Source organism: Podarcis gaigeae, assembly GCF_964106915.1.
Source record: "Podarcis gaigeae genome assembly, chromosome: 8".
NCBI classification, from domain to species: domain Eukaryota; kingdom Metazoa; phylum Chordata; class Lepidosauria; order Squamata; family Lacertidae; genus Podarcis; species Podarcis gaigeae.
Genome location: NC_139684.1, coordinates 1,672,297 through 1,813,606, shown reverse-complemented (window position 1 = coordinate 1,813,606; position 141,310 = coordinate 1,672,297). Strand labels below are relative to the sequence as shown.

Sequence of the window (141,310 nt, the reverse complement as noted above, 5' to 3'; positions counted from 1 at the left end):
TAGAACACATCTTCTTGTGTTTCTGTGTGTCATCACATGTGACCTGAAACCAGGCTGAGAAGGAAGAACGGCCGCAGGCCTGGTACAGTTTTGACCACATGCAAAAGTTTGTGCCACTGATATGAGGGGCTGGTTTACATCATAGAAGCCCTCCCCTCATGCGCTTCCTGAAACAGGGTTGCCATACAGTGGTACCTCGGGTTACATACGCTTCAGGTTACATACGCTTCAGGTTATAGACTCCGCTAACCCAGAAATATTACCTCGGTTAAGAACTTTGCTTCAGGATGAGAACAGAAATTGTTCAGTGGCGGTGGCAGGAGGCCCCATTAGCTAAAGTGGTGCTTCAGGTTAAGAACAGTTTCAGGTTAAGAACGGACCTCCAGAACGAATTAAGTTCTTAACCTGAGGTACCACTGTAATTCAAAAAGTGAAAATTCAGCTACAAAAGTTGTTGAGTTGTTGAGATTTTTTGGCAGAGTTTTTGTGTGTGTGTGTGTAATATCTCAAAAAATATAGTTTTTAGTTTTTACCATTTTTGTAGGGAAATCATTAAAAAAAACCCTACGCTTCTCATATGGGCTGCCATACACATGAGATTCCCTGGACATTTTAGCCACTTTTCGTTAATTCCGCCCGGATGCCATTTTTGACAGATGAATCCCAGCTGCGTCAGGGAAATTTCAGAGGTATGGCAACCTAAAGGCATTTCTTCTTAGTCCTGGATTCTTTGTTATCTGGCAGTGTCTGCACTGCAGCATTTCCACCATCTTCTCCATGCTGTTGCATTGCTATTTTAGAACCTCTTTCCAGGGCTGAAGGAGAATTTCCTTGCTCCACCTGCCCCGTTTCCACGTTCAGGCACGGGACATGGCTGCTGCCAGACTGCAATGGTCCCTTTGCAGTGGCCTGCAAGGGGAAAGCCTCCCTGTCTTATTATGCTGAGCAGGCAAGAAGGGCCAGTCAGAGGGAGACAAAGGCATTAACTGCAAGGGGCAGAAAAGAATCCCTGGAATGGAAACTGTCCCACATGTTCTTTGGGGAGGTGAGGGTCCTGTTTGTGCAACCTCTGCCCCGTGGTTAATCAGAAGTCCAGTTTATTCAGCAAATTCTCCTCTGGTACAACTCTAGTTGTACCAGACACATTCCAGATAGCCATGTTCAAATATATAAAAGGATGTCACATAGAGGAGGGAGAAAGGTTGTTTTCTGCTGCTCCAGAGAAGCGGACACGGAGCAATGGATCCAAACTACAAGAAAGAAGATTCCACCTAAACATTAGGAAGAACTTCCTGACAGTAAGAGCTGTTCAACAGTGGAATTTGCTGCCAAGGAGTGTGGTGGAGTCTCCTTCTTTGGAGGTCTTTAAGCAGAGGCTTGACAGCCATATGTCAGGAGTGCTCTGATGGTGTTTCCTGCTTGGCAGGGGGTTGGACTCGATGGCCCTTGTGGTCTCTTCCAACTCTATGATTCTATGATTCTAGTTAGTTGGGCCCACTGAGGCGAGAGCTGCATGTTACTTTTGCAGAGGTTTGCAACACAATGTTGCAGTGTATCCTTACTTTGGTCAGCTTCAAGCTTCTTTTTGAGGTCCTACAGACATTACCTGGAATTAAGGCAACTGGAGCAGAGGGAAGCAAAATCACTTGGGATGTACACAACTGGGTGGGTGAACTACCATGATGTATTTTTGCTTTGTAGGCATAACACAAAGTGCTGGGAAGGCAGTGTTTCTCAAAGTTTTTGAACAGAGGTGTGAGGGCTTCTAATCATCCAAACTGTTAATATTTTACTGGAGAGACACAATTGCAAACCATAAATGTAGGTTTGCACAATTGATTATATAAAAATCCCAGATTTTATTGCAATTAGAAGAATACACTAAAATGTGGGATAAACAACTGATTGATAGGAAGATGTATCACTTCCTTGGGGCAAAAATTTCATTTCCACCTATGTTAAGCACCATGTACTTGGGCTATATAAATAAAAATAGCACCCGGCTCTTACACTTTCCAGTCTATCTTTGAAGGAAAAAGTGGTGGTGAAAAATATCAGCATCAGTATGTGGGAGCTGAGCTCCTAGGAATAAAATAACTGCCAGGCTGTTAAACGCATACCAGCAAATTCAGGTTGCCGGGGGGGGGGGGGGGAGAGAACATTGAAACAATTTGCATTTAAAGGTGAATTTACTTAATTTTCACTCTCTGAAACAATATGAGAACCAAGGCTAGATCTAGACACATTTAAAAAGTATTTCAGGGAAACGCATTGTAAAGTGGGAAAACACGTTGGCACCAGTGTTAAACATATATACTGTAAAATGATTTTTCTTTACTAATGTAGCTGAGTCCCCAAGCAGAGCCATCCTTTTGCCATGCAACTCTCCAGCCAAGTAATCTGTACATAAATATACTGGGGTAAATTGTGCCCCCCCGGCATATATTAGTGAAAATAATATAGAAAAATTCATTAAAACAACACAACAACGTCTGAAGTTTCAGTCCTGTGTGGAGACAGGCTGCGCTTCCAGACTGCTTCTACTTTTGGGCAGGATTCAGTCACTGTCAAATTCCAGAAGCAAAATTATTGTTTTGCAACAAACCAGGTTCCCCAAAAGATTGGACTTTCCTCAGTAAGGATCAGGAAAGTGGGGAAAATAAGTCTGGCTTTGGTGCAGCATCTAACCTCCTCACAAACAAATCAGGATGAATGCTCAGTAAACCGTTTGGCTGGAAGTGCCCGGCATTAACTCAGGAGAAGAAGTAACAAAACACTTGTGATCCATATGTATTGTGCAAGGCCTCATTCAGAACAGCAATTATACCTCTTTGCCCACATAATTTGTGGAGCAGTAAAAGTGATAGCAAGAAGGAGGGATGGGGAGGGGGCAAATATTCCTAGGAACTGTCTGGGATAGATTGGGCTGAATGCCAAGTCTTAATACCACCTTGTTCTGGCTTTTATTGTGCTGCAAAGAAAACTGGTCAGCAAAATTAGGACTTTCTCCCCTCTCTCTAATGTGATTTATTTTACAGTTTTGAATAGGATTAACCGCAGCCCATCTGCAAGAGATTAGAATGATCTGCACTGTCAACAGAAGAGAGAACTCACTGCAAACCCCTCTTTCCCCACCTCGGCTGACGGCCTCCTTCCTTTTAGCCCTGCTTCCATAGGCACACTCCGAGAGGTCCTTCAAATCCTCAGTTACCATGGCAACAGAGATGTTCCGAAGCCTGAGGCTGCTGGCAATGAGGAAGGCAAGCTGGAACCCGGTGCTGGGGTAGCCAGGCTAGCCTTGGACAGGAGAGAGCTGCTCCCCCGACGGGACCGATGATTTGGAAAATGTAAAAGGGGGGGCAATCAGCTAGATGTCCCCTTGGCCTCATCTCGCAGACTCTTCTTATACCACTTAGTTGTGGCATAAGAACTTAAGAAGAGCCTGTGGGATCAGGCCAAGGGGGCATCTAGCCCAGCATCCTGTTCTCACAGGGCCAGCAGATGCCTCAGCAGCAAACGTACAAGCAGGACCTGAGCTCAATGTCCCACCTGTCCCACAATTTCCATCAACTCATATTCAGAAGTGGAGGTAGAACTTATCCAACCTCATATAACCCACATGCTTAAGTCGAATTAATGCATGATGGGGTTAAGACCATAGAGTAAGCTGTCCTGCCAGGCTTAGCTCCCCTTGGGAGCAACAAGGGAATCAGGCCTATTGTTCTCTTCCAGTCTACCAGAGACACTCAACCTGTGAAAAGCTTTTGGGCTGGTTGGTGCAAGCCAGTAATACCAATAATTTAGGAACCTTCACCACTGTCATGACCGTTAAAATAGTATGTGCTTTAAATATGTGCTGTGGAGATGACTTGGGAGGTAACATTTTGAGTAGAGGCAACTGTCAGCGCAGTCAGTATTGAGCTAGATGGACCCAGGGTCTGACTATAAGAGTTTCCTGTGTTACCATAAAAAGGTAAAGGGACCCCTGACCATTAGGTCCAGTCGTGGCCGACTCTGGGGTTGCAAGTGCTCATCTTGCTTTATTGGCCAAGGGAGCCGGCATATAGCTTCCAGGTCCTGTGGCCAGCATGACCAAGCCGCTTTTGGCGAACCAGAGCAGCGCACGGAAACGCCATTTACCTTCCCGCCGGAGCGGTACCTATTTATCTACTTGCACTTTGACACGCTTTCGAACTGCTAGGTGGGCAGGAGCAGGGACCGAGCAACGGGAGCTCACCCCGTTGCGGGGATTCGAACCGCCAACCTTCTGATCAGCAAGCCCAAGAGGCTCGGTGGTTTAGACCACAGTACCACTAAAATAGGAAAATAATGGGTAGCCTCCATTAATGGCTAATAAGAATGAATTTGATGAAAAAAGAAATTAATTTTTAAAAGAAATTACAGGGTAGCTTCAGACACATCTTTTGCCTGTTACCATCTTACACTCACAAAAATTGTTGATGGGTAGAAGTGTACCATGACATTATCCAGTGGGAAGATTTATGTGAAACAGAAAGTGAAATACACATTTCTGTGATGTGACACTTTCTCATTTTCTGAACTGTTAAGTTCAATTCTTGCACTTCCACAATAGTTTTCTTTTTTTTTCCCCACAAAAGGAAGTATTCAAGAAAATTCACCATCATTTTAGTGGTTTTTAGATTAATATATGCCTTTTTTGCAAAGCAATTTCCTGTAATACAATTTATTTTTGTATGAAATTTTCACTAATACATGCACTTTACTGCAGTATGTGCATTTTTGTACATAAGTTGGCTGGGGAGCTACACTGCAAAATTCTGAGGATATACCAGAATGACTTATTGTTCTCATATTGTTTCGGATATTGCAAATTATGTAGATTTGCCATTAAATGTGAGCAGGATCAAATTTCTTCTATCTGCTCAAGAAATGTTGCAGAGCAGCAGTGGTGCTAAGGTTTGTCATGTGAGCCGAGCAGCAGATTCACAATGTCTGCTGGAGAGCCTGGCCTGAGCTGGCCGTCTCCTTTCCTCCTTGCTCTGATAGGAGACGGTGCCTAGGCCAGTGTCCAGACACCTCAAGACACCTGAAGGTAGACCTGCATTGGGAAGTTTTTAATGTGTGGTGGTGTTATGTTATGGTATGTTTTTATATGTGTTAGAAGCTGCACAGAGTGGCTGGGGCAGGAGTCCTCAAACTTTTTAAACAGGGGGCTACTTCACTGTCCCTCAGCCACTGTTGGGGGCCGGACTATAGTTTGAAAAAAGGGTGCCTTCATTATACACCTTTAGGCACCAGGCAAAAGTGTTCCGTTTTAGCCAGGCTTTCGGTTAATTTGATTGACATCCTATGCCCTTTTTAAATGTGGTTCTTTTTTGGGGGGGGGGGAGATGTTATTGGGTTGTTGTTTTTATTTTGATTATATATATATTGTGGTTTTAGATTTAGATTTTGTTCTGTGAACCGCTCTGAGACCTCCGAGTATAGGGCATATATAAATTCAATTAACAACAAGAAGAACTCAGTGGCAGTCCCAAATTCAACCCCTGGCATGCCCAGGTGGCATTGGGAGAGCCTCCTGCATGAAACCCCGGAGTGCTGCTGCCCGCCAGGGTAGGCAATACTGAGCGATGGTCTGGCAGGTCCCCATGCCTCTTTCTCCTCCTCCTCCTGTTGCAAGAGCTGGCTGCTGGTCGGGAGAGGCTGTCCCTTCTCTCCGCCTCCAGCCCATGGGACCCCGCTCGGCAGGGAGGCGCCTGCGGGCTGAGGGGGCTCCAAGGACTCAGCAGCGCAGCTGTGCCTGCGCCAAGGCGGGCGGAACGGAGAGTCTGGAGCCAAAGGGTTTGTGGTACCATTGCCCGGCTGGCGCCTCTGCCTTAGCGGGGAGCGGGCAACTACGGGAAGGCGGAGGGGTCACGAGCAAAGTTCCACGGAACACTCGAAACGCAAGAGGAGGGAGGGAGCTATGCCCAGACATCCCTCTGCCTTAGCCAGAAACTACAAATCATCCCAGCATGCAATGCAGTCACTGAGAGTATGATTAGGCTGGGCGCGGAGTTGTTGCCAAATGCTTTCATTGTGTTCAGTGAGAATGCTTTGCCGCCGCTTTACCGCTTGCTGCAGGCCGCCCTCCCACGCCCCTCCCCCTTTTCGTTCACCCCTGCCGGTGGGCCGGGTTCAGCACCCTGGCGGGCCGGATCTGGCCCGCGGACTGTAGTTTGAGGACCCCTGGGCTACGGCAACCCAGCCAGATGGGCCAGGTATAAATAAAAAAAAAAATTATTGTTACTATTATTACTATTATTAACAGGAACAGCTGAGCTCCCCACCTGCCAGCATCTGCTGCCTGCGACAGCTGCTCATTTTGCTTCCTAGTAGGGCCAGCTCAAAAGCTACAGTTAGAATGGGATATGGAACAACTGATTGGTTCAAAATTGGAAAAGAAGTACCACAAGGCTGTATATTGTCTCCCTACTTGATTAACTTATATGCAGAATTCATCATGCGAAAGGCTGGGCTGGATGAATCCCTAGCCGGAATTAAGATTGCCGGAAGAAATATCAACAACCTCAGATATGCAGATGACGCAACCTTGATGGCAGAAAGTGAGGAGGAATTAAAGAACCTTTTATTGAGGGTGAAAGAGGAGAGCGCAAAATATTGTCTGAAGCTCAACATCAAAAAAACCCCCAAAGATCATGGCCACTGGTCCCATCACCTCCTGGCAAATAGAAGGGGAAGAAATGGAGGCAGTGAGAGATTATTGGGCTCCATGATCACAGCAGATGGTGACAGCAGCCATTAAATTAAAAGACGCCTGCTTCTTGGGAGAAGGGCAATGACAGGCCTAGACAGCATCTTGAGAAGTAGAGACATCACCTTGCCAACAAAGGTTCGTATAGTTAAAGCCATGGTTTCCCCAGTAGTGATGTATGGAAGTGAGAGCTGGACCATAAAGATGGCTGATCGCCAAAGAATGGATGCTTTTGAATTATGGTGCTGGAGGAGACTCTTGAGAGTCCCATGGACTGCAAGAAGATCAAACCTATCCATTCTGAAGGAAATCAGCCCTGAGTGCTCACTGGAAGGACAGATCCTGAAGCTGAGGCTCCAAAACTTTGGCCACCTCATGAGAAGAGAAGACTCCCTGGAAAAGACCCTGATGTTGGTAAAGGAGAAGGGGATGACAGAGGCCGAAATGGTGGGACAGTGTTTTCGAAGCTACCAGCATGAGGTTGACCAAACTGTGGGAGGAAGTGGAAGACAGGAGTGCCTGGCGTGCTCTGGTCCAGGGGGTCACGAAGAGTCGGACACGACTAAATGACTAAACAACAACAAAAGGGCCGGCTCAGAAAGAATCATCATCATCTACCCCACATCTGCTCACTAGAGCTTCCTCTTTAACCAATGGTGTAGTATAGTAATGCTTTGTGTTCAGATTTCAAGATCTACTGAAATTGGTTATTTATGCCAATCACCTGTTCTTACACCTTCTGAGGCAAAGCTTTGTCCATTTCTGGTACTTCCACTTCTGCAGTCTTTCCATTCCCTTGAGCTAAGAAAGCGAAAAGTGCCATGTTAGCAGAAACAATCTGAATGACTGACAATGTGGGTGGATACGAAGGTTCTTCCTTCTACCTCTGTTGGTGAATATCAGCCTCAGTTGAATTCCGCTATAAAAATAGCTTTATAGATCAGCAGAACACTTAAAGGGGTGGGAGCAAGTATCCATCTCAGCAAGCTGCCCTTTGTACCTCTTGGTGTTGCTGTATTTCATAAACATAAGGTTGGATAGGAAATGTTGGTTTACTGAGTGAAATTGTCTGCCAATAATTGCCAGGGCTGCTACTCAACAGGTTTTTTTATGGATCCACTTAGAGTTCTGTGCAATGGCAATTTCCAGAGGGATTACTGTCTAAGTTTTTTGCTGCAAAAAAAATGAAGAGACAATAAAAAAGAGACTAAAAACATTGAGAAGCACCTTAAAGTGCAATACATTTTTATCGTTGCATAAGTGCCTGGCATGCTCTGGTCCATGGGGTCACGAAGAGTCGGACATGACTAAACAACTAAACAACAAACCAGGGGTATCCAGCTTTTTTTTAAGACAGTGGGCGTGTCTTAAAGTGCTGTGGTGACCAATCACAAAAAAAAACTGTGGAGGTGGGTGGCTTAACATTAAAAGGTTTCTGTGGGTGTCATGGGCATAGCCGGGGGGGGACAACTGCCCCCCTAAATCAATACAAATCAGTGCAAATCTGATGTTCTGCCTCCACTAACAAAAGCCTGTCCCCCTAACTAAAGCCTACGTAACACATAAGACTTCTACATTTTAAGGAGCAGAGTGCCACAAAATGTTGTGGGCAGGCTCCTGCATCAGTCTCCCCTGTCTGAATCAACAGGAAAAAGGGCACCAACATCAGCTGCCACTGTGCTCACTCACTCTGCCCTTCTCCTCTGTTCAGAATGGAATGGGGAGTGCAAGCAGGAACTGAGCAGGAAAAGCAAACTGTATCGAGTGCATTGTGAATTTCTAAGGGGATATTTATCTGATTCAATTCTCCCAATTGGAGAACAGAGTGTTTGAGGACCAGAACATTCACAGGGACACAAAAATGCTTGTTTACAAAGCTATTGTACTACCAACTTTACTGTACGCTTATACACTGGCACTTACAAACACCTCTAAAATAAGTCATGCCAGACCAATCTGATTTCCTTTTTTGATGGAGTTACAAGCTCGGTGGATCAGGGGAATGCTGTGGACATAGTGTATCTTGATCTCAGTAAGGCTTTTGACAAGTCCCCCACGATATTCTTGGGAGGAAGCTAGTAAATGTGGGTTGAACAAGGTAACTGTTAGGTGGATTTGTAGCTGGTTGACTGGCTGAACCCAAAGAGTACTCATTAATGGTTCCTTGGCATCCTGGAAAAAAGTGACAAGTGGGGTGTGCGGGGTTCTGTCCTGGGCCCGTTGTTGTTCAACATTATAAATGACTTGGATGAAAGAATTGAGGGGATGCCCATCAAATTTGCAGATGACACCAGACTGGGAGGGGTAGCTAATGCCGCAGAAGACGGAATCAGAATTCAGAATGACTTTAACAGACTGGAGAACTGGGTGCAAGCTAACAAAAGGAATTTCATTAGGGACAAATGTAAGGTTCTGCACTTAGGCAGGAAGAACCAGATGCCCAAATATAGGATGGGGACACCTGGCTTACTAGCAGTACCTGTGAAAAGGACCAAGGGGTCTTGGTGGACCCCAAGCTGAACAGGAGTCAGCAAATGCTATTCTGGGATGCATCAACAGAAGTGCTTCCCAGGTCTTTGTTTACTTTGCCTTTTTGCTTTTCTAGCCAGGGGGTCCCTCCTGAGTGTTAGCAGCTCTGCATAATTAGCTGAGCTCTAAGTGGAAAGATACCTGTGAAGCTGAAGGCATTTGCTGGTTTGTGTGAGGGCTTATCTTCATTTCTTATTGGTTAGGAGGGAGGAGGGAGAGAGCAAAAAAGCTGGAGACACTGTGCCTGCAAATTGTTTGCAAATTTGTATTCAGCTGACCTACCCCTGGGAAGCTGTTATGTCTCCACCGGTATATTCAACCATATGATGATTTATTGCACAGCCCTACCGGTCACGTTGTGCGGATGCCTGACGACCGTCTTCCAAAGCAACTACTCTATTCCCAACTTAAGAACGGAAAGTGAAATACTGGCGGACAACAAAAGAGGTTTAAAGACACTCTCAAGGCAAATCTTAAAAAATGTAATATAAGCACTGATAACTGGGAAACACTGGCCTGCGAGCGCTCCAGTTGGAGAACAGCTGTTACCAAAGATGTCATGTACTTTGAAGAAACATGAACTCAGGGCGAAAAGGAGAAACGAGCTAAGAGGAAGGCACATTTGGCAAACTCTCACCATAATCAACTCCACTGTGGAAGGACATGTGGATCCAGACAATATTCATGGAAGACAATCCTACTTGGCTGCAAGCGATTGCCAAAGAAGAAGAAGATTTACCAAGACCCTTCATGAGTGCCACAGGAGGTACTGGATTGGACCCTGGCCCCCCTAGGGCACCACTTTGGCAATTCCTGCTTTGTGGATGAGAGTGCCCATCATTAGCTGGTCAGCAGCTGCTCAGGGCTGGATGGTGGATTTAGCAGGGTCAGAGTTGGCTTCCCTCAGCTTTCCTGAGCGGCTGCTCCAAAGAGTGACCTTTTCCTCTAAAGGGAAAAAAAGGACAAAGTCTTGTGGCATCTTAAAAACGAACCATTTTATTATGACATCAGCTTTCATGTCTAAATGAATCCAGATTGTATCATACAACCGTGAGTTCTAAAGAAGGGGGGGAAAGAGACATAATTTAGATGAGAACATGTTCAGAAGACAGCAGTAAATGACAGAACAGCCTTTGCCAAAAGTGTTTGGTGCCATACAAAGTGAGAAGGTAACCTAAATAAGCTTGCTTCATGAACTTTGCTGGCCCTTGGGCAGGGTGGGCATGTGCCCTACTTTAAAGGGCAGTTTTGTGTTTGAAGGCACCCTCTTGTTTTAAGGACTAATCAGTCTAATTAAGATTAAAGATAAAGAACCTCAGGAAGAGAGAGCGGAGGGGTGGGGCCTTGAAGTAGCCCATCAACACTGAGCAGATGGCTGCAGGCACACAGCTCACCTGGGCACAGTTTCTTCCCAGCTATGGGAAATGTGTTGCATTTCTGTGTACATTATAGTAACTCTTTCTAAATGTGAATCTGTATGCTTAAAGAATATGCAAATCTGTGTCCTACTTTGCTTGCAGAAGATCCCAAGTTTGATCCCTGCATTGATCTCCACATAGGGCTGAGAGAGATCCCAAAGAGTTGCTGCCAGTCAGTGTTGACAGCACTGAGCTTGGTGGACCAAGGGTTGGACACACTGGTGGGAGAAGGCAAGAAAAGAGACAGCTTGAATTTGTTCAGAAAGAGAAAGGAATCTGAGATTTTCAGGTAGCAATCTTGGGAGGCTTTAAGTGTGTGCAGTTGTGGCAGTGATGGGTGGGTGGGTGGAAAGACAGAAGTCTGAGATGGCTTTGAAGACCAGCACTGAGAAATGAATTAAATAGACAAATACTACAGATGGCACCCTAAGCCCCCAGAATTCTCTTCTTGCATAGAAAATGACCTTGAAGAACGCTCTCTGAAACCACCTACCTACTAGGGAAGTTGAGGAAAATAATATTCCTGGGTGATGGTTGCCTTGTTTAATAACTATAGTCATGGGCCCACATGGGCCAAACAGACATTCTATCAGAATCTATGGCCTTTTTTTCATGCACCCCCAGCAGGGAAGACCACTGTACTGTGGACAACTCTTATTAATTGCTCAATATTCCCAAAGAGTGAAGCATGCACAGAGAGAAGTTCTCCTAAGGCAGCTTTCCCCAACCTGGTGCCCTCCAGATGTGCTGGGTCACAACTCCTATCAGCCCCAGCTATCACAGCTGGGGATTCAGTCCAGCACATCTGGTGTCAAAGGATGACAAAGGTTGTATTAAGGAATAATCACATGTGCTCTGAAATCTCTCTGCTTAGTATATTTTGACCTTTCTGTCTGTTTTATGGGGTGTTTTCCAAAGCTTGCTGGAGTATGGGGCAGATTCTGAAAGGAATGTTGCTCCTTTTGAAACAAAGGCTATCCAACAATTAAACTTCTGACCCTATAAACTAAAGCACAAACCATTTCTCTCCTGGGGCCTTCCTTGAGTCACTTCCTGTCTGTGTGCAGCTGCTTCTCCCCATCTTCAACGTCAGTAATTATAACAAATGTGTGTGCTTGCATTTTGAAGCATGGAACCAAAGACGTATGTATCACACTGTGAGATATTTCTCTGTACGTACAGGCAGAATTATTTCTCTGATGCAACATGTGCCTGCCAAGAATTAATTTGAAGTATTTCTGTAGTTAAATATTACCTAATCCTTTTTAGTGATGTATACACTGAACAATTGTTATAGAAGCTTTGTTTAGGATGTAAAGAGCAAAGCTTCAAAGTGTTGTTGGGTCAAACAAGTATGATTCTTTCCTCTGATGTCTATATGTGCTATTTCTTTAGCATGGCCAACTTTCTTACTGCCAGGCTGTCTTTAACAGCAGCCTCACAGGCCAAAATCAAGCAGGATAATATTTCCCCACCTTTTCATCCTCCACTCCCATGTTGCCAGTTTGTGACCCAGGTATTCCCTCAATTCACATGTGACAGTGAACTGGGAAATGCATGTTTTCCCCAGGATCCTTTCTGCACTCTCTTCTGAGCAAGACACCAGGCGTGCCTGCCACACAGCAAACTGGCAATCTTGGAAGTGGAGGGGGGGAACAGTGCATTTCCCCATCACTTTCCTAACTGCAAAAAGCTTTTTAAAGGGGAATTTGTTGCACCAGGACAACAGATCACTTTAATCAACTGTGACTTTGCAGACCAAAAGTTACGATATGAGCTTGAACCCCTCCCACAAAATACTGACAGTCTGATGACCTCAGTCAGTCAAGGCTTTTATTTATGACCAGTCAGCTAGGCCATTGGAAAACTCTGCACAACTGTTTTATACGGAAAAACAACAGAGTAATCATAAATCTGACGTGTCACAATATCAACCTCTGTCAGATGGCAAAAGAGGAAGCCATATCACTACAATTAAGGGCACCAATTGTTTAAAAGTATATTTTATAAAACAGGGCTCAGGAATCCGTGGCCCTCTAGATGTCATTGGACTGCAGCTCCCACCATCTCTGAGCATGACCCTGCTGGTTGAGCAGGGCTGATGGAAGTCGGAGTTCAGCAACTTCTGGAGGGCCACCTGTTCCCTGCACTAAAGCTACCTGAGCTACCACAGCAAACGTTGGACCTTGGTAGACTACAAATATGTCATGGCTAGATAGCACATGTGGACTATTCCGTTCATGGCAAAAACTGACCTTCAGACAGCAGGGATGGGGTGGGATCAGGCAATACAGTACATGAAGGCCGTAATTGGTGTCTGAATAGCGCAGCAGCACCCAGTGGCGTAGCGTGGGTTGTCAGCACCCAGGGCAAGGCAAGTAATTTGCGCCCCCTAACCTGTGGATTTACGCCCCCTGACCCTAACCCCCAGATGTTGCACCCGGTGTGGCCGCCCCCCCCTGCACCCCCCACGCTACGCCACTGGCAGCACCATTTTAACATAGTGTCGGGGAGTATCTGGGCTCTGCTTCACCCCAAAAATGTTTTGGACAGGCATTGCCACCTCAGCAACTTGTGTTGCTATATTTTATTTATTTATTTTAAATTTTTAAATACAAATATAAATTAGTAACTTAGCAATTACTACTAAAAAAATGGTAAATAATAATACATCAATAATGTAAGATACAGTATATAAATACAATACTATCCTAAAAGATATGAGATATCTATTTTCAAGATAAAAACTTCATTTTCCTGAGTTTATAAAAGAGAATTGGACACATTGCACTGCACGGCACGGGTCTTTCGTGCCAACAATGCAATTACCTAATTTTTGCCTTCTTTCCGGACATATTTTAATAAGATATCTCCAAAATAAAAAGAAAACAGGGGCCATAATTAACCAGACAAAGTATGGATTGTGAATAGAAACTAATGAAGTATGAGGCCTTGTCCCAAAGCAGTTTATTTATCTGGAAATAGCATGAACACAGCGATCACTAATCTGGTGGTCTCCAGATGTTGTGGGCTACAACTCCCGTCACCCACAGCTAACACTGGAAGATCGGGAGGGCAAAACATCTATAGGGCGCCGGGTTGTTGAGTGTGGTATTAATCTGTTCCTGGCTTTTAAACGCTAACTCGTTTGGCTGCATGTGGTAGGTAAGAATTGTCTCATCCCTGTCACGACCTCAGAGTCTAGAAACAACCAAGACGGTGTGAAGGTTGCAGAGTCTGTTGCTAAGGAGCCAGATCAGGTGCAGGGCTCTGCTCCTGGTGCTGGAGATCAGAAGACCTCCCATAATTGTAGGGAGAGAGCCTGGACCCTTGAGTTTGAGGAAGCAAGCAGCTCCCACTTCGCCTCACCAACCCAGCAGTGCAGCGAATGCATTAGGTGAGAGGCCAGGGAAGTAGTACAGTACCTTTGGGGGTGTCGAGGAGAAAGGGTCTGTGGGCAGAGGCTTATAAAGGCTTGGAATTCTCTCAAACTTTGTTAGACCAAGTTGCTTGCTCAGATGTATCCATGATTCCGTAACTTTAAAATCACCACCACGCAACCCACCCCAAAACTTTCCATCATGGTGGCTGCAATATTTTGTTCTCGGAGGAAAGCGTCTGCTACTTTGGTGATTTAATGGATGCAAAAAGTGCCAGTTCCATTTCTTGATAACTTATTTTTGGTTTGACCATATGTATGTCACACTGGGTTGAGAGTGGATGACCATTTTGCCAGAGTATAAAAGGTAGCTTTTTATACAACTTGTGGAAGAATTGTCACTCCGTGGTAGAGCACCTTGGGTTGCTGAAAGACCCGGGTTCAACCTCTGGTGTCTCCAGGCAGGGCTGGAAAAAGGCCCGTGTCTGAAACCCTGGAGAGCTTATGTCACTAAGAGCTTATGCCAGTGTAAGGGCTGCCTCATTTGATCCCTATGGCTTAAAAACTGGGCTTGGCAACTGGCATCTGAAATAATAATAATAATAATAATAATAATAATAATAATAATAATAATAATAATAATAATTTATTATTTGTACCCCACCCACCTGGCTGGGTTTCCCCAGCCACTCTGGGCGGCTTCCACAGAAACCAAAAAACACTAAAATTTCACACATTAAAAACTTCCCTGAACAGGGAAGATGTCTTCTGAATGTCAGGTACATATGTCAGGTACATATGCTACATATGTCAGTATTTTGTTTTCTCCTCTGTTCACTGATCTCTGTAAGACCTGGGACCCTGATATGCCACACCCACAAGCATATAATCAAAAGGGGTCCCTTCCGAAGCATATCTGGTACATATGATGAGAGTCCTGTTGCTCAAAGCTTAAGAACACAAGACAATAATAATTAGTTTGAGGGATCAGAGCAAGCAAGACCCAGCTAATCTGCTGCTCTGTTTCCAACTGCAGCCCGCTGGGTGCCTCTAGGTACCCCCAGGCCAGGCAGAGAAGGGAAGGCACTCCCCCTCTTGATCCTCAGCATCTTCCTCTGTGCTTGTTTGCTTCACTCTTAAGCTGCTTACAGGGCTAATACGTATGCTTTCACCACACTAGACCTGCATGATTGTGTCCCACTGAACAGGGTCGGACTTTGGTCTTTCAAATTTCAGTGGAGCTCTGTGGGAGGACAAAATCCCTCCCCCAACTCTCGCCTTCCATTCTGTGCATGCGCTAGGGCATAGTTGTGACACCCTGTGGTGCCCCCCTTGGCTTGGCATCCAATGCAGAGGAACCAGTCATGCTGCCCTAAATACGCCTCTACACCTAACCAAACTCCAGAGGCAGAGTTAGGGCAGTGCAACCAGTTCTGCCACACTGGGCGCTGAGCCTAGGGGGCACTGCAACTATGGTGTAGTGAACTGGGCAGAACAGAATGAGAGAGGCGGGTGCCAAGTTTTGTCCTTGCACAGGGCACTACTCAGTTTCAGGTTCCATCTCCAGGTAGGGCTGGCAGAGACCTCTGCCTGAAACTCTTGAGAGCCGCTGCCAGTCAGTGGATAATACTGAGCTAGATGGACCACTGCTCTGAGCTTCCGGGGCGCCTGCTTTTCCCCTTTAAGGCAGCAAAAGCAGGAGGTTTATTGAGTCCCTGGTCAGCTGTGTTTGGCTTGGCAGGGCACAAACAGTCCAGGCCTGTGCCAAGAGAATATACACAATGGTGTAAAATAAGGTTTTGTGGAAGGTTCCATAATCTTTATGGGCACACAGAGATGCAGCTGGATAATTTTAGTTACAGAGGTTCCTTTAGATGGTAATGTCATTAAAAAAGTCAGCAACCTAAGGTGCCTCCAGCCTGTCACTATTTTGCATGACAGATTTAAGCACATGCTGGAAATGTTGGTTTGGTCAAGTAGTACTTGAGTAAAGTAAAGTACTCCATTGCTCCTGCAGAGCAAATCCACTTAAAAAACCCAGAAACAGATTTTTTGTGGTTAGGAAAGTGATGAGAAAATACACTGAAAAGTATGGGACAAGCAAATGATTAACAGGAACATTCTGTAAGCATCCTGTAAGCAAATCAGGGTGAATGGTCATTGTCACATAACCTCCTTGCAAAATCAAATGTTCAATAAAGACTGGTCATAGTCTAACCACTGCGTAAGCTTTGTGCAAGCAAATCAGGATGAATAAGCAGGTCATGTGGAGCAGCCCTTTCTAGTTACATATTCTATTGATGTTTGAAAACCTTTTGCCTCCATGTGCTGGGCTCCTATTTCTCTTTACTCATTGCCTGCATGTGGCAACAGTTATCCTGTCTTACATCAGCCCAGATGGACTACCTGCATTGCCTCAAGGTATCCTAACCTGCCTATCATGGCAAAGCAGGTCTGTCTGCTTTTTTGAGATCTTGCAGATGCTACCTGGAACTAAGGCAGCTGGATCATCCGGGGATGTATGCAACTGGATTGCCCTGACCTATTTTTGCTTTGTGGATGCAACAGAAAGTGCTGGGAAGGCAGAGGCAGTTCTTCTCCAGCTTTCCAAGCGGAGGTGTGGGGGCTTCTAAACTCCCTCTTCTCTCTGCCTCCCAACCCAAACAACACAGCACCAATCATATATGCTCCACAAGTACAGAGAACCTTATACTGTACACTGGGAAAAAGTGACAAGTGGGGTGCTGCACGGTTCTTTCCTGGGCCTGTTGTTCTTCAACATCTTTATAAACAACTTGGACAAAGGAATTGAGGGGATGTTCATCAAATTTGCAGGTGACACCAAACTGGGAGGGGCAGCTAATGCCACAGAAGACAGAATTGGGATTCAAAATGACCTTAACAGATTGGAAAACTGGACCCAAATGAACAAAATGAATTTCAATAGGGACAAATGTACGATTCTGCACTTAGGCAGGAAGAACCGGACACACAAAAATAAGATTGGGGACACTTACTAGCAGTACATGTGTCAGGAACTGGGCAGAAGAGGAATGGTGGAGACCACCTCCCCAGCCTGACCCTTCCAGAAAACTGGGAAATAATGGGAGAGGAGGAGGAGGAGGAGGAGGAGGAGGAGGAGGAAGAGGAAGAACCAGGACGGCAACAGTTGATGGACACAGTGTCTTTAGAAAGCATCCAGACCCCCCCGAACCCGACGGGCATTGATAGTAGAGCAAACGGCCCTCAGTGCCACCCATGGAGGAGATGATGACAAATGAGGAAGTGGGAGAAAAGGGGGTGGAGAGTACTTCAGGGCTTCACCATTATTCCAAGAGGCTGCATTCCAAACCTCTGTGAATATTGAATAAAAAGCAGATGGTAAGGACTTTTCCTTGTCTTATCCATTCCTGGCAACCTGCCATGGGGGTTGGCCTGACAATACATGAAAAGGATCTGGGGGTCTTGGTGGACCACAAGCTGAGCATGAGTCAATCGTGTGATGCAGCAGCAAAAAAAGCTAATGCTATTCTAGGATGCATCAACAGAACCATAGTGTCCAGATCAAGGGAAGTAATAGTCCCACTCTGTTCTGCCTTGGCCAGACCACACCTGGAATACTGTGTCCAGTTCTGGACACTACAATTTAAGAAGGCTGTTGACAAGCTGGAATGTGTGCAGAGGAGGACAACCAAGCTGGTCAAGGGTCGGGAAATGAAGCCTTTTGAGGAAGTTCAACAGTTGACCAGAGTCCTTTAGAAGGCTGTAGACTCTCCTTCCTGGGAGGTTTTCAAGCAGAGGTTGGATGGCCATCTGTCATGGATGCTTTAGCTGAGATCCCTGCATTGCAGGGGGTTGGACTAGATGACACTTATGGTCCCTTCCAACTCTACAATTAGATGATTCTAGGGTGCTTCCAAACTGCCAGTATCTTACAGGAGCAATTCAAGTGCTTACTGAAAAATTTAGGTTTGTGCAATAGAAATTGATTAAGGTGCTTGGTCATCCTAGCACAGCAAATCCACTTTTTTAAAAAAATCAGATTTTTTTGGCTATAGGAAAGTGACAGGAACATGCATTTAAATGTGTGGGATTAACAAAATGTTATCAGGAAGACATAGAAACACCCCACAAGCAAAGAGGATGAATTGCTTTTGTAAAATGGATGAATGCAATATTAATATTCATTGTCATATAACCTCCCTGTAAACAAATCAGAATAAATTCTGAATAAACACCAAATATAATTTAACATCCATGGAAGCTTTGTGCAAGCAAATCAGAAGAAAAGTCAATAAACAGGTCAACTGGAGACCACAGTGTTATGTATTGATTCTACTATGTTCAAGAGGCTCTCAACTGGCTGGTGAATTTCTAGATTGCTGCCATTTTCAGGTGGGATTCAATCACATCAGCAAATTCAGGTTACATAATTGCAGTTGATCTGGCATCATTGCACAACACACCTGATCCCACCCACCCATTATTGGAACTTTTTGCAATAACATAAGTCATGGAGAAATGCACTGGAAAGTATGGGATAACAATTGTATAACCGCCCTGAAAACAAATCAAAATGGATGCTCAATAAATAGTTCACATTGTGTAACCTCCTTGGAAACTTTGTGCAAACAAATCAGGATAAGTGCTGGATAAAAGGACTATGGAAGCAACCAAAGGCTGCATGCACACAACACATTTAAAGCACTGTCCTTGCCAAGAATTGGAGAACTGCAGTTTATTGCTCACAGAGCTAGAATCCCCAGCACCCTTCATAAACTAAAGTTCCCAGGATTCTTTGGAGGGATGTGTTTTTCTTAAGCTCACTTCTTCACACATCATGTTGGGATGGTGGGGTCATAAATCCCACTTCAATCCACTGTCCAAGAGGCATTTGGTCTGTCCACTTTGGGCTGATAGGGAAGGAGGACCCCCTCCCTCAGGATCTATCCCTCTTCAGGAACTAGACCCCTCCCTTCCAAATGCTCCTTGTCCAAGGAGAATAAGTGTGGCAAGGCAGAGGCTCTGTTGCATCACATGGGGCAGCCTGACATGCCCCTGAGGCCACACACCACATCTCATAAACAAACATATGGGCAGTCCTTTCTCTGGTCGGTTGGCCTTTCCTGTCACCTGCCAGGCTGACTCTGTCATAAGTGGGTCTTCATTAATTTAAAAGAGGGAGCCAACCCACGCCTTGGGTTGTGCTTGCCAGAGGCAAGTTTAATGAAGGAGTGATGTTTCTGTCACTTGAAGAGTCTATCTAAGGAAAAGGACATTGGATCTGTGCTCCAACCAAGTGCCTGGCACTATCACAGCAGACAAGAAAGCAGGGCTGCTTAGCTAGGGTAACTGGCTGCAAATGAGAAAGGCAGGACTCTTCTTATTTTTTGAAATGGTAGTGTAGGAGAGCAAGGTTCAGTTGGCACAGCTTTCCTTGCATGACAAGCTGTACCTCTTGAAGTCCTGGCTGTCTGTGTCTGCATCATTAGCTTAAAATGCAGATAGGTTGTTCTTTTTCTCAGTTTGCATCAAATTTTGTTGCAGGGGGACACACACACATCAAAATGCACTATTTCCTAAGTCACAACAGGACAGGGACATAAGAAGAGCCTGCTGTATCAGGGGAATGATCCATTTGGTCCAGCATCCTGTTCCCACAGTGGCCAACCAGATGGGAAGCCTGCCAGCAGGACCAGAGCACAAGAGCACTCTTGCTGCCGGAGGTTTCTAGCAGCTGCCATTCAGAAGCAGACTGCTTCAGACTGTGGAGTCAAAGCATAACTATTGCAGCTGGTAGCCACGGATAGCCTTGACCTCGATGAATGTGTCTCTTCTAAAGCCATCCAAGTTGGTGGCCTGTGGAAGTGAGTGCCATAGCTTAGCTATGCACTGTGAAGTTATTTCTTTTGTTTGACCTGAATCTTCCAACAGTCATCTTCATTAGATGTCCACAAGTTCTAGTGTTCTGAGAAAGGAAATATTCTCCCTGTCCACTTTCTCCTTGCCATACATCATTCTATACCCCTCTTTTATGTACAGTATCCTCGTACTTGCCTGTTCTCCAAACACAAACGCCCCCAATGCTACAATCTTCCCTTATAAGTGAGTCATTCCACCACCTTGATACTTTTAGCCAGGGCTTTTTTTTAGAACTAGAACTCGTTTCCAGCAACTCTCAGGTGGGTGCCATTGCTATGATAAGAGAAGGGAGGCGTTCATGGTGAGTTCTGACACATCTTTTTCTAGAAAAATAGCACTGCTTTTAGCTGCTCTTTCCCGATCCCTTTTCAACTCCACAATATCCTTTTCGAGGTGAGGTGACCTGAACTGTAGGCAGTATTCCAAATGTTGCACCAGAAATTTGCATAACCAAATGATGATATTGGCAATTTTATTTTCAGTTCTTTCCTATAAGGATCCCTAGCATGGGATTTGATTTTGCACAGTTGCCAGTCACCACCAGTTCAGATTCCATGAGCACACATGTAAAATGAAGACTCCCGCCCTCTCAGCAGGCATTACTTTGCACTTGTTTCACACATTCAGCTGAATTTGCCATCTTATCTCCCATTCACTCAGGGCTCCTCCACACTTTCCTTCCTCCCACAATTTATTCCATTTGTCCCATGATTTCTAGGCATGGGTCGGAGAGGTTTTTGTTTTGTCCCACTGCTTTCCCCAGGGAAACCTACTCACTGCTGAATCAGAACAAACCTCAATCTGCAAAAATCCAAATGACATTTGTTCTGATTCAGCAGTAAATGGTGGATTTTCCCAGAGAAAGCAGCAGGACAAAAGACCAACCCACGCCTAGGAATTATGGGACAAATGGCAATCACTTTTTCTTTTAACAATCCTGAACAATTTAGTACCTTCAGCAAACTAGGCCACCGTATCATGGGCATAGCGGGGGTGGGGGGGTAGCTGCCCCCACTAAATCAAGTAAATAAATAAAAATACTCAACTAAAAGTAGAAACTGTAGAAATTTTTTGACATATTTTTTAAGTGCCTGAGGTCAGAAGAAAGTAGTTTAAAACAATTGCCGTGGAAACATTTTGTTTTGAATCTGCTAGACCAGGGGTCGGCAACCGAAGGCCCATGGGCCGGTAGTGGCCCAGGAGCCTTGTCTAACCAGCCCATGGCGACCCCTGCTGCCGCCCCCCCGTTCACTCTTACTGGAGTGGTGTGGCGCAGAGATCGACCAGGTTGATGGTGCCTGTGCACATGCACACAGGTGCTCCTCTGACCCTGAAGTGCGCCAGAAATAGCATGTGAGCATGTGTGCAGGACGGAGAAGCGCCCGTGCGTATGCACACATGCTATTTCCAGCACACTTCAGGTTCGGAGAAGCGCCGGAAATAGTGTGTGCGCACGCACACAGGTGCTCCTCTAACCCGGAAGAGCACATGTGTGCACACGCTCCAACCCATCCTCCAACGGACGGAGCATCGACTGGCCCATCTTCCAATTAAGGTTGCTGACCTCTGCTTTAGATGCACCAGAATGACCAAGCAGATTATTGGGGGGGGGGGGTTAAGCACTGAGTCTCCACCCCACCCTGCAATGCTGCTTTCTACTCAATTGCTGTACAGCGATACCTCGGATTAAGAACTTAATTCGTTCCGGAGGTCCGTTCTTAACCTGAAATTGTTCTTAACCTGAGGTACCACTTTAGCTAATGGGGCCTCCTGCTGCCGCTGCACTGCCGCTGCCCGATTTCTGTTCTCATCCTGAAGCAAAGTTCTTAACCTGAGGTACTATTTCTGGGTTAGCGGAGTCTGTAACTTGAAGAGCCTGTAACCTGAAGCGTCTGTAACCCGAGGTACCACTGTAGTTCACTAGCATACAGTGTGTAAAACTAGTTCATTTGGCTGCACCTGTTCCTGTCATAGAGTCTTGTCCCCAGCACTTCCTCTGACCTGATCTTATTTCATTTTGAAACATCTCTCTGCCCCAAAGGCTTGCACACTAATAGCACTTTTGAGAAAGATATATTGCACCATGGGAAAGGTTTTAGCTGCTGTAGCTTATTGAAGAGCACTTAATAAATCCAGTGTCTATTGTATCAGCTCTGTCATCTAATGGAAATGGGAAGTGCAAGACAAGTTCTTAGAATAAATCAGAGATGGGCAACCTGTGTCTCTTAGGCTCATTTGCCTCCCTTGGCCTAATATAATGCTTCCTTTGACCTCAACAAGACCTGTTGCAAGAGCTATCTGTCCCTTTCCTAGCAGCCTTCTGGATGGGGAGGAAGAGAGAGGAAGCAGGGGTGGGGGAGAAGGGGGTGGCAGAAAGAGAGAGAAATAAATGTTTTGCTCTGCCCTTGCTGCCACCTGGCATGCGGCCCCTGACAAATTGTCTCTAAGGAATATACATATTTATTTAGCTAAATTTAATTACCACTTGATTTTAATGAAACCTCTAGTTGGTTTACAAAAACACACAAACAAAATCCTCATTAGACATTAAAACATTCAATAAAAGACAGGTATTTGAAAATATTCAAAAGATACTTCAAATCAAAGGTAAGCTAAAAAGAGATTAAAACACATGTCCACATTCTGCATATCTGAGTAGGCTTGCCAAATAAAAATGTTTTAAGCAGGAGCTGGAAAGAGTGAAGCAAAGTCACCTGCCTGATCCAGTAGGCAGGGACTTCTAAAGTACGTAGGTGCTGCTGCAACTGCGACACTAAGAGATCAGCTTTTCACAGCTGTGCAGATTTGGTGGGCATACATGGGGTAAGGTGATACTACAATGTAGTGATAAGAAAACGTAGTCATAAGGGGGAGAAAGTTGGGTATCTTTTGGGTATCTTTGCTTCAGACTACCTCAGATACCTCCAGCATCTATGGAAAAGCTATGGCTGCCTCACCTGCAGCCATGGTGGACCCAGAGGGATCCACCATGGATGAGGTCACCAATTCTGCTGTGGCAGCTTCTTTGCCTGCAGAATCAGAGGAGGTTGAATGAGCTCTCAGCCCCATAAAACAATGGTGTCAGAAGGTGGAGGCAAAACTAGCTGTCACAGGTATTGGTTTACTGAATTCCAATGCAATGCTACCCAAACACACTTACTCAGGAGAACAATAATATAAATCACCACTACTGTATTTGAACCACTGAATTTATGTTTTTCATTCACTTGCTAACAGAGACAGAAGCACTCCTATTCACCTGTACTAAAAGCCTTCAGGTTTGATGAAGAGGGGTGTAATCTTGTTGAGATGGTTGTGGGGCAACATTTGTCAGACAAATAAAGGCAGCCCTGGTTTCACATGACGCCAGCAAGGCCCTTGTCCAATATATTTTGCCGCCTGGAGTGGTTAACCCCAGGTTAACCAGAAGGTGGGTGGTCCGAGCCCACCCAGGGGATGTTGTGGGCAGGATTCCTGCATTGTAAGGGGTTGGACTAGGTGGAGTTCCACCCAACTCTACAGTTCGATGATTCAGTGAATAGAATCTGAACTGGCATTCCTCCTGCACCTCACCTCAACACCGGCCATGGGGCAGCGTCCTCCACTGCACTTGCTTCTACACCTTGCTTGCTGCCACTCATTCAGCTCTCTAGCTGCAGAATGGCTCCCACTGCTGCCCCCTGCTCACTCTGCCTAATGGTAGGTTTCACCCTCCCTCATGGTGGGTAGAGAGCCAGCTTCTTCCGTCAGCTCAAGCAGCTGGAAAGATCCATTACAGAATTCTGGAAGCTTTTATCTCGAAAATTGCATTTCTAGCCCATCTGGAAAACATTTGCTTTTAAACAAAGCCATGAAAGAAGCTCAAAAAGTTATCGCTGGAACTTCTCCTAATACAAAACTCTTCTGTTTCCCTCAAAATTCCCCGGTTGCTTTGCTTGAGCAGCAACATCTAAATCCCCCCAATCCCACTGTTTTGTGGTGAAATTTTAGTGCCCAATGCTAACCTCATTCTCTTATTATACTGTTGCTGAGAGAAGCATCTGCTTTGTGGAGAGGGATAAAGGACCCCTGACCATTAGGTCCAGTCGTGGCCGACACTGGGGTTGCGGCGCTCATCTCGCTTTATTGGCCAAGGGAGCCGGTGTGCAGCTTCCGGGTCATGTGGCCAGCAGGACTAAGCCGCTTCTGGCGAACCAGAGCAGCGCACGGAAACACCGTTTACCTTCCTACCTATTTATCTACTTGCACTTTGACATGCTTTCGAACTGCTAGGTTGGCAGGAGCAGGGACTGAGCAACGGGAGCTCACCCCGTCACAGGGTTTCGAACCGCCAAACTTCTGATCAGCAAGTCCTAGGCTCTGTTGTTTAACCCACAGCGCCACCCGCATCCCTTGTGGAGAGGGATACAAATAGTTTAAACTTTAAACAAATTCAATGTGCCTCCAAGCCCAAGAGTCCATTTAAAAATGCATATAAGAATTTAAAGGATCCATTGTCCCCAAATCAGCTTCTCATGTTACATCGTATGGAAGCTGTTTTCTGTGAACCACCCTGAGACCTGTGGGTAGAGGGTAGTATAGAAATTCAATTAATAATCATAATCACAGTTTATAAGATATTTTTCTCTTTTAAGCTGCCTCTTCAAGTGGCTAGGGCTGAGGCTACTGTAGCTATTGTCTGGGAATGAAAAGGAGCCTGGGGTGTGATAAATAACCTTATGGATTGCATATGCAGCAATTTGCAACACATGAAAAATCTAAAGGTGAGATTGAAATAGTTTCCTGCATAACTAACATCTACTGCATTGCGGGGGGTGGGGTGGGGTGAAGGCTAATAGCTGAATCAATCCCATCTAATGCTGTGTGATGCGTAAATTTGGTTTTGTTAGCTTGGAAGCTGATATGCATGAAATGACTTTTCAATTTTGTTGGTTTGCTCAGAATTTGGTGTACCAGGCCATTTTTTTTCTGGAATATCATCTGTGGTTCAGAATTGGCATCAGAACATGATTTGGGTGGGGTTTTCTTCTTCTTTGGTTACTTGCTGCATTAACATGATCTAGTGACTTGTGCATCTGCTAGGTTTGGCTAGCTCAGGAGTACAATAAATGTTTTCTATGGGTTCTGGGTGTGAAGGGGTCAATACAGCAGCATAGCATAGGTTGCCAGTGCCCAGGGCGGGCAAGCCGCTGATGCCGCCACAGCCCCCCCCCCCAGCCAAGTGGTACCATGCTGTGCCGCCTGCCCGCCCGTTGACGTGGCCCTTGGTGGAAGAATGCCCCCTCCACGAAGGGGAGTTGCCCCTCCTCTCAGGGCAGTGGCAATGTCCATCAACTTGGTGGGGCCACCCCCCTCATATCTTTCATTAGGCAGGCCAAAGACCCCTCCACTCAGAGTTGGCTCCTATGCCTCCTCAGAATTTCGTGCAATGTCCATATTTTCATTGGAGAAATGTTGGGAGGGTATGGAGTTATCTGACCCCCGAGTCATCTGAAGGCAACCCTGTAAAGGGAAGGGTTTTTTTAAAAAAAATGTTTAGTGCTTTATTGTTTTTATATATGTTGGAAGCTGCCCAGAGTGGGTGGCAATCCAGTAAGATGTGTGGAGTATAAATAGTAATATTATCCTTATGGAATGGGACGTCCCTATTTTCACCAGAGAAATGTTGGAGGGTATGCTGTATTGGAAGGACTTCGGTTCTAAAATATCGCCCTCCAAGGACTGTAAGGTATCTCACTGCTTCGGGCATCAGTTTTACGGAGAAAGGAGGCCTTCGCTCCCATGCCCGTTTACTCTGGAGCCCCATCGCGTTCATACCACGGCATCCTTTCAGCCTACGTCTAAAAACACGAAAGCGCTCTATACGTATGGATCGAATGCAGAATTTATTTGAAAATGTGTTTGTCCTGGGGGCGCGCTCTCCAGTATGCCGGCTGGGGGGGGGGGGAGGAAGCGCCCTCAGTTTTGCGGGCGGGCGGGCGAGTAAGTGGGCAACTGAGGCGAGCGAAACTGGGAGCGACGAGCCGCGTCTCGGCTCGGCCTCGGGACAATGCGCTCGGCGAGCATGGCGCCCGGGTGGCGGAGGCTCAGCCGCTGCCGGGCCCTGCGCCGCCCTCGAGGCTGAGCGGAGGGAGCCAACATGGCCGCCCGGCCGGCGCCTCGCGCTGCAGGCCTCGCCTCGTCCTCGGAGCCCGACAGCCCGTGCCCTCGCGCGCAGGGGAAACGCCAAGCAGGCCGGCCGCCCGGCGCCGCCCTGAGGAGATTCGGGGAAGAGGGGCTTCGCCTGAGGGAGGAGGAGCCAGAGGGCAGCGCCCCCTCCCCTGGGCAGAGGAGCAGGAGGCGGGGCTTCGCCGGAGGAGGCGGGGCCAGGCGCTATAAATGCCCGCGCCGGAGGGCCGGCTCCTCCATTCCGGCGAGGGGCCAGAGCTTCTTCACTCGCGCTTCTCCGGTGTTCGCTCGCTCGCTCGCTTGCTTTGTGGGCTCTTCCGCGGCGCGCTCCGACCACGCTTCAGCCTCGTTCTCCTCAGCGACTCTCCTCCGGCGCGATGATGAACGGTTTCCGCGACAGCAGGATCGATGAGGGCACCTTCCTCTTCACCTCAGAGTCGGTGGGGGAGGGGCACCCAGGTGAGCGCCCTCGCGGCAGAAGGAGGCACGCGCGCCCGCGGGGGGCGAAAAACCCGGCTGCGGGGCCGGGGGCGCGCGCGCGGCCGGCCGGCCGCTCTCTCGCTGATTGGCTGCCGTGCTGTGGCGCGCGCCCTCCGGCTGCCTGGCTGGCTCGCGTCCGGCTCTCGGAGGCCCGTTTCGGCGGCTGAGGGAGGGGGAAGCGCCACGAGGGCGCGCGGGGGGGGGGCGGGCTGGGGTCTCGGGTGCCGCTTCCAGGCTCCGCTCGGCCGCCCCGGACAGGAGCGGGAGGTTCCCCGCTGCCCCCTGGATTGCGGGGGCGGGGGGCAGGGTAACAAAGGGAAAGTGCGCGACGGCGGCATGGGAGGGAGACGGTGAAAGCGGGCTCGGAGCGCGCGCTCCCGCTCGGTTTCGGGGACGCGCCCCCGCATTGCAGGCGACCACGTGGTATCCGCATGGCGCGATCTTGGGAGGGACGGTGGGTGGTAGGAAGGGAGCAGCCCCTGAGAAAAGGGATTTTGTGTGTGTGGAAATGGAAGAAAGAAGACGGAAGCCCAAAACTGCAGCGCGCGCGTGTAAAAACGGGCGTGGGGGAGACAAGGACCACGCGCCTGTCTTTTACATACAGAACCAGGTGGGCTTTCATGTAAGTACGCACAATCACGTATCTGTCTACGTTACACAGAGTCAAAAAGCAATTCAAAACTACACAGAGCGGAAGACTTCGTTGTCGGCTCAAAACGGTCTGGATGCCCAACGACGCTGGAGGAGGAGACTTGCGCTTTCATTGTCCTTCTCCGCCATGATGTCTGGGCAGAGCCTGCAGCATGCATAGAGGGAGGGCGGGAGTTGGAGAAGGCTGTCCCCGATCCTGGTGGCTGGGCATATGTGCTTTTTTGTACTATTCTAAAGATAGCCTTTGCCAGGAGGCTGCATGGGAACAAGGACTCTGATGCAGGGGAATTCAGCTTTGGCCATTTCCTTTGCTGCAGGAAAGGGGGGAGGTGTTGCACCTCTGTTTCTGCCATGTGGTGGTTGAACCCATGTGGCTCCATTGAAGAATAGCACCTTGTAGTGTTTTCAGTTGGGGGGACGACTGCTGGATATCTGGCTTCTTTTTGCCCGAGTAGTATGCAGAGAACAGGGCAGAAAAGCATCGCTGGTGCTTTTATTCTGTTTTCCAAGACACAGTGAATGACATCTGATCTTCTGACTTTGAAATCCACAATTCTAAGTGCCTGTTCTTTATACTTCCTAGACCTTTGTTCCCTCTGTAACTCAGTCCCCTAGGGAGCTATTTTAGTTTCTTGTTTAGAAATTGCCCACTATTTTTATGTGTTTAAATTTCTGTAAAATATTCTGATTTGGGCTTTCTGACTATGTTCAAGTTCTTTATGCTGTGAAACTTTATACTGTGAAACTAGTCAAATGAGTATGCCATGCAACTGAACTTTATGTAGATTAGGCATTTGTATTGACGACTTAGTACCTCTTGATAGAATAAACACTTTAAGCACAACATCCACCTTTGGCACGACTGCTAAATCTGTGCTGTTAGAGCTTCTTCGTTTCTGGCTTAGGTGGAACTCCAAGCTGGAGGTCTATTTTATAATACTGTAAAATGTTCATTTAGTACTAGTGGTGTGTGCAGCTGTGTATCTTCTGTCTCAGACTTAGCCATATTTAGGAATCCTGTGCTGGTGGTAATTTATCCTCACTGCCATCTTGTTCTCTCTTGATTAGATATAGGATGACACTAGTCTGCATTTATAGCCTGCAGCCTTGTGTGCAGACAATGCTTCTGGCAGTAACCAGTTATACACATTAAACAAATTGATGGCTTTTGAAGTATGCCTTAGAATTTCTGTTAAATATTTCTCTTAAATAAAGACTTCATGTGTCGCAGTGTTTCCCAACCTTGTGCCTCCAGGTGTTTTTGGCCTACAACTCCCATCATCCCTGACCACTGGTCTTGCTAGCTAGGGATGATGGGAGTTGTAGGCCAAAAACATCTGGAGGCACAAGGTTGGGAAACACTGGTCTAGAGCACTAGCTGAAGTGTTGGTGGTGGGGAGCCTTATCTGTGGCTCGTTGGTGCCTCAGAGGTAATGAGATGGCTAAATCTTGACCATTGAATGAAATGGTAGATCACATCTGAAGAATGGCTGTTAAGGACTATGTGTCAGGCTGTGTTGATCACTGAAGCATACATAAGGGGTTGTAAAGCATTTTGGCATTCCAGTGCTCTATAATAAATTTCATTGCAGTGTGGGTTGACTTTGCTGGTTGAAAGCAGTTCCAATTTCAAAATGGCAAGTACAGTCGTACCTTGGAAGTTAAATGGAATCCGTTCCAGAAGTTTGACTTCCAAAACGTTTGGAAACCAAAGTGCAGCTTCTGATTGGCTGACTTGGATGTTCGAGTTCCAAAGAATGTTCGCAAACTGGAACACTCACTTGCGGGTTTGCTGCATTCAGAAGCCAAAACGTCCAAGTACCAAGGCATTTGGGTTCTGAGGTAAAACTGTAGGATTAGATTATGTAAAGTTCTACAGAATTGAGTGGGTGTTTTGTAACTAGGTCCTTTCATTCTGCTTATAGAAACTCAGAGTCATCAATGCAGTATTGGAGCGATTGAATCTTAATGCCAAGATGCATGGTTAGGTGTGAGGCATTATTTGTAAAGGGCAAATATAAGGGCAGCAGAATAAAAGGTAACATGTACCGGTATACCTTGAAGGTGCAAACTGTGCTTGGATGCACAGCATTAAAATTCCATCTCAAACAGTGCAGTTTCCATGTGGAAACCAGTGGGTAGGAAATACAGAGAGCTTCAAGGTTTAGTCAACCAAAACTAGCTTGAGAACTGCGGGACACCTGTGCAATTCTGAGGATAATTTTGTTTGTGTGTCTAGAGGGAATGAGGAAAGCTTGAACTTGTGCTATCAAGCATTGGCAAGTTTTGCTTAATTATAATTTCCCCCACTTCATTCATTGGTGCCTAATTACTTCCCAGGGTTTCTGCTGAACCATTAATTGTGAATGCTGGGTCTTTTTGTTGTATTGTTGGTATTAAGTCATTAATGTCAAAACTAGCAGTTGCAACAGGTCAGCAGGAACCAGTGGCTGTTCCTAAACCAAGGTCTCCTATAAAGTCCTCTATCCATGTCTGTTACCAGAAAACAAGCAGATCAAGCTTTCTTGGGAAAGGGAGTTCCATATTGACACAAACAGCTGTTCTTTAATTGGTTGATGATACCAGGAAAAAAGTGGTAAAAGGCTCAAACCTGCATGGGTGTTGGCTGAATACTTTTTAACATGTGAAATAGTGGCAACCTTGAGGTCTGAAAAGTAATGGAAGCTGTTTCTGATTTTAGATAAGATCTGTGACCAAATTAGTGATGCTGTCCTTGATGCACATCTTAAACAAGATCCGGATGCCAAAGTAGCATGTGGTAAGTTCCCTTGACCATTATGGGAAGAAATGGAATCTATTGGGAGTGTGGTCAAAGAACTGCAACTCCTCTGTACTTTGAGTTGACAGTTCTGGTTCTGTATTTTGCAGAAACTGCTGCAAAGACAGGAATGATCCTTCTGGCTGGGGAGATCACGTCTAGAGCTGCAGTTGACTATCAGAAAATTGTTCGTGAAACAATAAAGCACATTGGCTATGATGATTCCTCAAAAGGTAAGCAGATTGGATTGCTTCTGGCCGTTTTAATTTTGAATAGAAATGTTGACTGTTAATAAGATTGGGACTTACAAGCATTATGTATGTGTCCTAGGTTTTGACTACAAGACATGCAATGTATTGGTTGCCCTGGAGCAGCAGTCCCCTGATATTGCTCAGGGAGTTCATCTTGACAGAAAGGAAGAAGACATTGGTGCTGGGGATCAGGTCAGTGTTATAAGAGGCTGCGGATTACTCAAAATTTCTTTGTGGTGTACATTCTTAAAACTTCACCTTAGGAAGCTGAAATTCATATCTTGGTTTGGTTACAAAAATAGGGCTTGATGTTTGGCTATGCTACGGATGAGACGGAAGAGTGCATGCCCCTGACTCTTCTCCTTGCACACCAGCTGAACGCCAAACTGGCAGAGCTTCGTCGTAACCATACCTTGCCCTGGCTACGACCAGATTCTAAAACTCAGGTAAATGTTGTCTTTAACTTGCATTGTCTTAACATTGAAAGGTCTTGAAAATGGAAACCATATTCAATCTTCTATTAAGGCCTTTTAAACTACAATCAAAGTGTATGAAGAACTTGGACATGAAATAATGCAAAAATTATGTTTTCCTTTATTCCCTTTTAGGTGACTGTACAGTACAGACAAGACCGTGGTGCAGTCATCCCTATTAGAGTCCATACAATTGTTATTTCTGTTCAACATGATGATAAAATTGGGCTGGATGAGATGAGGGATGCCCTGAAAGAGAAAGTGGTCAGAACTGTTGTACCTGCAAAATACCTGGATGATGATACTGTCTACCACCTGCAGCCTAGTGGCCGTTTTGTAATTGGTGGCCCCCAGGTATGATGAAGGTTGGATTCTTGTCCCTTGCCTAATCTGTACAATTGATGGTACCTTACTGGAAGATCTCAGCTACAGTGTTACAGTTCAGAAGCATTATGCTTTTGTGACAAATCAAATGCCTTTGCTCCATATGCCATCTAGAGTTCTAGTGTCTAGAAACACAGCACAGTTCTCCTTCTGGTAGCTTTGCCTTGTTATAGACTAGGGGTGGAGAGCCTCTGAACTGCCACATGTTATTGGACTAAAACCTCCTCCCCCATCACCTTGGCTGGGGGCTGATGCAAGTTCACAATCTGGAGAGCTACGGGTTCCTCATTCCAGTCTTATAGACAGGTGGTGTTGTGTCCAGTCAGATGAGATGGACTCTGCAGGAAGGTTGGCAAATAAATAATGAAAAAAATTGCCAATTTCAGGGAGATGCTGGCTTGACTGGTCGGAAGATCATTGTTGATACCTATGGTGGCTGGGGAGCTCATGGAGGTGGTGCTTTCTCTGGTAAAGACTACACAAAAGTTGACCGTTCAGCATCTTACGCTGCTCGCTGGGTTGCAAAATCCCTTGTGAAGTCTGGTCTCTGTCGGAGAGTGCTTGTTCAGGTATGTTCAGTCTGTTGTTTCTGGGCAACGAGATGCATTTTCCCAAGATTTGCAACATTAGTGTTTTCTTCAAATGAGTATTTGGGGTTTAAGATGTTACTTTGATAGTATAGTTGCACAATTAGAAGCTGGGAAGTGTGTACAGTTGGCACTTCCATGCTTTTTAGGCAGCTGCAATGCAGCAGAGATGTAAATCAGGTCTGGTAATGCTCAGCTGTATAACAGCTGCTTCTGAAAAATGCAGTCCTTGTATTAACACATCCAGCAGCCCCATGATTCTTGCACCTGTAATCAATGCCACAGTAAATCTCAAATGCTGCCTTGCAGTGGCCATTGCAATCCTTGCCAGGTTTCTTAGACTACAGCTCCCATCATCCTTGACCATTGGCCATGGTTGCTGGGGCTCATGGGCATCCCAGCAGCATTTGGAGGATGCCACATTTCCAACTCCTGTTCTGGCAAGAGTTACTTGGGTGCCATACAGTATTGGCCAACTTGATGTGTGGATGTGCTGTTACGTGTCTTTTAGGGAAGGTAAGTTGGATGAAATAAGCATTCAGAATTCATTATGGAGGTACAACGTAAGGATTAGTAGTAAAAACAACTGGCCAGGCAGGGAGTGTGGGTTGAAAGGAAAGTTGAGAGGGAAATATTGAAATAATGGTGTGCGAAGAGGGAGAAGAGAAATGGGATACCCTACAAAGTAGCCGAAACCACACATTTTAATGCTTTTGGTTTATATTAACTTTGCTCTTAGGTCTCCTATGCCATTGGAGTGGCCCACCCACTGTCAGTCTCCATTTTTCATTACGGCACCTCCCAAAAGACTGAGCATGAGCTGCTAGACATTGTGAAGAAGAACTTTGACCTCCGCCCAGGGGTTATTGTCAGGTAAAACATGGTGGTGCATGCACGTAATATTCAGACAGATAAAAAAGAGGTAATAAGGATGGGACTAGGCATAAACAAGGCATTACCATTTGGCAGTCTCCCCTAAATGTACATGATGTTGCACAATCTCCTACCATAGACACTTGTCAAAACACCTAGTCTCCTGGGGAGTGGTGGAGACAGTTCCCCAGCACCGCTGTAGAGGAGCTTTGGGGTGGTTCATTTTTCTAGAGATAAAACAAAGTAGTGCTTGCTCTTTAATATGTAGTAGTTAAAGCAGAATGGTGTGCTAGTCTGTGCCTCTTTGTCACTGTATAGTAAGGCAAATTAGAGTTTATGATGTGACATGCCAGGGGAAGGCACAGAAAATGAGAAATATCTTAGAATAGCACATTTTCGGGCAAAGGTGGCTGATAACAAAGTAGCTTGTTGCTGTCTGGCCATGATCCCCAGCCAGTTTGGAGTTGCACCATTGGCATACATACCCAAGACTGAAAAGCTATTCTCTTTTAATGCAGCAAGTGGTGTATAGATACAGTAATATTAAATCCACCCTTGCAAATTGGCACATCCCTTGTGGCTCTTGCACTGATTTGGAAAGTATGGATAGTGCAGGGATATGAGGATTTCTGTGAGTTATTACAGACTCCTCTTGGGTACTTCAGTCATGTGCTTTTGAGTATTAAAGCTCATTTTCCAGAAATCTTCTGGGTATTTTGGCCCAACCACTGACACCCAAGGCCAGTTATGTTGTACTGTCCTGGAATCAAAGTGTGAAGTTGTGGGTGCTTAGCTCTGCAAACATGGGTGTTCTGAGTGGTGCTGCTGCCTACACTGACTAACTGCTTCTAAAAGCTCCAAGCTGGAAGTAGGCAGGTTTGGTTGTAATATGAGCTGATTATTCAGATAGGGAGTACCATTCCCAGTGGAGAAACTTGTGGTGATCTACAGTTGGATGTAGCCACTCATAATGGAGGGTAAGTATTCTGTAATGTCAGTTGAGCCCAGGGGCTTAGTTTCCTTGGGATGTATTTGCATTGGCACCCAGAATTGGGAGCAAATGAGTCCCATCTACTTCCTGTGTACAAAGTAGCCGTTGGTCCATGTCTTGGGACTACAGCATTGAACATCAAGTGGCCCCTTCAGTGTAGCTGGTTTTTGCTTTGCTTGATAAATGCCTTGTATTGAGTTACGGACTTGTATATTCCAGGGATCTGGATCTGAAGAGGCCTATTTATCAGAAGACTGCAGCCTATGGCCACTTTGGTAGGGACAACTTCCCATGGGAAGTGCCCAAAAAGCTTAAATACTGAATATGTTGGGCTTCTTTCCCCAGACCTGTTGGTGTGCATTACAGAGAAACCTCCAGGCTTTTCTGTGGGAAAGAGCCCCATTCCCTAAACTGGTCCTGTCCTCTGCTCTTAATTTGGCACATTCTGTCCATTGCCATGAATATTAGTCCTCCGGGGACCGCAATTGCACTGTGCTTTCTCCTCTTCCTGGTGTGCTTGACGTATGTGTAGAGCCAGTTGAGCATAGGCACTATATGTAAAACAGAAGAACAGGCTGTAGTCAAAACAGTGCTTCAGTCTAATCCTTTGTGTTGCCCAAAGGCTAACGAGAATTTCCTTTCAACAATGAGCAAGATGCCTCTCTTCTAATGTGCACTGCGTGGTTTCACATAGTCTCTGTCCAGATATCTAGAGCAGGATGGTGCAATGATTGGACGCCCCCCCCCCCCCCCGATCTCTTGTGAGTGAGTCATCGCCGCCTTAGCAGATGGCCCTGCATGCTCCACAAGTTCCATTTTGGAACTCGAGTCTTGTGTGGTTTTTTAATTGAGGCAATTTTGGTCCCACAACTCATGGTATTATTCTCTTAAAATCAGTCAGCACCATACCTTAATCATTTTCTGTTCTTATCTTCTTGGGGGATGTACGTAATAAAGGTTTTTTTTAAAAAAAAATCCTATGCGCAGTTTTAGCACTAGCCAAACCTCACCATCTTTTATTAAGCGGGCCCTTGGCCAGCCTTGTGATGTACTGCAGAGAAGTCACAGGGTTGTGCCTGAGGTCTGTAGGCTGCATACTTTTGGCACCTGGAATTTTTTTCTTTAGAAGAGCCAAGAATTTCATGTTGCACAAAACTCCCAGGGTTTATTTTCAAAGCCAGGTCCAAACTGCATTCTGAAGTACTGGCGTAGCTACAGAGAAGCCAGTTCCCTTCAGAGTGTAAGTGCATTTGGAAAGGACGTGGGGGAAAACCCTACATACTTGAAATTTTTTTATACTTGCTTATTTATTGTGTTTGGGATAGGGTGTGAGTACAGAGAAGCCCTGGTCTCAAATGGCAGCTTTTTAACTTTATTTTGACACCATAAATTCCTTGACAGTACCCAGCATTCCCTGATAGGCCAAGGTGTCCTACAGAAAAGCCTTGGGTCACAACCTGCAGGGGGTCTGGCTTGTGTAAAACAGGGGAGGGCAGTGCTCAGGATAACTGGCCTTGGGAGAAGCTGACTTGGCTGGTGTTGTACAGAGAAACCAGCTTGTTTACCTGCCCATTCCATGGCAAGTGTCCTAAGCAGGAAGTGCCTTTTGCGTTCCAATTTTTTTCTGGGCGTTTATTACGTATGTCTGGTTCAATTCCAAGTTGATTTTAAAGTTCTTAATAAAGTGCTAGGTTCTATCTTACTGTGTCGTGTGTCTCTGGTTTGAATGTCAAGGTTGGAGGTGTACTAAATCAGGAATAAGAGGCTCTTGCTATAACTTGCATTGTATACAGAAGAGGGGAAACAAAAATTGAGCAGGATGAAGTTACTTGCATTTTAGAAGTTCCTGGAATGCACACCATTCTTTATGAAGTCATGCCTGAGTTGGAGCTTGATGCCAATGCATTTACTTCGCTACCTGTGTTGGGATTATTTTAATACTTCACTGAATCTGCACACTGAATGCACACTGTCCTGTTGTCAACTTGTGCAAAATTGGTTATACATGTGGCAGCTTAAAACAGCTGTGCAAGCAGCAAACATATAAAGTAGTATATGTAAAGTAGTATAAAGTATGGACAAGTAGTTATGGACATAGATCACTTGGAGCTGTAAGGGGAAGGAACTAGCTTCATATGCTGCCGGTAGCACCACCACCATTGTGGCAGCAAACTACAGTGGTGCCTCTGGGTTACGTACTTAATTCGTTCCAGAGGTCCGTTCTTAACCTGAAGCACCACTTCACCTAATGGGGCCTCCTGCTGCCGCCACAACGCCACTGTGCGATTTCTGTTCTCATTCTGAAGCAAAGTTCTTAACTCGAGGTACTATTTCTGGGTTAGCGGAGTCTGTAACCTGAAGCATATGTAACCCAAGGTATCACTTACAGAGAAAGTAATGAAGGTGAGAAGAAAAAAGGGTGTATGAACAGACCACTTGATGTTGCAGGTACTAACCAACTTCTCAGATACCACCCACTTCACTGGCCTATTTTGAGTGTTTGAAATGTTTCTATTCCATTCATATTTTTAGAGCAGGTTGATTTGCTGAGTATGGCACCATCCTGCATATGGTGGGGTGTGCTGTCTAGCTGCTACTTTATTGAGCTCACTGATGCTACTCTCCAGATAGCCAGAAACTTTCTCTGATTCAAGTTTTATTGCATTGTACAGCTTATTCCCTCCTGCAAACCTGGTGCAATAAGGGTGAACATTCTGTTGTGCATTTGGGTTGAATATTCAGCTCACTGCCCAAGTCCACTGGTTCTGTAACTGACTGGAGAGCACATGTAGATCTTTGCCAGTGTTCTGCATTGCAGGAATATGGTTGAGATCCCTGGCTGTTGCTGTCCTGCTCTATTCATTTCTTTTGTCAGCAGTTAATGGGCTTCTACCTCTGCAGGCAGGTTCAGATTTGAGCAGGAACAGTTGCCTGCTGTGTCTCCTTTGTTGCTGTAAGGCATCATTCAGCCCCACCTTCCTGTCATCTTAGATCTAGGGGTCCCCTCCAGGCACAAGTGGAACATTTTTAGTATAAAACATTCCAGTAGGAAGCTTCAGGATGAGCAGCATATGTCTGTTGGGGATGATGGGAGCTGGTAAAAGGCTAATTTTGGACAAAGCAGAGTCAGCAAAGTCACTAGGGAGCATCTATGACAGTAATGTGGCCCAAGGCCCACTGTTCAAAACTATTTGCCATCAGAACAGTAGTATAGGTCCTGAAATATGTATTTGGTGTTGAAGGTCCTGAAGAAGTGCATTTTCGGCATATGTCAGATGCTATACAATAATCATTAGATGCACCTTTGTGGGGAGGGATTTCTGTCATTTTGGAGAAGCCTTTCCTCCAGTCTGCCGTTCCCTGTGCTGCTCAAGATAATCAAACTTGCTAGAATGCTGCTATTACTAACATCTGTGAGGGCTTGTAGGGAAAGAGACATGGTATCTGAACAGGGCTTCTAGTATATTTGCAAAAAGGCCAGTGTGACATCAAGGGTGGGGGGTAATGCCTAGTTCCAGGAAGGCATCGTGGAGAATAAAGCTATTAGCTGCAAGCCATGACTGCTACCTCAACTATATGGATATGAGCCTCTTGAATTGGGCCTAGAAGCAAACAGGCAACCAGTGCGCTGTTTTTAAAAAGGCTCATTGTTGTGGGAGCCTGTCACACATTGTCGGTGGAGCCCAGTCCCTGACCTACTGCCTGTGTAAACTGCTTCCTCAGCTAAAGCCTTTAAGCTGCTTTCCCCACAGCTCTGGTTCTAAAGTGTGTCAGGCAGGCCCATGAGATCCTTTCTAGGCCTTGGTGGCAGCTGCCAGTCTGAACAGCAGCTTTGTGGCTGTGGTGAGATTTTAGTGTAAGTGCAGGAACATGCAGAAATACTGTTTAAGGAAAGGCCATTGAAGTATTTCCGCTTTGCCTGGCCTGTAAATAGATCTCTCCTGGTTCTAAGCTACTGGAATGTGAACTAATGAGTAATCTAAATACAGTTCTGTATCATGGGCTCGATACAAACCTGGGCTGAGTACTCTCCTTCCTTCTGGTGGATTGTAGCCTGAAGCTGTAGTTCTGAGAATAAGCTTCATTGTAGACTAATTTTGTAGTTAGCCTTTAAAATAGAATGTCCATTATTCATTCACACACTTCAGTGCATTAAAGTATTCATTGCATTAAATTTATTCTGTTTTTCAGACCTCATTTGCAGCATTTTAGTGAAACAAAATGCAGTTGCAGTTCTAGGCTGTTTAATGCAGAAACGCAAACTTCTCAGTTTTAGGACTAGTGTCTTTTACTGACAGATTATTCCTTGCAAGTCATTTTAATATTTTCCGTTCCAGTGACTAGGGGATTAGTTATAATTTGCCCCTTAACAGGTTTCCTTTCCTCAGCACCCCCTTTTCCCCTTTTATAGCAAAATGGCTCTTATTCTTCAATTAAGAAAAAATAATAATGAAAGGGAATCTGTAAGATTACACCTTGCCCCAAGCAACAAAATTAAGCAGCAATTTATTGCTGTTATCGCAGCTATTCTCATCAGGGAGCAATAAAATAGGAAACTCAACGTTGCTGGAAACTCAGACTTTGCTAAATAGGACTTCACAGTGAGCAATCATAAGCAAGTCTCCACAGCCAAGATCCTCTTGATAATATAGAGCTGTTTTAAGTGCTGAGCCTCCCTTTTAAAATCCAACTTGCTATGAAAAAGCACCGCCTTGACCACGCTGGAAGAGAGCATGGGATACACTTGGTGAAAACAACAATACAGGCACCTGCATGTTAAAAACTGAATGACGCTTATCAGTAGCTGGGAAATGCATTAAAAATCTGACTGTCTTGACCTGTAGCTGTGTCAGAGTGTTAAGTCCCCTCTGCTCTGAAGTCACTTGGTAGTCGTAGGAAAGACCCTGTAGCCTTAGCCTCTCATCTGCTATATAGAGGTAATGTGACTGGCCTACCTTACAGGGTTGCTTATAAGGATTATAAGCTAATCGATATGAAACACCTTAAACACACAAAAGCAGCAGATAAGTTCTACATGTGATATTATAGAGACCACTGTTGCTTGGCAAATCTCTCCAGATAGGGAATTCCATACATCTGAAGAGGCAGTCTTGATCAGCTCAGTTGCTCTCATTCACAAAAGGTAGATCACTGGACAAGGCCTCTTCCACTGATTTTAAGTGAAGGAAACAGAGTTTTGCTTGCTTGTCTGTATAAAGAGCTTCTGGCAACAGCATTTTTTAAAACACCAGAAGAAAGGTTCAGTTCCAGAGTATTTGTTGCCTAAAGGATCTCCACTGGCAAGTCATTCCATAGAGTGGGTGCCACTCAAGCAATAAACCTGCTCCTTGTGGCTGCCCACCATTCTTCATGGTGTTGGGTAGTGTTTCAGATGTGGAAACGAATGGACGGGAGTCCCAGGTCATTCAGGGCTAACACCAGCATCTTGAATTGACCCTGGAAACTAGGAACTGGTGTAGATGAAAAAACGAGGCCTAGCACTTTCCAGGTAAAAAAACAAACCCATCCACTTTGATATGCTACTTTAGTTCCCACATTTCTCTCCTTCCACACTTGGTGGCCATCCACATGTTGGGGTCCAGCGGCCAGCAGGAAGGATTGCCAGGAGCTGTGATCCAACAACATGTGCCAGGACAAAGGTTTCCCAGCGCAGCCCTTCAGCTTCCTTTGGGAAAGTTGCCAGCGGATTGTTTTTGCAGCTTGATCTGAACCACATTTAGCAAGAACACCTTATTGCATTTAGTGGAGGTTATTTTTTTAGTTAAGTCTGCATAGATTTGCAGTCTTTATTATTTACTTGTGGATTAATATCCTGCCATTTAAACAAAAATTCAAGCGATGAAACGGGTTGCTAAAAGGAGCAGCAAAATCAGTGAACCTGCTAAGACTATACACTCCTTTGGAAGAGGCACTGAATGGAACAGGCAGGCATAGCGTCTCACCCTAAGTATTTTGTCCCCTTTCCCCAAGGTATTACTGCCTGAGTGCTCTTGTAAAACACTAATCTTGTTCTGCCCACTGAAAGTAGTTCACAGGTGAGCACTGGGTCATGTCAAAGAGGCAATGCATATTGCTGGACACTGCACTGCCCCCTGGTGCTTAAAGGAATAAGTGTACAAAAAGATTTGAGCCTGACTGGGGACGCAGGTGGCGCTGTGGGTTAAAGCCTCAGCACCTAGGACTTGCCGTTCGAAAGGTCGGCGGTTCGAATCCCTGTGGCGGGGTGCGCTCCCGCTGCTTGGTCCCAGCGCCTGCCAACCTAGCAGTTCGAAAGCACCTCCGGGTGCAAGTAGATAAATAGGGACCGCTTACCAGCGGGAAGGTAAACGGCGTTTCCGTGTGCGGCTCTGGCTCGCCAGAGCAGCGATGTCACGCTGGCCACGTGACCTGGAAGTGTCTCCGGACAGCGCTGGCCCCTGGCCTCTTAAGTGAGATGGGCGCACAACCCCAGAGTCTGTCAAGACTGGCCTTTACCTTTAGGGACACCACAGGAGAAGCGAAGCGCTGAGACTGACAATGATTTCCTAAACCTGAGATCTGGTGGGCAGCCCCACCCACAGGGGGGTCAGAGAAGGGGCTGAAAACTTCCAGCTGAAATTCCACAAAAAACCCACAATACCACAAATGTTCTGGGTTGTCCGTACCCCCCCCCCATGTATTTTGCACTACAGCTTGTCCAGACAGCAATAATGTAGTATCGGGAAAGTGTCACAGAACTAATACAGCAGAATAAATTATCACCAATGCCTTATTAATATGCCAACAACAATTAAAAAATATATTTTTACCCTTATACGTCAGCCTTCAGATGTCTTCTAAAAGTGAGTTGTTTATTTCCTTGACACCTGATGGGAGGGCATTCCACAAGGCGGGTGCCACTATCGAGAAGGCCCTCTGCCTGGTTCCCTGCAACCTCACTTCTTGCATTGAGGGAACCACCAGAAGGCCCTTGGAGCTGGGCCTCAGTGTCCAGGCTGAATGATGGGGGTGGAGCTGGTAGACAGCTGCCCTGGACACAGAATTGATCTGTGCCTCCATGGACAGCTGGGAGTCTAAAATGACTCCCAGGCCACACACTTGATCCTTCAGGAGCACAGTTACCCTATTCAGCACCAGGGAGTCCTCCACACCTGCCTGCCCCCTGTATCCCAGAAACAGTATTTCTGTCTTGTCAGGATTCTACCTCAATCTGTTAGCTGCCATCCAACTTCCAACCATCTCCAGGCACTCACACAGGACATTCCCTACCTTTACTGGTTCTGATTTAAAGGAGAGGTAGAGCTGGGTATCATCCGCATACTAATGAACATCCAGCCCAAGCCCACTGATGATCTCTCCCAGCGGCTCCATATAGATGTTAAAAAAACTTTGCAAAATCATTGCAGGAGATCCTGGGGGCCTTACCAGGCCCCAATGATGAAGGTGGTTCTGTTAGATTGCAAAGCACCTAAAAGAGTCTCCTGCTGCTGTTTTCTGCAGATGCCATAGAGGCGGTGAAGAAGGTCCTCTTCGCCATTGCTATCACCACTTGGTAGGCTCGACGTGTCCAGTCCGATTCAGAATGAGTTTTCCACCACTTGCTCTTTAGCCATCTCAGCGATTGTTTCATTGCCCTCTGCTCTGGGGAAAACCACGGGGCTGTCCAGGCGCCATGCAATCAGAAAGGGCACTTTGGAGCCAGACAGTCGATAGCCCTGGTTAACTCCACATTCCAGCGGGCCACCAGGGAATCAGCTGAAAGGCCATCAACATGGGATAAAACATCTATCATTCTCTGGAAACCATTTGGATCCATTAAGTGGCAGGGGTGGACCATCCAAATCAGTTCCACCTCCGTCCCAGAGGGGAAGGGTTGTGGAGAAGTCCAGTTGCACCAGGAAGTGATCCAACCATGGCACTTCGTTTGTTTTGCTTTTACTTAGTGTCAGATCACCCTCATCCATAGAGGTGAACACCAGGTCTAAGGCATGTCTGCGCCTATGAGTTGGGCCAAACTTATTCAGGGACAGCCCCATGGAGGTCATGTTTTCCACGAAGTCCTGAGCGGCCCTTTGTAAGGTTGTGTTGGTGTGGATGTTAAAATCCCCTAGAACAACCAAACTAGGTATCTCTAGGAAAACATCCACCATGACCTGAAGCAGCTCGGCCAGGGAATGCTTGGTGCAGCAGGGAGGTTGATACACCAAATAGAATCCTGTAATGCCCCTATTGCCCAGCTTCTAGAACTTGCACTCAGAAAATTGGGTCTTCCCAATAGGATGCCTGGTGCAAGCTAATGACTTCCTAAAAATCACTGCAAACCCCTCCCCCACCCATATGATGGGTTGCTGTGCGTAAGAGAAGGCTGGCAGACAAGCAGTGGCAAGATAGGCCCATCTACTTCATCCAACCAAGTCTGTTACACATGCCAGGTCAAGTCCTCCATCCATGATCAAGTCACCCCCCCCCCAACAAAGACCTCAGTCTGGAGAGGCCCTGTGTACATACAAAGGTTTCACAAGAGCAGAATATAATAGGTATAGAGTTCAGATTCCTGAGTCTCAGCTTTCTGTTTTTAATAAACAAGTTTCTAGACCTCATAGCTGTGAAAATTGCTTGAAAATATGGGTCATGTCTGCTGAAATCTCTGAAGCCACAGAGAAGGTTTTAAATTTGTTTATGTCCTTGCATTTCCCATAACTAGCAAAATCAAAATAAATAATGCAAAATAGTAAACATTGCAGAAGAAATGTCGAAGGAATACATTGTGCAGATTTGTGAGACTACAGAATGGATAGCAGACTTCAACTTTAGGAGGCTGGTGCTTGCATCACTTTCCTTTACATGTGCAGCATTAGGGTTACCACCTATCAATCTGACAAATTACAGAGCTTTCAAAGCTGATAAAAGCAGGAAGTCAAAAAGGGGTTATTGCAGCAGCCATTATCTAGAGCCATGTCATTTTAAACTACTAAACAAAAACAAGACAACTGCTCTCTGTTGCCTAACCTCCTACTTTACATACAAAGCAATTCCAGTTTCCAGAGATCAGCAAAACAACTTCATAATATTTCTGCACAGTGGTTTCTGGTCTGTTTGGGCAAATGGGACACAGCCCAAAGAACCTCAGTCTGGGGGAGCACTGTTGCACTCAGGTCCTGCTTGTGGGCCCCTGTGGGGATGGCATGCTGGAGGAGATGGGCCTGATGCACTCTTCAGCAGCAAGGAGCAGGGGCACAAAACTAAGTTGGCTCTGCCTCTCCTTGGCTGATTCCATCTACCATTTCCCTACCCCCAAAATCTCTATTGTTCCTTTGCCCATAAAATCATAGACACAGGTATATTCCTAAATGATGTTGACATGACAGACACACCTCTGCAGAATACCCTTTGGATGCCTGTTCTGTAAATGAGGTGATGGGACCGAAGTGTTGGGTGGGCTATACCACTTCAGACTGCTATGATGGGTTAGGCTGGTAAGATAGTTGGAGCCATTCCTGGATTGGGATAGTTTGGACACAACTGTCCATGCATTGGATTGGATTACTGTACAGTAATGCATTCTATATGGGGCTACTCTTTGAGGTTGGGCAGGAGGCTTCAGCCAGGATATAAGGTAAGGTAAAGGTAAATGACCCCTAGACGGTTAGGTCCAGTCCACATACAGCTTTCTGAGTTGTGACCAGCATGACTAAACCGCTTCTGGCACAATGGGATACTGTGACAGAAACCAGAGTGCATGGAAATGCCGTTTACCTTCCCGCTGCAGCGGTACCCATTTATCTACTTGCACTTTTGGGCGTACCTTCGAACTGCTAGGTTGGCAGCAGCTGGGACAGAGCAATGGGAACTCACCCCATTGCATGGATTCAAACCAACCTTCCGATCGGCAAGCCCAAGAGGCTCAGTGGTTTAGACCACAGTGCCACCCACTCCCTCCCGCCAGGATATTAACCATGCTTTCAGGATTTGCACTGCCTGCCAATCTGCTGCTGGCCCATGTACAGGGTGTTGGTACTAACATACAAAGCACTAGGAGCTCAGGTAGTTTCATCCAGTGAGGAAAACAAAAACACAAAATTAGACAAATCAAAGTAATGGGCCTTCTTAAATAAGAACTAACAGATCACTAGATCTGGATGGCAAGCCCCCAAGAATTCTTAAATAACAAAAATGTGCAATTGCTGATCTTCTAACAAAAATATTTAACCTGTTGCTAAGAACAGCCTCCATATCTGAGGACTGGAAAGCAGTCAAGGGAACACCATTTTAAAAAAGCAATCCAGGGGCTTTTTGCTGGAAATTACAGGTTGGTTAATTTAATGTCTGTTCCAAGAAAACTGGTGTAAAGTATTGTTAAAGATAGAACTACCAAGCATATAGAAGAAAAACTAGTATAACTTCTGTAAGAGTTTACTATGTCTTGTTAACTAGAGCTTTTTAAGAGTGTCAACATGTGTATAAAGGTGACCCAGTGGACACTGTACACAAACTCTCAAATTTTTTGGACAAAGTAACTCACCAAATACTCCTAAGCTTAGAAGTCATAGAACAACAGTTCTCTTGTGACTCAGTAATTGGTTAAGAAACGAGACAATGCAGAGCAGGAATAAATGGACAAATGTTGTTATTATTGGTATAATCTTTACTGTTCTCCTTTTTTATCTCAAATTTATTTGTAACTGAAAATCAAAAACAAAAAACGGGGGCAGCCCAGTCTGTGGAGCGTGAGACTCTTAATCTCCTGGTTGTGGGTTCGAGCCCCACGTGGAGCAAACGTTTCCTGCCTCGCAGGGGGTTGGACTAGATGGCCCCGGGGTCCCTCCCCCTTCGCGAAGAGCAGGCGGTCAGGGAACCCCACCTTGCGCCTCGGAAGGGATCTGTGCGCTTGCGCAGAGATGACGCGAGAGAAAGAGGCGGGGCAGAGGCTGGTGCCGCGCCTGCGCTTTGAGACGCAAGCTCCGGCAACGGGGCGGGGCCAGAGTCGGGCCCCGAGCGTTACGCCTGCGCGGAGACGGAGACCTTCAGCTTGACAAGGAGGGACGGACTGACGGAGGAGGCGGAGGCGGCAGCGGCGGCGGCGGCGGCCCTTGAGGTGCGCGGCGAGGGAAGCGGCTCGCGGCTGGAGGAGCCCGGCGACGCCCTCGCAACGGCGAGCGGGGCCGCCTGAGGCTTCGGGTGGAGGGCGCGGAGAGGGCCGGCTTGGCCTGGGGCGCCGAGGGCCTTGTGGGGAGGCGCTGCCGAGCGAGGGGCTCCTCTGAGGGCGGGCCGGCCTCCCGCCCCCCTCCGCCCTCCCGCCCGGCCTCTCGCCGCCTGAGGGCTGTTGCCAAGGCCGCGCTCGCGAGGGGGGGGGGAGGGGAGGGCGGCGGGGAGACGCGGAGACCCCGCCACGGCGGCGGCGGCGGCGGCGGCGTCCTATGTATTTGGCGGTCTTCGGCATACAAAATGAGCAGAATAAAAACCAATGAAGAAATTGAGGCAGCAGAACCCAAAGGGAGAAGCTGGCAGGCGGGGCGGGAAGGTTCAAGGGCAACATCTGAACATTTCAGTGTGGTATGATATATTATGGCATCAAAGCATTTTTCTAAAAAAATTACTTGCGGAATATGAATAGTTTCAGTATGAGAGCAAGACTGTCAAGTGTCAGGATACCGAGGGCACTGCTAATCGTGCTTTCCAATGTATTTCTCATTGATACGGTGTGGTGCCAGCAAATTTTTATTCTGCAAGTGCGTTCCAGAGAAAAAACTGAGAGCAAGAGGAAGCCACAGGTTCAAATCTCTGCTCACTGGATGGCTTTGGGGATTCCCACCCCCATCCCTCTGCATAGGCTGCTTCACAGGGTTGTTGTCAGGTTAAAGTGTGCAGGCTTGTCTGCCATCTCAAGCGCTTTAGAGATAGTGTCAGAAACTCAGATATATAAGCTAGGCACCAAATGGCTCATTAAACCAAGGTTATAGCCACCAGAACAGAACATCTGGTTTCCATTTTGGGGCAAAACTGTTCTAAAGTTTTATTTTTCAAATGATGGACTGATCATGATTGATTATCAGTTAAACATCTGGCTAACAGATGACAACTTTGAGTCAGGTCAGGCTTCCTCAGCCTTGGCCAGATATTTTTGAGACTACATTTCCCATCATCCCTGACCACTGGTCTTGCTAGCTAGGGATCATGGGAGTTGTAGGTCAAAAATACCTGGAGGGCCGAGGTTGAGGAAGCCTGAGCTAGGTTAAGAACTTTGAGAGCTTAAAGAAGAAAGGTCACTTTATCCAGGGACAGCCCACATATAACGGCCTATTCTAGGGTTGCCATATGTCCAGAATTTCCTGGACTACTGTAGTTGGAAGCACTGTCCCAGCGGAAATCGGCAAAATGTCTGGGAGAATCCAGATGTATGGTAAGCCATGTCAGCAGTGTCGTTTTTGCTGATTTCCCAAAAAAAAGCTCAAAAGTGGTATTTTGTGTGTGTCCGGATTTTCACTTTTTGAAATACAGCAGCTGTAGCCTATTCCAACCTGTTTTTCATAATGGTAACAGACCATTCGTAACATAATAATATTATTCACAGCTGTGAACTGTGGGTTGGGGTAAGTGAAGACAAGCAACAATTCACTATAACATTGTTCACTGCTCCTTCGCAGGCTGCACAGAAAAAGCATATTGGTTCCTGAAATCCATTCTGATTGTGCAGATAAAATGTAACTGATAGAATTCTGCAAGATGTGGCATTAGTGTGTGAAAACAATTAAGACCCCAAGATTCCCAGGTATGCACTTCCAGATGGTGGTGATGTCAGGCACCATCCTGGCAGTGCCCAAGCAGCTTCACTTGGTCACAAGTGGCCAGTAGTCTGGCGCCTGGCTAATTTTGAACACTATTTAGAGAACAAGTAGTGATGGTGGGGTGATAAAGATGCAATTAATAATTCTACATGCAGTTTATTGACAGGTGAACTATGGGAATGTGTGAAATTGCTTTGTGTGGGATCGGGTTGTTTATCAGTCTAGTTCGGGGTTAGCCAATGTAGTGGCCTCCGGATGTTGCTGGACTGAAAGTCCCATCAGCCCCAGCCAGCATGGCCCATAGCAAGGGGTGATGGGAGCCTGTGTAGCTCATCATGGTCTCCTCTGACTGGTAGCAACTCTCCAGGGCTTAACATCACCTGCTTCCTGATCCTCCTTTTTTGTTTAAATGGAGATACCAAGAAATTGAACCTAGGACCTTTGCTGTGCAAAGCACAAGCTATTATGGTTTCTTCCTCTTCTTTTAAGCAGTGTTCAAAATTAGCCAGGCATCAGGTGCATTTTGTGAACTGTGCAGGTCCAGTTGTGACCACATGGAGATCTTTGAATGCCAGGTGGCAACTGACATCTCCATCTGGCTGGCCCCTCCAGCTTTCTTAAGCAGGTAGGCAGAATAACTTAGTTATTGCATTTATCTCCCACCTTTTCCTCCAAGGAGTACATGGTTTCCCCCCCCCCCCAATTAATCCCTGCTGTGACTCTGAGGTAAATTAAGAGACTGTGACTGACTCCATGTTCACTCAGTGAGCTTCATGACTGAGTGGGGATTTGAACCCTGATCTCCCAGGTCCTAGTCCGACACTCTAAGCACTATCCCACACTGGCTTCCTAAAGTACTTCTGCTATGGGGCAGCTCTATAAATTAAGTAAGTAAATAAATATGTGGAAAGCAAAATGTCACTTAGAGAAGAATCTGAAATATTTTCCTTGAGGCTTAAATTTGTTTTATTCTGGATTGTTTTATTTGATGTTTTAAAGCAGTATAGAAATAAGGATAGTGCTTAGATATTCTGTTGTGGCGACCGTAACCCAGGTTTAAGGTGCCATTTGGCAATTAGTTTACATATCTGCGTTTCTAACTCTGCTTTTGGGTAACAGCAAAAGGGAATATGTGACAATAAAACCACAGTTAAAGGCGGTTTGTACTTGCATGGTGTCAGCAGTTGTTAGTAGGCTTATTGGAATTCAGTGGCTTGGTTTAAAAATGTGTTGGCCTTGCTCTGAAAAGCATAGATTTTAAAATCTGCACAGAGAGAGTCTTGAGATGGTGGTGCTCATTTGTACATGCATGGTATTTTCTGCTTTGATCTCTTTCAAAGAGCTCAGGATAGCTTGTACTGCCCCCTCATTTGGAGGGGATGGTTATCCAAAGAGCTTTGAGGCTGAGCAAGAATTTTAAGCAAGGCCTCCACTATCTATGTCTGACAGACATGCTGGTAAGTTATGGATGTAAGAGAGAGCAATGTTTAACTGGACTCAAAAGTAAATCTTTGCAAGCTTAAGCCCTGGCAATAACTGAATTAGAGCATATACACAATTCCTATTCATCCATCATTAAACGGAAGCATGAGAGTTGTAGATAGACATACAACTTTTGTGAAATCTCCTGAGGTGTCACATTCATGAAAATGTCAGTGGAATTGCTTGGAATCTCAGCAATTGGGCATTTTATTTTAAACAAAAATACTATGTACTATTTTGATGCAGAACTAAGGGTGGGAAGTTCCATACTGATAATTCCACAATAAGTGCTGTGGCCATAGGGCTTTTTGTGTGTGTCTGTGATACCTCCTGAAATTTGTAGTAACCCCACAATGATTGTATTGGGTGGACATAGGAGTTGCCCGGCTCTTTTGGCTTCCAGGACTATTGTAAATCTGCAGGTGGACTGCATTCAGTAGCACCTCTCAATCTTGCTCAAGTGTATATATCTATTATTGCAGCCGTGTGTGCCCAGGTTCACATGTGCTTACCTCTCTTCTTCATGGTCATTCTAATTGTGATTCCTTGCAGAGCAACTCCAAAGAGGGAGCTGCTGCTGCTGAAAATGAAAGGGTAGTATGGTTAAACTCATGCTGCTTTGGTTTCCTTCTGAAATGCAAACCTTTTAAAATGTTATCACTAACAAGGAAGTTGGTTTAGAGCTATAGGAAACATTTTGAGTGGCAAAGATAATAGGAGCATTGGATGGGCAGGCAGATCTGCCAGGAGAGGCCAATATTACCTTATCATAGTTATAGATATCAAAGTGAATTTTGTCACTGTCTCAAGGAAGCAATTTTTTTACACCCAGGAAAGACTGGAGAAGTGGGTGGGTGGTTTTGAGTGCTTACTTTAAACCCTGTTGTATGAGAGCTGTAAACAGGCAGATCTTAGCTCAGCCTTCCTCAGCCTGTTGCCTGTCAGACATTTTGGACTACAACTCCCATCAGCTCCAGACAGCATAGCCATGCTGGCTGGGGATGACAGAAGTAGCCTTTGAGCTTCTCATAGTCGTGCTATGCAGCCAGGTGAGTAGCCACACACTAAGTACACTGGATATGTTGGTGCCAGCACTGAACTTGGAATGATTTGATGTCTGAATGTCTGGCATTTGACTGCAACTTCTTGAAAAGCTGCACAACAATTGCAGTTTTGGAATAGGAAAATCCAGTCCATGTTTCATTCAGTATGTGGCATTGGCACATACAGAAATGGCTGAGATGTGAATCAATACAGGCTGGCTGGGCACTACACCTGATGGACGTTAAGTCTGTACAGACCCTGGCAGGTGGTAGTCGCAAGGATTGGTTGGAGCACAAAGCCCCCACATAACTCAGTACTGCTTTCTTACAATAACTTTTTTGCCTTCTCTTCTGGTTCAGCTGAAAATTAACCAATTGGGGAACCTGTTAGAAATAGCACATTAATTAAAAGCAGAGTGGGCTTCAATTTGAAAACTTAAAAAAAAAAAATCATGAATGAAACAATATGTTTATAAAAGCCAATAAATTAGTACTCTGGTTTTTTCTCCACTGATCTCTTAGTCTCAAAACTGCAACACTGCAGATCAATAATGCTAAATATGTTACAATTTAATTTCCTTAAAAATACAATCTCTTATTTGAGGCAGAGGGTGGAAGAAGCCAAGATGTAAATAAACTTGATGATGATGATGATGATGATGATGATTACTATTATTATTGGCGCTATTTTTAATGTTTCTGAATACAATTTTATTGTATTGTGAATTTTAAAAAAAATAAATCTTGGGAAGAGCAAAAAGAAAAGAACAAAATAATAATTATTGCTTCTAATGCTACCTTTGAAAACTATTCTGTCTACAACAATACAAATTGTTCTTATCTAAAATATTCCTAAAGTGCAATACTACAATGTACATGGATGGCACACAGTAGGTCGGTATCTTTCTTTGGGCTGGCTTGGCTTGGTGGTAAAACATTATATTAGGCTGAAATGATGGATGCACAGTACAGAATTTCACCAGAAAAGGAAGGGTTGGGAAAAAGAAAACTAGTGATTAGTAGCTTTGTCTTTCTTGGGAGTATAAATGTCTTCAGACATTTTCTTTTTCCTGCCTTGCATTCAGTTGACAAGGGTTTTTTATAGGCGCCAATTAGTATAGATCATAATTTCTGAAACTGAGGACTGGGGACCACCATTGGGCACTAGCCCACTGGAAGAAGCAAAGATCACCCGTGTTGAAGCAATAATTCTTCAACATCACCTTCGCTGGACTGGTCACGTTGTGTGGATGCCTGATGATTGTCTTCCAAAGCAACTACTCTATTCCCAACTTAAAAATGGAATGTGTAATGCTGGTGGTCAACAAAAGAAGTTTAAAGACTGTCTCAAAGCAAATATAAAAAAATGTAGTATAAACACTGACAACTGGGAAACACTGGCCTGCGAGCGCTCCAGTTGGAGAACAGCCTTTACCAAAGGTGTCGTGGGCTTTGAAGACACTCGAACTCAGGACGCAAGGGAGAAATGTGCTAAGAGGAAGGCACGCTTGGCAAAGCCACACCATGATCAATTCCCCCCGGAAACCAATGTCCCCACTGTGAAAGGACGTGTGGATCCAGAATTGGCCTCCACAGTCACTTAGGGCCTCATTGTTAAAACCGTGTTCATGGAAGACAATCTTACTCGGCTACGAGTGATCGCCAAAGAGGAAGAACTAGCCCACTTCCAGATCAGTGTTAGCACTGCAGTCCACCCCCTCTCACAGGGGACAGATACAAGCAGCAGCTCTAAAAGTCATGATAAACTGGGAATAGAGAGGGTAGCTGGTATAGGAGGAAGTGAATGTACAAGGAGCAGGGAGGAGGGATGGAAGAAATTGCCTGTACTTGGGGGTGGGAATAGGGCACAAATTATATGTGAAAGGAAAAGGGAGAAGAAATCGAAGGGGGCTAAAAATACTTTGAGAGGCATATAGGAAGCAAGCAGACAAACATAAAATAAAAAGCCATCTCCACTCGGAGAGTCCAGATTAACACATTCTGCCTAAAATGGGGAGGCTGATTTGAAATACCTCCAGAATCAATGTTAATTTGACTTGAGGAAAGCTTGGAACCATGATTTATTATTGAAAGAATTAGAATGGTCAGGCTTAGGTTGGATCCATGCTTTTTAGTGTATCTACTTTATAGAAAGAATTGACTCACCTGAATGAACTGAAGAGCTGGATTTGAATGGCTGAATTCAGAATGCACTGCTGCCAGTAATTACATGAGCTGACTGCATACAGATACTCCCTTTCCCCCCAAGCAGGAGGCTTGGAGCCTCTATAGCTGGCAGGCGTTTGATAATGATAATCATAGGTGTCATATTCCCTTTTCCAAGGGAGAGGTTGGTCTGATGTATAGTAAGGTAAGGGTCTCTTCAAGTAGACCTGTCGTATGTGAATGTTATGTATAACTTATGTGTACATTTGAGAAGCCAGTAGTAAACAGTTTCCCAGTGCACATGCCCACATATACTATCTCCCTGTCCCTATCCCCTACATATTGCACATACATGCTTTTCACACCTCTGGACTTATATGAAGCGGCTCCTTCCCTTCAGGGGTTAAACCTAGTAGAGTAGTGATATTAATTAATGTGTATTTTTTTTAAGTTTGCCTGTCATGCTGTCCTTGAAGGTTTGGTATAAACATTGTGTTACAGTGAGTATAAAAGTAGTGGTTGCAGGTATTATAAGTGATAGCTTTGATCTTTAATGATGCATGCATTTCCCCCCCATATTTGACAGGTGTATATCAAAGAGCTAGAGGAGAGTCCTGTAGGTTCACGTTGAGAAGTAAATGATTTAGGAGCTAAATTGTGAAATAAGAAGTCTGCAACCATGTTCAGCTGTGGTCCTGCCAGACCCCCAGGTATCTATACGTATATGGAAGTTCAGATATTAAAGAAATTTTTTTGGAACCTTAATACCTAGATGATGTGTTTAAAAGCAAGAGTTATGTTATCCAGCAGCACAAAGCTGGCTTGCTGATATCCCACATGTCAGACTTGCAAAGCAGTTCTGCGTTTTGACCGCTGCTATCTTCCTGAAGGTGACATTGGAGAGGAATGTGCCAAGAATAGATTTCTTCAGCAAAGTTCAGAAGAACTCCTGCTATGCTTTAGGGGGGAAATGGAAATAGAAGCTTGAGAGTAGCAAGATAGCTATGCATAAGTTTATCTATACAGCCCAATAGGTCAACACCTCATAGGGTAGAGTCAACAGCCAATTTAGTTTTTACCACTAAATTTATTTCCTTAAGACAAGGTTTTCCAGTACATGGAGTTGGGAATAATGCAACGAAACTACTTCCCCAAGTAATCAAGCAGCAAGTTTGGCCTTGCTGTAAAAAGACTTGTCACTTCCCACAAGCCTGGCAATTTTCTGTGGGTGGCAGTGGGGTGGGGGGAGCCAATATGAATTTTGGATCAAAGGCTTTTAAGGTTGATACAAAGGAGCCATTCTGTTGCTCTTGGAACCATACACAAGAGAAAGAAGTTGTTGGCTTAGCAGACTGTGCCATGGAATAAATATGTTATTGAACTCAAACTATTAAATCTTTCTATCAAATTTTGGATTATTTCTTTGCCCTCAAAAAAATTCTTGATAGTCAGAAAGGAAGATTTATGAATAGACTCATGGTTCTTCATCATATGTGACATGTAAGGTAGTGGCAAGAAATTGCTGAGAATGGTGTTCATACATGCTCATTTATTTCCAAATATGTACTGGTTTGTTTTTTTTTGGTTTTTTTTTTTTTTTTTTTTTTTTTTTTTTTTTTGCTTCTTCCAGACCCCATGGCTATCCCACCATCCTATTGTGACCTGGGGAAATCTGCCAGGGATGTATTCAACAAAGGATATGGTAAGCAGGACAATGGCCACAAATGCTAGCATTATGCATATATTCTCTAAATATTTTGGAAATCTGTTGCTAAAGGTCTTCAGATGTGTTAAGATTGGCATATTTTTGTTCACATCTTTGAAGTGTTCTTGCTCCTTCGCCTAGTTTCTCTATCCTTCTTCACTCTATCAATCTGTCATCCATCCTTAAGAGTTTTTATTGGATTGATGGCCTTGCTTTCATCCCTTGCTGTTTTAGTTAATGCTTGTTTTATTTAAATGCTATATTTTATTTAAAGTGTATATTCATTTTCTCCAAAAATGTAACACGAGCTAAAAACTAGCACTAGCAGGAAGGAAAGCCCATCTCTTAAATTCTCAGATGAATCAATTGGTTTTGAGCTGGTGCCGGCAACACTTGCATTTCAGTCTTCTGCTTTCTGACTCTTCTCATCTGACTTTGTCCATAATCTCTCAAGATGGATGAGGGCCTCCATTCTATGGTGATTGCAGATTTCACAAACTGGCATGGAACGTCCTATTGGCTCACTTTAGGCTTATTAAAGCGGGCTCTGCGCCACATATTGGCTTGCATATTCAGCTCTGGGATTGTCTCTGCAGCAACGCTGCAACTTTAGTGGAATTTTGAGAATATGAAGTATGGCATAACATAGGTGAGCCCCATATCAGTTTCCCTGAGTTTAAAGGGGTTTGTTGATTGTCTTTGAGCTGTTCTTTGGAGGTACTGTACTTAAAATGCACCCAAAATGTCCAAATCTTAGCACGATTCCAAAAAGTGAACATGTACTCACTTCCTGTTTATGGCCTTTCCATAGGCATCTGTTTGGCTGCTGTGGTAGTTGAATGCTAGATCTGATCCAACAGGACCCTTGTAATGAGATGGGACACCATTAGTTCTCTGAATCAGAGTTGTTCAGTCAACCAGATGTTGCCATTGCCTGCCAAAATCTGTGGGTCTCTGTCAAGTGACTCCTAGAATTTCCATTAGAGCTAAGCTGGCCTTTCTTTTTATTGGTGCTCATCACAAGCACCTTTTAAAGGCAGATGCACCCAACTTGTTACTTCTTGGGCTTTGTTTCTCATTCATTTATTGTGGTATAAATAAGAAACTAATGTTTTGGCAATTTCAGGGTTTGGAATGGTCAAGCTAGAGTTGAAGACCAAGTCTTCCAGCGGAGTGGTAAGTAATGAGTACTTTGAATTATTGTTGCAACAGGAGAGTTTGTGGAGCACTAATATTACCTTTACAGCATTGGCAGAGTCAATGTACACACCTAACATTCTGCTTCTCCTGTATGTTTGGGGTGTCCTGAAGGTTATACTTAGGACCCCTCCATGCAGTATTAGCTTTAGTGTTTTGAGGCTTGACTCCTGAGTGCTTGACATCTCATAGAGCAGCTGTTAGTAAACTGTGAAGAAAGGATTTGGACTGGTGACAAATGACCTGTCCACTTGTCTGCCATGTTCAGAATAGCTGTAGTGGGAGAGGTAATCATTTGAAGGAGTTTAGAGCTAGAACTATGGCTTAAACAATCTGACTCTGCAAGTGGAAGTGGCAGTATGGATACTTGGATTGGTTCACCTTTACTGACTTATTAAAGATGCTAACTTCTAACGTGACTTCTCCCTTTTACATGCAACACTGATTTTTGGATGTTTATTCAGCTGGTAAGAGAACCACGTATTTGCTTTCTTGTTATATATCTCTCCTTCAGGTTTGTGTACTTGGACCATGACCCACTGCCATTCCTAATCCATTCTAATGGCTAAGTAAATGTGGTTAAAGGTAAAGGGTTACGCGTCCCGTAAATGTGGTTAACCAGACACTGAATGTTGCATTGTGTAAAGCTCCATACATCAGTAGCATTTGCACTTGAACTGTCAAAAGAATTGGAGACAGCAGTGTGATCACAGGCATGCTATTTTTGATAGCCTCAAATTTAGAAGTTAGTATTTCTGAGTAGTATCACTTGGTGACTAAATCTCTGAAGTAGTTGGTGAGGAACTGGTGGCTCATGGAGAGCTCCCCATCCAGCCAGTAGCATCCCTGCTCACCTTGCAGCAGGACTTAAGCTTTTTTAAAAAACCTCCTCTTGGAATCCTAAACGCTCTGTGTGTGTGTGTGTGTGTGTGTGTGTGTGTGTGTGTGTTTGCTTGGTTGCGTTCGAGTTGCACTCCGCGGCAACCCGGAAGTAACGGAGTGTGTTACTTCTGGGTTTCGCCACTTGCGCATGCGCAGACGCTCAAAATGACATCATGCGCAGAAGCGACAAAAAGCGGTGTGCGCAGTCGTGCCATCGCTAGTTACGTTTGCTTCTAGATGCGATTGGGGCTCCGGAACGGATTCCGTTCGTATCTAGAGGTACCACTGTATATGAAAAGAGGGTGGTCCTGGAAGTTGCAGCAGTTTGTATATTTATAATGACAGGACTTCTTATGCATATCCATATTTCTGAAGATATGTGAGCAGCATCTTCTGAAGGCTCTTAAGTGCAGGGATCTTGGAAAGACTTTTTAGTGTGGTGTGTGGCACTTCATTGCCCTCCTTGGAGCTCTATTCCTTCCCAAGGTGTTTGTTGGTTGTCATGCGCCATCCCTTTGACCATTAGTATTCTAGTTCTGCTCAATTGTTTCAGAAAATTTATTTCTGCAAACTGCACAGTACAGGTAACTGGCATCTTATGCAGGGGTTACGTTCCTGGCCATCATGTGTTTCAACAAAATCATGTAAAGCTAGAAGGCCTCTATGCTGCTGTGGCCTTCCTTTTTGATCTGTCTGACATCATGAAGACCTATAACTCCACATGTATGTGCTGAGCTGAAATGTCACGTCAAAAGCAGAATTTGGGGATTGGCTCAGATTAAGTGGAGCTTGGCACTCCAGACATATGGGGGTCTAAGCAACCATCACATATGACAGTTGTAAGATGAAAAGTAACATATGTTGTGTGCACTCTTGCCTTCCCCACTCAGATCTTGTTGCAGCTGCCAGGAAAATCCTGGTCTGATCATATGACTGCAAGATTCTTTCTTTTCATCCCACTCAGCAAACAAAGAAAGTTAAATGAAATGTTTCTCCTCCACTGGCGCCAGCTCAACCTTTTTAAAGAGGATCTAGGAATTATTTTTAACTGGCCGCTACACACACACACACACACACAGAAAGTTACCCAAGATGTCATATCCTTCTTAAGCCAGGGAAAATCTGTGTTGAAGCTGAACCATGTTTCTGAACTAAAATTGCCTTCCTGTTTTCTTTTTTCCAATTGCTTCTCTTCCTCATTAGCTTGTAAGTTGTTGTCAGGCACTTGTATGTGTGTAAAATTGTACAGTATCTAAGGCAACATTAGCATCTAGCACCAAGAAGCTAATCACTGTACAAAAAATAACCTAAAAAGATGGGCTGTGCCCACAGACTCATAACTTTAGATTAGGCAGTTGGCTATTTATAACCCTGATTATCAGCTACTTGCCTGATTTCTGTGGCACATAAAAATAGGCTTTAGGTGGCCACAAAAGCTTACAGGTGTCTGTGTGTGCCTCTTAGGCTCTAAATAGCCAACCAAGGCAGACTGTAGGCAAGCTGACTAGAAGGGTTTTTTGTTGAATAGTAACATATATAGCCTGATATGCAAGGCTCATTTTAAAAATAAGTGGTTTATAGATGCTTTAAATAAATAAAGAAAGAGTAATGACCTAGACCAGAGGTTCTCAAATGGTGGTCTGCAAGCTCCATTAAGATGGTCAATGGAGCAGTTGCAGTATGAGTCTTTCAACACTATTGAAGAAAAGAAGTATTAGCCTCATGTAACACAACTTCTGTGTTGCACACTTGATTAAAAAACTGCTGTGTTTTAAGATTCCAAATGTGTAATTCTTTTATGCACACAAACTGATTACTTAAAAGAATATTTGGAAGTAGGGCAGGATATTGATCAGGAAAGATTGAAACTGTATTATCAGAAAGCCCTTCAGTGAACATTCTGGTGGCTGTGTCTAGCACCCAATATATTGTAATTTTTTGTACCTTATGAAGCGTTTGTTGTTTCCACCAACCATAATTGTTGGTTCCAGACATCAGAAAGGAGAAGTTAGATGTGGTAGGACCATGAAATCCAGTGCAGATGTGAATAAATGTTGCAGGGTGATTATAAAGCATATTGTGTAGGCGGAACTAAAGCTTGCATGATTTGCTGGAATTGCATATTCATTTTAAAACATGATTGCATTGTAATTCAAATGTGGTATGTTTACAGGAATTTATCACCACTGGTTCCTCCAACACAGACACAGGCAAAGCCTCAGGCAGCCTAGAGACCAAATATAAGTTCAAGGATTATGGACTTACGTTCACTCAGAAATGGAACACTGACAACACCTTGGGGACAGAACTGTCCATGGAGAATAAGGTAAGAGGAAATGGATTCATGACTTCAGCATAGCAGGTAAACTAGAAGAAATTAAGCAAAGGCTTATGGGGAAAGAATGAGTTGTGTAAAATAGCTTTTTCTATGTTGTGGGGAGTTTTTTAAGTGGGGGTGAGGGATTCTGAAGTTAGTGGTTGGTAGTAATGTAATGTAGATTATATCTGGAGATATCTACAGACTATATCTACAGATAGACACCATTGCTGAAAAGGTCCTCTCACCATTTATCAGCCACCTTACCTCTGAAGGTAGGGAAAATTGGTGTTCTGAATATACCTTGACCGTCAAATGGTGAAGCTGCTTTATAATCTATCAAAAATTAATGCCTAGGTGTGCTTTTGTGAGTTCTTGAGTTTCAATCCAAGAAATATAATTAGTATGTCAATGAATTCACATATGCAGAAACAACAAGTACTTGGGCTGCTAGTTAGGTATTTGAGGCAAAAAGTGTGAGATCTTTTCAGTTATATGTAATTTGGGAACCTTCCATTTTATCACAGGTGGCACTAAATAATGAGGTAATGTATAATGGCCTGGTTTTCAAAGACTGTAACATTTGAAAACTTTTGATTCTCTAGGATTTCCATCATACTTTTTTTCCCCATTTTTCTGTGCTGCAGACCACCATAATTTACAAAGAACAAGAAATGCTAAGTAGAAGCATTTAAAAGTAGGAAGAAAATACCACTTATTAAGTAATTATTTTTTAAAGTCGAGTACTATATTTTTCTTTTTTCACTTCAGCTGGCTGAGGGACTGAAGCTGACCCTTGAAACCATGTTTGTACCAAACACAGGGTAAGTATTCATCCCTCGAGAGGGCTACTTTTAGCTGGGTGCTTTCCTCATAGGTGATGGTACCACTTGCAGACTGTTGTACTGGAGCTGCTAGCTCACATAGGAGGTGCTTTCCTATTCTTTTGCTTAAGACTGTCTTTAAATGAATGTATTGAAATATTGACAGTGACACTGAATCAATTATGTAACATCAGGTAGCACGCAGGGGTAATTCATGCCCAGTTCTCTGCTAAATGTATGGGTTTGTAAGAAATGCCTACTAGAGGTTATAGGTGGGATTAAACTTGATTCCCTGTTCTTACACCTTCCCAGGAAGAAGAGTGGAAAGTTGAAGACATCCTATAAACGGGAGTATCTAAACCTAGGTTGTAATGTTGATATTGACCTCGCTGGACCAACCATCCATGGCTGGGCTGTTCTGGGCTATGAAGGTTGGCTTGCTGGGTATCAGATGGCTTTCGACACAGCCAAGTCCAAACTTTCACAGAATAACTTTGCATTGGGATATAAGGCAGCAGACTTCCAGCTGCACACAAATGTGTAAGTATTTTTTTGTGGTCAGGAGGCCAGAATGTACAGAAACCAGAAAACATAATAAAATATGCAATATGAGCTTTCTGCTAAGACAGGCGATATGCATACATGAAAGAGATTAAATTTGAGGTTGTGTTGAAGGTGACCTTTGCCTTCAGTCTTGAAGGTTGCAAACCAAGTCTTCTCTGACCACCTATGGTTCTTTCCCAGAAAGAGCACAATTCTTAGTCTCCGTAGATTTCTAGGGCATTTGCCAGGATCCAGGAACTCATTAAAAAGGAAATGACTGCACAGTTGAATTACTTTTGGTTCTCTCACATTATGCTAGCACCGAGGTAGTTAATTTGCATGGAGCAGGGTATATTCCATCACGAAGGCACATGCTGAAGCTAAGGAGATCTGGATGGGAAATGGCTCCTTTCAATCTCCATTCACTTGCTCTTGCATTCAGAGTGCAGTTTAGAAAGGAACATTTTAGCTTATATTTGGTCTTTCTGCTTCATATCAGAAAGTGCTTCCCTCTCAATCCAGCTGGGGAAAAAAATATCATTTTTATGCTTGTCATTATTTCAGATCTTTCCCTATTCCAGCTGATAATTGGTGCATCTTCATATATTAACCTAAGTCTAACTTTAGCTATAGAACCTCTAGTCTAGTAGGGAAAATGTCAGGACAAGAAGGGAATATATATGGATTTAACCATTTTATTCAAAATTGTTGTCAGCCACTCTTAGCCCTAAAAGCAGGGTGGGGTGGGGACGGACTAGAAAAACAGAAAATCAATACAAGCTAGAATAAGGCTGGGATAGAGGTAAAGAGAATAAGGGCAAATATTTGCAATTGTTGAAAAACTTCTATAAAGGCAAAATGGAATCTTCATTTGATCTCTTAAATAGGAATGATGGCACTGAATTTGGTGGCTCCATCTATCAGAAGGTTAATAGCAACATTGAAACATCTGTCAGTCTTGCTTGGACCGCTGGCAGTAATAACACTCGGTTTGGTATTGCCACCAAGTACCAGTTGGATGATAAAGCTTCTGTCTCGGTAAGAATTTTGCCATCTTCCCAGTATCATAGAATCATAGAGTTGGAAGAGACCACAAGGGCCATCGAGTCCAACCCCCTGCCAAGCAGGAAACACCATCAGAGCACTCCTGACATATGGTTGTCAAGCCTCTGCTTAAAGACCTCCAAAGAAGGAGACTCCACCACGCTCCTTGGCAGCAAATTCCACTGTCGAGCAGCTCTTACTGTCAGGAAGTTCTTCCTAATGTTTAGGTGGAATCTTCTTTCTTGTAGTTTGGATCCATTGCTCCGTGTCCGCTTCTCTGGAACAGCAGAAAACAACCTTTCTCCCTCCTCTATGTGACATCCTTTTATATATTTGAACATGGCTATCATATCACCCCTTAACCTCCTCTTCTCCAGGCTAAACATGCCCAGCTCCCTTAGCCGTTCCTCATAAGGCATCGTTTTCAGGCCTTTGACCATTTTGGTTGCCCTCCTCTGGAGGTATGTTATACATGTGTGCTGATAATTTCAAGTTAATTGTATAGCACTGTCCCATTTTCCTTGCCTCTTGGCTTTATGCCTCAAATGTCTTTGGAGCAGTCTTAACAATAGCAGAAGTTTTATGTTAACCTTTTCCTTGTGATTCTAGTATGAACCCTATATGGAACAATTACAGTGATACGAGTTGTCAAGTGAAAGTTTCAGTATGGACTAGTGTCTTATAAAAACAAATTCACTTGCTTGTTTATGCTAGCTGTGAATTGTTTGTGTAGAATCAACTTAGGGAGTAGGAAGACTTCCACTATTTGTGAGATTTTTGGTGTATTTGGCAGTCCTCCTACGTACTGTATTGAGATCTCATTTGGTAGATAAGTCTTCATCCAGGTCCAACTTATTGCTCTTATTGAATTTCCTACATATAGAATATGTCCTCTGGGAGAAGGGTTTGAACGTAGCCTTTCCGCATGCAGGGTACTGTTTTATATGGAGCAGTATTCCACCTGTAGGTTAAGGGCTTAGATTTATCATCTTACTAAGAATGAAGCCTTTTGTGTTTTTGAGGATTTTTTTAGGGACACAGGAGGCGCTGTGGGTTAAACCAGAGCCTAGTCCTTGCCGATCAGGTGGGTGGTTCGAATCCCCGCGACGGGGTGAGCTCCCGTTGCTCGGTCCCTGCTCCTGCCAACCTAGCAGTTCGAAAGCATGTCAAAGTGCAAGTAGATAAATAGGTACTGCTCCGGCGGGAAGGTAAACGGCGTTTTCGTGCACTGCTTTGGTTTGCCAGAAGTGGCTTAGTCATGCTGGCCACATGACCCAGAAGCTGTACGCCGGCTCCCTCGGCCAGTAAAGTGAGATGAGCGCCGCAACCCCAGAGTCAGTCACGACTGGACCTAATGGTCAGGGGTCCCTTTACCCTTTACCCTAAGTTTTGTTTAACATCCAATCTTCCTTCCTTCTGGGTAATGTTGACTATATTGCATGTGATCATTTCCTCTTCATGACACACAGGAGAATGGATTTTGACTACATTGATGCTTAAGGGCAATAACATTAGTGTTTCCACTAGCGTGGGCACCATTCCTTTACCCAGACTGGTGAAGGAGGGACTTTTTATGCTCAGAAAGCAGTTGCCAACATATAACTACCAGCATCTTCCATCTCTTTACTGATAGATCTAGTTCTAGAAGACTGCTGACTCTTCATAAACTTTCTCAGGAAAGCAAGTAAAAACTGGTAACGCTGTTGAATGTTCCTTTTTTTCTTTCTAGGCCAAAGTCAATAATGCCAGCCTCATTGGACTTGGCTACACTCAGACCTTACGACCTGGTATGTAAACTGTTGAATGTATTGAATGCATACCTTAATTTTGCTTGCATTTTGGCTGTAGGACAAAACGAGTTAGAAAATTCCAGTGATAATTCCAGGGCATCATGGGTTAGTGGGTCCAAACCCTGTAAAGAACAGTATGCGTCACCTTATTTTTGGATTATGCCTTGAGTAAATCCTGCCACAAAGGGAAGCTAATGTAGCCAATGTGTGTCTAGAGAGAACAACTTGCCTGAGAAACCTCGGTGCATGGGAGTCTTACCAAAGAATTACCTTGAGATCTAGCACACACTGGTTCTCTCAGCTGCGAGTCTTCTCTTCTGACTTTCCCCCCTATTCTCCCTTACTGGTTGATAGTCTGCTGTATTCTCTTAATAATGGCACTGTGTTTCTCCCAGGTGTGAAGTTGACTCTCTCTGCTCTGATCGATGGCAAGAATTTCAGTACTGGCGGCCATAAAATTGGGCTGGGATTTGAGCTCGAAGCTTAATGTAGGTTTTAATGAAGTATTAGATCTTTATTTGGAAGATGAAGGAGAAAACAAACCCCACATGTTCTGGCCTTAAACTCTTCCGTGAAACTTCAAAAAGTGTGAACTTGATATTCTTCCAAAGAATTGTTGTAACCCCCAACATTTGAAGTCTGGAGAGTGCAAACCTACCATGAAGGGCAATACTTGAAGGCATGCATGGAAGTTGTAATGGTTGTGCTACATTTCAGTTCAGTTCCTCAGTTTCTTTAAAATGTGTTCCTCAGAAGACAGCATAGCATCTGGTGAAAGGAAATAATCTCCCATCCTTCTGTGTTCCTACATCACATCCTGCATGTCCTGCACCTCACGACCTTTTGTATAACTGGTCTCTGTGCTGTAGTGAAAGCTTTGGTTTTGCATCAAAGTGGAAATAAATCAAAATCACATTTGGAAGTTACTCCTTGTATGGTTACTGTCTCTTTTAGCACACAGCTAAAAAGCCAAAGACTAAGCTACAATAGGAAGACAAGGAGAGAGGGTTGTATTACATTTTGCTCTCATATCTAATTGGAGAGTGGCTGTATGTAAAGCACATTGCTCTGCTAGACAAGTGCAACACCTGGCAATTAGAGAGGGACATTTGCGTTACTCTGGATGTTCATTCTCTTCAGTAGATGGAAGGGAACCAGGCAACTGTCACTCTCCTCACTTGCACTGTAGGCTGGCCTGTGCTAAAGCGTTGGACTAAGTCCTGTCTGGTAGTTTCAGCATGTAATTCAGCTGAGGTGCTTTGAGGTGGGGGATCCAAACAAGGGATGTTGGATAGCAGCACTGACTATTCTGGGTGGGGGGCTAGCCTTTCTGCCATTTTCTTTCTTGAATAACAAGAATGGGGGTGCCTTTGGGGAGGAGAGTACTCAACTGATAATGTTTACCAAAGTCAAGTATGCCATCAGTTCTCTTTGGTGTCTGTGTGCTTTAGACAAAAGGTTAGGGACATGGGGTCATATCCAGTGCTGCTGTTTCCCAAGTGCAGTAGACCTGCTTGCACAACAAAACTCTCCCCTTCCCGTACTCTCAAAATCCACTCCAGAAGATTGGAGCAGGTTTTGAGGGTGTGGGGAGAGAAAGGGGCAGTCCTGTTCCATTAGTGGAACTCTGGGTGTGTAGCATTGGACACAATCTAGATACTCCTGAGGCATATGAAGCAAAGTTTTGACCTTCAGGGTGCAGGAAAGATTAGTTTAGTCAGCACTGACTGATACAACAACAAGGGCTGAAATTTGTCTGGCCAATGTTATGACAACTAAGAACAAGTATTTCCAGGGCAGCAACTTGAGAGGAAATTTACTTGATTGGTTCAGTGTCTGCCTGGTCTGAAGTTCTTTTCACAATCTCGGTTGAGTTCTTGTGCAGCAGTATGGAATGCAAAACTCCAATAGCGCTTCAGATGAGGCATTGAAATCCCTTCCCCCCAAACCCTAGCTAGGGCTTTCTGGCATCAAGAAGTATTTGGGTAAAGTGCTTCCCCCATTGCAGCATGGCTGAAGCAAAACCTGCATTGCCTGAGAGAGAAATGTTTTGGGAGAACATTTAGTAGTTTCTCATAGCTTTGGACAGAGACTTGGTCAGGTTGATTGTAGTAGTTCTGTAACCCAAGTCCTTCAAGACCAGTGAAGCAGCACCACCAGAATCAGTTCTGCTTTCTTGTAACTGAATTTGACACAGTGTTCTAGATGGGAGTGTTGACAGTGGAAGTGTGTATAAGGTACTCTAAGCCCAGCTCAGAGTGCATCTCTAACACTTGTCACATCTCTACAATCTTGTGAGAATCTGCTAAGCTTTTTAATTTCGAGGAAAATTTCAGAATTATAGCTTGGGCAATGAATGCCAAGGTCTGAAGAGCCAGTGCTCCAGATCTTAACTTTAGTCCATCCTTGAGTTGTGAACCCCTTCAGATGCTTCAGTCAGAAGGATTCTTTGGCTATGGAAAAATGAGGACCTAACACTTCTGCCTTGTTAAGTGCAGGAAAGAACATAATTTTGTCCTTGGAAAGGCCATCTTATTATCTCTCTCATTATGATCAGTGTGACCCCATCCAAACACTGGGATCCTACCAGCTTTGTTGTTCAAGGCAATGCATTTCACAGGATACGGTAGTTATATCAGGGACAGCCAACATGGTGCTCCCCAAAGGCTGCTGTACAACATCCCTCAATTCAACCTCTGGCAAACCTGTGGAGTTGTATGTCCAGCAACTGCTAGCAAGCACCAAACTGGTTACCCCTAAGTTACATGGTCCTTAGGCTTTTAAGCCAGTATGTTTGTAGCTGCATGCCCAACCACATAACCTGCCTTAGCTGCTTGAACTTTATTGCCTAAGCTAGACCTGGCATTGCCTCTGCTTGCACTGGGTACTGTACAACTTGCAAGGTATGGGGTCCTTTGAAGTCAGCATCACTGGAACAAAGGTGGTTACCCGTACCTGGTGACCATTAGGTTCAAAGCTAATTGCAGAGACCAACTTACGGTACTAGTGGAAGAGGTAAGCCTCCCTGAATGGCTATCCTGATCTGTAATGGTGCATACTGACCTATATCCTGCATGTATGCTATTTCTAAAACTGGTGCTTCTAAGTTTGCTTCCAAGTCAGAGGTTTAATAAATACCAAGTGGGAAATGGTCAGAGTGGGCAATTTATGCTTTAGGGAGGTCTAGAGAGAATTTACACTCAAACATAGTTCACAAACAGTATATTTTATATATACAGATGATTAAGAGTAAAAAATGAATACAATCAGTCTGTGGGCAATAGGCATAGATTTCTCAACAAGGATAGCAGCCTCCATTCATAGCAGGCTACCAACTTTTAAAATGTTAGCTTTTAAGCGATTTAATAGTGGCCCTTTTCACATCTGGGTTTGTTCTAGGCCTTTTCCTCTTTCTTCCTCTTGAAGTTTCAACCAACTCCAGTCCAGAGCCTAAAAACAAAACAAGTGCTTATTGAGACACCTCATTCATAAAAACTGTGGCTTCCTGTCCAATTTCCTCCAAAGTATTTTTCAGCTCAGGTTAAATCCTTTCTTGTGTGACTATAAGCTAGTCTAAATAAGAGTGCTTTCTCGCTGGCTAGAAACAAGTTATTGGTGCTATCATATGGGGAAGGCCACCTACCTTTCAACCATCTAACATCAGGTGTCTGAGAGAGGGGCAATGCCACCCACTTTCAAACTGACCTGCAGGGACTGTACTGGCAAAGCATCAGTCTCTCCGCTCCCCTCGCCCCAGTCACTTTACAACAGAAAACATAAGATGTTACCATAAAGCTGTGCTCTTGATCCTTCATTGTGTGGTGCATCACATTCTCTAGCTGATTGCAGAGACTTCGAGATTCCATCAGTAACTCCTCACTAAAACAAATCAGAGAAGATTTTTAAGAATATCACAATAAAAGGAACTGGCATAAAGGAGGTCCATTTTTTCATCACGGCATACTTTTGCCAGGATTAGCAGAGCTGCTTCATGCCTTCACTAGGCTAGTGGGAACCTATTTTTGTTGTTTTGTTTTTAAAAAGTGAATCACAAACTGCTTTAACTGCCTTCAGTTTGACAGTTTGCTGTGTGACTAAAGGGGTGTTCTTCAAAGGAAGTGTAAAGTTTGCTCCCTTTGGCTGAGAACAGAAAATAAAAAGTGATACAGTGCATGTTTTAAAAATAATTCATTCCTTGCTTGAAAAAAAGCATGTACATTGCAATGCTGAACAGAGGAATGAATCTGTTTGTCTTTGAGAATGTTATCGGAAGCCAGTAAAGTATTTCCTTGTGAAGTCAGCCAGCTCCAACCAAGCATGCTACCATTCACACACCTTTCTTCTGTCATGAGTATCCATCACCGGTGTCAAGGTAATCTGTGACGAGTATTGCCTGCGAGTTGCAGCACATATGTAACATACAAAAATGCAACACAGGAACTTTAGACACATTTGTAAGATGACATGGTCTATGCGTGTGCAAGGGAAACAGCAAGGGAAAGTATTGCCCAGTTCAACTAACTGCAGACAAAAGGGTAATGCAGAAGAGGTACCTTCAATCTTTTCAGACCCAGTACCCACTTTTAATCCAAACATGCAGTTGGGGACCCAATTCTTACTCTTCTACCATATATTTGCATGAGGCTGCTGCCCTTGTTATGACCCACTGTGGATAATAATAATTTATTTTTATACCCCGCGCATCTGGCTGGGTTTCCCCAGCCACTCTGGGCGGCTTCCAACAGAATATTAAAATACAATAGTCTATTAAACATTAAAAGCTTCCCTAAACAGAGCTACCTTCAGATGTCTTCTAAAAGTCTGGTAGTTGTTTTTCTCTTTGACATCTGGTGGGAGGGCGTTCCACAGGGCGGGAGCCACCACTGAGAAGGCCCTCTGCCCGGTTCCCTGTAGCTTTGCTTCTTGCAGCGAGGGAACTGCCAGAAGGCCCTCGGCGCTGGACCTCAGGTGTCTGGGCAGAATGATGGGGGTGGAGACGCTCCTTCAGGTATACAGGGCCGAGGCTGTTTAGGGCTTTAAAGGTCAGCACCAACACTTTTAATTGTCCTCAGAAACATACTGGGAGCCAATGTAGGTCTTTCAAGACTGGTGTTATGTGGTCTCGGTGGCTGCTCCCAGTCACCAGTCTAGCTGCCACATTCTGGATCAGGCTGTGACACACTAGTGGTCCCAAGCCACCTGCTGAAGACTAGTGCAGAGGTAACCAATAACTATGAGAGCAAACCATTGCCTTAAATATTACCTTTTAATCCCAGGATCCTGTAAATTACTGTGCAGGGCTGGAACCTGCAATGAGAGTTGACCAGGATTACTAAGGCGTGATGCGCTTATGCTGTCTGGGCTCCCACTGACAGGCCCACGCACCTTGCTCTGCAGGAGAGGAAGAACACAGATCAAGTTTTCTATATGCAATATGAAGAAATACACTATTTTCATTTAAAGGCATTGCTGCCAGTGATTTCCAAACAGCTGTCAGGATCCCTGAAGAATATCAGTAATACAAAGTTCACAATGCAGGGGGCAGCAACAGGAAAAGACGGGGCATGCTCTAGGGGTTATACACTCAGTTAACGTGAGGCCCAACAAGTCTGGCCTAGAGCCCTCAGAATTTGTGAAGCCCACTGGTTTCTTAGCAGGCAAGATGATGGGGAAAGGGTTCTCAGAAGATTTTGAGAGTTGGGAGGGAGCCGTGGGCAGTTAATGCTACTTGATCTTCGCCAGATGGAGAAGAATCTGATGTTCCTAACCAGAAAAATATATTCCACTTTACTCACACAGGCAATTTTCAACAGGTTCCACAGCTCTTTCTGCCGTTTATCCTGAAGCTCAACAACCATTTTCTCATCCTCATTCATCAGGCTCATCACCTCGTCCACTTTAGGAAATAACTCCAGCGCCTTTTGCTTGCAGACAACTGTTTTACTGTAAAGAAGAGATAGCCTTCTAGTCACGTGTCATCAGCTCTACTAGCACAAGGAGAGGGGGAGAGACAGAGAACTCTGAGAGGTGCGGGACAAAGGCAGAGTTCCACTAAACAGTATTCCCAGTAACCAGGACAACCTCACTAGAGTGGGTCTTTGGGAGTCCTACCTGAGCTGAGCATAAAGGAGGCCGACTTTCTTTTCAAAGGTCTGGATTGCTTGCAGAAGTAGCCTCACGACTTCTTGGCTGTCTCCGCTAGTCCTTTGGTCTAGACAAAAAGTGTGCAGAATCAAGTGGCATGTTAGGCAGAGGGTGGGGGCAGGGGCGAGAAAGCTCCTCAAAGACATAAGAAAGGAAACAGCCCCCATTGCTGTGACTGTTGGGCAACAGGCAAAGGAATTAAAACCCTTGAACAGCTTCAGCAAGATTGGATCTATTCTGGTATAAATTAATACCCCTCTCTGGATTTGGCATCACTGCCACTAATGCAGATTAAAATCACCGCTCTATATTTGGCGGCAATCTTCAACATTGCTCAGTAAAACTTGGAGCCAACTGGTAACAGCTAGTTCAGCAGAGTGAAATGTGAATGGAATACCAAATGCTGTTGAAGTGGTTGCCAGAACGCAAGTCACTGCTCTTTAGTATTCATCCCTCACCATGTCCACAAAAAAGTGGGGCAAAAGCATGTTAAGGGGTAACAATCTTCTCATTATTAGTAACACACTATTCTGTGTTGTGTTTTGTACTACAAAAGTCTCAAAGGAGACGGGGTGGGGGACGTTGATGCTCAAAGAACGGGGACTGTAAACATGCATCTCCACAGCACTGTCAAGGAGCACAAGGTTGGGGGGAAACGGTGAGATGAGAAAGCAGTGCTAGCACATGGTCTTGCGGCAATTCCTCTCCTGTGTCCAGCTGTAGTCAGTTTCCTTTGGAACAGATCATGCCGCAACAAGATTCCTATGCTACAAAGGCTTTTTTTACCTCTTGGCTTTTCTCTCAGTCTCTGGTACAAGTCCTTTGCTTGTCCCTCTCTATAAAAGAAACAGAAAAGACAAATTTTCTCCAGCGCTTGTGAGTGTAGAAGCAAGCCCACCCCACCCAACACCATGTTCAGACCAACTGAGTGCTCAGCATGGTTCAACACCTTCTGCGTGGCTTTGGGCAAAAATGGCTCTCTTAGCCTGTTACCCTTCTGTAAGAAGTGAGAATCCTAGAGACTTACACACATTACAATTGGTAAAGCACTTTTAAGTTGCAATGGTAACTTCGAGCATAGCCCCTGTACAGCTTGCCCTTCTCTCCCGTAAATCCCATTTGGCTACAGTTCAATGTTCCACTTATTTAAATTATTTACAAAATAAAATTACTATAAAAACATCATTTAACAACAACTTAAAAGAACAAACAGAATACTAACATAACCACATCAGCCTTTCTTTTGACATGATTTTCCTCAGTGCCTCTCCTGCCCCCTTTTCTAGTACTCCCCTCTTATTGACAATGGCACTCTTCCGTATGGAGATGGAGGGGGGAACAAGGAGCAACTCGAATTCTGTGCCATATTATCTTGCAGCCTCTCAGTGGAGTAAATACAGATCTGCTGTTCATTTGCCAGTTTAGATTTAATCCCAAGGATTAACAAGACCCAGAAGATTCTTAATCTAAAATGCAAATTTCCTTAGCCAGCACAAGGTTCAGCTATACATTTCTTAGAATAAAGTGGAAAACCTATCCCTTACACTCCAAATGACCAGGAGGATGCTCTTTGATTGCTCCCCCTGCACACATGTAACTAGAAAGACTAGGCAAGAAGAAAAGTTCTGGCCAGTCTTCTTCATGATATGCTGTTGCTGGTTTTTTGGTGCATGGAGCTTTAGCTATCTGCAGCCTGAAATGGTGGAGTTCAGGTGAGACTCTGCTGAATGTATACAATGGAGGGAGAGAGATTAGCTTAGCCTCCCCCAGCCTGTTGTCTTCCAGATTTGGATAAGCTGCACCAGTCTTTTCAACCTGGCTACCTTGTGGGTTGGCGTGGACAGCAGTAGTCGTGGGCACCACCCGCATTTGTTGGGCACACAACCCCCCCCCCCAAAATATCTGCTGATCCCTGTGGATCAGATGAGGAGGCGAAAGTGATGGCCCCTCCCAGCACATCAAATGGCTGCTCTGATGGCTGTGGAAGGGGCAATTTGCCTCCTATAGTCATCAGGCTACTGGGGCCTGGGCAGGGCAGAGAGGTTTAAGCTGTGCCACCCACTCCAGCGTGGTGTGTACCTTATTTTTTTCTTTTCTGCCACCACTGACAAAATGGGTGGAGTCTTGATGGGCAGGGGGCATAAACATTTGCTTGTGGGGCTGGATCAGACCTGGCCGGGTTGGCTATAAGTGCAACCTAGAGAAAGGTAAGCACCAAAAAAACTAAAAATCAATTTTTAAAATAGGTATATTTAAGTGCTGTGCCACTGGATTCCGTGACTTAGGTGTGCCGAACTTTCTAAGTTTCCTATGCTGTCCTTTAAATATAGGGAAACCCAAATAAAAGCTATCATGTTTGTCGTGTTACACATGCGTATCTGACCTCTTCCCAGGGTACATGTCTATCAAACAAAGGAGGTGATTTTATGCTGCCCCAGGATGATGGATACTGGAGAAAATGGTATTTAGGAAAGGGCTAAAACAACCAAAGGCACTACAAGCAACTACTTACAGGGCGTCCAGAGAGCTCCCTTGTTTTGGGCCCTGTGGGATTCTCTGCAGGTCCACAATGTCTGTCTGTAGGGCCATCGTCTTCTTCACCAGCTGCTCAACTTCCTCCTCCTCGGGAGGCAGAGGAGGGGACAAGGAAAGGACATCATTTCCAGTAGCCTAGGCTGCAGGTAACCCAACTCTTTCCAGCCAGTCTTAAACAATCCCAGGGGCTTGCAGTCTTGAGCCCACCTGCTGACTCCTCAAGAGCAGCCTTCACCGATCTGGCACCCTCCAGATATTTTGGGCTACAACTGCCGTCAGCCCCAGCCATGACAGCAATGCTATTGGGGGTTGATGGGAATTGTAGTCCAAAACATCTGGAGGGTGCCAGGTTAGTGAAGGCTGCCTAAGATCCATCCAGGGGAAACAAATTTCAAAGCCAACCAACCAAGTAAAACAAACAAATATAAGATGTTTTGTTGCCACACTGTTAGCTTTTGGCCAACACACTGGAAGGTATAATTTTCAGAGCCTTTTGACAATACTTGAAGTTCTACCTCTGAAGCCAGCAAGACAGACAATTCTAGTACCTAAACCTAGCACTTCTCACCTGTGTGCTCCTCTTGCTGACAAGAAGGAAATTTGCATTCTGGCCTTCCTCTTCCGTCTTGCCCTCTGCAAAGAGGCTCATCTGGCCTGTACATTAACATCTTTAAGATGATCTGGAATGTTGTTTAAGGTCTTATTGCTGTTGGGTATCTTTTTGGGTATTTTTTTGGGTATCTTTTAAGCCAGATCAGTTTTAATTGTGATTGTGATTGTTATTTAGACTTAGCTGTTTGTTTCAAAAGTCTCTCTAAAAACCTTACCAGAAAAAGAGCCAAAAAGAGCATATCACAACCATCAGAATGGCCCATAAAAAGACCTAGCCAGACTTCAGCATCTTGGGGGATGTGACTGAACTAGTTCTAATGATTATTTTAAGTGGTTTGGCTGAAAGAGTTACATTTTTATATTGCTCATTTTTAACAGATAGTTATCACAGTTTATTCATTGCTTTCCCTGTTAAGTCACTTGTAACACAGTCCTCGTCAGTGGCCTTTGGTAAGCCCTCGCTCTCAGCTTCAGCTCTCCATCAACCATATGGGTGCAATGCCATATGCAATGCCAGGTCTTACAGGGCTGGGACAAGGATCACCAAGACAAGGTTTTTTAAAGATACTTGGAACACTTTAAAGCAGGGGTGGGGAGACATCAGGCTTGTTACTAGAACATCAAGATCCACCAACCAGAACCTGATGCAAAAGATGCACAATGAAGAGAGTTCTGAGCTCAGGAATTTACTGTATGTTCCAGAACAGGATGGAGCTCACAGTCTATACTGCCTGCTATCTACACTGTGGATGGCAGTGACTCTTGAGGGTTTGGGACAGGGTTCTCTGCCAGCCCTAACCAGAGACGCTATTCGAGATTGAATCTGAACCTTTGGCATGCAAACGAGATCCTCTACCATTGAGCTCCAGCCCCTCCCCAAGCTATTTTCATATCAAAGCTGCTTGCCTCAAAAGGTTTTCATTTCAGCAGTATAATTTAGGACAGGTAGGGGAGAGTCATTTTGCTGCTGCCATGGTTAAGCAACTGAGAGTCAGAAATGCATTCTGGTTTACTGCAAATCACTCATAGAGATCTAGCCTCTGCCCACCTCTGCTCTCAAGTACTTGTTATTGTTTATTGTTACTGGGTCCTCTTATCCTTCCTCCTCCTGTGACCACACAACTCTGTTAATCTCCAGCTAATTTTCTACCCCTTGCCCACAAGCTCTGAAAGAAACAAGGAACATATTGGGTTTATTCCTCGTCCATTAATCTGCTGCTTCCCAAAGTCCAACAATTCAGACAGGATTGCCAAGAAATTGATCCCAGGCACCTCACAGGTTATGGCCTGGCAACTCTAACCATCCTTTGCAAGGCAAAACACTCATCCAAGCAAAACAAGAGAGAAAAAAGTCCAAGCCTACCCGCCCACAGAGCTCCACAGTCTGCTCCATTTCCTTCCATGCAAGCAGCAGTTTCTCAGAAGCTGTAAAAAGAAAAGAGCTCTGGTTTTCAAGAGACCCTTCCTAGATCAGCAAAAGTATCCCTTTGAGCCTTCTCAAGGAGTCACCATAAACATTAGATGCTGTGGCTGGTGAAAACCAAGTCTGATGGGGGAATATGGGAATTTAGGGCAGGGCTGATGCAAGACATGGTTTACTGAAAAGAGGCACTACATTGCAGAACAACTCATTTTTACAGGAACCAATTTCTAAACTGAGCTAGGACTGAAGGGGTCTGTTGCTGTTCAGACTGAGGAGGAGGTGATTAGAGAGCTCTGACGTGCAATATAATAAAGGTGGGAAGTCCAAGATCAAAGGCCGTCCTAGAAGTCAACAGGAAGCCTTTGAGGCACCACAGACAAAAAAAAAGCTTGTGAAAGCAGGGAGCTGTCCAGGAGTATTCAGATTCTCATCAGACATTGAAAATGGGGTGGGAGCACATGGGGCACAACTCCTGTCACTGCAGGGAATGCGGGGGTGGGGGTAGAGAGCAGGCCAGGAACCGCTTTCCTCAACCAACGCCCAAGCTATGCAATAATACAGAGAAGAAGATAAACATGATTTCTTAAGCGTATAAAGCAAATAAGCACTATTAAAATTCTGTTGTTTGTTTAAATTCTCTCTCCCTTCAAGAATTCCCTGCACAAAAATATCCTGGCAGATGAAGGAGGAGAAGTTTAGCCTAACCCCCTGTCACCCAGCCCATGCTTTCTGGCCTGGGGAAGGATTCAGACTTGCTATCATTTCTTAGCAGTCTCTGGTGGTCCAGTCGAGGAAGAAGCGCAAAATGTGATATTGTAGGGAGCGTGACCTGGCATCAAGGCCCAGGGAAGAGGTCTGTCCTAGCAACTGCTTTCCTATCATTAAAAACAGCCAAACTCACTGATTCCAAATTCAGTTTGCTCATTGTACTTCTCCAAGTCAATCTGGATACTGGCTTTGAAGAAGTCCAGCTTTGCCTTCAGCTGCTGCGATAGGGAGGCCATCGTGTTCTTCATCTTGGAAAGGGTACTGTTGTGGCGCAGAAGGTTCCTCCTACAAAGCCAGGCAGAAAGAGAGAGAAAGAGTCGCCCCCTTGGAGGCCCAGCTGACCAGACCTTGTCGGCTCCCCTTTGCTTGGGCTCCACAGCCATCATCCCCACTCAGCGTCAGCACAATGCCATGGCACACCTTTTAACCAGTAGTTCTGTCTCAGTCTCAAAGACAGTATTGTAAATTTATATGTCTGTCTGTCTATAAATATTCCTGGGGTGGCTTGCTAACACTGCAGCGTATAATAATATAAACCAACAAAAAGCATTAAAAAACCAGCCAAGAAAAAACCAACAATAGAGACAGCATCAAACATTTACAGTCCGGATTAAACTAAAAATGCAAAAAGCCTTGGTCAATAAAACCTTGGCATAGAAAAAGCCAAAGAGGAGCCAAGCAGGAGCCTATTTCATATAATCTGTATTTAGTGTGGCATGCAATCCACACAGCTGGGGTACACAAATGTGGTTACTGAGGGCAAAAAATTAGCCCCTTGGTAATTTCCGTGTTTCTCCTTTCCTTTTTAAAGCAAGGCTTCCAGCCCCAAGAACTACAAGCATAAGCAGAACAACACCTGGGAGCCCTCTTGGGGTTTCAGAAGGCAGGCCTTCCAGCCATAGCCCCAGACTCTCTGCACCCTCTCACCCTGGGCTAGCATAAGAAAAATCAACTGGCCAAATAAATATAATGCAAATTTGCAGAAATGTTTAAGGCATTGGAACTGAAGCGTCTCTGGGCACAGAACAGGGAACATTTCCTTTGTGGTGCAGACTTCACTTAGGCTGCTCATAGAACAGGCCAGCGAGGTCTGAGCCCAGTGGACAGAACTGGCAGCCCCAAACGTAGCAGGATCCCATCACGCACATGGCTGCCCGCTGCCCATGCTGGAGCTGGTGGAAGTCCTCATTCAGTCTTCGGATGGTATGCCAGACCTGCCCCCACACTTTGCGCAGCTGGAGGAAGGAGAGGTTCTTTTTTGGATCTTGAACTGCAGAAGAAAGAAGAGAAGGATCGACAGGGAAGAGGGACACAAGTGGGGAAACCCAAACCCACAATTAGGATTTTGTATGCTTTACATGCCAAGTGCTGGTTTCGACAAAATTAGAATATATCTGGACTTTTTCAGGCTATCCCAGGACTTGACTGGTCTCTTAATTAGCTGGATGCTACAAAAAACTCTCTCAGGAGTCAAGTCAAATCCTCAGTTCTGCAACCAGCAAGCCAAAACTACTCCCTGACTTGTCTCTTTCAGCCCCTGCCTGCATGGTGAACCAAATAATTAATCTAGTCAATCATAGGCGTGGGTTCTACCGCTGCCACAGACATCAGTGGCAAAAATACCCACCTGTTGGCTCATCTCCCAGGAGATGCAGACACAACCAATGAATGAGAGAGCATCCATAGTCTGTGTCTTACACGGTCCACCTGCCTGTCATCACACAACTTACAAGTGTCCATTAGGTTTTGAGATACGGTAACTAACTTTGTCTACACAGGCAAGGCTCCTTATCTTGCCAGCATTTCCTGACTCTTTCAGTTCATTCCAACTTCTGCAGTAAAAATATCAAGGGCTGAATTAATTTGTTATCTCAGTCTTACTGATCAGTATAAACGATGTTTCAAAAAACCAAGCTGAGCTTGGGGCTCACATCCATCATGGGTCTGTGCACTTTAGAAAAATTCACTCCTTTTCTTGGGGAGTGAAAGACTCAGCTTCAAATTCCGCTTAGCCAGGAAGATCACTGGTGGCTTTGGGCAAGCCAATCCTCCTTAGGCTAAACTAGCTCACCAGGTAGCCAAGAAAATATACAAAAATATATTTCCTATGATGAAAAGCGTGTAATACAGAAATTGTGGAATGACACATCTAGAGGCTGCCACCGTGTCGCCTTGTGTTCAGTGTGGTATGTATTCTGCAATTCATGTATGTACAGAAACCTGAATTGTCATAGTATGGTGTCCTGACTTCTTAAAAAAAAATTTTTAAGGAAGTTCCTAGCCCATATGGTTGCAGAGATAAGCTTGAAAGTGTGTAAGCAAAACCAGGAAGAATCTCACCAGCCAGAGAAGACCTCAGCTGTATGAGGACTTCTAGTGGCTGGAGGAGTGCTCACTGCCCCTCCTTAGTCATGCCAGGTAAGGAAATATAAAACTATATGCTGCAAGTTTTTATGCCATAAATTGTTATTTTATGATACTTCATTTTCAACTGTATTTTATCATTTATGTTGTAACCAGAATAGAGAATGATATATTGGGCAGCTTTTTATAAATATAGCAAATAAAACAAGGTGCTTAATTTGTACATGTTACACGTTTCTTGAAGCAGAATTTGGGTTATTATTTTTGTAAGCACAGAGCACACATATATTTCCAATCAGTCACAAAGGCAGCAAGTATTCCTCACTATATATTCACCTCAAAACAATTAATTCCCCCCCCCCAAGTAGCACCAAAACACAGAAAAGGTTCTTACGAATACTGTTAATGCTTTCTGGATGAGGTCGGGGAGAGATCTGAGGCCTGTATGTAACTTTTCGGTTGTCGAACAGGAAGAAGAGGCCTGTGTCAGCAACTGTGGCATCATTTAGCTGCAAGGAAAAGGAAGCACGGATCCCTTATCGTGGGGCCTATAACTTGGAAACATCTCCTACAATCATGCCCTATCCAAAGGACTAAGAGCGGCCAACAGAAATAGGATATTAATAGCTAGTTCTCCAAAGGAGTCACTCAAAGTCATTCTCCCAAGTGTTCTATCTGAAAGAAATAACATTATGTAGGGAAAAGATGCAGTGTTCTTAATACAATGAGAAAATTAGTACCTCATTCATTGCTACACAAGTCCTGTTCCTCATCCCTCAAGCCTCTTCTGTTTCCCTTGTTATCGTTCCTTGAGTGGTTTTCCTTTGCTCACAAATTTACTCTCAACCAAACCATCTCCCACAAAAAGGGGAATCCATCCCCCTGCTTCTGCACTCCCCATCCCTTTAAAACAATGGCAATTCCTTCCAAGGCTTTGTAGTTAAGGTAAAGGACAAAACTGAAATTTCACTAGCTGGGAGTATTCCAAAAGCAACAGGAGCTAATTTGGTACCCATGGGTGAAAATGTTCTTGGACACACCTTGATGTCAGCCAGATACTGAGTGGCTGGTTTCTCAGAAAATAATGCCAACCCTCCTTCCTGAAGTAGCTCCTGCTCCTGCTCTGGGATGCCAGTATCTGCCTGGATCTTGGCTTTCACACTCTGCAAGGTCTCGTCCTCTGCCAGAGGATACACGTGCACAGTACCCGTTACCATGTCTAGGATCTGCACCAGCTGCAAAAGAAAAAAAAACCCCAAACAGAGAGAAACTGGAACCAGTACAGGACACATCCCAACTTGCTCCAGTTTGAGAATTTGTCCAGAAATAAAGGCCACCAATAGCAAGACCACCCTCTCTGCCAGAGTAAAAGAAAGGATAATAGGCCGGGGTAAATTCTGCTTCAGAGCAATTCAGATTCTGGGACTCCATGCATAGGGAATGTTTTTGGCACAAACAAGCCATTTCCCACCTGCATTCTGAGGCGATGCAACTATATGGAGCACAGCACCATATATTAATGTACATGACTTGTTTCTCTCCCCTTCTCTGCATCAGCCAGAAAACTAAATGTATCTTTGGACACTAAGTGGCTTATAGGGAAATTTCAAACCTACTTCAGCAAAGCTGTGAAACTGCCACTAAAATGTTTTCACACTTATCTATATATAAATATTTGTCATGCCTCTTTCCAAAGAAAATCTCTGATAAACGTATTGCACAGTAAAAACAAAAACAAACCTAATATTTGATACATTACTCTGTAATATAATATACTGAATACAGTAATGCAACTCTCTCAACAAATAAATTTTTAAAAGTTAATAAAAACTTGTCAGTTTAGCTAACTGGTGGCACTGAGTAAATAAAAATATCATTACCTTTCAAAAAACAGAAAATGCGTACGCACATAATTTATTTGAGCAATTATATAGTACGCTATATACTGTATCAAGCTCACACCAAGTGACGTAGATAATAATAGAGCTTCAGGCGGAATTTGAAACACTGAATGGATACAGACAAAAATAAGGCATGAGGGAAACTGAATCACCAAAATTTTGTGAAGAAAAGGCAAGAGTAAAACGAAAAGCTTTTAGGGCCTCCCTGAATGCCAACACTGAAGGAGCCAAATGAATATTCAGTGGAATAAAGTTCTGCAAGGCCATGACCTTGTCTTGGGTGCTCACCAACCAGCCAAATGGATGTCACCAGCAGAGACACAAGAAGGACCTCAAGCATAGATTTTGATTATGGGGTTTTATAGGAGTAGGAATTCTTTCGGTAATTCAGCTCTAAACCATTTATGGCCTTAAATGTTAACATCAGCTCTTCAAACTGGGAGTGCAGCAACAGCCAGTACAACTGGCACAAAAGTGGTGCCATGTGTGCAGAACTCCTGGTGCCCATTTTGCAGCAAGAGAAGTTTCTGTGCCACAACTGCTCCAATTAGCCACTTTAGATTATTCCCTATTTTTTGCAATGTCACACCTAAAGGAAATAAAGCGAAATCTACAGGCACCCCCCATTAATAACACTTACTTTTAAATTCAATATATCATCCAAAGCCTTGAAACAACCATTGGGGCCATATGTAGGGTCAGTGCCTCTCTGCCGCGCATGCCATTGGAGCATCAGCTGCAGCCATTTCTCCAGCCGCTCAGCCAAAACACTGAAGGAAAGCAGGAAAAAGAAAGCACTGGAATGAAGAAAGTGCTGAGGTGGGGGTGCAGGGGGATGAGTCAAACATTCTTTTCTGCAGAGAAGAGTCCTAAAAGTTATGTTTAAGAGACATAACATATTCTGCAGACTTGCTATTCTCTCTCCATGGTTCCATTCACGGGACCCTTAACTACAGGATGGATCCCATGTGATTCCCGCCTCCCCAATTCCCTCAAATTAACTAGTAAGCTTTTTTGGGGCAGGGATCCTTTCCCCCCACGAATGTTATTCAAAAATGAAGGTATGCATTGATGGTGGTATGTTTTAAATATAATTGTTGTTGGTTGCTGCATAAATTGCTAGATGTGGGGTTGGGAGCAAGGAAAACCCAAGTTAAAACCTCTGCTTAGCTACAAGACTCAATGGATGGCCTTGGACAAAACATTCACTCACCTAACTTGCCCCACAGGGAACAGAACCTCACCCTGAGCCACTTAGAGGGAGGGCAAGACTGAACTACAATAAATAAGCCAACTCTTCTTCCTATCATATCTCCTCTCAGTCTCCTCTTTTTCAGGCTGAACATACCCAGCTCCTTCAACTGTTCTTCCTAAGGCTTGGTTTCCACCCTTGATCATCTTGGTCACCTTCCTCTGCACATGCCCCAGCTTGTCAACATCCTTCTTAAATTGTGGTGCCCAGAATTGGACACAGTATTCCAGGTGTGGACAAGTGGGACTATTACTTCCCTTGATCTGGACACTATACTTCTGTATAGAATAGCATTCGCCTTTTTTGGCTCTAAATACACTCCTCAAGTCCTGGTTGACCAGTCATAAAATAAGAAGTGGAAGTTTCTTAACAACAACTCATTTGCATAAATTGCTGTCAGTTCATAACTGTGATTTGAGAGTTGCAGAACCAGAAACAAGGAAAGTCCCAGCCAGCCTGCAAAATGGGCACCCGAGTTTTCCTTGAGGTGTCAGTCGTTCCTTACCAGTTCAGATTGTTGGGGTGTGGCAGCTTGCTAGAAAATTTTACTTCTCCCGACAAGTCCTCATAGACAACAATATCCAGCTCACTTTTCTGCCGGACTTTTGCATGCCTAAGAAGAAACACACATTGGGTGGGTTCAGACTTTAGCTTACCCTTATAACTGCACCAAGGCCTTTTGCTACAGCAGAGGAAGAATTTAGGAGCTTTCAGTTCCATTTTAAATTAATCACAGCTTGCAGTGTCATCCAAACCCACACAAATTGGTTAACTGAAACATGCCAACATGAAACCAGAGTTTATGAGGATGGCCTACCTCAACCAGCCATACTAAACATTAACCAATTTGCCTGGAAGCAAAGGCAAGCTGTGGTGAAGCTAAAATGGAAGCAAAAGCTTTCAGACTGCTCCTTGTGGCCACTCCAGAGGAAACGGGAGGGAGTGGAAGAGCCCAGAGCTCACCAAGCCCTTTCTGGTCACGCTAAGCCATACCTTGACCCCAGAAGTCCAAGCAGTGGTGTCTTCCAGATTGGATCACTACAGGGCCCTCTATGTGGTGATGAGGAAGCTGCAATTATTTCAGAATGCTGCGGCACAATTGTTGACAGGACTGAGGCCTTGTCAAAATACTACAGCTCTGCTCAGAAGTCTGCACTGAGTGCCCATTTGCTACTGGGCCAAGTTCAATGAGTCACTTTTAGCATATAAAGCCCTTAACAGCTCGGCACCCGTTTACTCGTGGGATTGCCTGACTCTTCATGTGCCCACTTGACTGCTCCGATCTGCAGAACTAGCACTGCTGCAGCTACCAAATAATATCCATTCTGCATTTTTGTGTGGCAGCACTTGAGAGTCGGCCGCTCCCTGTCTCCTCCTGCCACCAGGCCTGTGTCTTCACTGCACTTCTTCCAGCACCTGCTTCAAACATTTTTTTCATCAAGCCATCCAGACACGTAAAAGCTACATGTGTTTTAATCTGTTTTTAGCTTACTGTTGATTTTCAGTAGTTCTGAATGTTTTCTAAATATCTATTTTCAGCGGTCTTTTATTGACAATTGCGATGTTTTATTTTTTGGAAACCACTTTGAGGTTTTGTTACAATCAAACAGTATGTGCGTTAATGAAATAAATACATCTAAACACACTCATTACCACACAGAGAATTGTCTCTGAGGACTGTGTCTAAGAACTGGAGGAAAAGTTCTCTCCGTCTGAAGCCAATGGTGCTGTGCAGAAGACCACCTGCCTTGGCACCTGCAACATAATGAACACCCTTCTCTCCAGCCTCTGGAGTAGATTTTCAGCTTAAAAAACCAAGACTGTTCGGATTCTGTTTTGTTCTTCATCAGACACCATATGATTGTACAATTATACATTTAAACCATGGATGGGGAACCTGTGGTCCTCCAGGTGTGTTGAACTATAACTCCCATCAGCTCCTGCCTCCAACGGCACCTGGAGGGCCACAGTTTAAATCAGAAGTCGCAAATGTAATAGTGAATAAAACCAGTATGGCAAGAAGAAAGAAGACATCCACCAGAGACAGGCAGGATAGCCAAACAGGTGAGGAAATCTTGGTTGCTGCCAAGACATGTTATTTGAAGCTGGAGCCAGGCTCACCTCTCAGATGCAAAATGTGCCTCTTTTTATACTCTGCTATAGAAATTATTAAGTTATTTCTTACAGGTCACCCTGATCAGCATTAACTCCTCCTCTCACCTCCCTGCCAAGAAAAATACTGACCGTTGTATTCTCAGTTTTCAAGTGAAAAGGACATTTCCTAAGAACCTCACAATGGAGCCAGAGTTACTCACCATTGCACTGGCTGCCAGGAGGGAAGAAAAGGTCGGAAGCCTGTGATACACTCAAAGGCCAATGTGCCAAAGCTCCAGTAATCCACAGTCACTGTGTATTTCTGCTGCTCCAGAAGTTCCGGGGCCTGAAACATTGAGAACCAGGAAAAGGCTAGCAGTGCAATCCTTTACCTGTCTACTCAGAAGCAAACCCCTTTGAGTCCAATGAGACTCACTCCTAGGTGGAATGCAATCCTACACCCCACAAGCTCCCAGCTTCCTAAAAAGGCTCCCTCGAACCAAGGGAGAACTTGAGATATGATCCCTTCCCTCTACTTCCTTAAGACAGATTTTACTTAAAATAGAATTTTAAATAAATTTTAAAACAGCAATGGCCAGGCTGAGGACTAGAGACAGGAAGGACTCCATGACACAATGTAAACCTGTTGTGGAATTCACTAACACAAGATGCGGCGATAGATACTAGCTTGGACAGATTTCTTTTGTAAAAAACACAAAAAATCCTATTCTTCTTATTAATTACATTTATATATCACCCTTTATCCAAGGATCACAGTATAAAAATGGGTTCATATCGGTTCAAGGTCTGTCACTGGCTACTGGCCATGAGAGCAAAATGGAACTGCCATGTATAGAGAGGCAATATACCTCTAAGGATCAGATCCTGGGGACAAACAGTACTGAAAGGCCATCACCTCCCTTGTCCCACTTAGAAGTGTCCAGATGGACCCTTGGTCGGACCCAGGAAAGCAACATTTTTGCAACTCATTTGAAATGCTTCTTCGGGATACTGGCTTTGGCTTCCTGGTTCCTAACAGCTCAGCTTCCCATCCATTTGTTGCCGCTTTAATGTGCTGCTTCCACTCCTCCTGCCTAATTGTGCCCTCCTGGGTGCAAGCACGCTATTTGCACTTGCAAATCCTTACCAGATACTGCAATGTCCCAACGAAGGAAGTGCAAAGGCTGCCTTGATCCAGCTCTTTGGCATACCCCAAATCAATGATCTTGTGTATTAGCTGAGAGAAAGCAGAGAGGGTAGTTGTGGTAAACAGAACTAGAACCTGAGAGCTTTGGCAAAAACCAACACCCAAATGGCTGATAAATATATAGCACAAGCACAGAGTTGGATCAGCTCTGGACCCAGCACAATATCCCATTCATCCTATCTCTGTGCTTGGAAGAATCAAGGACTGTGAAAGTATTGTTAAGTAGCGTGATCACGTCTGGAGGGGGTTCCAAAAAAACAGCCCCCCCTTCAGAGCTGAAAGGGACTAAGCCCTACAGCCGACAACTTTCCCAAACAGAAAAGCACCTGCCACAGCCCACCATATACCAGACCTCACGATTCACACCAGAGTGCCACAACCAGAGAGCAGCTGCACTGCAAAGGGATGTCTGCACATCAACAAATTCAAAGTGATTTAGAATCATAGAATAGAATCATAGAGTTGGAAGAGACCACAAGGGCCATCGAGTCCAACCCCCTGCCAAGCAGGAAACACCATCAGAGCACTCCTGACATATGGTTGTCAAGCCTCTGCTTAAAGACCTCCAAAGAAGGAGACTCCACCACACTCCTTGGCAGCAAATTCCACTGTTGAACAGCTCTTACTGTCAGGAAGTTCTTCCTAATGTTTAGGTGGAATCTTCTTTCTTGTAGTTTGGATCCATTGCTCCGTGTCCGCTTCTCTGGAGCAGCAGAAAACAACCTTTCTCCCTCCTCTATGTGACATCCTTTTATATATTTGAACATGGCTATCATATCACCCCTTAACCTCCTCTTCTCCAGGCTAAACATGCCCAGCTCCCTTAGCCGTTCCTCATAAGGCATCGTTTCCAGGCCTTGGACCATTTTGGTTGCCCTCCTCTGGACACGTTCCAGTTTGTCAGTGTCCTTCTTGAACTGTGGTGCCCAGAACTGGACACAGTACTCCAGGTGAGGTCTGACCAGAGCAGAATACAGTGGCACTATTACTTCCCTTGATCTAGATGCTATACTCCTATTGATGCAGCCCAGAATTGCATTGGCTTTTTTAGCTGCCGCGTCACACTGTTGGCTCATGTCAAGTTTGTGGTCAACCAAGACTCCTAGATCCTTTTCACATGTACTGCTCTCAAGCCAGGTGTCACCCATCTTGTATTTGTGCCTCTCATTTTTTTTGCCCAAGTGCAATACTTTACATTTCTCCCTGTTAAAATTCATCTTGTTTGTTTTGGCCCAGTTCTCTAATCTGTCAAGGTCGTTTTGAAGTGTGATCCTGTCCTCTGGGGTGTTAGCCACCCCTCCCAGTTTGGTGTCATCTGCAAATTTGATCAGGATGCCCTTGAGTCCATCATCCAAGTTTGAGCAAGACCACCAGAACATGCTGCAGGAAAGCAACTCACATCACTACAAACCTCCCGCCAGTTTAGTCTTTTCTTTTGTAAGTAAATATGCTAGATCAGTATCTTAGCTGAAGCACACCCAACCCCTATTCACTGAGTCTTCTCAAACAGCGCCTTTGGCAGGAGGGATACAACTCTGCCCAGCACCCTGCCTTAGTGGTGACAGGTGGGGAAGCTTAACAGAAGAGCATCACCCACCCTCTCTTTTCCTTGTTGAAGGACAATGTTTTCTGGTTTCAGGTCTCTATGGATGATCCTGTTCTCGTGAAGGTATCTGAGAGCAGAGGCTGAGACGGAAGGGGGGTGGAGAAAGAGGGAAAGAGAGAGGAATGTATTGTCATGACCAAAATCTATCCGTATGAATCAATTAGTGCATTCTGTTGTTAACTCAGAAAAGCAGCAGCGGCACTGTATAGGCTCAGAGCCAGTGCCGGATTTACGTATAAGCTAAACAAGCTATAGCTTAGGGCCCCACTCCCTTGGAGGTCCCCAAAAAATTAAAGGAAAAAAAACCTGGATGTGCATTTCCAAAATATATGGTAAAAAACAAATAAAATAAAACCTACATACAGCAACAGTGGCAAATGGCTTTAGATACCTATTAGGTCCATAAATTACCATAGAGCATATATTCAACACAAAAAACAGACAATTTGTTTTTGACAAAGGACAGCTGGACATATAAAGGGCCCCATTACCTTCAGTAGCTTAGGGCCTCATCAAACCTCAATCTGGCCCTGCTCAGAGCACCAGAAGTGCAGCGTCTGTCATTAGAAGTAGAGCAGCAGAGTTCACGTGTAGCAGCAAGAACACACAAGCACAAGGTGCAGTAGTCTAACAGCTGGGGCCATCCAGACCAGCTGCTAGAGCACATTTCTCCTGAGAATCTGTTTTGCCCTGCCCTGATTTCTAACTCCTACTCTAGCCAAGGGATAGAAGAAAAAGCCCTTGCATGTATGAGAATATACTTTTTTTTGATAAGGACATATTCAAAAGATGAGATAGTACCCGAGACATAAAATCTGATAGGCATCTGCAACCACACCACCTAGGGGGCACCAAATCCTCATTGAAATGAGGAGTTCTTGCACACACCTGTTCATTTCAGTGCGCTTGTTCCCTGACAGGTGTTTGCATCTCACTATGCTGTCCTTAAGGTAAAGGTAAAGGGACCCCTGACCATTAGGTCCAGTCGTGACCGACTGGCCGAGGGAGCCGGCGTGCAGCTTCCGGGTTATGCGGCCAGCATGACTAAGCCGCTTCTGGCGAACCAGAGCAGCACACAGAAACGCCGTTTACCTTCCCGCCGGAGCGGTACCTATTATATACTTGCACTTTGACGTGCTTTCAAATTGCTAGGTTGGCAGGAGCAGGGACCGAGCAATGGGCGCTCACCCCGTCGCGGGGATTCAAACTGCCGACCTTCTGATCGTCAAGTCCTAGGCTCTGTGGTTTAGCCCACAGCGCCACCCGCGTCCCGATATGCTGTCCTTAATTCCACTCAAAACCCACCATCTGAGGCTCGTTCCCTCCCCACAGGGCCACCCCTGGTCACTTACCAATGTCTGACAGCAAGATAAGGATAGCTCTCTCCCGCAGGCCACAGCAGTTCTCAAGCTGATTCAGGTGCTGAAAGGTGTAACAAGAGGACATGAGAAAGGTTTCTGTTGAGCTTCCATATGTGTTAACCATTATGTGGTTAAACGGTTTTTTAAAAAAACCCAATTTAGACTGAGTTTTAGCACACACGAAAAACTTAAAACAAATCCTTATTTCTTTTTTTAAAAAAATAATGTTTATTAACCGACCAATCACATCAAATCAAACCAAATTACATAAATTCCAAATTACAAAGCCGAATTTTAAATTTTTGTTGGGGGTACCCATATTTCAAGTTCCGAAGGGGATCCAATCATCTTCTTGCTGCTGCTTTAATGTCCACAAATCTGTCCATATGATGTTCACAATACTGTCCAGTCCTTTCTTATTGTTTTCCACATCTCCTCTTGTTATTATCATATATTTTTCCTTTCTTTTTGTGACCTCTGATGCTCTCCAAAGCGGATTAAAACAAGTTGTAATCCTGTGTGGATATTTTTATTCATCCAAGAACCATATTCAGACGGTTTCCGTATATCATCACTTCTATAAATAAAAACAGTCTTACCGTCGTTAATCTCCACAAGTCTGTCGCCTTTCTCCCAACCTCTGAGGAGGTTATCCAGGAATGCAGTCCGAAAACAAATCCATTCCTCCTCCTGGTTGTAAATCCTTCGACAAAGCCTGGCAAGATGGCGACTGTTTTTATTGCTGCGTCACTCCAAAAGCTCTTATTCTTTACTCAATCTCCATAAAACATACTTTTGGTTAAAGTTCATTTCCACACAGTCCTTAAACATCCTGCTTAGGTCAGTTAGCCGATGGATCCAGTATGAGGAGGGGTTCTTGGTTAATCACATAGAAGAAAAGAAAAAAAGTCCCCCCCCATCCAGTTCCGCTGCTGACATACCCAGCCTTTAATGTGTCTTCTCCATGAAATATTCCTGTTACTCTGACCCGTCGCTCTTCTTTCACAGAGGTCCCTTCAGTTAGCAGTCTTCACTCCCCTTCTTCACTTGAAATGTGTGCATTTGCTTCTTCCAAATTAATTATTACAAATTGCTGCAGCTAGTGGCGCGATCAGGGACACCGTCGAGGAGAGCCGGAGTCCACACAAGGGCATTCTACCTAGTGCCCTCACCCCCTTCTTTCGAATCTGGGGGTGATTTATGGGCACAGCAGGCAAGGGCAGTGTTCCCCATATCCTTGGGGCAACAAGGGAGGCTGCATACTCCCATAGCAAGCCTCTTAATTACCTCGTGTGGGTCGGAGAGATGGTATTGTCAGCCACCTTCCAATGCGCCCCCTAGTGGCCCCCCAACAAATCCTTATTTATTGATGAATAGCCTTTGGACTACAATGTAACTTAAATAGAAACTCTCTTTAGAGAAAAATTTCCTCCAAAAGCATTTTATTTTTAAAAAATCTGATTTAAATCAAGAAAATCTGATTTAAATAAAAAAATCCATTTTTAAAAAGTTATTGATTTTTATCCACCCTGATGGGGATTGTACCTGAGGCATTGGGATTATCAATCAATCAATCAATCAATCAATCTTTATTACGGTCCAGAGACCCAACAAATCATTACAAATCAATACACAATTCATACAGCCTACCTCCAGGTTAAACAAGCATTTTGTTTAGAATATAGGGCTCATTTGTTCTTGCAAGCATAAAAACTTTGCCACTGCTAACGTTCTAGCATATGTCCGGTCTTCCAGTAGGAACCTGACATAGTGAGCCTCTGATTTTCCCGGGAAAGGTACCAGCAAGGGTGATATCAGTTCAGCCCTGGCCTGCTCATATTTTGCACAATGGAACAAAATATGTTTCATGGAATCGATGTCTTGAGCACATGAGCGAAGTCTGTCCTGGTAGGGAACTCCTCTCAACCTGCCATCCAACACTGCAGAGGGAAAGACATTTAGTCTGGCTTTGGTGAAAAGCCTTCGGTAGTTTGGTACTGTCAGATTTTTAATGTAAGATGTTGACTTAAAGACATACCCATATTGAACTCCTACTGCCAGCAGACTACAGACTGCGTGTGATCAAGATCGCAAGTCACTGTGTGCATTATCCCATAATCTTTGCTTTAAAATCTTTTGGGCGCCTTCATAGCCCAGGTAATACAGTTGGGGGGGGGGGAGAGAGACCAATAGAGGTGGCTTTTTTAGCCATGGTTTTCTGCCATTTGCTGACAAATTCCTCATTGGTCAGGTGTTGGTACAAACCCTTCCCTAGGTTAAACACTGAAATCCTGAGCCAATATTTTAGGGCAGCCCACCACGCTTTAGTTGAAATTGGGCATTCACCAGCTTCTAACGGAGGACGGAGTTGGGGACGCAGTTAGGTACCTGCAGCAGAGATCGTAGAAATTTTACCTGAAAGCCATCTAGCTTTGGCAGGTCCCCATTATGCCAGACATTTGCTGCATACAGGAGTTGGGAAACAGGCTTTGTGTTGAAAAACCTTAAGGCTGCTGGAACATATTTGCCGCCCTTTGTGAAGAAGAATCTGAGTATGGCTAGCTTTGTAATCTCCGCCTTTTGAAGGGAGGTTTGCCGATGGTGTTTCCAAGATCCTGTATGATGGAATGTGAGTCCTAGGTAACTGAAGTATTTTACCTGTTCAAGGTTATGGCCATCCAGCACCCATTTAGACCGGGAAAATCTTCTTTTGAAGACTAAAATTTTAGATTTTTCATAATTAATGGATAAACCATTTCCAGGACAGTAATCAGATAATTTCCTCAGCAGATAATTCAAACCCGGTCTGGAACGTGAGATGATGGCCGCGTCATCAGCACCACGCTCTAGCCAACTGAGCTATCCTGAAGGCACAATATCTCCACATCAGGGAAAAGAACATACTTTTCAAATACAGATAGGTAGCCGTGTTGGTCTGCCATAGTCAAAACAAAAAAAATTCCTTCCAGTAGCACCTTAAAGACCAACTAAGTTAGTTCTTGGTATGAGCTTTCGTGTGCATGCACACTTCTTCAGATAAGTGTGCATGCACACGAAAGCTCATACCAAGAACAAACTTAGTTGGTCTTTAAGGTGCTACTGGAAGGAAATTTTTTTGTTTACACTTTTCAAAGTAGCTTTCCACAGAGAAATTGATATAGTGGAACTTTCACTCATGCTATCCTTCACCTGCATTCTTAAGTAATGTAAGTAGAATAATATAAATTTAGACATTTAGGATTTTAATGCAACAATTAACATATTTGCCTCTTTCCCCATAAGAACATAAGAGCAGTCCTTCTGGCATCCTGTTTTCCCCCGTTTCTCTACCCTCCGGCAGAAACCAACCACATATTTCTAGCAACCTTCTCTGGGAGCAAGACGGCAACAGCAGCAGGAAGGTATTCAAGCAGAATTCACAAAAAGTGTCCTGCTGGATCAGGCAGACGGCCCATTTGGGCCAGCCTTCTGTTCTCCTGCAGCCACCAACCAAATGCCTCTAGAAGCCTGCAAGCCGGACCTGAGTGCAGCAGCAGCTCCCCCCACTTGTGACTCCCAGGAATGCTCAGGGCCTCCTGCTTCCTCCCGACAGTGGAGGAAGTCTTGACCACCTGCCTCTCCACTATCCAGGCCTCAATGGGCATTCAAGCATAAAACAGCACCAACACTCTATCCCTGCTCTCAAGGGCTTTGGAACTAGCCTGTCATTGCTGCCTGCAGATACTCGTACCTTGTATGTAAGCTTAATAATAAATATCTCTTAAATGATAACTTCAGAAGAAACCACTAATGGGTGGCACATTATTTGAGAAGAATGAAGCTCCTCCCTCTGTGCCATAAACTCAGGCAAAGCCCTCACTATGACTGGGAATACAGAGCAGCCATTTGATTAAACCCAGTCCATTTTCTCAGTCTCCCCCCCTTTCCGCCCCTCACTCACCCTCCTGAGATCTCCTCCCTGGCAGTACTCCATAGCCAGCAATGGCAAGTCATTCAGGGCAAGGTTTTGCATCCCTTCTGGGACATCCCGGGCAGCCACCACATTGGGGTGGTTTAGCCTGAGGAAAAGAAAACACAGTAAGATCTCAGGTGGATCTCTCACTTTACCTTTAAGCAATGGCTTTCTAAGTTTCTGAGAAACACTTTCTACATTGGCCTGTCTTGCTATGCAATTCCTGAAGGTCCACCATGAAACGAGTGTAGAAACAGATTCTGGAGCATATTCTTCAGAACAGGTCATCCTGCTGGGCCCCACAATCCCCCCATGTGAACTGACAGTGTGCTCTAAAACATTCTCCTGGAGCTTCATGTTGCCGGAGGTGGGTTTTTTTTAGCTTTTTAAAATCAATGTCCTTACCATTCTCATCAAGAAGACAAAAACATGAAAGAAGATTCTGCATATTAAACTCTTTGGAGGAAGCATCGTGTTGAGCAGAGTCCCTCTGGGGCCTGCTGTCACTGTCAGCTGACTGGTACTGACAGCAAACGTCACTTGCCACTTTAAGGCTCCTGGCTGTCCTTTGCAGTGTGTCTCTACCTGTGCTTCCCTTAATGCCACATATGGCTTGGGCAGGTGGGCACAGTTTGGGGGAAATGGCCTTGTGGACCAGACTGGGACCTGTGCAGGGCCTGATTTGGCCTGTGGACCAGAAGTTCCCCATCCTCACTTGGAAAACCAAAGCCTGGCTTAATGGGTTAATGCTGCCACACCTTCCTTCTCAAGATGGGGCAAACTAAAAGATAACTCTGTAAATAGACAGGATTAAAATCCTGGTGCTAAATGCATTTACTAGAAGGCAAAGTTCACTGCCCATGATATTTACACAAGCCGCACATTTTCCAATACTGCTCACCGTTTCATGATTTGTATTTCTAAGCACCATCTTTCTCTGTTCCGTGGGCTGAGCTCCTGACGACACTGTTTGATAGCAATTTCTTCCCCACTCTCCTGTTAAAAAAGGGTGAGTTTATTCATGTGAACCAAGTGCTCTGACCTTCAAACTCTCAGAACCCTGACAGTGTTAGTACTGCTGCAGATGCAAAATTCCTATGCCATTCTTATATGAATCTGAGGAGAAGAAGAAGAAGAAGAAGAAGAAGAAGAAGAAGAAGAAGAAGAGGAAGAGTTTGGGTTTGATATCCCGCCTTTCACTCCCTTTAAGGAATCTCAAAGCGGCTAGCATTCTCCTTTCCCTTCCTCCCCCACAACAAACACTCTGTGAGGTGAGTGGGGCTGAGAGACTTCAGAGAAGTGTGACTGGCCCAAGGTCACCCAGCAGCTGCAGGTGGAGGAGCGGGGAAGCGAACCCGGTTCCCCAGATTATGAGACTACCGCTCTTAACCACTACACCACACTGGCTCTCTGAGGAGAAAACCAAGTGCAGACTCTATCAGGATTATTTTACAAACGGCCCTTTTGTTGTGTATGCACACACACAAGTTACTGAAGCCAATCTACTCAGTAATAAATCTGCCAACTGTTGGTCAATTTACTAACTTGCCCTGTTTCAGAAGCCAGTGCTGGAGCAGTTATTGCAGAGATAATGAACAGAACAGAGACTCAGAGCAGTTAGGAAAGAGCCAACAGCACTGGACATTGTTTGGCATAGAGTTATGTGTGGAATGAGCACAGAGGTGTGTGAATCTGTAAATGAGGGTGGTATGCTCCCTGTACGTCCTTTGGCAATCCCATGCGTAGAAGATTGGCTTCAGCTCCGTGGTGCAGCAGCTGCCTTGCATGCAGAATGTCCCTGGTTTGATCCCCGGCATCTCCAGACAGAGCTGGGAAGGAGGCTCTGGTCTCCAGCCCTGAAGAGCGGCTGCCACTCAAGCGCCACAGAGCCAGGCAGACCAATACTCCGACTTGGTGCAGGGCAGCTTCCTGTGTTTGATGTACCATCTATCTGCAGCCGGGGTTTTTTTATTAAAACATCCTATGTGGAAATACCTTGCAGGGAGAAATGTTGCCATGTGAAAGATCTCCTAAAACTCCAAGAGTCCACACACTCAGGATCCACACTCAGGGGACCTTGGATGTCTTGGCACAGCAGCGCCGCCCTAAGAGCGCAAGTGGAGGCAATGGCGCCTTCAAGGGCCACCTGTCCATTTCATCGGACCCAGGACATAACTGTGGATCACACAGCACACATCGGGCCAAGCTGACTCTTTTTCATATATATATCTGGAGTTTACCGAGGTGGCCTCCTGCCGGGGGGGGGGAGGGGGAGGCTGCCACGGAAAGCAAGCGGGAGGCGAAGCGGCAGAGCTAAGTCTTTTCCTTTCCCGCCTTCCCAGGGGCTGTTTCTAAAGGCGGGCCTGGACGCGGGCGCCGGACTTCAGAAGCGGCTCCCGGAGGCCTCCGAGGCTCCCCTTCTCCGCGTCGCAGGCCCGAGAGCCGCGCGCGGGGTGCACGTGTGAATGCGCGGGCGCCTCTTCCCCTCACCTGGTTCTGCCAGCGGAGGACGTTGCCGAAGCCTCCGGTGCCCAGGCGCTCGCGCATCTCCCAGGGTCCGCAGCTGCCCGGGGGCTGCAGAGGCGGCGCCATGGCGGCCCAGGCCTCCCTCCTTCCCGCCGGGCCTTCCTTCTCGGGCTCCGCCGCGGCTTCCGCCTTGGCCGAGAGGCGCCAGGAGGCGGGCCGGGCCGGCGCTTAAAGGGGCGGAGGGAAGGAGGGCTTCGCCGCCACCCCAAAGGGGCCGGGGAGAGCAGAAACAAAGAAAGAACACAAACGAGAAAACAGAATGCGATTCAAATGCCTGCTGGGATTTAAGAAAGAAAGGCATCGATCTTCGGTCGGCAGGGAGGGCCCGTCCCTAAAACTGGGCGCCCCTCCCCGCCCAGCACGGGCTTCATCTGCCGCAGACCCCGGGACGGGACGGGACGGGACGGGACGCAGCCAGGCGGCTCCCTCTGTTCCTCTGCATGGAACTGCAGACTTCCTGGGCAGCCAGCCGGGGACAGAGAGCCACCAACTCCGCTCTCAGCAAGTTGGCCTGCACTTGCAGGCATGGAGAGGAGTACAGCTCGGCTCCCCGTCAGCCTCCAGGAATCCCAGGAATTTATCTAATTAGCTGGCCACTTGTGAAAGGAAAGCAACACCCTTTGGCTTCGGCTGGCATTTGCAGAACCTTCCAAGGGAGACAAGAATGCATCACAGAAAGAAGCAACAGACAGCAATGGTAGCCTGGCGGGGGGGGGGGGCATCTCCTCAATACCCAACGTATTTTGGATAGCTCCAATTCAGGAAGAATGTGGGGAGGGTGGTACATTTCTGCTGGTAGCAACAGGGTGTCTTTTTGGTCATTGGGATCCCGGTAGGAGACCATGTGCAGTCAGGGTGGGGACAGTATGTGTGATGCTGAGAGCAATGAGTAGTTCTGGCAAGAGCTGTTTGGAATCCGCATTCAGTGAGTAGGTACAAAAGTTCCACCCACAGCTGCTTTCTCAGGAAATCGTTCAAGCGTCTCTCCCACTCCAGCTCATAAGGCACAATAACCACAGGGCACTTGGGTAACATGTGATACTTGAACACCTACCTCCAAACTTTTGTGGGCAGGAGCATCACCTGCCTGGATGATACTCAAATATCTTTCAAATGAAATGGCAGTGTTTTCTTTGACTGTATTACAAAGCTAAAAGATGCAAAGGCTCAGGAGCGGAGGAAGGGGGGGGGCGGTGCACCCTGGGTGTCACCACTGAGGGGGGTGACAAAATGCTGGGCGGCACTCACTGCAGGGCCTGCAGTGTGCCTGAGCCACGCGTCTCTCCTGGGAGTGACGCGGTGGCACATGCGCTGCCCCAGGCGCCCGATCGGCTTGCACCACCACTGCAAAGACTTGGCAAAGGATCTCTCCTCTCAGTCTCCTCTTTTTCAGGCTGAACATACCCAGCTCCTTCAACCGTTCCTCATCAGGCTTGGTTTCCACCCTTGATCATCTTGGTCACCCTCCTCTGCACACGTCCCAACTTGTCAACATGCTTCTTAAATTACGGTGCCCAGAATTGGACACAATATTCCAGGGGCAGCAGAGGAGGAGGCAGCAGCAAGAGTGGCGGTGGGGGAGGGGTATTTTCTGTTTTGCCTCAAGCAGCAAAATGTATTGGGCTGGGTCTGTCCCAGGTCTGATCCTTGACATCTTAGGTAGGAAATGTTCCTAATCTGCACCCAGAATATAGGAACTCCTTCTGTTGAGTAAGAGTCACTGCCAGTCAGTGTAGGACCGTAGTTCTCCAGAGAAGCGGACACGGAGCAATGGATCCAAACTACAAGAAAGAAGATTCCACCTAAACATTAGGAAGAACTTCCTGACAGTAAGAGCTGCTCGACAGTGGAATTTGCTGCCAAGGAGTGTGGTGGAGTCTCCTTCTTTGGAGGTCTTTAAGCAGAGGCTTGACAACCATATGTCAGGAGTGCTCTGATGGTGTTTCCTGCTTGGCAGGGGGTTGGACTCGATGGCCCTTGTGGTCTCTTCCAACTCTATGATTCTATGATTCTCAAACTTTTTTCTCACACTTTCAGAATAAAAATTTGCTCTCATCACCCTGAATATATTTGCATCTTATCTTTTACTCATTTTTTTACATATGATAGTTGGCATTTCTGCTGTTCCAAAAGCCTTTCAAAATATTTATGTTTGCCAGATTTCCATATTTTGACGTCTTTTCATCTTGTTTGGGCCCATATTGGACTTTGAAAGCTTCTTACCACAGATCAAACCTATAGGCTGAGAGACATTGTCATCTCCATCCCACCTGAAACTGAGACTCAGATAGCTATCCATATATTGTTGACAAACTTCCTTTTTTGGAGGTTTGCTTGGGCCTGCTACGGGTGTTGAATAAAACAGGCCTCTCCAGCACTCTGTATGAATGGTGATTCTCGATCAGAACTAGGATGGTCCTCCGTATCACTTGATGCTCTTGCTCTCATTTTGAAAAGATACCTATCCATGTTCTGCAAATAAGTGTGTGTGTGTACTATATTATGCTACACATAAATGTTTAAATGTTTCTTTGATTGTCCTTGAATCTTCTTGCCACACTTGTCATCTTCTCCTGCCATACCCTTTGAGACCCACTGGTGTAGACGAATAAGGCAGCTTCCTAAGTACCTTAAAACAGCCATAGTGTGTGTTTTAGAAACTGATTGGAGAAGGGTTGCAAGGGGAAAGGGGTTTCAACCTCCCCCCACAAAGAATTGTTACTCAAGCTGATATTAGAATGGGGGGAAAGGAGGATAATTTTTTTCTACTGAAGGTCTAATAATCTTCAGAGAAGGTTTAATAACTATCTTTGAGAGTCTAGAAGCCATTTCATCAAGGAAACTGTATGTAACTTAATACAGAATAATAACCACAACCAATTTAATTGGAAAAATGTTGCAAAGGAAATGTTTCACCTTGCTCCCCTGCTGTCCTTGCTCCAATCAGATCTGGATTAAATGCCACATCTGCATTTAAGGTTAAAAGGGGGGGGGGGCTTTGGGAGCTCCAGTCACTGGACTCCTGCATCTTATGTGGTTTGCACCTCCGCTTAGGCCAGGTGCTCCTGTATATGGAAAAGGTTTCTCTTTGAGGGCCGTCCAGGCTGTTGTCTGCAGGAAAGCACGAGGGCAGGGATTCTTATGGCTCCACAGCATATCTTTCTTTCCTCTCTCAATAGCAGGAAGGCTCCCACCTCACTTCCAGCTGTGACTTTTGTTCATTCCACGTTGGATAACATCACATGCCGAAAGTTGGTACAGTTTCAGTTTGGGTTCAGCTCAGAGTTTCCTTATGGTGGGAACCATAATTTGGAGTACTGTGAAGTTAAGGTTGTCTCACCTCAAAAAAGATATTGTAGAGTTGGAAAAGGTTTAGAAAAGGACAAGCAAAATGATTAAGAGGGTGGCGCTTAGCCTGCTAAAACAAGTTTGCACCTCTCATTGAGTTTGTAGACATACTTAAGGTGCATATGTAAGAGACTCGTTTTATAATTATATTTCTGGAATGATTCAGGGCCACCAACTCTATGGGGACGAGGTGCTTTTGCTCCCCCAATATCTGTTGGCTGCCCCCCCTCAATGCTGATTGGGACAGGAGTCCAAGCATGGAGCAGAGCTTCAGTGGTCAGTTCCTCCTGAGCAGGAGAGGAGGGGCTGCTGGCCATTGAAGCCACAGCGCTCTGGGCTGACAATGTAATGTCCCGCACATTGCAGGCCAGGCACATGACGTCAGACACAATCTTGGGCATAAGTCAATGCCTCTGGAATAATAATAATAATAAATTTTATTTATGCCCCACCTTCCCCAGCCAAGGCCAGGCTCAGGGCGGCTAACAAGCAATAATAAAAACAAGTTGCATGAATACAACTTAAAAACAAGATTAAAATACAACATTAAAACATTAAAATGCAGCCTCATCACAGGAGGAAAAAGGAAAAAGAAAGAGGGGGAGGGAATCAAACTGATTCTAAGCCAAAGGCCAGGCGGAACAACTCTGTCTTGCAAGCCCTGCGGAAAGAAATAAGATCCCGCAGGGCCCTGGTCTCATGAGGCAGAGCATTCCACCAGTGTTGAAAAGGCCCTGGCTCTGGTTGAGGCTAATCTAACTTCCTTAGGGCCCAGGACCTCTAGGAATGATTCATGTTCTTATGTAGCTGCATTGTTTTATACTTTCTGGATGTGCCATGATCATACTTTAAAACAGTTGTGTTCCAAGTTATAAATCAAGCACTACTAGTTGTTGTTTCATTTTGTTTTCCAATGTATTTATTATCTATTTAAAAAATAGCACTAGCAAATTTTTATTCTGAAAGTGTGGCCCAGAGAACAAAGTTTGAGAAGCACTGCCTTATGGAGACTGACCTGATACCTCCTGTTAGCGCTGCCACTCTAAGGAGTTGAAAGGACCACTGCCCTATTCTGCAGCCAGGGTTGTTGGGCAGTCCTCCATCTTCTGGCCTGGATGGTCCATGAAGAGGGGGCACTGGCTCCCAGGCTCTGTCTCTTGTTCCTCTGAGTCTGCCCCAGAGCTGCATTTTCATATCATGGACCAATAACGTGGCCGTCCTTGCCTCTCCGTGTAATTCTGATTGTGTGAGGAACTGGAAAAATCACGTAGGGCTTAAATGTAAATGAGTTGATTGTAAGCTTCTTACAATGACCTGCCTTCATTGCTGCACTGCACTTTATTTTATTTATTTCATAAAATTTATACACCTCAAAGCAGTTTACAAAAAAATGAAACAATACAATTATTGGTAAAACAGTTAAAAACAACTATTTAACACATTCAAGAATTAAAATTGGGGATAAACTGAAAACCAATTAAAAAACACACCAACCTTCTACTTATTTGGGCACAAAGAACAGAGGGCTCAAAAACGGGCTCTGAATACCAGTTGCTGGAAGTCTCCCGCGCAGAGAGCGCTGATGGACTAAGGTTTGGCTCATGGGTTTCCTGGAGTCATCCAGGGGCCACTGTGAGAACAGGAAGTGGGGCTCGATGGCTGTGGGGCTGATCCAGCAGTCAGGCTTTTCTCATGCGCCTATGCTTTTATTTTTTTAAAAAAGAATGAGGATGATGCAGTCGTAGAGGCTTTTGCCCCTCCCTTGGCTTCCATAAGGAATGTTAGAATGACACCGATAAGAGGGGTAGGGGTGAAAGACTGTCCGGCTGCATTCATATCTACTGGGAAATGCCATTTCAGATGTGTGCTGCACAGATAAAATGTTCTGATGTCATCCAATTGCTTAATGGAACGGCAAGTTCTCAAAATATCACAAAGATTACATGGTTCTTTGATATTCTCCAACGTGGCTTGGGAATTAAGCAATGGAAGCAGCATTTTGTTGCAGTGAAACTCATCAGTAGCAACTGATTGAGAAAATGTGAATTTGTAATTGACCAGCAAATTCCTCTTTTTCAGTTCTGCCCCTGAGCAGCGAAGCGGAAAGGATTCTTGCAGGCTGGTAGCCAGAAGTATTGTGGTGGGGAACCTAAAGGAGTACCTGGGTCCTTGCAGACATCCTTTTCATTATGCACTCAGGATGCGATCTGGGTGGTCATACACATTCCCACTTTCAACACCATTTTATTTATTTGTTTATTTATGGCATTTATATATCGCGGAATCGTTATATGGCTATTTCAACTAAAGGTGGCGCTGTGTCCAGCTCTTGTGCAAGGTTCTTTTACAATGAAGCTGGTCCTCTGCTAAGCAGCCATTTGCAACCGACTTCTTCTCTTCAATAGCCTTGCAGCAGCAGCAGCAGCACTAGCATTGTATTGTTTGCTCCTGCAAAGGTTTTGGGGTGGGCCTACTCATTCATTTCCAACCAGTGCATACCTTGTAACTTTTCATACCACAAATGTTCTGAGGGTGGTTTTTTTGTCAAGCTTTTGTTGTATGATAGCCCACCCCCCTCCCAGACAGCAATATGGTAGCAATCAGAGCCCATCCTAGAACAACTGATAAATTAGAATAGATCCACCACAAACACCAGTTTGGAAAGGCTGGAGGTGGAGGGCTGAGGCAGAACAGTCACGTCCCAAATGCAGGCAGCCTAATATGTTCAAATTTATGAAATAAAGCCAAATATTCATAAAATAGCATTTCCAGTGCAATCCTATATTCAGAATTAAATGAGTTCAATCCTACTCCCAGGGGAGTGTCTATAGGATTGCAGCCTGCAAATTACAAATAAGGGCCTGGGCTGTGCCTGTTATCTCAGTGGCTCTGCCCATTTTGGCCCAACTCTTGACCAGTCGAAGCCTGCTTACTGCTTAATGGGTGGAGTGAGGCATGCACACTTTCCCCTGCATTTATACCCATGATTAGGTCAGGGACAAGAGCAGGACATGAATGAAACTCTTGTTCCCAGCAACTGGCATCCAAGGCAGCGTACAACCATCATGACTTGCAGCCACTGATTTGAATAATGCCCACCATGACCTCTTGTAGCAAATTCCATAGTTTAACTATGTGCTCTGTTAAAAAAAAAAGGAGTTGGAACATCTGCTTTGCACACAGATGGTCCCAGGTTCAACACCGCAACTCAGTGAGATCTTGTTGCTTAGCTAGAACAGGAAGCCCCTGTATACCTCCTGTTCTAGACGAACCAGTGGCCAGCCTGGGTGGACTGAGAAGGTGCTTCACAGGGAATCTGCCACCTGCTTTCCTTTCCAGGTGCACAGTTGGCAGTGCTCTTTAAGGCTGTGCACTGGCAGCCCTGTCTCTACCTGCCCTCACATCTAACATCAGGTATGCCATCAATTGTGAGGCAAGTGAGCATAGCTTAGGGAAAATACCCTAACAGGCCAAATTTGAATCCTTGGTTTGTCGAGTTTAGTCCCAGTGCATTTCTTATGTTTCCAAGGAAGACTGCCGCCCTGTTCTGGTCCCACCTCGGAGTCTAGGAAGCAGGGAAGACATCTCAAGTGAGTCATTTCCTCTGAGGACTTTTGAGCAAGGCAGGCCTGTTGTCTCAGCACCGTGGAGAGCTCCTAGGGAACAACTTGCTCTGCCTTCAGTAAGCTCTCCGGAGTGTTTGTTGTGTTCCTCTGTGCAGCAAGGCCCAACATGGGTGTAAGTAAAGGTTCTGAAGGCTGTGCTCTGAAGAACAAAGCTCTGTAGCTGCTCCAGCAAGGAACAAACTGAAACTGAGTCCATTTACAGAAGTAGCAGCAGGTGCAACATAATTGTTAGCTCCACCTGTGCTGCAAGATGTTGCCCTACCTAAAGGGGCCCAGCCTCCTCCAGTAATCTACTGCAACAAAGTGGGGGAAGCCCCAGGTCTTTCTTGTTCTTCTCCAGCGGAGTCCTCCGAGTCAGAGAATGGCAGTGCCACATCCCCAGGCAGGAATGGGTGGGGCACTGGCCCCACAGATTCACCTGAGAGCCTTTGTGGGGCTGGCCCTGCTTACCCTTCCACTTCAGAGTCCATGCCCTCATCTGGAGGCAATGACACTGAGACGCTTAAGAGGGCCAGCCCCCCAATCCCTGACACACAGAGGGCTGGGCTGTTTGGAACCCCTTGTGGGTTCTGTGGGCCAGGTCATTCTCATGGGCTGAACTGGGCAGGTAACGGCCTCTGTGGCCTCCCACCTGGCGTGCTCTCTGTGCCACTGAACTGGTGGGGCAGGGGGAGGGGAATGTGGTTCTCTGGGCTCAAAGAAAGGTGCCTGTGAGGGTCCTGCTCTGGCATCAGGCTCAGAGTGAAGAACCCGACTTGGCTTCTTAGCTACTGACGCGGCAGCTTTCCACTTGGCGTCCTGGTTGTGAAGAAGGGCCCCTTCCATCCCCAGAAAAATCAGCTCCCTTCCCAGCGCCAGAGTTCCAAGAGGGGATCTTCTATGAAGCTGCCCAGTTTTGCTGATTGGACCTGATGGGCCGGACTAGATGACCCGCTGGATCCCTTCTAACTCTGCAATTCTGTGATTCATTGGTTTTTTTAAATGTATTTTTAAAAAAGATTTTCTTGGTTTACAAAAGTATGTGCAATCTCTCTCTTTTTTCAAGTAACATTTTTTACAGATCAGTTTCATTTGTTGAAACATTAGGAAGAAAAGGGGGAAAGAGGTGGAGGGGGAAAGGTGGGTGGGGTCAGGTGGCAATGTTTCTATTTTACTTCATATATGTATGGGGTTTGGTGTCAGCATCGCCTGTGTAGGTTCTCTGCTATATGCTTGTGTTCCTTTGGTGGTGAGAGAGGTTGGGGGTGGCCTAGGGGGTGGCTGTTCATTTGTGATTGGCTGTGGTGGTCTTTGTTTTCAAGTATGAGTAGGGTGGGTGGGTGTTTTGGATCAGGTTAGCCATACAGTGGCACCTCAGATTAAGAACTTAATTCGTTCCGGAGGTCCGTTCTTAACCTGAAACCGTTTTTAACCTGAAGCACCTCTTTAGCTAATGGGGCCTCCTGCCGCCGCCACTGCACGATTTCTGTTCTCATCCTGAAGCAAAGTTCTTAACTCAAGGTACTATTTCTAGGTTAGCAGAGTCTGAAACCTGAAGCGTCTGTAACCCGAGGTACCACTGTATTGATTTGTATGCTGTTGGTGGATTTTTGTTACTGTCTTGTTGGGCTGTGTATGTGATAAAGGCTGTGTATGTGATAAAGTCTTCTTCTATTTGTCCCCATGTCAGTTTCAGTTTGTTGGTTAGTTTTTTCTAATAAGGCCGTTTCCCATACTATTTGGTACCATTGGTCCATGCTTACTCTTGACAGGTCATACCAGTGTCTGGTTATGATGTTTCTGGCTGGTGAGTTCTGAGTTCTGGTTACGAGTTCTTTGTGGTGTAAATGGGCATTATTGTCTTGGTTCTGTGATTCATTGTGAGTAAACTTGAATGAGTGGAGTGAATATGTTAGGATTAGTTCAGTTTTAGAGCCACAGTGACTGGATTTATTTTGCATTCCGTCTGGAGCTTCTGCCTGCTTCCCCCCTGCATTTGCTCCAGTCCCCTGGTCATTCTGAGTGCCATTTCTGACTTTCCCCATCTCTGCAATATCTCTTTTGAGTCTGGTTGCACTTTGTGAAGCTACAGGAATCCTGATGCTAGATTTATTTGCCCCATATGTCTGTGACATCTTTATCTTGCTCATCTGTCAGCTCCCGCCTTAGCTCACTTTCCCACAACTTTTAAAAGCTTTCACACGGTAACATTTCAAAATCCAGTTGTAACAGTCTATTATTTGTACCCTGACATTTTCAAAAGTATTATTGCAAGTCCCAAGGCTCTTTGTACTGGAAACGGAGTCCTTCTCACTGTTTACTTATTTCATGCCAACAACTTATTGGCTAACTTGTACAGTTTCTCCTTGGCATGAGCAATAGGTGATCGTGATTCTAGTTGTTGAATCACTGCCCGTTAGGAGCCATAACTAGGTCCAGATACATTATGTGTCTCTGTGACTCCTATCAGATTGTTGTCCTGTGATGACTCCCCAGTGTTGTGATAAGGCCTAGGACTGACGTGGGCAAAGCTACAGATGGGGCACACATGGAAATCATGTCCTCTTTGGAGATTCACCAGGATTTCCTCCCTAGCGAAAGCTAGGGCATGACATTTCATCCTAGGGCGTTCCAACTTTTTTCCTGATGGAAAGAGCCCTTTTCTCTCCCTGGCTTCCCTGGATGAGCAATTGATCTGCAGTTTTTGCATAAAAACTGCTGCTGAGATCCAAAGTGAGATTTAAGGTGAATCAGCTTTCCTGTTGTTCCTGTGTGGTTATCGCTGCAGCAAAGCATATTTTCTTCCACGAAGTGACAACCTTCCCATCAACTGTGAAATGGTGGGCAGGGAAAAGGTGAAAAACACATTTTTTAATGTGTTGATTTATATCACAAGATGTATATACTGCTTGATTGCAATAAAATCTCAAAGTCACTTACAAAAAATCACTTGCACTATTTCTCTACGCAAAAGTGTGCCCTCCCCCCCCCCCACATTTTGGCTGCACACACACCATATATTGGAAGCACAGTTAAAGCACATGCCCCCCCCCCCCACCCTCAGAATGCTGGGAACTTCTTTAAATGCATGGTACATATGCAGCCTTTGTTTACAGAAACTGGCTGTTGGAGATTTGTAACACACTTTTGCATGCCTGCTGGGCAGTTAACCTCTCTTGCCTTGCCTTCTAAAGCAGGATGTGTTTATGAAAAGCAGGGTGTTGCTGGCTTTCTATGCTGGCAATAATAGTTTGCTTTCCCAAAGTCTTATTCTTATGAAAGTTCAATAGAATGATTTATCTCACAATAAATCTGATTCCACTTATATTTCCCTCTACTAGTGAACTTGCCTGTCTCTGTTCCTTATAACTGTGCTTTTATGTGTGTATTTCCCCATCAGATTAGTTTCCACACTTCTTGATGCCAGCTTTGTAATACTTCCAGTTTTTAGCAATAATAAGTCTTGAACTGATGAATTAAAAAGTTGCCAAGTATTTGTCCATCAAATACAAGTAATAAAGCCAATTCTGGGTTGGGCTGTAAAAGGGGATACAAATTGAACTGACTTATACTACAGAATCACAGAGGGGGAATCTCCAAGTGATCTAGTCCACCACTAGCCTACAACATCCTACTAGCCTACAACATCCTTGCTAGGTGGTCAGCCAGCCCTCTGCTTAAAAACCTCTAATGAACATTTTGTGAATGCTGTGTTTTCACCCATTTATTAACTGCTTTGAGTATAAATGAGAGAAATGGAAGCAAATAAATATAAAAAATATATGCACCAACCTTTTCTGCTAGGTAGTTCCTCACTCTGTGCACTGGCTGCTAGTGTGGTGTTGTTGTTGTTTGTTGTTGTTGTTTCTAGCCTCCGTCTGTCTTGACTTGAGACAATGGAGTGCACCTCTGGGGGTGAAGTCACACTGCTGCATTAGTGGTACTGAACTGCCACATGTGCCTAGGTGTGGCTGGTGGTTGCTGCCTCTGTTCCGATGAACTAAACAATTGAAGAAGAAACCAAGTGAGGGGGGAATTGTCTGTTTTTGTGCATCTTTGTGCTTTTTGAAGCAGACAGCTTAATTTTTTAGCTTTGGCAACAATCCAAGCCTAACCATACCTTAAGTCCAAATCTGGTGTGTGCCTCTGATTTCTGCACTATTTTTATGTAGTGTACACTGCTACTAAAGTTTCAAGTCTTTGAACGAGACATCTTGGCTAGTACCTTCCAATGAGTTCAATGAGGCTAATGCTGGTGACACACACAGCTGGCTCATTGAATGAAATTGATAACCCTTGATAACCCTTTCCTGTTAAGCCACCCTAAGGGCTTCTCAAACTTTTGGTATCGCAGCCCACAAATCCAAATCCACCACTCTCTGCTGCCTTGGTCAGACCACACCTGGAATACTGTGTCCAATTCTGGACATACCACAATTTAAGAAGGATGTTGACAAGCTGGAACGTTGACAGGTGAGGACAATGCAAATGATCAAGGGTCTGGAAAATAAGTCTTGTGAGGAGCACTTGAAGGAGCTGGGTAGGTTTAGCCTGGAAAAGGAGGTGGCTGAAGAGATATGAATGACATCTTCAAATATCTAAAGGGCTGTCACATGGAAGATGGAGCAAGCTTGTTTTCTCTTGCTCTGGAGGGGAGGATTCAAACCAATGGCTTCAAGTTGCAAGAAAGGAGATTCGGACTAAACATCAGGAAGACCTTTCTGACAGTCAGAGCTGTTTGACAGGGGAACAGACTCTCTCAGGAGGTTGTGGCCTCGCTTTCCTTGGAGGTTTTTAAGCAGAGGCTGGGTGGCCATCTGTCATGGATGCTGCAGCTGAGATTCCTGCATTGCAGGGGGTTGGACTAGATGACCCTCGGGGTCTCTTCCAACTCTTATGATTCTATGGTATGGTGAGCCATCAACTTAATTAGCACAAGGGCAGAGGGTGTGCTTACAAATAAGAAGGTGGCAACCCCTTGGTGCTGAGGCAGCCATTTCCTGCTTGATGCATCTAGCATGGCCATGACCCAAACCCAGAGCGAGTGTTTCTGGAGGCATCTGGGCCACCACACGGTTGTCCGCTGCTTTCCTTTGCTCCTTCTAAAGGCCAGCCGCTGTGTGCCTCTTGCAGCCACCACCCTAGTTTCCCATGAAAGGCCAGCAGAATATTTTGCTTGCAGCCTGGCTCCTCTTGGTAGTGAGTTATTGGGACAGGTCAAAGGCTTTCCTCTTGGCCCCAGTCGGCCTGGACTTTCTCTGCTGGTGCAGCACCTGGGATGTGGAGGATGACGCCCTGTTTTGGAAGGGGTTTTCGTGGAGTCCTCAGCTGAAGGCCTTGGAGGCAGTGAAGGGGGTCCCCAAATACCTCGCCGCACCCCTGCTTCTCATTGGAATAAATGACCATACAAGTTACCCCGCTCAGATAGTCTTAATTGGTAACAAATCTTTCCCCATATTCTTAAAATGAAGCCCAATTTCCGCAACGCGCCTGACTCACAAGAGGCTCTGAAAGTGACCACGGAACCTTCCACGAAGAACTCTGCCCCGGAGTGGCCTGAAAGGGGCTGGGAGCCTCTCTGCCCCCGAGGGGTCCTCATCCCCCCCCGGCCCGGCCCGGCCCACTTCGAGGGACCCGCGGGGGGTCGCGCCGCCCTCCCCTCGAGGTTGGCCCGGGAGGGGCGAGGGGGACGCGGCCTCGGAGCCCGGCGCTCTCTCGGGGGAGCATCGAGGGCCTCGCCGGCCCCTTCCCGGAGGAAAGGGGCGGCCCGAGGGGGTCGCCGGCGGCCTCCGCCCGCCTCGGGGCGGCGCCGGCAGCTCAGGGCTCTTCTGGCCCCGCCCGCCCGAGTCTTAAGAAGGAGCCTCGACGGGAGCGCGAGGCGCGGACGCCCACCCGGCAGGCAGGCAGGCAGGTGAGTGAGTCCGGCCGGGGGCCGCGGGGCGGGAGCGGAGCCGGAGTCCCGGCAGGAGTCCCCGCCTTCCGACTCGCACGGCGCTCCGCACGTGCTGCTTGTTTCCGAGTCGAGGAAAGAGATTTCAGGGGGCCGCGTGAAAGCCGGCGTGGGGCCGGGAGGGGGCGGCCCTTCGGGACTTGGGGTCGGGATGCCCCTCGGCCCTGGCTGCGCGGGGCTCGGGGAGCCCCTCCGGGCGGCTGGGGCGCAGGCAGGCAGCCCCTCGGAGCCGAGCGAGCCCGGGCGCCGGGGCCTCGGCCCGCCCTTCCCCTTCCCCAGCGCCGGAGCTCCGACCGCCTGCGGGGCGGCGGAGGCAGGTTCGAATCCGCCCTCCGTGGGGAAGCCCCCGACGCCGCCTCCAGGGAGGACGGGCGAAGCTTCTCTTGGGCTCCGTCACTTCAGGCTGCAGGTGGGGGGGCTGCTTCTGTGGGGGACCCCCCCTTGCCAAACCTCCCTGCCAGGAGGGGAAACGGTTTGTCCGAAGACGCCTACGCAGAACCCCACCCTCTAACGTTCTGCGCGCGGGGCGAGTGCCCTGAGGACTTCCACGTCTCCCACTCAGCACCCTCTTGCATAGATGCCTTCTGCCACGAGCACCGGGCATAAATGGATCAAGACACAAACTGATCTCTCCTCTGGAGATTTCAGTGCTACCGAAAGTAGCCATCGCGGCTAATAGAACTGAAAGCCACGCTTTATTTTGTAAATAATTAATTCTATTTCATAGAATCACAGAGTTGTAGAGTTGGAAGGGACCCCGAGGGTCATCGAGTCCAACCCCCTGCAATGCAAGAATCTCAGCAAAGCATCCAGGACAGAACTGATATTCTGCTTAATTTTTTTTAACCACCTCCAAGTGGTTTATAATTAAAAATAAAAATAAAATATCCAAATTATCATCATACATCTTTACAACTACATATAAGTGGGAGGGGGGAAACTCCCTCCTCCCCTTTTTGCACAGACAGCACTCAGGAATTTGAGAGTCACATAATGTTGTTTTGTCTTTCTGAGGGTTCTGGCTGCCTTTGCAGAAAATGGATGTTCCCAAAAGGCCATCCAGTCCACATGCTTTTAGACTGCCTTTGGCACTGGATTTACTATCTTCTCCTTTGTTTGTAAAGGCAACAAAGGTTCACCAGACTGCAGAGAATGCTCCCTTTGTCTTTTGTCCTCTGGTGATGCACGACTTCTGGATTGGTTTTTTGTTAAAGCCAATTTCTCGGCCTCTCTGTTATACCATTTCTGGATGGCTATTCCTTTTCAAGTCTTTGCTATTTGAGTCCTTTCTAGAAAGCAATACTTGGAAAGCTGTGTTTGTTCTCTCTCTTGATACATTGCTAGTGAGCCGTACCCATAATGCGAAGACTGTAAGGGCAGGAAAGCTTTGAATGAGAAGAGAGATAAAGGGGCAGTGAAGAGAGACACCAGGCTGTCCAGATGCATCATTGTGATGCCCAGTTGCTCCCACTTAAGGCTTTGTAGTGGGCTCCATTGCAGTGGGTGGATCCCCCAGAGCAGCCCTGTGTCAGCACAGGACACAGATGGGCCAAGGAATTTTGTAAGTGTCCCAGACAGGTGCTGCTATTGTGTAGCCTGTTAACAATCAATGCCGTTTTATTTTGTTTATTGCATTACTATGTTTGCCAGTGAGATGCTGGTATCAAGGCCTGCTAGCCTTCCCACTTCCTCAGGTGATGAGAAATCTAGAGAGCTTTCTTTTCATGAAATCCCTCACCCAAGGCTCCCGTCCTGAGTAAACCAAGGTCACAACCACACCACACATTTGAAACGCATGGCTTCTGCCACCCAAGAGCTGTAGTTTACATGGCACAGAGATACAGTTTCCAGCACCCTTAACAAACTATGGCTCCCAGGATTCTTGGGGAGGAACCACATGTTTTAAATGTTTTTGTATGTGGGGTGCAGCCGTGAGCTAAGGCATCCTCATGTGGATCAATAACCAACTGAAACAGCAGGAAGCAGAATGGAAGTATGGACAGTTGTCACAGAGAATCTGTATTGCCTCACTTTGCCTTTTAACTTCCTCATAAATAGCCTAGAGTCCAGGGTGAGCTGTGAGGTGCTGGATTTTCCAGATTGTCTCTCTAAAGGAGTAACTGGGAGGCCAAATGGCAAATGGGGTTTGATGCATGCAGGGGTAAAATGTTGTGCAGGCAGGGGGTGGAGGGAGAATCCCAACTTTGCACGCGTGTGTGTATATGATTGTGGTCTGAATGGGCAATGACTGACCACTAAAGGGATCTTGGCTTTGTGGTGGACAGCTCAGTGTGAATGCTGAACAGCTGCTGTGAAAAAGTCAGAATTCATGTTGGGGATCAATAACAAAGGAGTAAAAAATAAAACTGCTGAGAAAAGGATGCAAGGATGCCTGAATGCAAATCTGTGGTGCAACTGCAGTTGGATTGCTGCGTGTAGCTCTGGTTGCTGAACTCAGTGCATGGTTTAATAGGGGTTTGGACAACTTAGTGGAGGATAAAGCTATCAGTGGCCACTGATTTATCTCCAGGATCAGAGGCAGGATTGTGAGGGAGAGGGTCACTGCCCCAAGGCCCAGTTCAGGGGCTTCCAGGAAGAACAGGTGCCGCATTAGGTAGGATTTTGGACCAACCCAGGAGGGGACAGCAGGGCTGGTTTATTATCTTGTAAAGCAATTCTTTTGAATCACTTGTTTGGGCAGGGAATTGGGTGGGTACCTCAAAGAGGCTGGTCTCTTCTGGAAACAAATAAAAGACTTGTATAACAAGAAAATAATATAGTAAGGCAACAACCCACTCTGATGCAATGCAAAATAACCCAGTAGATGTTCAGTTTTGAGTTTTGTGACGAGCATGTTAGTTAAGCTGGACTTGGGCATCTGCTTTGTATATTTTACCCTTCACAGTTAATTCATTCTCCAAAATATTAGATTTTGGATCTACTTCTCATACTCAGTACTAGGACACAGTAAGCAAGAATACAGTGGGTGGGTGTTTGTGTGTATGTATGAGGTTTTTTTAAAAGGAGCCCAAATAAGTTTTTGAAAATACAGTGGTGCCTCGGGTTAAGTACTTAATTCACTCTGAAGGTCCGTTCTTAACCTGAAGCACCATGTTAGCTAATGGGACCTCCTGCTGCTGCCACGCCGCCACTGCACAATTTCTGTTCTCATCCTGAAGCAAAGTTCTTAACCCGAGGTACTATTTCTGGGTTAGCAGAGTCTGTAACCTGAAGAGTATGTAACCCAAGGTACCACTGTAATTGTATTGTTATTTAATTGTCAGTATTTGCTTGTGCCACTCTTTATCCAGCTAACTATGCAATCTAATAGCCTGGGGAAGGTCTAACTCAGTCACAGAAGGGCAGCTATAGCTCCGTGCCACAGGACATCATCAGATTTGCATGCAGAAAGTCCTGGCTTCAGTCGTCTGCCTATCCTGGTGTGGCTGGCCTGCCCTGAAGCCCCAGGGAGCTGCTGCCGCTGAGTGTAGACTGCATTGCTCTCGATGGGCCAGTGGAAGCTTCTTGTGGACAACAGGGGCAGCCAGCCTGTGCCGCCACAGGCACTGCTGCACGACCACTGCCCTTATCCTTGACTTATAGGATGGGGCTGAAGGAAGTGTTTACAATAGTGACCCAGGTGGATCAACGGTCTGCCTCAACAGAAGGCAGATCCCCATTTCTGGTACCTCAGAGGAAGGTCAGCTGTCTGCTGTTTGTCCTCCTTAAATTCAGACTAGGAACCAGTTCTTTAAAAACAAACCTCCTGCTTTCAGTCTATTTAAGAGCATCTTACAGAGCTCCCAATTTCCATTCAGGCTCGGCCAAGTCCTACGCTGGAAGCAAGAGCGTTGCTAAGGGAACTAACTACAAGAGGCAGCTCTCTCTTTGGCTCAAGAAGTTATTTCTCCTTCTTTCTAATACAGGATTATATTCTATACAAGCATCAGGCTGACTCCCTTCTGGTGGGGCTGATCCTTGGAGCTGGCTGGCAGGGGCTTTGGGGGCAGGAAGCAGGTTGGAGCTGGCAGCCTTTGGGTTCTTAGAACAATTTGCTTCCTTGAGATGTGCTTGCCAGACTCAGTTTCCACCCCTGTAAACACAGCTGTATCTCTGACATGTGGATCCAGTTAGATTGCTTTATCTTTTTGGAACATCCTTGTTGCTGGCTGGAGAAAAGGGCGCCGGCACCAGCATACAGAAAGTGGGCTCTGCACATCATTGGCCACTGGGAACAGCAGGTGTGGTGTCTGGTTTCTTTTTTAAAAAATGCTGGTCAACGTTTTGTGCCAAGCACTCAGATGTGCAAATTGCCATAATACTTTTCTACCATAATACAGCAATAATGATTTTTTAAAAAACAGAGGGCAACAGTGCAGATTCAAAGTGCAGAGGATATAGATCATAGAATTGTAGAGTTGGAGGGGACCACAAGGGTCATCTAGTCCAGTGTTTCCCAACCTTTGGTAGACTCATGTTTGTAGCTTCAAGAACACTGTCCAACCATCTCGTCCTCTGTCGTCCCCTTCTCCTTGTGCCCTCCATCTTTCCCAACATCAGGGTCTTTTCCAGGGAGTCTTCTCTTCTCATGAAGTGGCCAAAGGATTGGAGCCTCAGCTTCATGATCTGTCCTTCCAGTGAGCACTCAGGGCTGATTTCCTTCAGAATGGATAGATTTGATCTTCTTGCAGTCCATGGGACTCTCAAGAGTCTCCTCCAGCACCATAATTCAAAAGCATCAATTCTTCGGCGATCAGCCTTCTTTATGGTCCAGCTCTCACTTCCATACATCACTACCCAGTAGCATGTTGGACGCCTTCCGACCTGAGGGGCTCATATTCCAGCGTCATAACTTTTATATGCCTGTTGTCTTTGTCCATGGAGTTTTCTTGGCAGGGATACTGGAGTGGCTTGCCGGTTCCTCCTCCAGGTGGATCACATTTGGTCAAAACTCTCCACTATGACCTGTTCATCTTGGGTGCCCTGCTCGGCATAGTCCATAGCTTCTCTGAGTTCTTCAAGCCCCTTCACCACGGCAAGGCAGTGATCCATGAAGGGGATTATTTTTTAAATAATATTTATTAAAGTTTTAAAGGTTACAAAAAGAAAAAGTAAAAACACCATATTAAACAAGAACAAAACAGCACATCACAATAAGGAAAAAGAAAAAAAGAGAGAAAAAATAAAATAAAAATAAAATCCATTAAAAAACACAGCGAATCTTCCTATAACATCTTTCATTTGCTTGTTTCCTTGACCTCCTCACACCTCCCTTTTTTGTATTCTAGTTCGGTTAACTATTTCAGCAAATCCTTTCCATATTTTCCAATTTTTGTCCTGTAATTTATCTTAATATAATGTAACTTTTCTTTCCCTCCTTTCACCAATTAACAGTCTGTTTTTTCCTAAACCTTTATAACATTTCTGCTAAAACCACATAACTTCATTCCAACATCCTTCTAACATTCATTAATTTTACAATGTTTCTGTAGATAGTCTTTAAATTTCTTCCAATCTTCCTCCACCGACTCTTCTCCCTGGTCTCGGATTCTGCCAGTCATTTTCGCCAGTTCCATGTAGTCCATCACGTTCATCTGCCATTCTTCCCGGGTGGGTAGATCTTGTGTCTTCCAGTACTTTGCAATAAGTATTCTTGCTGCTGTTGTAGCATACATAAAGAAAATTCTATCCTTCTTTGGCACCAATTGGCCGACCATGCCCAGGAGAAAGGCCTCTGGTTTCTTCATAAAGGTATATTTAAATACCTTTTTCATTTCATTATAGATCATCTCCCAGAAAGTCTTAATCCTTGGGCATGTTCACCAAAGGTGAAAGAATGTACCTTCAGTCTCTTTGCATTTCCAACATTTATTATCGGGCAAATGATAAATTTTTGCAAGCTTGACTGGTGTCATGTACCAGCTGTAGATCATTTTCATAATATTCTTTCTTAAGGCATTACATGCCGTGAACTTCATACCTGTGGTCCATAACTGTTCCCAGTCAGCCATCATAATGTTATGTCCAACATCTTGTGCCCATTTAATCATAGCAGATTTCACCGTTTCATCCTGAGTGTTCCATTTCAACAGCAAGTTATACATTCTTGACAAGTTCTTAATTTGGGGATCTAGCAGTTCTGTTTCCAATTTTGATTTTTCCACCTGGAAGCCATTTTTTTTGTCCAAATTAAATGCCTCCATTATCTGGTAATAATGAAGCCAATCTCGCACTCTATTTTTTAATTTTTCAAAACTCTGCAGTTTTAATCTGTCTCCCTCTTGTTCCAAAATTTCCCAATATTTCGGCCATTTGGCCTCCATATTGAGCTTTTTCTGAGCCTTCGCTTCCATTGGTAACAACCACCTTGGGGTTTTATTTTCAAGCAAGTCCTTATATCTTATCCAGACACTGAACAGTGCTTTTCTGACAATATGATTTTTAAACGCTTTATGTGCTTTGACCTTATCATACCACAAATATGCATGCCACCCAAATACATTGTTAAAACCTTCTAAGTCCAGCACGTCAGTGTTTTCAAGAAGCAGCCATTCTCTCAGCCAGCAAAAAGCGGCTGATTCATAATAAAGTTTTAAGTCTGGCACGGCAAATCCACCTCTTTCTTTAGCATCAGTTAATATCTTAAATTTTATTCGAGGCTTCTTGCCCTGCCAGACAAATCTAGAAATATCTCTCTGCCACTTCTTGAAACACTCCATTTTATCCAAAACTTGCAATGTTTGAAACAAAAACAACATTCTTGGCAATACATTCATTTTTATCACAGCAATTCGGCCTAGCAATGATAGCTTCAGATTTGACCATATTTCTAAATTCTTTTTCACTTCCATCCAACATTTCTCATAATTATCCTTAAATAAATTCACGTTCTTGGCAGTCATATTAACCCCTAGGTATTTCACTTTCTTAACCAGTGTTAATCCTGTGCTCTGTGCCTATAGAAAGCAGACAGCTTCTCAATAAGGCTGTGGAAGAGAAATTCATTCATGCAAACCTAACATGCCCTTCCTAAGCTAATAAGCAAACTGAAACACACGTATTCCTTTTGCTTGCAAACTCGCCAGTCCTTCCTTGATTTTCAGGGTCCAGGATGGACCGATGTCTCACTTGGGTATCTTAATGAAGTAACGCAGATGCAAACCTCTTGGGAGGTTTTTCTTTTCCTTAGGCAGGTGGCTACCTTTAAGCAAGGGCTTTAATTAATCTTTCTCCAGTCTTCTGCCTCAGGCTTGAGGTAGATAAATATGATTTTTAAAATGCAAACATTATCAAAAAGTACAGTGCTACCCTCACTCAGTAAACTCAGGTTTTTGTAACAGATAGGTAGCCGTGTTGGTCTGCCATAGTCAAAACAAAAAAAATTCCTTCCAGTAGCACCTTAAAGACCAACTAAGTCAGTTCTTGGTATGAGTTTTCGTGTGTATCTGAAGAAGTGTGCATGCACACGAAAGCTCATACCAAGATCAGGTTTTTGTAGACATCCAAATAAAATGTTTGCAGAGTATTATTATTTCTTTTCTTTTCTTTTCTATACCGCTTCATATTTTTAAGAAAAAGTCTCAAAGCCGTTTGTAACAAATTAAAACATCAAATATAACAATCCAGAATAAAACATTACTGAAGAAAGTCAAAGATAAAGTATGTATTCAAAGTAATGTAGTTAACAGGAAACTAAAGTATTACCTTAAAGATTTCAAAACAAAACCTTATAAAGGTGGTCAACAACAGAATGTGCATTTAACACAGCAAAGTTAACAAAAAAGTTAAACATTTCAAAGAAGGAAGTCTGATATAAAATGCACATTTAAAACAGCACAATTAGCAAGAGAATAAAATTTTACCTTAAACCAGTGCTTTTTTTCTTAAAAAAATGTTTAGGGTTACTCTCATTTTCCTACTCATATTGAAATACTGCCCCCCAATGAGGCCAAACTTAGAGTCATAAAATGTTTAGGGGTCTGCGTCCCCCCCCCCAAAAAAAAACACTTGTCTTAAACAGAGAACATACCTGCTGCGGTTGCTGCCAGTCCTGCCAATGGTGGTTGGTGCTGGCTGTGAAAGCTCAGGCTTGAAGAACTGCGTCTGTGCTAAGAGAAAACCAAGATGGTCTCTGGCCTCTTCAGCAGCCCCAGCTTTTGTAGCTGGAGTCAGTCAGGGCCCTTCCTCCCAGGCCAGGTGGGAAAAGGCCGGCAAGGCAGGGGTCAAGTCTTCCAGGACTCACAGCCAAGATGCTCTGCAGGAGGAGGCCTTGAGAAACCTTCAGTGACCTTGCTGGATGGCAGCACCTTTCTAAACCGTGTGCCCTCCAAGGTTTTGGGCTCAAATTTCCATCCAGAGATTTTGGACCAAAACTCCCCTCAGTTTCAGCCAATTTGCCTAAAGCATCTGGAAAGGCAGCTTTAGAGGGCAATTTTAAAATAGGGAAAGTATGGGGATAAGGGGAAGGAGAAAATAAATTTTGCCTTTGGAGGAAGACTTGGATAATGGAGCACCCACAGCCACAACTTCCTTTGGGGTGGGCACAATGTTGTGAATATGGCAGCAGGAGAGTTAAACCAGAAGGGCAGCAGTCAAAGGCCTGGCTCTTGGCCTCGACTCAAGGCTACAAGAGGCTTGTTGTGGCTGCAGGGAAGTGAGTCAAGGAGGTGAAAGCACCGCCACCCGGATGAGCAGAGAGCCAAGACCACAAGCCCCATTGCTCCCAGGCCAAGTAACCTACTTTCGTCAGCAAGCCAAAGGGAGGGACCAGAATGCAAACAGCCAGCCTGGGCTGAAATGCTGGAGCAGATGCGCCTGGCTTGGAATCTACCAGTAAATATGTTCTGCTGCTGCGACAGCTGCTGTTGCGCTTCCAGGCTCAGCTCTCCAGCTGAGAGATCCGCTCTTGCTGCCCGGCCATCCGTTGTTGTGTGTGCTTCACGAGTCTTGGGCAAAGTTCCTAGAAGAAGCCAGTCAGCTCCCAGGCCAGAGTTTGCCATCGCAACTCCCTTCCTCCAAGTAGAGGTCTGCAGTTTTATGATGGGTTAGGTCTTCCTTAGCTGCCTTCTCTCCTACCTCTGTTTTCTTTTAGAGTTCTTGATTACACTTGGAAGAGAAGGCCTTGAAAAGACTTCAGAATGAGGCTGGGACAAGGACTCTCCCCATTTCTCCTGCTGCTGGGAGGGTTTGCCACAATTCAGTGCCAGGTAAGAGCTCATCCTGCCAACCTGTCTGTTCACTTTGGCTTTTCTTTCCAGCCACCTTAGCAGCGCATTAGAAGAGGGATAAGCAGACTTCCAGCTTGCGGTGCAGTTGGGTAATTTTAGACTCTGGACTTAAATCACCTTAGCAAGAAGGAGCAAGAGAGAATGTTGTAAGTGTGCAGTGCTTAGTTTTAAGTCCTGCGCTGCACACTGTTTGGGGGAGCAATCCTAACTGGTGCAGCAGCTGGCGGGCGGAGATGTGTTGGGGGACAGGCAGACAATTGTTGCAGCAGCTTGAAGTAGTCCAACTGGACCCCATGCTATCATGCAACGTCATTGGGACTTGCTTGGGATCCAGTAAATCCTGGGCTGACTCAGCCCCTCCTTGCCTCTGGAACATCACCTGCCTGGACATTTGGGGGGGGGGCGCTCATCACCCCTCAGGCAGGATGCCAGTTTAGCCTGTAGTGGCACCTCCACCCAATAATTCTCTCTGGTGGGGAGGGGGGACTAGGTTACTCAGCCAATTTATCTCTTCTTAAAAAACAGTGTTTAAGTGAGTTAAACAACAAAGGGACCACCTGAGAACCCGTAACTCATTTTGCTTCACTTGGGAATGGCATGACATGGAGCTCTCCCTGCTCCACCTCCCTGCTGCAAAGCATCTCTAGCTTGCTGGTTGGGACTGGTTGGAGTTGCAGCCCAAAATATCTGGAGGGCTCCGGGTTGGGGAAGGCTGCTCCAGAGCTTAGGAAGTAGCTGTGAAATAGGGCTTTCTCTGACAATAGTATTTCCTTTAAAAAGCCCACATTTCCCCTCTGTGTCTTGGCAGGAATTTTCTTGGTATGCTGCACTAGGAGCTCGGTCAAAGGGTAAGTAGCCAGGATTAGCACCCCAGTTCCAAAATGAATGAGTGGGGTGTGCTATTTTGAGCAGATAGTCACAAACAAACTGGGTGGTCTATTTTGATTTTGCTCTCCCGGTCCTAGGGGTCCTCACAAAGAGCACCAAACTAAGCCCCATTCCGTGCTCAGGATCTGTAACTGGAATTTTAAGCAAGCATGGAAATCTGTGACCTAACTTGTTCAAAAACTTGTTCATAACTTGGGTTTTGTAAATGGAATGAAGTTGGGATTCGTTTGGCAAGGCCAAAAGTAGCGTAAAAGTAGCTATTGTTAATGATAGTATTGGGATTTATCCAGAGCTTAGTCCTACTCTGAGTAGACCTATGGAAGTTAATGGACATGGCTGAGCTGCTTTAATTTCAATGAGGCTACTTGGAGCCTGACTAGCATTGGATACAAGGAAACACTATTAATATTAATATTTCATACACTGCTTAATGCCAAGCAGTTTTATGAAGTTGAGGATAAATGAACTGTAGGGCCAAAGCAGAACGGTCACGGGCAGGCAGGACCAGCTGCACAAGTATTCCAAGTTGCTGACCCCGGATACCCACATGGCACGATCTGTTTGCTTGCAACAAGAGTGAGCACTGGGGACTTTAAAACTGCAGAGTGTACTGGAAGAAAACAGGCTGCTTAAATCAGGCAGCACAACTGCCAATCCTGCATTGCTCCCCCTGGCCAAAATCACCAGCTATTGCCTCCTTGCCCCCCAAGGCTCCTGGGACGTCAGGAGGCTCTGCCCAACATGGTTTTTCAAACTTTTCTCTGCAGCCATGAGGACCAGGCAGAAGCTTGCTTTTGATTAATATTACAGGGACTGTCTAGTTGTTATGGTCACTTGGCAGCCCTATGCAGATGCAAATAATGCACTGCCCTGGAGGAAAAATATTTTGGATTTACCACCCTCCCTTTGGCTGACAAGGTTTGAAAGTATTTCCAAGAACTTGGAAGAGAAGGTAGACATTGCCCTTTCTCCTTTACAGCACACATGGACCTTGGCAAGTGGCAGGCTCCAAAATGGCCCCATCACCCACAGACAGCAGTGAGGCAGAAAGAGGGTGACTGCTGAGCAGTGGAGGCTGGTTCGTGAGGGCATATGGGGCAGTGCCCTACCATCCTCAGTCTGCTTTCAAGGAAAGGATCTAGACACTAGGAGAGGATATATTGTTTAGTTGTTATACTTCCTTGTTCACATTTGTAAGATCAGAGTACCATCCTTTGCAGCTTTTAAACTTGGAAGCTAAGGCAAGGTTAATTTAACCTTCTACAACAATAATCCAGGATGTTTTAAGGCAGACTGGATATCCTGGTGTTACTCCTTTTCTCCCCCGTAAAAACACCAATCACACAAACATTGTTTTGTGAAGAAATAAAAGTAGTATTTACTTACATAATCTAGATCTTGAAGCAGGAGTTAGAGTAGCAAAATGAAGGCAGGTTTAAAACTGCTAAGTTACCAAAGTACAAAGTGCTGTCTGAGCTGTAGACCCCAGATGGGCACGTGTGGTCAATTTGGAAGCAGGATAAAGAAAAAGGAGACTGCCTGGGCAGGAAGGAAGGATGTAGTGTAATAGCTTCCTGCCAAGGCAGACAGAGGAAGTGATCTTACAGAGTTCTCTCTAGCAAATTTCACAGGAAAGCTCTATCAGTTCAGCCCCTTCATGTGCCTATCTAGCAAAGCATGAATTGTTGGTTTGACCATAATAACGTCCCACAACCCCCACCTGCCTGCCTTCTTACGTGTAACCTGTTGGTCTGCTTCATCCTCCTCCATCTCAGTGTCCCCCTTGTAGAGCTTTGCAGGGAGGAGGAAGATGGTGACAAACCTAGGATTTGCTGGCTCTGCCTGTGACTGGCGACCTGGCACCACCTACTGTTGGCCTCCTGGCTTATGTCCTCCCACTTCCAGCCACCATTGCTGCTGAGCAGGGAGCAAAGGGGAGTTTGGTGCCTGGAGGGTGGGAAGTGGTGGTGTGGGGGACTCTTCTCAGGAGCCCTTCCTCTCTCCTGATTGCAGTTGTATGCAAAGACCCAGTAACACAAGAGATCTACCAGTTCAGGGACAGCTGGCTACGCCAAAGAGAAAAAGAACTTGAATACTGTCGGTGTGCGACCAACAGCATCATTTGTCATATCGTGCCAGGCACAGGTGGGTATTAGATGGGTAGATATGGGAGACAGTTTGGGTGCAGGATGCGACAATGAAGCGGGTGACCCAAACTTTTGCAGCTTCTTTCATAGGACCCTGGGACACGATGGCGGGAGCATGACAGTCTTGCCTTGGTCCTAGGAACACATCTCCTGTGATGTTGCTCACTGTCCTCCTCCTGCAGCAACTTGCAAGGCTTCCAAAGGCAGTGAGTGGGGTAGTTGAAAACGCCTGACCCACGATGTGGCTCCCTAGAATCCCTTTTAACTGCAGAGGCCAGCAAGTAGTGCACTTGAGACCTTCTGCAAGCCACGTATCCACTCTGCCTTTGAGTTGCTCCTCCACCCCAAGAGGTTATGGGCCCAGGAACTGAAAGCACTCGACTGCTGGCGGGGGAAACCTGAGGTTCTCTTTCTTCTTTGTCTGACAGCCTGCAGCAGGAGGCAACAGTGCTTCAATGAGGGCCGCTGCAAGCAAGCATTATACTCTTCTAACCTCTTCATCTGCTTATGCCGCCCAGGCTTCTCTGGGAAGCGCTGTGAGATTGGTGAGTAATTGGTATGCAATGTGGTTGGATGGCTGATTGATTAATTGATTGATTGCATTTATAGTTCACCTTCTTCTCCAAGGAGTTGAAGGTATTATACGGGGGCCTCCCCCTCCTCATTTAATCCACACAACAACCCTGTGAAGCTGAGGGGCAGTGACTGGCTCCGTGTCGAACAGGATTTGAACCCCACTCTCCGAGGCCTGACACTCTAACCACTGCACCACATTTATTGTGGGGTGCAATATAAGGAGCCCAGACTTGGGCTGAAAGCCACTGTGTAGATGCTCTGCCTTTATTTGGCTTTCGTCTGGGTAATCCTTACAACAGTTCTAGCTGGCAGGCAGGCAGGCAGGCAGGCATTATTCTCCCCTGCCTTGATTCTCTATTATTGGATGCATTTGATGTGGTACCTTGGGTTACAGACGCTTCCGGTTACAGACTCCGCTAACCCAGAAATATTACCCCGGGTTAAGAACTTTACTTCAGGATGAGAACCGAAATTGTGCTCCGGCGGCGTGGCAGCAGCAGGAGGCCCCATTAGCTAAAGTGGTACTTCAGGTTAAGAACAGTTTCAAGTTAAGAACAGACCTCCGGAACGAATTAAGTACTTAATCCAAGGTACTACTGTACCGTATTGGCCCAAAAATAAGCCATACTTTCCCCCCCAAATTCTGATTGTGAAAAGTTAAAGTGTGGCTTATATTTGTGACCTTACAGTATCACTGCTGAAAGAGCTGCCCACGAAGGCCATCAGGAGTGTGGGACAACAGCTCCCGTCCCAACCGCGTCTCTCAAGCCTCCCCTAAACCTCTGTAAGGAAGGGGGAAGGGGGGCAGGCCTCCGGCAAAATGGTGTGGCTCCCCCCACAAGGAAGCAGCCCGGGAGTGTGGGGCAGTGGCGCACAGGCCACCTGCCACTGCCAAGCCTCCTCTGGTGTCGGCTTGGGGAGGTAGTGCCAGGAGGCGGTAGTGTTGGGAGGTGGCGCGCAGCACCCTCAGAACTGAGCACCAGCACCGGCTTGGGGAGTGGGGTGGCAAGCACTGGTGCCAACCCCCCCCCCCCCCGTTGAGGGCAGTAGTGCCAGGAGGTGGGCTGCACCTGCAAATAAGTCTTGAATTTTAAAGGTGTGGCTTATTTGCGGGTGCGGCTTATATTTGGGCCAATACGGTAATCCATTGGCACAGTCAAATACAACATTCCTTGTTTGCCTAGAGTGGACACAGACAGGGGGATCTTGATCCAGCCAGTTGAACTTCCTGTTACACCTGGTCTGGAACATCCTCCCCCTGCGTGTGACCAGGTAGGTGGGCGTGGCCCTTGCAGACCCCAGAAAAGGTCCAGTCACGCAGCCGCCCTCCTCTCTTGATGCTGCTTCTTCCTCTTGTTGCCATGCTCTCCTGATCCTGATGCATTTTGCTGTCTGCTGACTCTCAGCCACCGGGACAGGGGCTCATTCCCATATGGGATGAACTCATACTCTCTTTCGTAACTCTAAGCTGAAGCTTGCCTTCAGGATCCAGCTGTGAACTGAATGTGAGTAAACTTCGTATTACTTTAAAAGAAGCTTCTTGTGTATTTATTCTTTTTAGGAGGGATAAAAGGGATCTTACCAGGAACAAAATCCAATATACTTAAGTATAGAGATTCAACCGAATCCACCAACTAGCTTCCTGCTATATATTGGGGAATGAACTTTGCTGGATGACTCACAAGTGTGAGTTAGGAAGGATAATATTTAATCAATATATCATCTCCTAGTATCCACAACATTCCCACATTTGATTTATTACCTTCCCTCAGCATAAGATCCAAGGCTGGGTCACAACAATTTAAAATACAACATACAAAAAGCAGTTTAAAAGAAATAAAACCAATGGCTGCAGTTGCTTACACAGAAAAATTCTGGTCTGCTTAAGACCACATCTGCGTTTGACACAAATGAAGCCATAATATGACATGGAAACTTCTTTGCCTGCAGCCTTTTTGGGGGAAATAGCTGTGGGTCCCCAATTTGGAGAACACTCCTGAACCAGATCAGAACCCTGCTTTGGTTCCCCACTGAAAATGGCCCCCTGCCTGGCTGCTGCTGCTGTTATGATTAATTAGTACAAGACTGCATATGTGGCCTTTCATTTCTAGAAGTAATACCTGAATTTGGTATACCTGCAGCAGTCCCCCCCCCCCAATAAAAGCGAGCAAGTTTAAGCAGCCTTGTTCCAAGATGTGACTGTGGTGGGATGGTCAGAGTGCCAGCTCCTACTCCAGGGGAGGAGGGTTCAATTCCCCACTCAGCCAGGAAGCACCTTGGGTGACCTTGGGCCACTCGGCATTTGTAGCCTACCTCACAGGGTTGTTGTGAGGAAGAAATGGGGAGGAGGAGAACCGTGTACACCACTTTGTGTGTGTGTGTGTGTGTGTGTGTTTATTACATTTCTATACCACCTTTACTCCCAAGCAGCTCCTTGGAAGAAAAGGGTGGTATAGAAATGTAATAAATAAATTATAATAAAAATAAATTGAATGTAGCTTGGCTGCCAGGACTGCTGGCTTTGCTAGCTGTGCCTGTGAGGGAGAGGCAGCGTGGAAGCAGGATCTGGCATAAAGTGTCATGAGCTTCCTGTTTCTTCCAGTCCAAGATGGCTGGAATAGTGGGGATCACAGAGCAGGGAAGATATCGACGGAGATTGCCTTGTGGTTCTTCCATCCTCCACCTCATCTGGCAGGGGGCAAAAATGGGCACAGGAGGAAATGTGAATTTTGCTTTGGTTCATGAGGCTGGTTTCTACACACAAACTGTGGCATTCCTTTCTATCCTCCAGCCAGACAAGCAAGAACCATGATCAGAGTTCAAGACCACATTCCAGCAAGTCAAAAACATTTGAGGAGAGGCTGCAAAGTAGGGCTAGTGAGAGGGGTGGAGATGCTGAGGGCCGGGGGGCCTGGAGAGAGTCCCAGGAGCTAAACAGAATAGACCTGGGGGGGGGGTCACATGTGGCCCACAGGCCTCTGCCGTCTAGCCCCCAGTGACCACGGCTGCAGTCTCCCGTCTTGATCGTGAGCAGCCCCATGGATGCAAGATGTGTGCAGAGTACCTTTGGAGAACAGGAGGGAGACTGAAGACTCTGCTCCTCCTTTTTCAGATACCAAAGCCAAGTGTTACGAGGGCGCTGGAGAGGGCTACATGGGGACATGGAACACAACTGTGAGTGGAGCCAAGTGCTTGAACTGGAAGCTCAATTCCTTGAGGAATAAGCGGTACAATGCGTACCGGGCAGATGCCGCTAGGTTGGGCCTTGGAAACCACAACTATTGCAGGTGAGAAAGTGAGTTTAGGAGGGGCCTCTTCCTCTTCTTGCCCCCCAATACTGCCCCCCATCTTCTTGTCCCCCAATACTGCGGGACATTATTGCAGTCAAACCAATAATTCATGTTTTACCAGATAGGTACATGAAGGGGCGGAGGCTCATAGAGCTTTCTTGTCAAATTTGCTAGAGAGAACTCTGTGAGATCACTTCCTTTGTCTGCTTTGGCAGGAAGCTTTAGCACTACATCCTTCCAGCCTGGGCAGCCTCCTCTTTCTTCGTCATGCTTCCAAGCTGACCACATGTCCATGTCTGAGGTCTGCAGCTCAGACATAATTTTGAACTTACCTTTTGTACTTTGGTAACTTAGATATTACAATCGTACTTTGGTTTTGGAACAGCTTATTTCCTGAACATTTTGGCTCCTGAATGCTGCAAACCCAGAAGTGACTGTTTCAGTTTGCAAACTATTTTTGGAAGCTGAACGTCCAACAGGGCTTCTGCGGCTTCTGATTGGCTGCAGGAGCTTCCTGCAGCCAATCAGAAGCCACGCTTTAGTTTCTGAACAATTTGGAAGTCAAATGGACTTCCAGAATGGATTCCTTTTGACTTCCAAGGTACGACTGTAGTTATAAACATGCTTTTATTTGATGCTGCAATTGTTACTTCAACCTAGATTATGTAAGTAAATACTACTTTTACTTCTTTACAAAACTATGTGTGATTGTTGTTTTTAAGGGGTAGACAATGGGTAATACCAGGAAAATCCAGTCTGCCTTTAGAGCATCCTGGATTATTGTTTGTAGAAGCTTAAATCAAACTTTTCTTAGCTTCAAAGTTTAAGCTGCAAAGGATGGTACTCTGTTGATCTCACAAATGTGAGCAAGGAAGGATAATAACTAAACCATGTTTCCTCTCCTAGTGCCTAAATCCATTCCCACAAATACATCCTTGTAGGCAAAATCTACTCTGAGCGGGAGAAATATTGACATTGTCGAATAAGGATGCTGCAGAGCTGGAAAAGGTTCAGAAAAGGGCAACCAAAATGGTTGAGAGCATCTCCACTGTGAGGAAATGTTACAACATTTTAGTTTAGTGTAAGTGAGACTTTGGGAAGACACACAAGGTGGAGGTGTATAATATCATTTCATCATAATGTCATGAAACTGTGTGCGCTTTGTGGAGAAAGGGAATAAATAGGAAGACATCTAGGCCATATAGTGAAGCTGAAGATTGGAAGATTCAGGGTTGACAACAGGAAAGACGTCTTCCCTCAGGGCTTAGAATTAAACTATGGAGCTCCTTCCCCCAAGGCAGCGTAGTGTCAACCACCAGCTTGGGTTGAGAAGACCAATTCCCACGAGCCTAAGAGGAGCTGGTGGAGGCAAAGCAGAGTCAAATGGCCAGCAGCCATCAAGAGCCCCTCTCCTCCTCCTCCTCCTCCTCCTCCTCCTCCATGAATTGGTCCAATCCTCTTTTAAAGACATTCCGGTTGGTGGTTACCACTGCCCCTGTGGGAGTGAGTTCCAGAGCTGAATTCTGCACTTCATGAAGAAATACTTTTTAAAAAAATCTATCCTGAATCTTCCAACATTCAGCTTCATTGGGTGTGTTATGAGAGAGGGAAGAAAACGTCTCCAACCACTTTCTTCATGCCTTGCATAATTTCATAAAATTTCATCGTGTCACCTCACACTTGCCTTTTCTCTAAATTAAAAATTCCCCAATGCAACAGCCTTTCTTCATACGAGAGTCACTCCATCCCTTAATTATTTTGGCAGCCCTTTTCTTGACCTTTTCCTGGGGGATAAGGCTGTCAGTGGCTACTGGCCTTGACGGAGGTGATGCTTCCCTTGGGGGGGGGGCAGTCAGCCTCTGAATAGCAAGTGGGGGGGTGGGACAGGGCAAGTGCTGTTGCACCCAGGAAAGGCTGCTTCCAAGCCTTTCACTGACTTCTAGTTGGCTGCTGTGAGAACCGAGTGTCTGTCTAGATGTTTCTTCGTATGATCTAGCAAGACTCTTCCTACATCCTTAAAATTATCAGTGCATTATTTTGAGCATAAATGTTGGCCTCCCCCCCATTTTTTCCCTTATTTTTGAGGTTGCAGCTGAGTCTGCAGCTGTCTCCAGTGGTGCAGTGGGCCAGTGCATCTCACTATCAACCAGAAGGTTGGTGGTTGGACTAGATGACCCCTGGAGTCCCTTCCAGCTGTACAATTCTACACTTCTATGATAAATGTCTTAATGGTACAAAATGCCCAGTGTTTGCCTTTCCTTTCCTCTAGAAACCCCGATTCCGACACCATGCCCTGGTGCTTTGTCTACAAAGGAAACAAGTACAGCTTTGAGTTCTGCAGCCTCCCTCCCTGCGCCAACAGTAGGTTCAAGGCTCCTCTGCAGTGGGGCAGAGCCAGGTGGGGTTGTGAAAGTGTTGTGCTATGAGCATTGGAGCCGAAGGGAAGAAGGCTGTTAGCAGTTTCTCTCCACATCACGGCCCTGATCCAAATTAGCTTGTGTGAATTCCACACCCACACACTTGTTTTTGGTCTGCTCCTTTTCAAAAGAAATATGCACCAGACTCTGAGAATCTTGCGTGGAATCTTGAGCTCTAGTTCCATCACAATCATTCCCTATTTCTGCAGCATGTTTAGTTTTGCAGAAACAAAGAATTGGCTTCATATATGGTTATTGCCATGCTTGCAGGAAAATGGAGTAGAAAACTTGTGGTAGTTGGCCTCAATGACCAAACTCGCTCATTAAGGTAAAAAAAGAGAAGATGAGAAGATACAATATATACTAAAAGAGACTTGATTATGAATTAAATAAAAATGGGAGGGTGCTGGCTTCAAATAATCATTTTGCAATGTTCTGATGACATTCAACTTAAACATTTTCTTAATGTTGCATTTTGGATATTGATACCTTCATGTTTGCAGCAAAAATGTATTATCTTGTTTATTACAAATTATTTAATAGGGCTCGTATTCATAAGGTATGTGTCAGCTTTGTTCTAAGACATGTACAGTAACTTTCAGCTTTTTCTGTGTTGGTTTTCTAGATAAATAAAAATCATTTAAAACTTTTCTAGTTAAATAAAATATGTAAAATTTAATTTAAGAAGCAGCCCCATCCCTTGTAACATCTATGGGGCTTTACAGATGAAAAGTGGATCCCTGCCCCAAGGATCATACATTTAAGGCACATCCCCCCTCAACTTGGAAACTGGGGGTCATCAGGGGTGCTGGGAGTTGTAGCTCTGTGAGAGGTAAACTGGAGCTCCTATGATTCTTGGGCGGGGGGATGTGCTTTTAATGTAGGCTTCACAATTGAAAATCTGCAGTGAGAAAAAACCTCAAACTATATGCCCCATGAATGTGGTTCGGGACTGATGCAAACCTGCCTTTTTTGTCACAGAAAGCCATACCTGCATTTCTGGAAGAGGCAACAACTATCGAGGTCCCCACAACCGCACGGAATCGGGTGCTGCTTGCTTGAGGTGGGATTCCCAATTCCTTACTGGGCTGGTCTTCAATTCCCGTAGGGAGGATGCAGAGCAGCTCGGTCTCACTAGCCACAACTTCTGCAGGTAAGCAGACCCTCACCTTTTCTCCTTGCAGTTTTTTGTCCAAAAAGAAAAACTAAATGCAAAACATGGCTTATGGATAAGATATGTGTTTGGACAGCTCTGCCTTATCTAGTGTAAGAACAATAACCCGCTGATTTGCTCTGCCCTGTGTGCTGCTTTTATTGAATTCATAGAAATAATTCTGCAATTAGATGAGGCTGTGTTTTTTGGGTCATCCAATCCATTTGTGCCATTTCATTCATGTTTGCTACAAATGCCTATGTGGTTGTTGATAAAATATTGTTGAAAACCCAAATTTGGATGTGGTCATGTGTAGGATTGCATTCAGGGTCTTGGTGTGTGTTCCACTGGTTTACGCATATAAGATCTTGCACACTGGTAAAAAAACCACCACACACAATGAATCTCGATGCAGTTATCTAGAAACTCAGAAAGTGGACTTGTACATTCCCTGCACCCACCACAATACGGCACTGACTGGCATTGGCACTGACTGGAGATGGAACATGGGTCCCTTGGCATCCCACCATTGGCTGGGTGGGAAACATCTGGAGGGCATGTTTAGCAGCCACTTTCCAACTTTCACTGAGAATTCCCTTCTGTCTGAGATTCTTTTAACTGAACATTTCAGGGATTGGACATGGGACATGGGATGCAGAGCTTTCTGTGGCATGGAGCAGTTTCAAATTCAGGTTGTGTTAAGCTGGGTGGGGAACCTTTGGCCCTCCAGCTGTTGCTGAACTCCAACTCCCATGCACCCACAAAAACGGCCAAGGAAGTTGGGAACTATCATTCAGCAACATCTGGAGGGCCACTTGAAACAGTCATGGCTTTCCCCCAAATAATTCTGGGAAATATGGTTTGTTAAGGGTGCTCAGAGTTGTTAGGAGACTCATATTCACCTCCCAGAGCTACAATTCCCATCCCTCTTCACAGGGAACTCTGGGAATTCTAGCTCTAGGATCAGGAAGAGGAGTCTCCTACTAACCGTCAGGCCACTTAACAACCTGCAGCTCCCAGAATTCTTTGCAGGAAGCCCTCTAAAGTGGTATCATAGTGTTTTAAATATATGGTGAGAATGTGGCGCCTTCGTTAGAGCCCTGCATTGAATGGGGCTGATGGCCAAAACGTCAGGAGTGTTGGGAAAAAGCTGTTCTAAGTACATGCAAAAAACAAAGAAGGTTATAAAGCAGCCTTCTGTAAACTCCAGAACATCATCCTCAGGGGACTTACAAACCTGGGTAGCCCACACTGCTGCTCTTTGCAGGGGCAGAGAGGGGGGAGCTTTTGATCTCTGAAGTAATCCTGTTCCACTTTTGTGTTGCAGGAATCCTGATAATAGCACCCAGCCTTGGTGCCACGTGCTCAGGGGTGGCAAGAGGAAATGGGAATACTGCAATGTGCCGGCTTGCTGTAAGTGCCCGACCCATCCGTGGGGCAAAATGCCAGCAAACTGCATTTCAGTTCCTGGCTCCAATGGTGTTTTGATGTACCTTTACTATTGTTTTCATTGCTTTGTATTTTATAATAATGTTTCTAAATGTTGTGAGCCACCTTGCCTCTAGCTTTGGGAGGAAAGGTGGGATAAATACTACTGCTGTCTGTTGTCTTATGAGCACTAAAGACCTTCCTCTTCCAACTTTTAAGCAGAGATCTTTCTGTGTCTGCATCTGTAGTGGAATTGTTTTGAAGATGCTTTTATCATTAAACTGTTTGCCACCCTGGGCTCCTTTGAGAGGACGGATGGGATAGCAATGTGCTAAATAAATGAAGAGGTCGGCCCTGTGAGAGCATTTTGCCCCAAGCGGAGAGTTAACGTTGTATCTGAGTCTGGGGTACATTTTCCTTATTTTCCTGGCCACCTACAGCCACGTGTGGAACGAGAAAGTACCGTCAGTCTCAGTTTCGGATCAAAGGAGGCCTCTACTCGTATATCCAGTCCCACCCGTGGCAGGCGGCCATCTTTGTCAGGATACAAGGAGTGGAGGCCTACCTCTGTGGTGGGGTCCTGATCCATTCCTGTTGGGTCCTCTCAGCTGCCCACTGCTTTGTGGAAAGGTAAGAGTCCAGCGCCCGATTTGCCGTCTCTTCTGCACTTGTTGCCCCCTCAGGAAGCCTCTTGAAGTCAGAGGCAATTTGTGGTTCTGGAGATGAAGGGCCAAGTGGGAGGCAGCAACATGCCTGCATTTATCAATTGTGCCATTCGTGCAGGTTTTTCTTGGAGTAAATAGCAGGTGGGATTCTACTGTAGGGAGGGTTTGCTGCTGCAGTCCAGATCTCCCCCACTCCTGTTCCTGCTATTTGTATTGGGAGGCAAGTCCCAATTCTCCATCTACCTCAATACCCCCCCCCCCCCCCGGCAGGAAACATCCCTTCAAGGTCTGGGGCAGGGTTTTTTGTTTGTTTGCCCAAGACACAAAATGTTTGCTTTGTTGTTATATGAAAGTAATCCACCCAGCGACTTTGCAAGGCAGCCAGTTTTCTCCCCCTGTAAGGGATGTTGCACATGGTTGAGCTGAAGCTTGAGCAGAGGCCTTCCTGCTCCTCTTCTGGACAACCATGGGGGTCACTCAGCTGCAAAGCAATGGTTACAACTGGACCTTGAAGGCCTTGAACGCTTGAGCAAGGAAGTTGTAGTCTGTATTTTTAGGAGCATAAATTACACCTGAACTTGGCAGTCACCAAAGCTGTCCCCCCCCCCCCGCCCCCCGATTCTGTAGGTTTGACACCAGTCGTCTCAAGGTTGTGCTGGGCAGGACTTCCCGCAGAAACCCAGAATGGTCTGAACAGACATTCTCAGTGGAGAAATACGTTGTACATAAAAGCTTTGTACAAAGCACCTTTGACAACGATATTGGTAAGACCTTTCCCTCCCTACACACAGACCTAGATCTGCACCTGCTCCAGCCTCTTGCCTTGACCCACCCTGCCTTTTTCTTTGCTTTTTTTCTTTTTGCTAGCTCTTCTGAAGCTGAAGTCCTTGTACAATGAGTGTGCAATGGAAACAGATTCCGTTCGTCCTGTCTGCCTCCCAGAGCCTGGCCTGAAGCTGCCTGACTGGACAGAATGTGAGATCTCAGGCTACGGCAAGCATGAAGAATGTAAGAACTTCTGGCTTGCTCCAAACGGTGGCCTCTGAGAGTTGTGCTCAAAGGACTAAGCCCCATCCCAGTAGCTAGCTAGGCAGACACCAACCCTGTCCATTTCTCTTTCTCATATTTCCAGTTTGTTACACTTCTGCATCAGTTTGAGAATTTTTGTACATGTCCATTTTCTAAACTGTTTCCCCTAAAATAATGAAAGTCATCTTATTTTAACTAATACAGGCATTCCTGTGCATGATTTTTCTAATGTTTGTTTATTAAGGTGTATACATCTTTTGTATGGAAAAGTGCTTTGCAAAATTTGGAGAAGGGTGAATCTCAAAAGATAACGGTATTGTGGTTTGGGAAATGCAAATATGTTAGTTTTTCAGATCAAACCAAGCAAATTTCTCCCTCTCCTATTCTGCATCCAAACCCCTTCTGCATTTTGAGCAATGTTGAGCAGTGTTGGAGAACTTGCCAGTGGATTCTGGGTCTCTCTCACTGCCTTTGACAACCTCCCCCCCAAAAAACAACAACTCTGCAACCTTTTCTTTCCTTGCAGTAGTCCTAGGCCAGTGATGGCGAACCTTTTAGAGACTGAGTGCCCAAACTGCAACCCAAAACCCACTTATTTTTCGCAAAGTGCCAACACGGCAATTTAACCTGAATACTGAGGTTTTAGTTTAGAAAAAAACAGCTTGTACATTAACATATTTTGTCTTAAAAGAAAAACACAATAACAGAGCTTTCAATGATACAAACAACTTTTTATTGAAAGGTAAAAGTTTGCATTATCCTTGTTTGGGAAATCATGAAAAGGGGAATTACTCCCAGACAACATGGCCGTTTTGATAGTTTCCCTTCCAGAAACTTCTTTGGGAGATTTCAAAGCAGAAGCTGCATGGCCTTCTGTCATGGATGCTGTCGGGGGGTTGGATTTGATCACCCTCGGCTTCCCTTCCAACTCCCCACAATCCTATGAGAAAACCAAAACAGTCTCTTTTGCCCTCCACTGTGTGTCCCCAGCAGGGAGGAGCTTGCACTTACCCATGGCGATGGGAGAGAGTTCAGCTCGAAAGTTTACCAAGCAGGCAAAAAGGAAATATCGGTCGCAGCCTGGGAGGGAGGAGCCCCAGCACAGTTCATAGGGGCAGCATGCGCACTGAATGGAGCTGTGCATGTGCGAGTAGCCGGTTTGCCACCCGCGGGCTGCAGCTGAAACGGGAAGGTTCCATTCCGCTGTCTTAAAGCGCCTCGGTGCAAGAAGTGCCAGTAAGCCGGGTGGCATTTTGCTCCCTCCTGCACAAGTGGGCTTGAGAAGTGCAGCCCGGCGGGCTAGCCATTGAATCATAGGAGTGTGGGGAGTTGGAAAGGGCAACGGGGTGCATGCCCACAGAGAGGGCTCTGAGTGCCCCCTCTGGCACGCATGCCATAGCTTCACCACCACTCACCTAGGCGGCAGCGGGGTGGGGGTGGGGAGGTTGTTTCACAAATGTCTTATGTACTTGCTGAAATTAAGGTCACTTGGTCTGGAATGGGACTGTCCAGTTGCCAGATTTCGTCTGTTGCACAGCTGCAGAATCAGCCTCTCTCAACGAACATCTCCCTGCTCCTAATTTGATGCAGTGTTTGTCTGTGAGCTGAATTCCTATCTGCTTACTAACTGATCTATATGACTGAACCAAGTTTACACCAGCAGAGCATCTGGATTCTATTAGAGCTAGCCAGATCCCAAAAGTGGTGACCTTTATCCTACGTGTTTTGGGAACTTCATTTCTTCTTTTCAAATTTCTGTGTGTCACGGCTTCCAAAGCCAATGAAAAGGCAGCTACCTGGAGCAGAGGCAGGCAGCGCATGGGCCTGGTCCTTGCATGTCCACCTGTGTCTGGGATGCCTCTCTTCAGAGGGCTGGGGTGGAGAGCTTGCATGATAGAAAGCTCATTCAAACAAAAGCATATCTCTGTATGCAGAAACCTGGCTTTTCTCTGAAATCTAGTTTTCTGTGTGCAGTGAATTCTTTGTTTTTCTTTGGTATTGAGGAACATTCTGGCATTTGAGCCTCTGACTCTTAACTGCCTTCATGGCTGACTCTACAGTCAGTGATCATATATATCCTGCAGTATGCAGAACATGGTGCAGAGACTTGTTGAATCAGGGGTGGGGAACCTTTTCTGACTGGGGGGCAATATCTTTATCTCCCCACCCCTGCCCGGCCAGACTTGGGTCAGTCGCTTGACATCACTATGATGTCAGGTGATGCTGCACTTTGACGCTCCAATTTGCCAGGACTTCAAAGTGCAGTATGGGACGGTTTGAAAGCCTTTTGCAAACAGCCCCAGTGCTGTGCTTTGGCTATATGCACCTGTTCCTTTTTTCTTTTTTAAAAAAAGATTTTACTAAGACTTTTCGTAATACATACAATTAAACAACAAACTAATCTAAGCAAAAACAAAGAAAAAAAGAGGGGTGGAAGAATGATTCAAAGTCCTGTTTCCAGCTGTTCTTCCCTCTGCTAGGTGATGTTTTTCCAGTCTTCAATTCAGGCATTCAATTTTCTTTCAAGACAAGAAGTCCAAAGGAGGTTCTCTGATTATTAATATAGATAAACATCATCCATAACCTTCTGCTAATCCAACATCACAACTTTTGCTCTAATATTAAGAAGTATTCAGTCCTTGCTCTTTATTCACTCCAGAGTTTCTTCACTGTGATTATGTATTAAGACAATAATCCAGATGAATATGTCCTCTTTCTATCTACAGTTTCTGCTTTCTTCTCGGAGCGTCTGAAGGAAGGACATGTGAGGCTCTATCCAGACAGCCAATGCACACCCAAGCTCCTTTCAAACAGGACGGTCACTGAGAACATGCTGTGTGCAGGAGACACCAGGGAGATTGACGATGCCTGCAAGGTAATCCCAGTTCTAGGAATGTTAGGAATTGCCCTGCTGGATCAGACCAGCACCCTGCAAAGCTCACAGGGAGGACATCAAAGCAATGTCCTATTTTTTGTCTCTAGATTCTGAGGATCAGAGGTAAATAACATCTGACTTTGAACATCTGACTTTGGAGATCCCATATTTCAGAGCGGGTGGGGGAAGCTGGACATAGGATTTTTTTAAAAAAATATTTTTATTAAGGATTTTCTTGTTTTACAGAAGTGTAGTGCCTCGTATTTTTTTCTTCTTCTTCTTCCATGTAACGTTTTTACAAATCCGTTTCATTTGTTGAGGCATTAGGGGGAGAAGAAAACAGAAAGAAAAAAGAAAGGGGGGGTGGGGAGAGGGAGGGTGGATGGGGGTGGGGTCGGGTGGCGGTGTTTCTATTATGTTTAATGTATGTAGAGTTTGGTGTCAGCGTTGCTTGTGTTGTTCACTTGTGTTCCTTTGGTGGTGAGAGAGGTTGGGGTTGGCTTAGGGTGTGATTGTTTGCTTGTGATTGGCTGTGGTGATCTTTGTTTTCGTGTGTGAGTGAGGTGGGTGGGTGTTTTGGATCAGGTTAGCCATATTGATTTGTATGCTGTTGGTGGATTATTGTCATTGTCCTGTTGGGCTGTGTATGTGATAAAGGGGAGCCATACCGGGGTGAAGGCGTCTTCTTCTGTTTGTCCCCGTGTCAGTTTCAGTTTATTAGTTAATTTTTCTAGTAGGGCTGTTTCCCATACTATTTGGTACCATTGGTCCATGCTTACTCCTGACAGGTCTCTCCAGTGTCTGGTTATGATGTTTCTGGTTGCTGAGAGCAGGTGGGTTATAAGTTCTTTGTGGTGTAAATGGGCATTGTTGTCTTGGAAGATGTTTAGTAGGGCCAATTCTGGGGTGATGTCTATTACTTGCTTAGTTATTTTACATATTTCTTGTATGGCTGTTGTCCAGAATAGTTGAATTTTGGGACACTCCCACCACATGTGGAGGTATGTGCCTGAGGAGGTGCACCCTCTCCAGCATTTTGGTGAGGTTCCTGGGTGTATTAGCGCTAGTTTCCTTGGTGTTAGGTACCACCTGTAGGTGAGTTTCAGTGTGAGTTCTTTTCTTTTTGTTGATATGGATTTAAAGGGGGGTTTAGACCACATTCTGGTCCATTGAGTGGGGTTAATCTCATAGCCTATGTCATTCTCCCATTGTTTTTTGATTGTGTCTAGGGGATTTGCGGGATTTTGGAGTAGTATTTTGTATATTGCGGATACCGTCCCTTTACCGTTTCCCTTTGTTGTTAGGAGGAGGTTTTCGAAGGTTGTCAGGGGCCTAGTTGCTGCTGATTTTACTGTTGGGTTGTTTAAGAAGGCATGTAGTTGGTGTTGTGTTAACCAGGTCATTTGGGTGTCTTCTAGTTTGTCTTGTATTTCTTGTGTTGACAAGGGTTTGTTATTTTTATAAAAGTCTATTAGGCGATATAAGCCTTTGGTTCGCCAGGTTTTTGTCTGGAGGTTTTGTGCTGCATGGTAGAATAATGGGTGGTACGCCAGGGGGATTAGTGGGGATGGGGTTGGGGATAGTTTGCCTATTTGTGTTTTCCATGCTTTGAGCATGGTCTGTGTGTACCTGTTAAGTGTTGTGGGAATTTTCTTTAGTTTGTTTGGGAGGAGTGGGTATGTTGTGGTGCAGGTGTTTTCAATTGTGTCCCTCTCTAGGTGTACCCATTGTTTTGTCTCATCTTCTAGTATATATGGGATTATATGGCGTATTTGGTTGGCATTGTAATATGCTTCTATGTTGGGGATTCCCCATCCTCCTTCTGAGGTGGGGAGGTGCAGGTATTTGGGGCTTATTCTTGGTTTTTTATGTGAGAAGATGAAAGAGTGTAGTTTTCTCTGCCAACTGCGAAGTTGGGTTGAGGGGATCCAGATTGGGAGGGTTTGGAATAGGTAGGTTAGTTTTGGGAGTGTGATCATTTTGATCATGGCTATTTTGTCTGAGAGAGTGAAATTCGTGTTATTCCATCTTTTTAGGTCTTTGTTAATTTGTCGCCACAGGGGCTTGTAGTTGTGGAGGTACAGTTTATTGAGGTTTCTGGTTATTTGTACCCCTAGGTATCTGAACTTGGTGTGGCAAAGTTTTATTTTGGTGACCTTCGTGAGTTCTTTTTGGGTGTGAGGAGGGGTGTTGAAGCACATTGCTTCTGACTTTGTAAAATTTACCTGTAGGCCCGACACCATTGCAAATGTGTTGAGTTCTCTGATTAGGGAGGTTGCTGTGCTTATGGGGTCTGGTGTTGTGACCATTAGGTCATCTGCAAAGAGCCCTAATTTATAGGTTCTGCCTTTTATTTCCACTCCCTTGATGTCTGTGGCTGCTCGGATGCGGATTGCTAAGGGTTCCAGAGCCAGGATAAATAAGAAGGGAGACAGTGGGCATCCTTGTTTCGTGCCTCTTTGGATAGCTATAGTATTACAATCCATATTATTAGTTCTGCATCTTGCTGAGGCTTGGGAGTATATTTGTTTGAGGATTTGTAGGAAGTTGGGGCCAAATTTCATGTTAGTTAGTACTGCTAATATGTATTTCCACTCTAAGCAATCAAAGGCTTTGAGGATGTCTAAGGACATAATTGTCAATGGGAGTTTAGTTGCCTTGCTGTGTTCGATCAGGTTCAGTAGTTTCCTGATGGGGTCTGTTATATTGCGGCCAGGGACAAAGCCAGTCTGGTCTGGGGCTATTAACTTGTGTAGGAAGATTTTTAGGCGGTGGGCCAAGATTGATGTGAATATCTTGTAGTCTTGGTTTATTAATGAGATTGGGCGGTATGATTCTACTTTGAGGCTGTCTTTTAGTGGTTTTGGGATGGAGACTATTTTGGAGTGGGTCCAGGTTTTGGGGATGGGGCCCCCTTTTATGATGTCGTTGAATAGGCGGGTCATGTAGGGCATCAAGGGTTCTTTGAATTTCCTATAGAATTCTGCTGTGAAGCCATCTGGGCCTGGGGCTTTGTGTGGTTTCAGGTTTTTGAGGACCGCATCTATTTCCTCTGTGGTGATAGGGCTGTCCATGAATTCCTGTTCCTCATCAGTTAGGGTAGGCATGGTCAGTCCTGCTAGAAATGTTCTGATTTCCTTCTCTGGTGGGTTATGGGAGGTGTATAGGTTGGAGTAGAATTCTGCAAATTCTGAGGTTATTTCTTCGGGGGAGAATGTTATGTTGCCGTCTTTTTTGGTGATGCAGTGTATTCTTGTTTTGAGTGCTTTTTTCCTACATCTATTTGCTAGTAATCTGGAATTTTTCCCTCCATATTCGTAGAAACGTTGTTTAGAGTATAGAATGTTGATCATTGTTTTGTTAATTTCTAGGGAGTCTAGTTCTCTCCTTTTTTGTTCTATAAGTTTGAGGAGTTTTTTAGATCCTGTTTGTTTGTAGCGTGATGAGAGGGCTGTGATGTCTTGTTCTATTTTGCTAATTTTTGAGGAGGTTTGTTTTTTAAGGAATGTTTTCTCTTTTATGCAAGCTCCTCTGGTGACCGCTTTCATTGCGTCCCATAGGAGGGGGGTTGTTATATTGTTTACATCGTTTTCCTTGAAGTAGTTTTGGAGGGTTTTTGTGAGACTCTCTCTAATTTGTTTGTTTGTAGTTAGGATGGGACTGAAGGACCATGATGGGGTGGTTTGTGTTCCTTCTCCTATTTTAACGATGACTTCTACTGGGGCGTGATCTGTGATTTTAATGTTACCTATGTTTGTTGATTCCACTGAGGGGATCAGACCCTGTGTGAGTAGAATGCTGTCCAGTCTGGACACTGTATCATGGCGTCCTGATTGGAATGTATGGCTGATGTCTCCCGGGTTTTGCTCACCCCAAATGTCGTAGAGACCCCTGTTTTTTAGCATTTTTAGTAACTTGTAAGAGTTCCTAGTTGTTGGGGGTTTCCTTCGGAGGAAGGTTGCCCATAGGGTTGTGGGGTGGATATCTTTCAGGGATAAACCTTTCATATTTAGATTGAGGTCCCCTCCTAGGATTGCTTCCCCTTCAGAGAAGGAGAGGAATTTGTTTAGTGTCTTCTGGAAGAATTCTAATTGTTTCGTGTTTGGGGCATATATGGAGCCGATTGTCAGTTTGATTTTGCCATCTAGTGTCCCTTTAGCGAAAATGAATCTGCCTTTTTTGTCCTTGAGGACTGTTGTGGCAGTGAAGTTCAGGTCTCTACTGAGTATTATGGCTACACCACGAGCTTTCCCTGAGCCTTGTGCGACCCACTGTTGACTGAAGCGGGGGTCGCTCAGGAGTTTGCTGCCTTTGGGTGGGTTGTGTATTTCTTGTAGGAAGGTGATGTGTGGTTTCATGGTGTTTATGTATGAGGTGATGCGTTTTCTTTTGATGGGGTTTCCCAGCCCCCTCACATTTAATGTAATTGCTTTTAGGTTAGCCATCTTGCTTATCTATTATGTGGGGCGATTCCCTGCCAACCCGTTCGGGTTGTCCTGTGTCTCTCTCTTCGTGTTGTTTAAAGAACCAGTGGGGTTGCGCTGACCTAGGGTGTGGTGGGTGGGGGGCTAGTGGGAGTAGAGTGAGATTTGGGTTAAAGAGTAGGGGGTAAGTTGTAGGGAGTTTCCTATATGTAGTCATATAGGTGTTTGTTTGGGGTATTTTGGGCCATCTGGCATTTAGCCGGTTGGTCCTAGGTCTCAGCTGGTGTGGAAGGCCATGTTCAAGGACAGGCCATCCCCCCTGTTGTCTGCGATAGGGGGTGATCAGCGAGACAGTGTGAAGTGACTTTGTAACGTCGCTGTCAGGTATAAGGTTCGTAAGCAATGTTGCCAATGTTATAAGCAACATTGTTGGTGTGTTGGGGTGGGGATGTGGGTGCTGGTACGCTCTGGTGCCACCATATTGCTGGTTGGGTATCAGATTTTAGCCTGATTGTGGGTTGTGTTATTAAGGTTGGAGTTGTTTTTCCTTAGTATGGAGTATGAGGATGTTGAAGGTGTGGGTGATGGGGAATGTGGTTGAGGTCGTCTGGACTGGTGTTGGGGTGGGGGTTTCTGTGGGGGTGCGGGGCTGGGGGGGATGTTGATGGTGTTAACTAAATCTATGTTTTGGGGGGGGGAGAGGGGGAAAGGGGGGGAGAAATCACCAGTCCTTCGGTTTGTGGGTTTTTTTTCCTGGTTGCTTCATTCAGCTGCAGTTGTTGTTGTTGTTGTTGTTGTTGTTGTAGGGTTGTCCATCTGCGATGAATTGGTTTGGTTAATCTTGGTCTGGTTTCTTGTGTCGTATGGCCGGCGGGACGGTTCTGAGCGTTGTGCTTGCCTGTATTGGTTTGCGTTGTTCTGCCGCTTCTGTTGTTTCTTTTTGCTCTGTACCGTCGTCCAGTTGCTTGCTGTTGTTTCCTCGTGGTTGGGGCTGTCACTTGGTGGGTTTGTCGGTTGCCATTCCGGTGGGAGGTCGAGTTCAAGGTTCTTTAGTAGTTGCAGGGCCTCAGGTATGTTGGTAACCATGTGTTGTGTTGTATTGGTTGTTACAATGAGACGGAAGGGGAAGCCCCATCGGTATTTGATCCCTGCTTGTTGGAGACGCTGGGTGCATGGGCGCAGGCTTTTCCTCCGGTTTAGAGTATCCTGAGATAGGTCCTGTAGGGCCAGAATGGGGGTTTCTCCATATCGAAGGTTGGTTGAGTTTCTGAGGTTGTTCCATACCTCTTCCTTCTTTTTGTAGCGCGTGAAGCATACAATGATGTCTCTTGGGGAGGCGCTGAGTTTTGGCATAGGTTTTAGGGCTCTGTGAGCCCTCTCCAAGTCATCTGCCTCAAGTTTCAGGCCTGGGATTGTGTTTTTCAGCCAGCGTATAATTAGGTCTGTTGGGCTTTTCTCCTCTGTTTTTTCAGGAAAGTTGCGGAAGCGGATGTTACAGCGTCTATTGCGATCTTCAAGGTCGGCTTGCTTAATTTTCATCTCTCTGTGTTCTGCTTCCATTTGGTTTACCAGTTCGTCCAGTTTCTTGTTCACACGTGCGTTCTCCTCCCGGTATTGCTCTATTATTTTTTCTTGCATTTGGTTTTTGTTCTCTAGAGCTTCCACTTTGGAGGTTAGATTGTTGATTAGTACCTGCATGGGAGCCATTGTGGCCTTCAGTGTTTCTTCTAATCTTGCTTCCATTTCCCTCAGATCTCGTTTCGTTATTGGGTGGTCATCATCTTGAAGGAGGGTTACCATCTTAGCATTTTTTGCCATCTCCCTGGTTGGTGTCATCTCAGTCTCCCTGATAGTTTTGGTTTGAGGTTGGCTTGGCGTCCACTTGGGGTAGGGCGTGTGGTGGTTAGGAGTTGTGCCAGTGGTGATTCCTGGGTATTGTTGGGTTGTTGAGCTGATCAGGCTTTGTTGGCTGGTGGCTTTTACAGAGCGTTTGGATTAGGCGGTCATTTGTGTCACTTCTAGCCTGTGTTTTAAGAACTTCTCTTGGGTTTTCTGTAGTTGCCTCAGCGGTGCCGCCGAGGCTGGGGGGGAGGGCGGGTAAGCAGAGGTGGGTAGACTAACGGACAGACAGTTCATATAAAGGGAGGGGGGTTAGCAGGTAGAGATGCAAGAGATTAGAGGGGTGGGGCCAGGGGGAATATGTGTTTAGGAGGGGGTTGTATATACCCAAAAGGGGTACTGGGGTCCAGTTAAGGTGGAAATTGGGGTTGGGAGTGCGCTTAGAAACAGAGACAGACAGATAGGCTATATGTAAAGGGTGGAGGGAGAAAAGGGAAGAAGAAGAAGAAGAAGAAAGAGAGAAGAAGGGGGGAGGCGGGGGGGGAGAGGGGAGATTGGAGTAAGAGAGAAGAGAGAGAGAGAGACAAAAAGAGTTGAAAGAGAGGAGAGATGGTACAGTAATATCAGAGGTATTAGATTGCAGCAGTAGTTTTAGCTATAGTATGAGGGGGCAAATTATGATAGGGTGATATGAATGTGTGTATGTGTTTCCTTTAGGGGAAGGGGGGGATAGAGAGAGGGAGGAGGGAGAGAGAATGAGAGGAGGAGGGGGAAGGGTGGGGGGGAAGGAGAAGAAAAGAGAGGGGGAGAGGGGAGGAGGGAGGGAGGGGGAGCTGCTGCAATGGTATGGGGGAAAGTCTTATTTTAAAAGAGGGGGGGGGAAAGGGCTCCCCTCTCAAAAACAAACTGACGGACAGGCTGAAAAAAGGGGGGGGTTGATTTTAAAAAATAAAAGGGATAGAGAGAAAAAATATTGGGGATGGAAAATGAAAGGTGGGATAAGGGGAAAAAATGAGGAGGGGTGAAGAGAGAGAGGGGAGAGCAAAAAGGGAGAGAAAAATAAAAGGGGGGAGTTGAGGGGGAGAGTATCAGTAACAATAGCAGTGATCTAGAGGAAATTTTTGTTTTAAAAGAGAGTGGTGGTCGTAGCTGGGGGCGAAAGATTCCCCCCTCAACAACAAGCCAACAAATAGACAAGAACGGGCTTTAAAAAGAGAGAGGGGAAAAAATGTGTGGTTTTTTTTTAAAAAAATAAAAAAAATAGATAATAATATTTCCTCCTAATTATTGTTATTATTTTTTATTTGTAAAAAAGTAATTAAAAATGTACAGGTAAAAGATAAAAACGAGAATTAAAGGTAAAAAAAAAAGGGGGGGTTGTCTTTAGATAGATAGATAGAGCTTTTTATTTTAAAAAGAAAATAAAAATGAGTAAAGTATAGGTAAAAGAGGATAGGTAAAAGAGAGTGGAAAGTCTGGGGCGAAGTGGCAGTCCCAGGAAATGGCCTGTGATGGTTCAGGGCTGTTTTCTGGGTACTGCCATTTTAATTCTTAAGAGGGGAGTTTGAGGTGAAAATAAAATGAGGTTTAAATTGAGGGTGTGTGTGTGTGGAAAAGTGTGTCTTTAAATAGTGTGTAGAAAAGATAGAAATAAAAATAAAGATTCAAATAAAGGGTGGCTGCAGCAGCAGTGGCCCCTCTTTTAAAAAGAAAAATGATAAAAGTAGGTATATGGGGGGGGGGAATAAAAAAGAATTTCTTTTTAAAAAAGGGGGAGAGGGGTAGGAAGGGGTTAAAAAAGGGTTTTGTTTGTTGGTTGTTGTTTTTTATAGAAAAAAGGAGAAAAGAAGGGGGTAGTTTCTTCCTTTCTGTGATCTCCTTTGTCATGCGGCTTTGCATGGAGGGGTCGGCTCCGGTCGGCTCAGCCACGTGTTTTTCGCAGCGTCCTTTGCCTTCCCGTGTTCACCTACCTCCCCTCTTCCTTGTCGGCAAAGCTAGGGCTCCTCTCTCTTTCTTTCTTTCTTTCTTTCTTTCTTTCTTTCTTTCTTTCTTTCTTTCTTTCTTTTTTTCCCTTCTTCCTTCCCCCTTCCCTTTTTCTCCCTCTCTGCGTTAGCTCCCCTGTCTTCCTGGATTTGGAGCTCCTCTCGGCTGTTGGGGGGGGGGGTCGGGTGCCTTTCCGGCTCAATCAAGGTCGTGGGGGGGTGTTTTGGCTCCCTTGAAAGACGCCCCGGGCACCCCCGATTCCTCTCCGTTGGCAGTGTTGGCAGCAGCAGACCTGGGAGCCCGGGAATCGGCCAGACAGAGCCTTTCACTCTGGCTGGCTTCAGGAGCTCTTTTCTGCTGCTGCAGCCGCCATGCTGCCTCCGGAAGTCCCCCCCCCCCCCCCCGGACATAGGATTTTTAAAAATAAATAGCCATTGTGGCTTATAGCCATGGTTTGATGATGATGATGATGATGATATTTATATGCAACTCACCTGACTGGATTACCCTAGCCACTCTGGGCAGCTTTCAGCAAAATAAAAAAACACACAATAAAACACCAAACATTAAAAACTTCCCAGAACAGGGGTGCCTTCAGATGTCTTCTAAATTATCTGACATATGATGGGAGAGTGTTCCACAGGTTGGGTGCCACTACCCAGAAGGCCTTTTATCTGCCATGAATTTTGTCTGCCTAAGCTGTCGACCATCCCTGCACTTTGCAGCAGTGAATCGCATAGAGCAGTGTTTCTCAGACTTGGGTCCTCAGCTGTTGTTGGACTTCAACTCCCCTCATGGCTGACCACTGGTTCTGCTAGCTAAGGATGATGGGTGTTGTACCACAACAGCTGAGGACCCAAGTTTGAGAAACACTGCCAATCAATTTAATTGAGTAACCTTGAGTTTTGTGATGATGAACTCTACAATTCTGTGATTCTGTTGTATTTCCTTTTGGGGGCCTTTTTAAAATACAGTTTTTGGAGTGGATGCAAACATTTTGAACTAGCCTTCAGGTACCAGGCTGGGGAAGGCTGCTTCACCCTTTCCTCCTAGATCACAATATCTCTTTGGCATGGACCTTTGCAAACAGCGGTCATGAAAGCAGCAAGGAAGCCCACTGACCCACTTAAAGGTTAGCTCATTTGGGCACCTGGGTATAGCCAGCTTATTTAGATACTGGTTCCTGGATCTGCTGATCGTAGAAGGACTAGGTGGCTCATTGTGGCTAAAGACTTGTCTTCAGTGAACTTTAATTTGAATAATGAACCTGTTGCTCACTTAATTCACCCCTCTTTTTTCTTTTTGCAGGGTGATTCTGGTGGGCCTTTGGTTTGTCTGAACAATGGCCAAATGAACCTGCTAGGGATCATCAGCTGGGGCGTGGGTTGTGGGAAGAAAGGCATTCCGGGCGTCTACACAAAGGTGGTTCACTATCTGAGCTGGATTCAGGAGAACATGAAGCCTTAATGGCACCTGCAAGCCAGTCATTCCTCCCATTGGAATCTCCTTGCATCAGGGAGAGACAGTGGATGGCAGAACACGAAACTTGTTTCCATATGTATGGAGTGGGAACTAGCAGAAAGCAGGCATGTGCACGTCTGAATGCACCTGCATGTCCAGCATGCATATGACCTCGACATGCACTTTATGAGACAAATGAAATCTTCAGCATAGAGCCACACTTGCCTTGTTTAAAGGAGTGTATATCTTTCCCACTTCCACACAGTAAAGAACTTTTCAAACCAGGAAGCGTTCTAAAGAGCAGTTTATGAACAGGAGAAGACAGAGAGTATATTACTCTAGCAGCAGGCTACACAATAACAATATGTGCAGCCAGCAATAAGAAATTCTCTCACACACGCTTAGCCTGCTGAATGAAGAAAGCTCCAGTTTCCTAAAGGTATTCGAAGAGAACGTGGGCATTGCAAAGAAGGGCCCTGATCTGCTCCACCGTTTCTCCAAGCCGGCTTGCCACTTCTCTCCTGCAAGGCCCCTGACCTGAAAGACCCAAGGCTCCCCCAGCTGGGGACCAAATCGCACTTCTAGTCAGGAACATATTCAGATCCTTTTAATCCAAAAGTTTGTTTGCAGGTATTTAACCTTTCTGTGTATGTTTTATATAAAACACTCTTTAATACAATGTTAACTATCTGTCCAAAGGCAGAGTTGTCTTCTGCTGCTACTTGAAAATACTCCTGTGCTGAAAATTGTCCTTCTGCGTGTGGTTCCTAGGGCATTAAACTACCTTGTCTTTGAATTAATTGGTGTGTATTGTATTAATTTGCTTCAATGTTTTTTCCTTATTTTTTTTTTTTTTTAAAAAGGGTTACAAAGAAAAGGCACGGGCACAGTGTGTATCGACCGATCCGGAGTCCCACTGAAATCAAGAACACGGTAGTTCTGCTTGCCCAGTTCCCACGCATTTTGAGGCGGGTTGTGCAGGAGATCTTTCTCCTAGGTTGTGTGCTCGATGAACATTGGAAAGAGCTGTGACCAGCTTGGAGGGTGGAGTTTGAATTGACACGACAGTGCAAGGATTGGGAAGCTCTGGGCCAAACATGGCGCTTCAGGCCTCCCTTGGGAATCTGCCCCAGTCCTGTTCCACATTTTTCTTGAGTATTAGTCATTAAATTTCTATACTGCCCTTTGAGGATCACAGAGCTGTTTACTGTATAAGAGGCAACAGGGCTTAGTGAGTGGGAAGGGGCTGGGGCAGAGAGCAGTCCAGAAGTGGAGGCTGGAGAGGAGAGGAGGGGCCAAGAGGCAGAGATGAGTCTGGCTGCTGAAGAAGCTGGGGGGTCCGCCCCCCTCTTGTGACCAGCTCCCTTCCCCCTGATCTCCCAGAACCAGAAGAGGTGTGGAAAAGGGTAGAACACCAACAGGCACAGCAATGGAGTCCGGTTGTTTGAGAAAGACTTGGGAGAGGAGACTTAGGCAACTGTGGGAAGGTGGGGATCTTCAGTCCACACAACTGCCTCATAGGGGCTAGATCTACAGGGATGAGTTGCTGTGCTCATTAGGCCTGGTCTGGCCTGACCCTAAACCTCCACTGCCATGTGGGATACCGTTGGGAGAAGAAAAGGCTCAGGAGTAAACCCTACACAAATCTGGAGTGGAGTCCCCAAGGCAGTTGGATGGCACCTTGTATGCCTCCTTCTGGCAGCCTTGGGACCATGTTAGCGAGGCCCAGAGCAGGGTCTTGTCGCCTGGCAGCTCAGGACCTCCATCCACACGGCCCAGGCTTGTGCCCCAGGGAAGCCACTTCAGTGCTGCTATAGCAGCAAGTGGAATTCACCCCCAGAGGTGCACTCCATTGTCTCAA

At 45.4% G+C, this 141,310-nt stretch overlaps 4 protein-coding genes and 2 long non-coding RNA genes across 15 annotated transcripts; 4 read left to right on the top strand and 2 right to left on the bottom strand.

Moving 5' to 3' along the window:
- Positions 1–26,344: 26,344 nt before the first annotated feature.
- Positions 26,345–35,323, top strand: LOC310851150 (S-adenosylmethionine synthase). The gene is made up of 9 exons (XM_083753347.1): positions 26,345–26,611; positions 29,985–30,062; positions 30,173–30,295; positions 30,393–30,505; positions 30,616–30,759; positions 30,922–31,140; positions 31,557–31,739; positions 32,497–32,630; positions 33,841–35,323. Exons 1-9 carry the CDS (start codon positions 26,530–26,532, stop codon positions 33,941–33,943), a joined length of 1,179 nt encoding a protein of 392 aa, XP_083609473.1. The 5' UTR covers positions 26,345–26,529; the 3' UTR covers positions 33,944–35,323.
- Positions 33,190–44,434, bottom strand: LOC310851262. Its single transcript, XR_014567668.1, has 2 exons — positions 40,117–44,434; positions 33,190–39,777 (listed from the first exon to the last, which is right to left on the bottom strand). It is a non-coding gene; the product is annotated as an uncharacterized lncRNA (long non-coding RNA).
- Positions 44,435–44,577: 143 nt separating this feature from the next.
- Positions 44,578–62,325, top strand: VDAC3 (voltage dependent anion channel 3). Of its 5 annotated transcripts, none has more exons than XR_014567606.1 (10): positions 44,578–44,716; positions 51,684–51,807; positions 52,728–52,799; positions 53,929–53,978; positions 57,055–57,207; positions 57,970–58,022; positions 58,335–58,562; positions 59,453–59,626; positions 60,071–61,396; positions 61,795–62,325. XR_014567606.1 is itself a non-coding variant. In XM_083753404.1 (10 exons), exons 2-10 carry the CDS (start codon positions 51,777–51,779, stop codon positions 61,884–61,886), a joined length of 888 nt encoding a protein of 295 aa, XP_083609530.1. In that variant the 5' UTR covers positions 44,578–44,716; positions 51,684–51,776; the 3' UTR covers positions 61,887–62,325. The 5 variants fall into 5 exon arrangements, 4 of the variants coding, with proteins under 4 accessions (XP_083609530.1, XP_083609533.1, XP_083609532.1 ...); XM_083753404.1 differs by having other exon boundaries at positions 59,453–59,603; positions 61,339–61,396; XM_083753405.1 differs by lacking the exon at positions 44,578–44,716 and adding an exon at positions 45,025–48,937 and having other exon boundaries at positions 59,453–59,603; positions 61,339–61,396.
- A 2,281-nt stretch (positions 62,326–64,606) lies between these two features.
- Positions 64,607–91,722, bottom strand: IKBKB (inhibitor of nuclear factor kappa B kinase subunit beta). Of its 3 annotated transcripts, none has more exons than XM_083753242.1 (21): positions 91,109–91,722; positions 89,520–89,614; positions 88,607–88,724; positions 84,658–84,727; positions 83,297–83,385; positions 81,640–81,729; positions 80,714–80,838; positions 78,904–79,011; positions 77,787–77,916; positions 76,286–76,480; positions 75,640–75,754; positions 74,028–74,151; positions 73,015–73,166; positions 72,054–72,115; positions 70,056–70,165; positions 68,330–68,379; positions 67,511–67,610; positions 67,195–67,342; positions 66,663–66,790; positions 65,188–65,278; positions 64,607–64,849 (listed from the first exon to the last, which is right to left on the bottom strand). In XM_083753242.1, exons 1-21 carry the CDS (start codon positions 91,208–91,210, stop codon positions 64,778–64,780), a joined length of 2,274 nt encoding a protein of 757 aa, XP_083609368.1. In that variant the 5' UTR covers positions 91,211–91,722; the 3' UTR covers positions 64,607–64,777. The 3 variants fall into 3 exon arrangements, with proteins under 3 accessions (XP_083609368.1, XP_083609369.1, XP_083609367.1); XM_083753243.1 differs by having other exon boundaries at positions 66,663–66,706; positions 91,109–91,289; XM_083753241.1 differs by having other exon boundaries at positions 64,820–65,278; positions 91,109–91,289.
- On the top strand, positions 70,268–72,955 carry LOC310851255. Its single transcript, XR_014567656.1, has 2 exons — positions 70,268–71,635; positions 72,765–72,955. It is a non-coding gene; the product is annotated as an uncharacterized lncRNA (long non-coding RNA).
- Positions 91,723–103,921: 12,199 nt separating the features above from the next.
- Positions 103,922–140,245, top strand: PLAT (plasminogen activator, tissue type). 4 transcript variants are annotated; one of them, XM_083753292.1, is made up of 15 exons: positions 103,922–104,008; positions 105,392–105,608; positions 113,139–113,253; positions 114,083–114,122; positions 116,176–116,307; positions 116,738–116,854; positions 119,998–120,172; positions 122,445–122,536; positions 123,574–123,745; positions 125,073–125,158; positions 125,614–125,803; positions 126,466–126,602; positions 126,706–126,846; positions 129,594–129,742; positions 139,297–140,245. In XM_083753292.1, exons 3-15 carry the CDS (start codon positions 113,185–113,187, stop codon positions 139,453–139,455), a joined length of 1,659 nt encoding a protein of 552 aa, XP_083609418.1. In that variant the 5' UTR covers positions 103,922–104,008; positions 105,392–105,608; positions 113,139–113,184; the 3' UTR covers positions 139,456–140,245. The 4 variants fall into 4 exon arrangements, with proteins under 4 accessions (XP_083609418.1, XP_083609421.1, XP_083609420.1 ...); XM_083753294.1 differs by lacking the exon at positions 105,392–105,608 and having other exon boundaries at positions 103,935–104,008; positions 113,141–113,253; XM_083753293.1 differs by lacking the exon at positions 103,922–104,008 and having other exon boundaries at positions 105,383–105,608.
- The last annotated feature ends 1,065 nt before the right edge of the window (positions 140,246–141,310 follow it).

Coding starts and splice junctions, on each gene's coding strand:
- LOC310851150 (XM_083753347.1), top strand. CDS start 26,530: ATGATGAACGGTTTCCGCGACAGCAGGATCGATGAGGGCACCTTCCTC. Junction 30,760..30,921: donor GACCAGATTCTAAAACTCAG/GTAAATGTTGTC, acceptor ATTCCCTTTTAG/GTGACTGTACAGTACAGACA. Junction 31,740..32,496: donor GTCGGAGAGTGCTTGTTCAG/GTATGTTCAGTC, acceptor CTTTGCTCTTAG/GTCTCCTATGCCATTGGAGT.
- VDAC3 (XM_083753404.1), top strand. CDS start 51,777: ATGTTCAGCTGTGGTCCTGCCAGACCCCCAG. Junction 57,208..57,969: donor AACTGTCCATGGAGAATAAG/GTAAGAGGAAAT, acceptor TTTTCACTTCAG/CTGGCTGAGGGACTGAAGCT. Junction 61,397..61,794: donor CACTCAGACCTTACGACCTG/GTATGTAAACTG, acceptor TGTTTCTCCCAG/GTGTGAAGTTGACTCTCTCT.
- IKBKB (XM_083753241.1), bottom strand. CDS start 91,210: ATGGCGCCGCCTCTGCAGCCCCCGGGCAGCTGCGGACCCTGGGAGATG. Junction 84,728..88,606: donor AGGGAGGAGATCTCAGGAGG/GTGAGTGAGGGG, acceptor TACACCTTTCAG/CACCTGAATCAGCTTGAGAA. Junction 75,755..76,285: donor AGTATCTGGCTGACATCAAG/GTGTGTCCAAGA, acceptor TTTTCCTTGCAG/CTAAATGATGCCACAGTTGC.
- PLAT (XM_083753292.1), top strand. CDS start 113,185: ATGAGGCTGGGACAAGGACTCTCCCCATTTCTCCTGCTGCTGGGAGGG. Junction 116,855..119,997: donor TGGGAAGCGCTGTGAGATTG/GTGAGTAATTGG, acceptor CTCCTTTTTCAG/ATACCAAAGCCAAGTGTTAC. Junction 129,743..139,296: donor AGATTGACGATGCCTGCAAG/GTAATCCCAGTT, acceptor TTCTTTTTGCAG/GGTGATTCTGGTGGGCCTTT.